Consider the following 139133-nt stretch of genomic DNA (forward strand, 5'->3'; position numbering starts at 1 on the left):
CTGAGGAGCTGCAAACTGGATGGTCCCACTCTGACCACTGGGCACAATGGCTCCTGGATCTCTAGGGAGGTACTAATCTAGCCTCTACCTAAGGCTATCCAGCAAAAGCCTCCATGCAGGGCTTGGGCAGGCCGGATCCCACAGGATCAACAGGGCAGGGCTAGCAGTTATGGCTGCCCTTAGAGGCCCGCTTTCTCAGTGTCCCAGCAATCGCTGCAAGCCCCTCAGAGAGAAAGCTGCCCTCGAGTTCCGACCAATGCCAGACAGTCTTGCTTCTCTCGTATGAGTCTGGGTCCCCAGAGACTCGCCCAGAACTGGAACTCAGAGCCTGAGATTCCCTCCCGATTGAAAACAACAACCACGCCCTCAGCCGCCAACCTGCTCCACGTGCACCTCTGTACCTTAGTATTTTACTTCCGCACCACACCTCCTCTGAGTCTCAGTATGCTTTTCTCTTTCCTTCTAGTTGTAGAATTTCCACTCAGCCAGCCTTCCTGTGGTTCTGGATGATGTCCATTCCGTCTTTTAGTTGTATTTTTTAAGTGGTTGTGCGAGGCAGCAAACTCCGGTGTTTGCCTATGCCGCCATCTTGGTTTCTCTCCCCTGTGGTTTCTTTGTCTCTTAACTTCTGGTCTTGGTGGGCTTTCATAGCCCTACCTAAGCCTATTAGAATGGGGAAGTAAGATTACATCTAAAGGCCTGGCCTGATGGTGCCAGTGACCTCCCCTCTGGCTAAGCTGTTAAATTCTTGGTTTATGGCCCTTGTAAACTGGGAGTATTTAGGAAAACATTCTGCAAGGCAGGACAGGCATCACAGATAAGAATGGAGTTAATTATCAGCTAGCAAGACTGTACGTTTATCGGCAAGCAAGGGTGTATGTCAGAAGGCAGGTTACTGGCACGGATTCAGATTGCTAGCCCCCCCAAAAATGTCTAATATTCCCCTTCATTCCTCCCTCTTGATCCTCGAGCTGATTTTCAGCCTTGGGTATTCAATAGAAACCTCAAAGCTAGGGAGTAGGGTGTTCAGCAGCTCGAGTCTTTTTCATCTTCATCTCCCAAGGGATTGTGATGGCAGTCCAGAGATCTGGTCTGGAGTAACATCCAGGGCTTCAGAGCTTACTGATTCTATCTCTATTAGCTGTTCTAAAACCTGTTGACTTTCTTAGAGGAAGGGAGAGGGAATCTGCAGAGGTTTCTTCATTTCCGGCTTCAGAGCAATGGAAGTGGTGAGAAGCATGTCTCAGAGACCCATCTATTTCTCCATTTGGCCCATCATCCTTACTCTGCTCATGTCTGTCTAACTGCCTAACCATCCCCTCAGATCCTGGCTCTGAATTCTTTCAGGGAAAGGGGGCATTGGTGGCTCCTCTGACTACTCCATGCTGAGGAGGGATGCAGGTTTCTCTCAGAGCCAAGAGATCCTTACTCTCTGTCAGAGGGACAATGAGGCCTGGGCATGGAAGGAGGTGGCAATGGTGTCTAGATGTGGTATTCCCTGAGTAGGGCTTGTAACTTGGTGGAGACAAACTGTATTATAAAATTTAGTATTATTGAGCAATTAGAACAGCAAGAATTACAAATGGTCTGGTGGAAGGGAAAAGAAAACATTTCAGTTCTAATAATTGCCTATTGAAATAGAATTTTTCTCCTTAAAATCATCCTTGTTGTTATTAAAGAACTAAATTAAGACCAATTTATCTATTGCATTCAATTTGGCTTGATTGTTTGCATAAACACAACAATAATGGTAACTGACCGTCTTCGCTGGAATTTCATGATTGAGTCTCAATGTGCCCCTCAGGGCAGAGAAGCTGAGCTATCCAGCTGCTGTCAGGCCTGCCTGCAGTATCTGCTGTGTAAGGTGAATTCCTCACCAAGACCTGTACCTTCAGTAGCTCCACCCAAGCCCACACCCTAAGCTTCAAGGCCCATCTCAGCAGCCCTCCTACTCCTCACAGCCTACAATGCGTGAGGGTTCAGCAGGGACACAGAGGTACCCTCGCTGCTCCCCTTCCACTCTGACCAACCACCAGCAACGGCAGGATATGGGCCTGATGCTCCAGTACCATCTATTTTTAAGTCTACCAAACAGGATACCAGGCTTTCTCCATGGCACTCTTATTAGCTTCAAGTCTTCAGAGTCCAGACAGGACTCTTTAAAACATGACACTCCAGTCAAAGTTTTTGGTCAATAAAACCACCATTGGAAACCGATCTTATTGAATTTATGCAAAGAAATGCATCACCATGATTCATTCATTAAGAATTGCCAAATTTTGGAGAGATCACATAGGGTGAAAAATACGCTAACTTACTTTAAGATCTTTTGATTTTCCTTGCCAGTCCTTTCCATGGACTCTTCAGAAGATGTAATATTTTCCCAAATGCAGTATAACAAAACAGTAACTGTCTCCAAATGACAATAAATTTAAAATGACATGATTATGGGTTTCATTATGATGCAGATGACATGGAATGTTATCCTTTCTGTAAAACCCAACATTCTATAATATTATAACCAATAACCATCATATATAATAAAAGGCTAATATGCAAATCAACCGAACGGCAGAACGACCGGTTGCTATGACACGCACTGACCACGAAGGGGCAGATACTCAACACAGGAGCTGCCCCCTGGTGGTCAGTGCACTCCCACATGGGGAGCACCACTCAGCCAGAAGCTGGGTTCACGGCTGGTGAGCACAGCGGTGGTGGTGGGAGCATTTCCTGCCTCTGTGGCAGCACTAAAGATATCCGCCTGGGAGCGGGCCTAAGCCAGCAGTCGGACATCCCACAAGGGCTCCCGGACTGAGAGAGGACGCAGGCTGGACTGAAGGATCCTCCCACCCCGAGTGCACAAATTTTGTGCACCGGGCCTCTAGTTAGTTATAACTGTATTTGACAAAGGTTCCTTCAGTATAAAATTTTCCTTCATGAGAGAGAAGACAAACATTCAAGGCATTTCAGAGCCTATTGGGATGATCTAAAGCCAATTCTAGATCAAGAGAAAGTTTCTTAAAATTCAACCCTTTGAAGCATTGTCAAACTTGATTTTACCAAAAAATTAAATATCAAAGTGCATTAGACACAAACATAGGCTAGCAAACTTCAGTTCCTATGATTAAAAGATGGTCTTTCTTCTTCTTTTTTTTTTTAAATATATTTTATTGATTTTTTTACAGAGAGGAAGGGAGAGAGATAGAAAGTTAGAAACATCGATGAGAGAGAAACATCGATCAGCTGCCTCCCGCACATCTCCCACTGGGGATGTGCCCGCAACCCAGGCACATGCCCTTGACCGGAATCGAACCCGGGACCCTTCAGTCCGCAGGCTGACACTCCATCCACTGAGCCAAACCGGTTTCGGCTTCTTTTTTTTATTAAATATATGATTAAAATAACATAATTATTTACTAGAAAAGAACTAACCAAAATAAGGCTTATTTTCTAACTTCATTTATCCTTGGATGTGGACAGCAAATAACACTAATTGGGTTTCTGCTATCAGTCTCCCTGAGTACATTGATATAAGCTATTTGCCCTCTGTTTAGGGAGGCAAAATACAAATCATTGACACTTAAGTGTCCTTGGTTTAGGGAAGATAGGATTTAGGATTTTCCAAATGGTTTCAAACTGCCTTTTTACTATCTCAGTTTCCCTGTTCTGCTGTCCTGGCTTACTGGCCTGTGTCATATAATCAATTTCCTTTTAACATTTCTTTCTACAAACTTTCTATAACTTTCACAGATATTCTTACAGCTTTCAGAAATAACCAGCTTTAGAAAGCACCTTCTTTCTCCTTCAAATGCATAACCATGCCTCAGACCTTCCATTAAGTATTTCTACTCTAATATCCTTTCTTTCTGTCATACCTTCAGCAACTTGTTCAGACCTTTTCTTTTTTCTTTAAAATGTATTAGAATTCTTCACTCTTAGAAACTTTAATTTTTCAATGATAACCAAAAAGTAAACAGCTATCATTTCTTAGATTGACATTTATCAATGTAATGGGTTCAATCAGCGAGATAGACTACCGACTCAGAATTTAAATTTAAGAGCCTTTATTAAACTGGCCAGTGACTACAGCACGTCCCTCCTTGCAGGGGGCCTCGTACTGCAGTACTGACCAAGGGTACAGCAAAGCTTTTATTTGCAAAAACTACAAAGCATTTTGTTAGCTGTTCCTAGTACTGGCAGGGTAAAAAGTTCACAAAAAGTTCACAAGTACAAATGGGAGGAAAACGGGGTCACACCTGGATGAGTTTAATCAAAATACATTGTTTTTCTAAGACAATCAGTAATTTTTCTATGCCATGGTCCCTGCCCCTTAGCACACTCAGTAATTCTTCTATGCCACGGTCCCCGCCCCTAGAACATTCCCTACTGGTCTTATGCCCTAATCAGTGCCCTCCTCTAAGATTTTGGAGTATTAGGTGTGTAAAACTTTACAGCCTGTATTCAATTTTGTATGAAATTGAGGAGGCATTTGGCAATGCAGGGGCCGAATACTAGCCCTAGGAGGAGCAGAACGACTGGTCCTGCCAAGAAGGAGAGCAGGGTAGTTAGCCAGGGGGACCAGGAAAATAAATTCTCGTACCAATTGCCCTCGGCCCTTCTAGCCTCTTCTCAGTCAGCCAGCCATTTTCGCAGCTGGCTAAGGCTTTCCCTGATTACCCCTGAGTGGTTGGTGTAGAAACAGCAGGTCTCCCCTAGGGCCAGGCAGAGGCCTCCCTGCTTTAGGAAAAGCAGATCTAGGCCTCGTCTGTTTTGTAATACTACATCTGTGAGTGAACTGAGGGAGTCCTCCAGCTGGCCAACGGATTTTTTGAGAGAGCTTAAGTCTTGATCTATCTTCCTACTTAACTCTTTATAATTTTGTTGGCCGGTTGCTAGGGTGGCTGTTCCGACGGCTGTGGATCCTGCTAGTCCTATTCCCATAAGGAGGGGGACTAGTATGGGGGCCGTTCTAACCCTTCTGGGTTCAAGGTTTAAATGTTCTCGGCCCCCTTCTCCCGAATAGTAGTACACCTGAGGGAGGATATGAGTTAGAATGCAGAGTCCAGGGTCCGGCGGATGCTGGAGGGCTGGAGAGAAGATGCAAGGGGTTACACCAGTTGTACATGCCCACCAAGTTCCGTCTGGCACTACTAAGTAGGTGGGGGTCTCTCCTGTATAATTCTTTGGAAGTATGATAGATGAATTACATAGATCTGCATAGGTGGAACTGCTAAGGGAGTAGTCCATAGGGTACACGCAAGTCCCTGGGTTCAGGAGGTCCCCAAGAGTGAGTCCTGGGTGTTTGTGTCCCCACATACACAGTCCGTCTGACAGTCTTTCTGCCGAAAGGTTCCTGATGGCAGAGGCGTCCTTCCCGAGCTGGGCCCCTGCCCCTACCCCAACATAATAAGGGGGTTCAGCAGATATCAAACTGTATTACAAAGCCACTGTTCTTAAAACAGCTTGGTACTGGCACAAGAACAGACATATAGATCAATGGAATAGAATAGAGACCCCAGAAATCGACCCAAACCACTATGCCCAATTAATATTCGACAAAGGAGGCAAGAGCATACAATGGAGTCAAGACAGTCTCTTCAATAAATGGTGTTGGGAAAATTGGACAGATACATGCAAAAAGATGAAACTAGACCACCAACTCACACCATACACAAAAATAAACTCAAAATGGATAAAAGACTTAAACATAAGACGGGAAACCATAAAAATACTAGAGGAATCCACAGGCAGCGAAATCGCAAACATATGCCGAAGGAATTTCTTCTCTGATAATGCTCCTAGGGCAATGGAAACTAAAGAGAAAATAAACAAATGGGACTACATCAAAATAAAAAGCTTTTGCACAGCAAAGGAAACCATCAACAAAACAACAAGAAGACCCACTACATGGGAGAACATATTTGCCAATGATACCACCGATAAGGGTTTAATTTCCAACATTTACAGGGATCTCATGAAACTTAACAAAAGGAAGATAAACAATCCAATAAAAAAATGGGCAATGGACCTAGATAGACACTTTTCGAAAGAGGACATACAGAAGGCCGAAAGACATATGAAAACATGCTCAAAGTCACTAATCATCCGAGAGATGCAAATCAAAACGACAATGCGTTATCATCTCACACCTGTCAGAATGGCTATCATCAACAAATCAACAAACAACAAGTGTTGGAGAGGATGTGGAGAAAAAGGAACACTCGTGCACTGCTGGTGGGAATGCAGACTGGTGCAGCCACTATGGAAGACAGTATGGAGTTTCCTCAAAAAACTAAAAATGGAACTCCCATTTGACCCAGTGATCCCACTACTAGGAATATATCCCAAGAAACCAGAAACAACAATCAGAAAGGATATATGCACTCCTATGTTCATAGCAGCACAATTCACCATAGCTAAGATTTGGAAACAGCCTAAGTGCCCATCAGCAGATGAATGGATTAGAAAACTGTGGTACATATACACAATGGAATACTATGCTGCGGTAAAAAAAAAAAAAAAAGGAACTCTTGCCTTTTGCAACGGCATGGATGGAACTGGAGAGCATTATGCTGAGTGAAATAAGCCAGTCAGAGAAAGATAAATACCACATGATCTCACTCATTTGTGGATTATAGAGAACAACATAGACTGATGAAAAGGGACAGACCCAAAGACTGAGAAACAGCGATCAGGCTATCAATCCCCAGAAGGAAAGTAGGGGAGGGCGGGGGTAAGGGGAAGAGATCAACCGAAGGACTTGTATACATGTATATAAGCCAAACCAATGGACATGGACAACAGGGGGATGGGAGCATGAGTGTGCGGGGCAGGGGGGGGGGGAGGTTGGGGGTTAATAGGGGGGATGAGGACACATTTGTAATACCTTAACTAATAATAAAAAAATAAATAAAATAAAAAATAAGGGGGTTCAGGGTTAAGGCACAGCCAGCAATCCGCGGTCAGGTTCGGGGAGGTGCAATTCAGGAAAGAAAACATTAAGTCTAGGGTTCCCAGCAGCTGCCAGTTTGGTTTTCCTGCGCCTGTACCCAAAAGCTGTTGTAGGTCCCCAAGGGCTGGGGAGGTCGTGGCTGCAGGTGGAGTAGGGCTGGGGCTCCCGGACTTTGGTGACTCAGGGGAACCAGGAGGTTTGGCTGGGGCTGGGTGTTGTGGCAGGCTCGGCCTCCCTGGCTTGTCTAGGGGACGCAAGGGGCCAATCGGGTTGAGCCACCGAGTAAGAGTCCGGCGTTGGATGGTGAAGAGCTGGCCAGGGTCTCGGCCGCTGACATAGAGTCTTAACCCCCTTCCCATTGGTGAGTCCACCAGGCGAGAGGCATGAGGAGGATGAAGTTACAATTTCCTACAGTGCAGTTCTTCTTTGGGGCCCCAGGTCGAACCTCTCTGGTCAGATGGAGGAGCTCGTCAGTGACGGGTTTTTTCCACGGGGCTAGGGTCTCACAACCCCAAAAGGCACAGTAAAAGTCGCCCTCTCCTCCACAGTTACTACCCCCTTCCCGGAGGCAAGCATAGTGTTGAGTGTGCCATAACTCTTGCTCTAGGGCCAGGTCTCCGCACCCATAACCCCTGCCTCTGGTGACCCGGGGATGGCCCCCTGAGCCATACCCGGCCAATGCGGTTTGGCTACGGGAATTTCCCCAGTTTAATCCAAACAGTTTACAGAGATCTGTCCGGATGACGGGCGCCCCTATTCCAACAACAGAGCCTATAACAGTCCCAACAATAGTGCGTGTGACCTCCCAAGAGTAATTTCTGGCCGAATGGGGATTTCCCAGTCCCGGCTGCAGGCAGATGAGGAGAGTCAGGAGGAACACCGAGTGAGTCTGACCTTTAACGGGTCTCCGGTCTTCTGGACCCACCATCCCTCAATGCTGTCGTTCGCCTTCTTAACCTGCGCACGGTGGATCCAGTGCCTCTTTCCTGCGACTTTGATGGCGGTTGGAGTGCTCAGCACCACCTGGTAGGGTCCATCCCATCTAGGTTCCAGGCTGCCAGGGTCCTGGCGCTTCACCCAGACGAGATCACCCGGAGAGAAGGCAGGCTGCGCTGGACTGGATCTCGGCGCGTCCTCCTCCCCTACAGCTCTCACCACCCGTCGTGCTGACGTGGCGCTGCTCTGCAAAGCCTGTAAGGACTTAAGCAAATTTCGGGTAGACAGCTGGGCAAGATCTTCCTCCCTTAAGTGGGGAAGAAGAGGTGGCGGTCTGCCAAACATAATTTCAAAATGGGTGAGTCCTTTTATATACGGGGTGCATCTAGCTCTGAGGAGAGCAAAAGGAAGGAGACTTACCCAGTTTTCGCCAGTCTCTAATTTTAACTAGTTAATGTTTCCTTTAAGGTCCGATTCATCCTCTCTACCTGTCCAGAGCTCTGTGGTCTATAAACACAATGCAATTTCCAGGTAACTCTCAGGGCCTTAACTATGGATTGTGTAACTTTGGCGACGAACGCCAGGCCATTGTCAGACCCCATGGATAGTGGCAGGCCAAACCGGGGGACAATTTCAGTGAGGAGTTTCCTAACTACTGCCTGTGCTGTCTCTGCCTTGGTTGGGTATGCCTCAGGCCAGCCAGAGAAGGTATCAACAAAAACCAGCAAGTATTTATACCCTCCTTGTCCTCCTGGTATCTCGGTGAAATCCACTTACCAGTGTTCTCCAGGGTTCTGACCTCGGAATCGCTGCCCTGGCGTGGCCACAACAGGGGGCCCTTGGTTTACCCGGGCACATACTTGGCACCTTCTAGCCAAGTCTTGGGATATGTTCTGGAGCTCTGGGATATAAAATTCTCTTCCCAGTAATTCTGATAGCTTCGTTCCCCCCAGGTGGGTACTCTGGTGGGTCTGGGAAGTGATGGTCCGCCCCAGGGCTTCTGGCACTACAGGCCTCCCGTCTGGTAGAATTAGCCATCCAGCTTCTCCTTCTCGGGCCCCTAGCTTCTCAGCTAGCCTCTGCTCCTCCGGCAGATAAGTAGGCTTCTCTGGGAGCCTTCGTGCTGGCAGGGCTACGAGAACTTGTAGGGGCCCTACTGGTCTTTCAGCCATTTCCTTGGCGGTTTGGTCTGCCAACCAATTTTCCTGTGCTTCGGGACTATTTCCCTTCTGGTGCCCTCGGCAATGAATTACTGCCACTTTTGGCCCCCATATGGCTGCCAGGAGGTTAAGTATCTCAGGAGCGTTTTTAATGTCCTTTCCTACTGAGGTCAAGAGACCCCTCTCCTGATAGAGGGCCCCATGCACATGTACAGTGGCGAAAGCATACCAACTGTCTGTGTAAATATTCACTCTTTTTCCCTTTCCCCACCAGAGGGCCTGAGTGAGTGCTATGAGTTCTGCCTTTTGGGCTGAGGTGCCTCATCCTAAGACTTATGCCCAGAGAACCTCCTCCTGTTTCACCACTGCCACCCCCGCATACCGGGTACCTTCCTCTACGAAGCTGCTCCCGTTCCTGTTGAGGGTCTCATCTGGGTTCTGCAGGGGCTGGTCCACAAGGTCCTCTCGGAGGGAAGTGAGGGTAGTCAGTGTCTCCTCGCAGTCATGCAAAGGGGCCTCTGCCTCCTCGTCAGGGAGGAGTGTGGCCAGGTTCAAGGCAGCTGTTTTCAGGAAGCTGACTCGCGGTGGGCCTAGCAGCAACACCTGGTACTGGGTAATGCGGGCGTTGGACATCCATCTCTCCGGGGGGCTCCTAATAAGGTCTCAACTGCATGAGGGGCAACTACTTGGAGATTTTGGCCAAAGGTTAGCTTTGAGGCTTCCTTTACCAGGAGGGCGGTGGCTGCAATGGCTCTCAAGCAATTGGGCCATCCCGAGGCCACCAGGTCAAGTCTCTTAGAGAGATAAGCAACAGGGCGTTTCCATGGTCCCAGGGGTTGTGTGAGGACCCCTTTTGCCACCCCTTTGTTCTCAGCTACATATAGCTGGAATGGTTTGGTTAAGTCTGGCAGGGCGAGTGCCAGGACGCTCACCAGGGCCTCTTTCAGTTTCTTATAAGCCTCTTCTTCCTTTTCCGTCCAGACCAGGGTGGCCTCCTTTCCCCCCGTTGCAGAGTATAGTGGTCTTGCAATTTCTGCAAAACCTAGTATCCATAGCCTGCAATAACGCACTGCCCCGAGGAACTCCCGGACTTGCCTTTTGGTGGTAGGCCTGGGGATTGACAAGATGGCCTTTATTCTGCTACTGGATAAAGTTCGCCTACCCCCTTCTATGTTGTAACCCAAATATGTCACTCAGGTAGTGCATAGCTGAGCTTTCTTGGCTGAGACCCGATACCCCAAATGATCTAGGGTGATCATCAACTCTCGAGTGGCCTGTCTACAGTCCTGTTCCTCCTCCGTGGCCAGTAGGAGGTCATCTACATATTGGAGCAGAGTCACCCGTGGATGGTCCTAAGGGAACTCCCGGAGGTCTTGGTTTAGGGCCTCATCGAACAGAGTGGGTGAGTTCTTAAACCCTTGTGGTAACCTAGTCCAAGTTAACTGTCCAGACTCTCCCTCTGTCGGGTCCACCCACTCGAAGGCAAAGATAGGTTGACTCTGCTTTGCCAGGGGAAGGGAGAAGAAGGCATCCTTTAGGTCTAAAACAGTATAGAACCGGTGTTCTGGCTTGAGGAGGCTGAGAAGAGTGTAAGGGTTCGGAAGCGTGGGATGGATAGTCTCAACCCTCTTGTTTACTTCCCTTAAGTCCTGCACCAGCCTGAAATCCTCAGTCCCTGGTTTCTGTACTGGCAAAAGGGGAGTGTTCCAAGCAGATTGGCAAGGAATCAAGATTCCAGCCTCTTTCAGCCTCTTAATGTGCTTGGCGATTCCCACTCTCACTTTCTGGCTCATTGGATATTGCCGGACTCTGACTGGGGTGGCACTGCTGGTCAGCTGGACCACAATTGGAGGCCGGTGTTTAGCTAACCCTGGTGGATTGTCCTCTGCCCAAATTCCCAGGATAGCCTGTTTTAGTTGTTGGAGATAGGCATCTGCTGAGACTTCCCCTGGCTCCTTCTCATGTAGTAAATATTCCTCCTGTAAGGGCAGTGTGAGGGGATATATCCCTGTAGTCCCTGGGTCTTGTAACTTGACCTTTGGCCCTGGCCCTTCAAAGGAGATTGTGGCCCGTAATTTACTCAGCAAGTCCTGGCCTAGCAGAGGGTAAGGGCACTCTGGCATTACTAGAAATGAGTGAGTAACTAAACCGTTTCCTAGGTCACTGATCCAACCTTCAGTCCATGGGTAGGATTTTACTTTTCCAGTCGCCCCTTTGATGGGGATTTTGGTCTTAGAGACCAGACTCACTGGCTGTTGCAGGACAGAGAAGGTGGCACCCGTGTTCACCAGGAAGTCCACCTTTTGGCCCCCCACTCTCAGAGTTATCCTGGGCTTGCGCTGTCAGCAGCAGCAGAGGTGTGATGGGGCATCGCCTTCCCCTGATCGCCGGGTCACCTCCCGCCCCTGAGGGCTCCATACTGTGAGAGGGGGCAGGCCAGGCTGAGGGACCCCTCCCCCAATCCAGTGCATGAATTTCCATGCACCAGGCCTCTAGTGTTGAATAAGAGTGGTGAAAGCGGACATCCCTGTACTGTTCCTGTTCTTAGGGGAAATCATTTAAGTTTTTGCCCATTGAATATGATGTTCACTGTAGGTTTGCCATATATGGCCTTTATCATGTTGAGATATGCTGCCTCTATTCCCACTTTGCTGAGAGTTTTATCAAAAATGGATGTTGGATTTTGTTGAATGCTTTTTCTATGTCTATTAATATGATCATGTGTTTGTCTTTTATCATTTGTGATGTATCACATTTATTGATTTGTAAATATTGTACCAGAATGCATCCCTAGAATAAGTCCCACTTGGTCATGGTGTATGATCTTTTTAATATATTGCTGGATGAGATTTGCTAATATTTTGTTGATGATTTTAGCATCTGTGTTCATCAGGGATATTGACCTGTAAATCTCTTTCTTTGTAGTGTCTTTACCTGGTTTTGGAGTTAGGATAATGCTGGACTCACAAAAGGAGGTTGGAAGTGTTCCTTCCTCTTGGATTTTTTGAAATAGTTTGAGGAGTAGAGGTGTTTGGTAAACTCCCCTGTGAAGCCAGTTTGGAACCAGGCTTTTGTTTGCTGAGAGTGTTTTGATTACTGCTTCTGTTTACTCAGTTGTTATTGGCCTATTCAGGCTTTCAGATTCTTCCTGATTCGGTTTTGGGAGATTGTATTTTTCTAGGTATGTGTCAGTTAAATCCACATTATCCAGCTGGTTGGCATAGATTTGTTCATGGTATTTCCTTACAATCCTCTGTATTTCTGTGGTGTCAGTGGCTATTTCTCCACTTTCGTTTTTGATTTTATTTATTTGAGCCCTTTCTCTTTGTTTCTTGATGAGTCTGGCTAATGGTTCATCAATGTTGTTTATTGTTTCAAAGAACTAGCTCTTGGTTTCATTGACTTTTTATATTGTTGTTTTAATCTCTATGCATTCATTTCTGCTCTAATCTTTATTATTTCTTTCCTTCTACTTACTCTGGGCTTTTCTTGTTATTCACTTTCTAGCTCTTTAAGTTGTAGGGTTAAATAATTTATTGCTGATTTTTCTTCTTGTTGTTGTTTTTTATAGCAAAGGTGGAAGTTTATTGAAGAACAAGTACAGACTCCCACATGGGGAAAGGGAAAGACTCTCACAATACAGACTCCCATGTGGGGAGGGGGAAAGAGAGTCCTCAATTTTTCTTGTTTTTTGAGGTGGGCCTGTAGTGCTATGAACTTCCTTCTCAGGACTGCTTTTGCTATATCCCAGAGATTTTGGATTGCTGTGTGTTCATTTTTAAAAATACATTTCTATTGATCTCAGAGAGGAAGGGAGAGGGAGAGAGAGATAGGAACATCCATGATGAGAGAAAATCATTGATCAGCTGCCCCCTGCATGTCCCACACAAGATCAAGCCAGCAAATTGGGCCTGGGCTCTGACCAGGAATCGAACCATGACCTCCTGCTTCATAGGTGGATGCCCAACCACTGAGCCATGCCAGCCAGGCTGTGTGCTCATTTTTATTTGTTTCTAGGAAGTTTTTTTTTATTTCTTTCTTGATCTCATTGGTAACCATTTATTGCTTAATAACGTACTAGTTAGCCTCCATGAGTTTGAATGTTTTGGGGTGTTTTTACTGTAATTGATATCTAATTTCATTTCACTGTGATCTGAGAAGATGCTTGATATGACTTCAATCTTCTTGAACTTGTAGAGACTTCTTTTGTGTCCTAACTTGTGGTCTACCTTTGTGAATGATCCATGTGCACTTGAGAAGAATGTATATTCTCTAGCTTTGGGGTGAAATGTTCTATAAATGCCAATTAAATCCATCTGATCCAATGTGTCCCTTAGAGTCACTGTTTGTTAAGTTTTTGTCTGAAAGATCTATCCAGTGAAGTCAGCAGGGTATTAAAATCCCCTGCTATGACGGTATTGATCTCTCCCTTAAAGTTCTCTAGAATTTTTTTATATATTTAGGTCCTCCTATATTGGGTACATATAAGTTTACCAGGGTTATATCCTCTTGTTGGATCGATCCCTTTAGTATATGGAGTGCCCTTTATTTTCTCTTGTGATGGCCTTCATTTTAAAGTCTGTTTTGTCAGATATGAGTATTGCTACCTCAACTTTTTTTTTTTCCATTTACATAGAAAAATTTTTCCCATCCCTTCACTCTCATCCTGTGTGTTTCTTTTGCTCTGAGGTGGGTCTCTTGTAGACAGCATATAGTTGGGTCATGCTTTTGTATCCATTCAGCTACCCTACACCTTTTTTAAAAATATATTTTATTGATTTTTTACAGAGAGGAAGGGAGAGGGATAGAGAGTTAGAAACATCAATGAGAGAGAAACATCAATCAGCTGCCTCCTGCACACCCCCTACTGGGTATATGCCCTCAACCAAGGTACATGCCCTTGACCAGAATCGAACCTGGGACCCTTGAGTCCACAGGCCGACACTCTATCTGCTGAGCCAAACCAGTTAGGGCTACCCTACATCTTTTTTTTTTTTTTAAATATATTTTATTGATTTTTTACAGAGAGGAAGGGAGAGAGATAGAGAGTTAGAAACATCGATGAGAGAGAAACATCGATCAGCTGCCTCCTGCACATCTCCCACCGGGGATGTGCCCGCAACCCAGGTACATGCCCTTGACCGGAATCGAACCCGAGACCTTTCAGTCCGCAGGCCGACACTCCATCCACTGAGCCAAACCAGTTTCGGCCTACCCTACATCTTTTGATTGGAGCATTTAATCCATTTACATTTAAGGTTATTATTGCTAGGTACTTATTTATTGCCATTTAATTCTGTATGCCTAAGTTTCCCTCTCTATTTTTTTTTTTCTCATTACAGCAGTCCCTTTAGCATTTCTTGTAATGCTGGCTTGGTGGTGATGTACTCTTAGTTTTGTTGTTGTTGTTGTTTTTGCCTGGGAAGCTATTTCATCATTTATTTTGAATGATTCTTGCTGGATATAGTCATCTTAGTCTCAGATCCTTGCTTTCCATTACCTTGAGTACCTCATGCCATTCCCTTCTGGCCTGAACAGTTTCTGATGAGAAATCAGGTGTCAGCCTTAGGGGAGCTCCTTTGTAGGTAACAGTTTTCTTTTCTCTTTGAGATTCTCTCTTTGTCCTTAATTTTTGGCACTTAATTATGGTGCCTGGGTGTGGGCCTGTTTGGGTTCTTCTTGCTTGGAGTTCTCTGTGCCTCCTGGACTTGTGTGACTTTTTCCTTTCCCAGGTTAGGGAAGTTATCTGCCGTTATTTCTTCAAACCCTTTGTATATTCATTTCTCCCTTTCTGCCTCTTCTGACACAGCTGCTATTTGAATACTGTTACGTTTCATGTTGTTCCACAGCTCCCTTAAGCTGTTCTCAGCACAGGAAACTGGGGTGTCTGCCTTCTGAGCTCTAACTCCAGAGCCCCAAATCCTGGCTTCTGCTCACACAGCTCCAGTCTACTCTGCCCTCCCTCTGCCGGAGAACATCATAGGTGGCTCCACAGAGAATTTTGTTCATTGGCCCTTTAAGAGGGTGCCTGAATTTCCAGTCTTCTCTCTCTGGCAGACAGCAACCCCACTGCTTTTCACAGCCAGAGGTTATGTGGGCACCCTTCTCAGTTCTGGTGCTCTCTGCTGGGGGCACAGCTTTGGGATTAATCCCAGAGTTCTCAGTGCAACCCCCCACAGCTGGGATATCTCTCCAGAATTTCAGCTGCTCTCTGTGGGAGCCCCACCAGCCCTTTCGCGCTCTGTCCCTCCTACCAGTCTCTATGTGGTCTGCACTTTCCATCCTTGGTTAAAGGGGTTCTCTCCATTGATTGTTTTATTGATTATTTAGGAAGTTTTTGTATTTTAGTTGTAATTCCAGTTTGGTCCTGGGAGCATGTCTGTGTAGCATCCACTTATTCTACCACCTTTTTTAATCTCTTAGTATAGATATTTTAATGATGTTCATTCTACCTATCCATGAGCACAGTATATTCTTCCACTTGATTATATCATCCTCTTTCTCTTTTTTCAAAGAATTGTAGTTTCAAGTACAAGTCTTTTACCTCCTTAGTTAAGTTTATTCCTAAGTATCTTAATTTTTATTTCAGTGGTAACTGGGATTGTTTGTTCAGTTTCTCTTTCTGATAATTCATTATCCTATCTAATAAAGACAGAATATGCAAATGACATCACTCTGTGACAAAGATGGTGGCGCCCACAGCCAATAAGGAGGGAATATGCAAATTGAAGTGACAAAGATGGCAGTGGTCGGGCTGGGACGCAGGTGTTCCACCCTGCCCCAGCCACTCCAGGCCTCTGGGCAGCTCGTGCGTGCAGGCACGGAACAGCCGGGGTGGGATGGGATGCCTGCTATGGGGGGGCAGGGGGTGGAGGGAGCTACAGGAGGGCAGCAGGGCCAGAGTGAAGGCAGCTCCGCAGGAGCAAAGGCAGAAAGTGGCTCCAGCCAGAGTGAAGGTGGAAGGTGGCAGCCAGAGCAAAGACCTGGGTCCCAGGTGATGGAGGGAAGCCATTGCCGGCAGCCAGGGGAAGGAAGGCCTATTCTTGCATGAATCTTTGTGCATCGGGCCTCTAGTTGGTGTATGAAAAAGCCATTGATTTGGGGGTGTTGATTTTGTATCCTGCTACATTGACAAATTCATTTATTAAAATCTAGTAGTTGATTGGTAGAGTCTTCAGGTTTTTCTATGTAAAATACCATGTTGCCTGCAAATAATGAGAGTTTTACTTCCTCCTTTCCAATTTGGATGTCTTTTATTTCTTCTTCTGGTCTGATCACTGTGGCTCGGACTTCCAGTGCTATGCTGAATAAGGAAAGAACAACCTACATTTATATAGAAGTTAGATGTTCAGCACCTGGACTCGCTGTGTGGTCTCTTGTGAACCGCCCAGTCTTTCTACCCATTCTTATCCAGTCTGTAAGTTGAGAGACTTGTTCTTTCTTTTTTTTTTTTTAATTTGAAAGTGAGAGGGAGAGAGAAACATCAATTTGCTGTTCCACTTATGTATATATTCATTGGTTAATTCTTGTATGTGTCCTGACTGGGGATCAAACCCTCAACCTTGGGTATTGGGATGAGGGTCTAACTAACTGAGCTACCTGGCCAGGGAAACACCCTTGCTTTTTTTGTTTTTGTTTTTGTTTTTTTGTGTGCTTTTTTGAGGGAGAGAGAGAGAGAGAAGAAGGGAGAGGGAGAAACATCAATGCAAGAGCTAAACACCAATTGGCTGCCTCCTACAGCATCCAACTGGGGATCAAGCCCTCAACCCCTTGGTGCAGATGCCTTGCTATTTTAATGGCTGTTAAAAATCATTTTCAAAACAAAATATAGTCCATCAACAAACTCCCAGACTAGGAACTATTATGTAGACTCATATGGTGTCATCCGTTGCACTGATTCCCAAAACAGACGCTGGGTCCCAACACAGGGGAGGCCAGCAGTGGCCCCTGGGATTATACAGAAAAGCTCTCCAGCTCCTGGTGTTGAGTCAGGCAGCATGTTGAGCTCTGGGTTGTATCTTTCCAACCTGCAGAAGAAACGAAGTTCAGACACTCCCACTAGGAGATCCCCATAACAACTCTGTGGGCTATGAATTGTTAACCCCATTTTACAGATTAAGAAAATGAAGCTCAGAATGACTGACTGAAGTACAGGAGGGGCTTGAATCCAATTCTTTTGGCGCCGGGTCTAGTGTTGTTAACCATGCTTCCTCCTGACTCCCCCTAGATTGCCTGGGGCCACACAGTGTCCTCTGCAACTCTGGACTGTCCAGGTGGCTTTAATGTGGAGCTGCTGTCAAAATGCCAGGAAGCACAGCAGGCACCCAGCCTCCCCTCCCTTGGGACCAATGGCAACATTATTACTGGGCCACAGGTGGAAGCTTGGGTGCAGGAGGAGGCTAAGGGGAAAGAGTGGGGTGCTCTCGTGCCTTACTTTCTATGGGTACAGATGGGAAGTAGGATTATACCTACTTCACACGTTCTGTGGGATGAAATGAGCTCATCCGTATGAAGCCACTGGCAGGCCACCTGCAGCATCCCACCCTTAGTCAATGTTGAGACCCTGATTTCCATTCCCTAAGTGGTCCATGCTCAGGGGCACCTCTGTTGAGTCTTCACCCCAGAAGCAGCGAAGATCACCTGTATTCTGGAATGACTCTCAATTACTTGCTAACTTTAGAAAATCATTCAGACTTGCTAAGCCTCCCTTCTCTGATCTCCCCACCCCCACAAACACACTTGGAAGGGAGAGGTGTCCATTGTAGGGTTCACAGCTGGGGAACTAGCCTGGAGATGGCCCTAATTTGAAACTCAATCTCCCCAGTAAGAGCCAAACCCCAACACATGATATGACTTTGTGTTAGACCCTCACTCAGTTTCTTCACCTCTAAGTGAGGATTTGGATTAGAATCTGCCTAAAATCCCTACAGATCTGAGACTCTGGATGACGTTGTCGCAAGTGCACAACTTCCCAGGTATGCTACAGGCGCTAAGCCCATTCAGAATCTTACCCCTTCATAGATGGAAGGGCTGTGGCTCCTCTTCTTAAATCCAGCCTGAAATTCAGAGGGTAAAAGATCTTAACTTCAGGATAAGAAATGCCCCGCTCCAAAGTGGTGTGAGAGGTCCCAAAAGGGACTCGGTGCCCAGAGAGCCCTTGAAGTGGCGCCAACCAGAAGTGAATGAATCTCCTACCCCAGGAGCCAACAATGGGGTTTTGGTTTCCAGAAGGTGTTAACACATACTTACCTATGATGTGACATTTCTGAGCCAAAATCAGTTTAACATCCACAGCCATGCACCCCTCACCCCTCAGACCACACACACACACACACACACACACACACACACACACACACACGGAGCCTTCAGACAAACCTAGTACAAACACGGCCTCCACCGTGTATCTGTTCAATGCATGGCACACACACTCACCCAGCGGAGCTCAGGGGCTCTCAGTAGTCGGCAGAGTCTTCAGATATAAAACCGAAGCCTGCGGCCAGGTGCTGTGGCCATGTCTGGCCATGTGTGTAGCATGGAATTTAAATATCAATCTCTCTCGCTAAAATCCTAGTTGATTGAATGACTTATTGGAAGGGGGTGGATTAAAAGTCTGAAAATGTGTCCTAACCTTCTCCCTCTTTTGATACAAGCACACAATCGCTGACCTGCTTGAACGCTGTCCCTCACATCCGCCAGGCTCCCCGCTTCTCATCACCAAGTTCAGCTGATGGTCTGCACTGAGTCCCCTCCCACCCGAGATGAAAAGATGGTACGGGCCCAGGACACCCAGCTCTGTGGTTCCAGGTACCCATACGGGCTGCGAGCCCCCCTTGGATCAGGATTAGAGGGGACTCCGATGGGCTGCCTCAGTCCCAGGCCTCTACCATGTGACTGGCCCGACTTTGTCTGGTTCCCTGAGGTCAGCACTGCCTCTCTAGGTCCCGTGCAATCCTGCCGCTCAGTCCACATCGGAAACCTCTCCTTCTCTCACCACAGCCTCGGCTGGCCTACCAGGATCCTGTGGTTCCTGCACCAAGCACTTCCTCTCTGATTGTCCTCTACCTTCCACAGAAACTTCTGGAAACACCTTTAATATATTCTTCTCCCAGACTCAGAGCTGCTGTTTTTCTCCAAACAGAACTAGAAAGGCACTTGCCCATTCACTTTTCAACAGTCATTTAACACAGGTCACTTGGATACATGCAGTGGAAGTCAAGTCGTTCAGAAGTGCCAGCCGGAGCTGCACTGCGCATGCAAAACATACCCCTGCACCCAAGCACCCCTGGAGGCGGAGACTCACCTTCCCTGAGGGCAGCACCACCGAATACAGGGTAGTTGCAGTTTCTTGTGATGTGGAAGCGGAAGACTGTTGAGAAGAGAAATGAAATCATTTCAGAGGCATAGATAGATGTAGCACAACCCATGGAGGGAGTTACCTCTTCTACCTCTTCCACGCCACCCTCAACCCTGCCCAGAGAGAAGCGTTAAGTGTTGGTTGAAAGCGCCTGGCCTACTGGGAGGCAGGTCGCACCGCTGAATGCTAGTCCCTCTCTTAAAGACAGTTGCTGCTTTTTTGGAAAATATGTTTGATTTTAGAGAAAGGGGAAGGGAGGGGGAGAGAGAGAGAAACATCATTGGCTGCCTTCTGCACGTCCCCTACTAGGGATTGAGCCCACAACCCGGGCATTTGCCCTGACTAGGAATCAAACCCAGACCTCTCAGTGTATGGGACAACACTCAACCAACTGAGCCAAACTGGCCCTGCACCTGTATTCTCCCCTAATCTTTAGGACACTCCTATCTGATAAGAATGACTATAATTTGCCTCATTCTACAGATGAGCCTCCAAAAGATAAATAGCCAAGTCACAGAAGCAGCAGAATTTAAACGCAGACTCCCCAGCGTTCTTTCCTCAACATCTCCATGTTTCCTTTGGCAACCATTTTCCTTCTCTGTATCTGAAAGAAGCATCTCCATGCTGCAGGGGAGGGATCTCAGTCTCCCCGGCATCTCCAAGTCCTCTTCTCAGAATGCAATGTGGCTAAACCCAAAGCTCGCGGAAACAATCGCTCTTCTATCTGTGGGCAAAGAAGGAGCCACATACTAAACTGACAGGCTCCAGGGAGGCCTGCAAGGCGGGCCTTATAAACCCAGAGCCCCGCAGCAACCACACAGGACGGCCTGCTATTACAGTTTCCCAACTGAGGTGGGGAGTCATGTCCTTGGCCCGCGTCTTCCTCCACAACGGCCAAGCCGCACCTGAGGCCGTCTATTGCCTTTTTGCATCCACCATGGGCAACACCTTTGGAGTGATCCCCTTCTCCAGACCCCTCAGGGCACAATCCCACCAGAGCAGACCACAGCGCCTCTCACTGTTACTGTTACCATGTTCATTGGTAACTGTTAACTATCCTATACCCACAAACATCTATTCTTTTTATGTTTATTTTTTATTTTCTGTGTCTATTCATTTTACTTTATTTGTTTTAAATATATATTTTTTTAATTGACTTCAGAGAGGGAAAGGGAGAGATAGAAACATCAATGATGAGAGAGAACCATTGACCAGCTGCCTCCTACACGCCCCCCAGTGGGGGTGGAGCCCGAAATCTAGGCCTGTGCCCTGACTGGGAATCGAACCGTGACCTCCTAGGTCATAGGTCGATGCTCAACCACTGAGCCACGCTGGCCGGGTTTCATTTTACCTTTCATCCAATCCCAGAGGTTCCCCCTTTGCTTTCTCCCGCCTCCCTAATCCATCGCCAATGGAGTCCATGTGACCCACTTAGGTCTTTCCTGATTGTAATGTACAAAACAAGGGGCAAAACTGCCATTCTCCAGAGCATTTCCTCAATCCATAGATTTTGATTCCAGATGATTGTCGTCAGTTTGTATCAAATAAACTCATAAAAATCCTTACAGGTTTGGACTCTTTAAGGCTCTGTGACTTGACCCAATGAGTCCCATTACCTTAAGGGGAGTGGGAGGAGGCAACACACTTCTTGGGAATTCCTCCTCCTCCCTCCTTCCCCCCTCCCCCTCCCCTCTTATCCCTCCTCCTCCTCCCTTTCTTCCCCCTCCTCCTCCTTCCCCCCTCCTCCTCCTCCCTCTCTTCCCCCTCCTCCTCCTTCCCCCCTCCGCCTCCCCCTCTTATCCCTCCTGCTCCTCCCTTTATTCCCCTCCTCCTCCTTCCCCTCCTCCCTTTCTTCCCCTCCTCCTCCTTCCCCTCCTCCCCCTCCTCCTCCCCCTCCTCCTCCTCCCCCTCCTCCTCCTCCCCCTCCTCCTCCCTCTCTTCCCCCTCCTCCTCCTTCCCCCCTCCCCCTCCCCCTCTTATCCCTCCTCCTCCTCCCTTTCTTCCCCCTCCTCCCCCTCCTCCTCCCCCCACTCCTCCTCCTCCCCCTCCTCCTCCTCCTCTTCCCCCTCCTCCCTCTACCCCTCCCCCTCTCCCCCTTGTCCCCCTCCTCCCCCTACCCCTCCCCCTCCCCCTCTTATCCCTCCTCCTCCTCCCTTTCTTCCCCTCCTCCCCCTCCTCCTCCCCCTCCTCCTCCCCCCACTCCTCCTCCTCCCCCTCCTCCTCCTCCTCTTCCCCCTCCTTCTCCTCTTCCTCTCCCCCTTGTCCCCCTCCTCCCCCTACCCCTCCTCCTCTCCCTCCTCCTCTTCTTCCCCCCTCCCCCTCTTCCTCCTCCCCCCTCCCCCACCTCCTCCGGTCCGTGGCCTTCCTCTAAAGCCGTCCCCATTCCACCAAGCTAAGGAGGTTGCTGCTTCAGGTCAAAGTTCTTTTTTCTTTTTAAAGTAATTTTTTTAAAATATATTTTATTGATTTTTTACAGAGAGGAAGGGAAAGGTATAGAGATTTAGAAACATCGATGAGAGAGAAACATTGATCAGCTGCCTCCTGCACACTCCCCACTGGGGATGTGCCCGCAACCAAGGTACATGCCCTTGACCTGAATGGAACCTGGGACCCTTCAGTCCACAGGCTGATGCTCTATCCACTGAGCCAAACCAGTCAGGGCTTTTTAAGTAATTTTTATCAGAACTTTTTAATCATTGGCCACCAGGCAGCAGTGTTGCCCTAGAAAGAGATGCTCAGCTGGGGTCATCTGCCAATATTCCAGACGCTTCCGCCACTGACGGTGCAGTTCAAACCCTGGATGTTAGACACGGTGCAGGGGAGACTCCGGGCCCGTGGCCCAACTCTGTGGCCTCCAGCACGTTCACTTACCTCAGTCTACAGACTTCATGAGGCTGTTACAGCAGATTCGTTTTAAAAACGGACATAATGAGTACTTTATAAATGTTGTCCTTAAGTAATAATAAGATGAAAGAGAACAGCACAGCCCTGACCAGTTTGGCTCAGTGGCTAAAGCGTCAGCCTGTGGACTGAGGAATCCCAGGTTCGATTCCGGTCAAGGGCATGTACCTTGGTTGCGGGCACATCCCTGGTAGGGAGTGTGCAGGGGGCGGCTGATCAATGTTTCTCTCTCATCAATGTTTCTAACTCTCTATCCCTCTCTATTCCTCTCTGTAAAAAATCAATAAAATATATTTTTAAAAAAATTTGTGCACTGGCAGAGGTGGGGGTCCCTCAGCCCGGCCTGTGCCCTCTCACAGTCTGGCACCCCTCGGGAGATAACAACCTGCTGGCTTAGGCCCGCTCCCCTGGTGGCAGATGGCACGCCCGATCCCATGGTGCCTGCCCCATCTCCCCAGGTCGCATATGGCAAGCCCGGATCCCATGCTAGGGCGGGCGGTGGCTGGGGATCGTGCTGCCACCCACTCCCCACCCCCTGCCCTGGGCCGCACACGGCAGGCCCGGATCCCGCACTGGGGTGGGCAGTGGGATCTGCCTGCAGTATGCAGACTTAACGGCCATCTTTGTTGGGTTAATTTGCATACTCTTCTGATTGGCTGATGGGCGTAGCAAAGGTATAGTCAATTAGCATCTTTGTCTTTTATTAGTGTAGATATTTAAAGTTCAAGGGCCCCACGTCCTGGAAGCAGCAGGGAGGAGGGAAGAAAGAACACAGAAAACCAGAAGCGGAACTCCCCGTCAGGGTCATCTGCTGCCTGACCTTGACCTTCAGCTGTTAGGCTGTGGAGGCCCCAGAGCACTGGGACCGTCAGCCAATCAGCAGCTGCCCGGCCGCCATCCCTCTGGAGCACCGAGGTCTCACTGGCCATTCAAGGGTCTGAGGTGAGTGGAAATTGGAGGGGGGGCGGGGGAAGAGGCATGAGGAAGCCCATAGACAGGTGTGGTCTAGAGGCGAGACCCAGAGTGGTACCTGGGGCAGGACCACGGAGTAGACAGTGTTCCCTTTTCCAGCGGAGTCCTGCCGTGGCCTCTGCCCCTGCAGGAGAAACGGGGAGGGCAGGTGGCAGCATCAGTAGGCACTCAGTCTTGCAGGGTTGGGTCACGTGGGGAGAATGGTGGGAAGGAGAGGAGCTCCCAGGAGCCTGGGAGGCAGCGCCGCAGTCCCGGGATGAGAGGCACGGGGAGCAGCCACCAGGGCGCACAGGGAGAACCTGCCACTGGGCGCCTGCCATGCGCAGAAACGTCCCTTCGCTGGCTGACTGCACAGACAGTGCGCTAAGTGAGGCCTGAGCCCCACTGTGGCCGCTGATCCAAGACTAGAGGGTTTCAAGCCCCAGCCCAGATCCAGCCTTGTTGTCTGCGGGCCCTTGGCTCCAGCCAGCCCCTGCGGCTGTGCTGCTGGGTGACCCCGACTCACCGCCAGAGGCGCGTCTCCCTCTCAGTCCCGCCCCCACATGGGGTCCGAGGTCATTCATGCCCTTCCCCTGAGGGTCTGCTGCCAGGAAGGGCTGGGGGGGGGGGGGGGGTTCTGCATTCAGGGGAGGAGCCGAGAGGAGCAGGAAACATCAGCTGTCCTTGTGTTGGGGACCAGCTATGATTGTAAGAAATATTCATCCTGCTCTGTTAACCGGGATTGTTTTGTTCTGATTAAAGGAGACAGCCCAGCGCTGTCTGGGCTGAGGCAGCCATCTTGCTCTTGCCGCGTGCTGGTGTTGGAGGACTCTCCCTGCTTCAGATTTACCAACAGCATGAATCAAGAAAAGTTAGCCAAACTTCAGGCTCAGGTCCGGATAGGGGGCAAGGGTACAGCTCGCAGAAAGAAGAAGGTGGTACATAGAACAGCTACAGCTGATGACAAAAAACTTCAGAGTTCTCTAAAAAAACCGGCTGTCAATAATATAGCTGGTATTGAAGAGGGAAATATGATTAAAGATGATGGAACAGTTATTCATTTCAACAATCCCGAAGTCCAGCCTCCCTTTCTGCTAACACCTTTGCAATTACCGGTCATGCAGAAGCCAAACCAATCACAGAAATGCTTCCTGGAATATTAACGCAGCTTGGTGCTGACAGCTTAACAAGCCTTAGGAAGTTAGCTGAACAGGTCCCTCAGCAAGTGTCGGATAACAAAGCACCAAAACCAGAAGACATTGATGAGGAAGATGATGATGTTCCAGATCTTGTAGAAAGTTTTGATGAGGCATCAAAGAATGAAGCTAACTAAAATCTTTTCTGGTTTTTGGAAGTTGGCATGGACTAGATTTAACAAATCAGCTATGTGGTTCCAAAGTTTTACAGACACAGAGAACATCAACTGTTACTAGTTCAGTAATATAATATTTTGTATATTAATAATGCTGCTGTTAGTTCAGCATTTTTGGTCATTTGATTTTGCATTTTGCACTTCCTCCCAGGATCTATTCTTTTGGTCAAAATCCAAAGTATTGGTGCAGTTTGAGGGTGTTTTGATTTTTAATTCTTGTTTTCTTTTTGGTTTTTTGTTTGGGGTATTTTTGGTGTGTGTGTATTTTTTTGTATGCGTGTGGGTATGTGTGTACACAGTGGAGTGCAAATTGGAAAACAGTTCTATTTATCCTCCTCTTTTCCCAGTAGAAATAAAACAAATCTTTACATTTAAAAAAAAAAAGAAGAAGAAGACACAGCCCAGCCGGCGTGGCTCAGGGGTTGAGCGTCGACCTATAAACCAGGAGGTCACAGTCCGATTCCCGGTCAGGGCACCTGCTCAATCCCCAGTGTGGGACGTGCGGGAGGCAGCTGATCCATGATTCTCTCTCATCATTGATGTTTCTCTCTCTCTCTCTCCCTCTCCCTTCCTCTCTGAAATCAATAAAAATATATTTTTTAAAAAAACAAGGCATATTCTACTCTGGCTGCAGTTGCACATGGAACTGGGAGCTCACCTGGAAATGCAGTCTATCCTCCTCACCCGCAAGCTGCCTATTGTCATGGAAAGATTGACCATCTTGTTGCAGAAATGAGAGGGTCCCCCCACACCCCCCTTGCAAAGCCCCAGCCTGCATTACCTGTAAACTGCCCATTCTTATCCCTTTGCCTCCTTCCCATGTAATCTTTGTCCTTCTACCCAATAGAAGCAGCCGGCTTATGGGGCAGGGGGAGCAGATTTGTGTGGCTGCCCTGCTGCTCTCCCTGCCGCTGGCAGGACTGGAATAAACGCTCATGTAGGATTCCACCCTGTCTCTGCTGAATTGGCTCAGCCCTTGGTGTCTGGTCACTGGGAGGCTGGGGAGTCACAGGCACCTGGCAGAACCCAGGCTGTTGCTGTTCTCTTCTCCCCAGGCCTGCGGGAAGCGTCCCCAGGAAGGCCCAGGGGACCCCATGGGGGTGGAGGTTGAGGCCTTTACCGAACTTTGGAGACAGCGGGGACGAGGCCACAAGGGACAAAGCCCTGGCTCAGAAGCACAGGAACGGGCCTGAATCCCCAATAGACTTTTTACTCCTAAATCCTCACCTTCCCCAATATTCTCCTCCATTTTCCTAATCTAAAGCGACCTTCGCTGAGTAGGCCTCCGTGGCTGTGGGCATTTGCATTTGCTGTGACTGCACTAGGGTTCGGCTCTGAAGGGAGAGGCACAGACACCCCATAAGGCCCCACAGCGCCTGAGGGGGGCTCTCTGTCCTGGTGGTTGCAGGAGGCCCCACACATGACTTCCTGCTTCGCTGCCCCAAGCCAAGCCCCAGGAACTGGGGTGGGAGGAGGGTCCTTCCTGTCCCTGCTTTCCCACCAGATAGTTCAGGGAGCACTGCGTCCCGGCCTGTCCCCACAGCCTGTCCTCAGCCCCTCCGAGGCCGCCCGGCTCACCGCCCGGGCTGCTCTCTCCCGGCACCTCGGCCAGGCGCAGCCTCTTCTTCCCAAGCGCCTGAGCACAGACGCAGAGCCAGGGCAAGGCTGACCCGCCAGCATCCTCCCCGCCGGGCAACGACCAAGGGCCCCCAAAGGAAACGTGGGCTTACAGGGGCAGGAGAATTTGTGTCCGGCGCAACAGAGAAGGCTGCTCCGCCCTGAGCCTCAGCCCGGCCTCAGGAAAGGGCACCAGGGGGCCACCAGGGAGCAGAGGCAGCTTCCGCCCGGGTCCCCATCCCGGCTCAGCAGGTTCAGTTCTGCACCCAAATGCCCTTCGGCCGCATTTCATCGTCTCACCCAGTTTTCTCTCCACCCAGGGCCAGAGCTAGGATGCTGAGGGGGACAGAGACGGGGCCTGAGGCCACTCTGGGGCGCAGAGGGCTCTCTGGCCCCTGCTCAGCAGGGCCATCCTCCCAGGGCACTTCCAGAGGGAAGGAGGGAACCCCAGCCCTCGGGGCCACACCTGGCCGCTCCTGCCTGGCGGGTGGTTGACATCTTCATAAACTGTCAGCGATGCCTCTGGGCTGGGCTCTGGGGGGAGGGAAGCAAAGAGCAGAGCTGCAGAGTCCTCCTGGCGGAACCGGGCCAGGCACCTGCTCCCGCATCCCACCCTCATTCCCTTGAGGAAGCTTCTAGAAGGGAGGATGGCTCGAGCTCGTCCCAGGAGACTCAGAACTCAGGGCAGCACCCGCCTGACAGTTTCCCCAAACCAGCCCCAGCCAGTGAAGCTGCTGTTAGGGATCAGACAGGGCACATGGGGCCCAGGAGCGAGACCTGGGAGCAGCCCGCTGCGGGGAGGCGGGCCAGGCAGCGTGTCCTAGGACCCTCCACTTACCTGCCAGCTTCCTCCCCCTTCTCCACACACAGACGCTAGTGAGGGTGCCCAGCAGCGTGAGTATGAGAACCAAGATGATCATCAAGAGGGGCAGGAGGCCGAGCTCTGAGGGAGACAAGACATGGGCGTGGACTCACCTTCTCCCTCCCTGCCCGCCTGCTGCAGTGGCTGCTCCACCCCCACTCGCTGGGGTGGCTGCTCTCACACCCTGTGCATTCAGGTCAGAGGTGTCTCCGGCTCAACTGGAAGGCCGCCCGTGACACTAAGAGCAGGGGACGTAGGACCAGATGCTAACGCTACGCTCTGTGCCCTTGGCAAGCTCCTTAGCCTCTCTGGGCCTGTTTTCTCGCTTACAGGAAGGAGTCAGTGTATCCACACAGCAAGTTAAGAGCATCTGACAGATGCCAAGCTCAGTAACTGTTACACAGGAACATTCCTGTGTTTTAACTCAACAAACATGTCTGCTCTGGGCCAGGCCACCTCCGTCCCGCCTTCTGCGACCTCTGCCCTTCCTGCGTGGACTTCTGCGTCAGGGCCTGTCACACACGCAGCCGCAGCCGAGGTAAGTGCCGCGGGCGAGCAGCGCAGGGAAAGGAGGGAAGTGCCCCAGGTGCTGCTGGCGAGGCTCCTCGCAGACATCACCCCACTTCCCTGAGCAGCAGCTCTGCCAGGTGTTTAGTAGGCGCTCCCCATTGTGCCCGGAGACTGTCTGGACTCAGAGAGGTGATGACCTGCTCGAGGTCACAGAGCTTGTGAGTGAAGGCCTGGCTGGCCACATGCTGCATGACAGCAGGGCTGAATCACTGGAGTGGCGAGGCATTTCCCCACCTGAAAAGGATGCATTAAATTGATTGTTTGCTGCCAGACAGCTCAGGGCATCTTAATCTACATGTTATTGCCTCCCACTGGCCAAACACCTGAACAGCCGTAGGCGATTCTTCCAATCTGACAATGGACTCTGTATAGAACCCTGACCCTTTGATGTGTCTATCTCTGCCTCCTCTCAGGACAATTTGTGTTAATAAAAAGCATGGGGCCCTGAGACGAGGAGATCTTAGTTTCTTTAGCTGGGCTCCTCTGACCCCCAAATGCCTTTCAAAATTATGCTTCGTCTCTGGACTCTTGATTAAGCTACACACAGCCCTTCTCCAGATTGCTGAACCTTCTAGACGCCGGAACGAGAGCCCGGCCCCGCGCTTCAGTTGCTTGTTTCCCTTTGCGGTGGGAGCTTATGTTGTTGTTCCTGTTTGGCTACAAGGCCTTTGAAGACAGGGCTGCAGGCGGGTGCTGCCCATGCGGACACACATTAGGTCTTTATCTGAGAAAAGTGGTGCAAAGTGGGCTCCGGGTAACCCTCGGAGAAACACAGCAATGAGCAGTGCCTCCGCCAGGTGCCCGTCTGATGCCGCCACGACCCAGGGCTGCGCTGGGACCACAGGGCTTGGGGAGGTGCCCCCTGAGAGGAGGAAGCAGGTCCCCGACAGCCTCAGAAGAAAACAACGCACAGCCAGGCTGGGCTGTCACTCACCAGACAACGAGGCATTTCCTATGGAAGGAAGATGCTGTCTTCCGGAGGTTCTGATGGGGACAAAATTCCTCCCAGCCTCAGACCGGCCTGGCTGCCCAGCACCTGTGTGCCTAGAGGCCAGGACCCTGGGGAAGGGCTCCAAGCCCCGGGGTGTCCTCCCGTCTTCCTGCTCCTGAGCGTCCTCCCGTCTTCCTGCTCCTGAGCCTGGCGATGGCCCAGCACCCTCCGCCTTGTCCCCGCCCCAAGCGCTGCACTCACTCTGGGGGGCGCTCCCACAGCCCTGGCCGAGCTGGAGGCTCTGGTGCGCCCAGCTGACGGGGTTGCTGACGTTGCAGGTGTATATGTGCCCGCCGTTGACATCGACCTGCTCCTCCAGTCGGAAGGGGCTCCTGGGCGTCGGGATCCTCTCGCCCCCTCGGTACCAGGTGTAGGTCACATCACCACCTCCGGAGGCCGAGCAGTTCAGGGTCACTCGGCACTGTCCACTGCCCAGGGCCGCCGTCTGCTCCAGCAGCTGCAGCTCGGGCTTCCCCACAGGGTCTGGAAGCAGAGGTTCTGATCAGGAAGGCGCTTCAAGCACCAGCCTGCGCGCCGGGAGGGGCACTCACCCAACACGGACACATGGAAGCGGTGGGTCCTGACGGTGCCGTTCTCAAAGGTGACCTCCAAGGAGTAGGTGCCGCTGTCGTCGGGCTGAGCGGCCTTGAGCAGGAGCCTTAACTCCTTGGTGCTAAAATTGAGCCTATTGTTGCAGTCACTGGCATTCTGATGCGCATGATGCCGCCTAGAATCATTCTTCCAAGTGAACAGCACACAAGGGCTTGGGTTTGAGCGCAGCTGTACCTTCCAGTCAAAAGACCTCACGGCTGTCGGGGTGTGGCCGGGCCCTAAGCAGAAAGACGTGCCCGAAGGTCTCACCACAGGTCCATCCGGAGACAGGGGTTCCGGGCAAGAGGAAGCGGCTGCGGACAGGAAGGGCGCCAGGCCTCAGCATGGGGGCAGCTGGACGTGACTTCCCTTGAGCTACGAGGGGCCCAGAGCCTGAACCTGAGAGCACACATCCTCATGGGCACCCCTCCTCCCCGAGCTCGGAAGGCGCCCACAGCCCCTCATGAGAGTGAATGTTTCAAGTTCTCACCATGGCGCAGGCAGGTAAACAAACTCTCTACATGTGTTAACCATTGCACTTCACAGTGGCCCTACAAGGTTCTCATCCCCATCTTACAAGCGAGGAAACAGATTTAGAAAGAACTTAAAAGTCACGACCCCTAATTATACAGTGAGAAAAATGAGCTTGCAACCCAATTTGGCTTTAGAAGGTGAATTTTAATATATTTTTATTGATTTCAGAGAGGAAGGGAAAGAGAAATAGAAACATCAGTGATGAGAGAGAATCATTGATTGTCTGCCTTCTGCCCGCCCCCTACTGGGGATGGAGCCTGCAACCCAGGCATGTGCCCTGGACCAGAATCGAACCTATCCACTGAGCCAAACCAACGAGGGCTGAATCCTTTCATTTATTTATTAGAGTCCCGATGCATGACATTCATGCAAGAGTAGGCCCTCCTTCCCCCGGCTGCCGACACTGGCTTCCCTCACAGCCCCAGCTTCATCCGGAAGGTCATCTGGTCTAATTAGCAGACACTGACCAAATAATTAAAGGGCTTGGCTGGACCACATGGCCGTCTCCGTGGTCCTCAGACTCTTCCACCTGAGAGCAGGCCCGCACGCCAAGGCCCAGGGAATGGAAAGTCATGGGTAAGCCTACAGAAAGGGCCTCGGGCGCTCCGTCCGTCCGCACTACCCCCTGGAGCCGGAGCCCGGAGGAGCCCGACCGCCTCCTGTGGAAGTAGGTTCCTGACCCCAGAATCCGGGATCTGGGACCAGATCCTACTTTTAATTCCACAGCATCCACTTAGTGCCTGAGGAAGTGACCACCTAAGGAATTTTAATTCTGATCATGGAAGACCAGGTAGACACATGCTAACCAATGCTCCCACTAAGAATAACTAAGAAAAAATGGGCGAAATATAAGAGCATGTTGTTAAAGGCATCAGAGAGCTAATAAAATGGTGAAAAAAAATTTTTATAAGAAAGCGTTTTGGGGCCAGACCTCTGAGCCCAGAGAGTCAGAGGGAGACTGCATGGCAGACAGCCGCGTCTCTTGGGACAGGCACAGCCCCTGACTGGGGAAAGGAGATCCACGGGATTGCTGGCGCCAGGGGATTTGAGATCTGGGTTCTGTGATTACAGAGGACTGAGCCTAAAGGGGGCAGCCTGAGGAGCTGACCAGACCATGCAGTGCTGGTAAGAGAAGAGCTTACAGAAACTCAGCCTTCCCCGTTTCCACTGCCGGCGTTTGTTTGTTTGTTTTCACTGAATCCTGTTCATAGGACATTTTGGATACAGACACTCACCTGTGCTGATGAGAGAGAGAAGGTGTGGATGAGTGGAATCTGGGGAGAGGCTGAGGAGCGAGGGGGGGCCAGGAGAGGTGGCAGTGAATTGAGAGCTGAGACACCCCTGGGCCCGGGACTGGGGCAGCCATTCTCTCCAGAGGGTGGGACTCCTTCACCTAGCCCCCAGGCAAGGAGCACAGCCACACCCAGATTCCACCCTGAACGAGATGAAGGATTAAAATAATCTGATTAGTCCCTGGGAGTTAACAGGGTCTGGCCTATAGAGGGATTTTCAATCCCAGCAACAACACAGAGCAGGGTAACGATTAAAGAACCAGCTCTGGACAGTTGACCTCCCCAAACCAGTTTTAAGTGCAATAGAGAAAATAAACCCTTGCTACTGGATAGAGAAGCTGTATAGCCTCAGAGGCCAACCCAAAAATACTGCCACCCAGAGGCTGAGCCACAAACTGACTCTTAGGTAAATACAAATTAAGGCAGTCTGGGACACAAATACGACCTGCTTTAAAATCAGGACTGTGGTTTACAACATGGAGGAACAGTGTATCGCAGGGAAATTCAACACTCTCCTGAATACCTGGCAGGACTAAGGCGAGCCAGACTGAAGAGTAGAAGAACCGAAGGACCTTCACTACTGCAATTTTTTTTTCTTTTTTCACCTTTTAATTAAGAAACCAATTTTTTTCTTTTTCCATCACCTGATCTTACCCTTTTAATTACTACATTTTTATTTTTAACCAGTATTATTACTGCTACCACTTTACCATTTTTTCAGTGCCATTTTATTTTCTCTTTATTTTATTTTGGGATTAGTATTCTCCATTCTATTTTCATTGTTCCCTTAGCATCAATTTTCCCTACCTCAATTTTACCTCTATGCTAAAACCCTCTTCCTCACTGCCGGGGTCCAACCCCAGCAGGTCCAGGGGTTCCCAAAGGCGTAGACGGAGTCGGCGAAGAAGGAAGGACACGGAGACAGTGTTCAGTTGATCAGCAGCCTAGCCAGGATCTACAGCCAGGATCTCCAGCCAAGTTCTGGTCTGGATCTCCAGAGAGGTTCTGCTCAGGTTCTGTGTCCATGCTCTCTTGCTAGGTTCTCCAGCCAGGTTCTGTAGCCATGTTCCCTTGCTGGGTTCTCCAGCCAGGTTCAGTCACCAGGTTCTAGTCAGGTTCTCTTGCCATGTTCTATAGTCAGGTTCAGTCCAGGATCTTTTGCCATGCTCTCTCCAGCGAAGTTCTTCTGTCTCTAGAGAATGTTCTGTGTAGGTTCTGTGCCTAGGTTCTGTCTCCTAAGTTCTGTCTTCTAAGTTCTGTGTCTTGCTGTCTTTTTACATCTGTATTTATACCAGTTGATTCAATCCTATCAATCTCTATTACAAAGGTTAGGACATTTCTTATCTCCATTCCAGGGAGTAAAGATTATGTAGCTTAAGCATGATTGTTCATAGTTAAAGTGATTAATTACCCGCCTGGCACTTAGTTGAGGGGTTTTATTCCCTCCCTAACTTCAGGGGAAAATCCCTACCTGGGGATTCAACCTTTCTCAGAGAGGTGACCTTGGTTAAAACACAGCGCCAAGAAGGTGAGCAAACATATTAAGAACCATATGCCATATATGCCAGGTCCCTTGAAACAGCAAGGATGGACCGGCTCCCGGCACCTCACTTTCCCCTTTTGTTGTCCTGTTTCTCTTACCCTATTCCTGCTTTAGATTTTCCCTATTCCTTCTTTTTACCACCTGTCAAAATTTCGCCCTACTTATATATCCTATTTCCAATCCACTGCTCTAAATCCTTATACACCTATCCCTTATCTTTCTTCACTATCCAAAATTTTTTTCTCTTCTTTTATCTTTCTATGTTTTGTTGCTGTTTGCTTGATTGTTGAGTATATTGTTTTTTGTTTGTTTGTTTGTTTTGTGGTTTTTTTAAGGAATGGTTGTGAGGTTGTTTTGCTTTTTCTTTTTTTCTGCTGGTCCCCCCCCCCCCCCCCGCCCCGGTTATTTTTGTGCTTCTGTTTTCCCTTGCCTCTCTTGATATTACTGGGTGTTTGTAGTTTGCATTCATCTCCAGGGATCTGTTGCTGGAATTTGTTGGGATTAGTGGCGGTTCTATCGGAGTTTTCTCCTCATATAAATAGTCTCTTCCCCTCTTCTACTTCATTCTCTCTTTTTGCTCTTTTTTTTCTTTCCCCCCCCCCTCCTTTTTCCCAATTTCATTTTTGCACTCCTTTTTTTTCTTATTTCTCTTTTCTTTTTTTAAATATATTTTATTGAACTTTTACAGAGAGGAAGGGAGAGAGATGAGAGTTAGAAACATCGATGAGAGAGAAACATCGATCAGCCGCCTCCTGCACATCTCCCACTGGGGATGTGCCCGCAACCCAGGTACATGCCCTTGACCAGAATCGAACCTAGGACCTTTCAGTCCGCAGGCCGACGCTCTATCCACTGAGCCAAGCCAGTTTTGGCTCACTTTTATCTTTTTATCTTCTTACTTCCTTATCCCCTAATTCTCTTAATTTGGGTGGTCACCTTTACTTGAGGTTATTAATATCGTGAATATATTTGTGTTCAGTGCCTGGTACGTTGTGCCTTGTTGTGTTGTATTTTGTGCCTTTAAGTCAACGCAGCAGATCCAAGCAACAACAGCCTCCTGATCACCACACCCTCTGTCTGAGGAACAGCAGCTGTACGTGAAGCCTCCCCCCACCAGCCAGAAGAGCCACCACAGCTGTCAACAGCACCCACCAGAGGAGCTGCTGCCAACTGAGGAGCAGCTGCTACCACAACCGCCTGAGGAGCAACCACAGCCCAAGGAGCCACTGCCACCCAGGGAGCAGCCACTGAACGACTCAACATCTAGGTATGTCAGTGAGATCAAACATGGGTAGACAAAGAAACCCCCAAAGGAAAGAAAAGAGGACTCGCCAGAAAAGCAGCTAAGTGATACAGAGGCATGCAACATGACAGAAAAAGAATTCAGAATAAGGGTACTAGAGTGCATAAACCGGATGGAGGAAAAAATCAACAACTTATGCAAGAAGCAAGAAGAAACAGATGAAAAAATCAACAACTTATGCAAGAAGCAAGAAGAAACAGATGAAAAAAATCAACAACTTATGTAAGACCCAAGAAGAAATGAAGAGCGATATAGCTGCAATAAAAAACACCATTGAAAGTATCAACAGTAGACTAAGAGAAGCGGAGGACCGAATTAGTGAATTAGAAGACAAGGAAGCAAAACACACCCAAACTGTACTACAATTGGAGAAAAAAATTAAAAGACAGGAGGAGAGCCTAAGGGAGCTTTGGGACAACATGAAACGAAACAACATACAAATAATAGGGGTGCCAGAACAACAGAAAGAGGAACAAGGATTAGAAAACCTACTCGAAGAAATAATATCAGAAAACTTCCCTGAGGTGGGGAAGAAACAACTCACACAAGCCCAGAGAGTCCCAAACAAGGTGAACCCGAAAAGACCCACACCAAGACACATCATAATTACCATGGCAAATGTTCAGGACAAAGAGAGAATCTTACAGGCTGCAAGAGAGAGACGGAAAGTTACCTACAAGGGATCTCCCATTAGATTATCAAATGATTTCTCAACAGAAACACATCAGGCCAGAAAAGAATGGACGGAAATTTACAAAGTGATGCAAAGCAAAGGACTGAATCCAAGAATACTCTATCCAGCAAGGCTATCATTCAAAATTGAAGGGGAAATAAGAAGCTTCACAGACAAAAATAGGCTAAGGGAGTTTATCACCACCAAGCCAGCAATGCACGAAATGCTAAAGGGACTGGTGTAAAAGGAAGAAATAAAAAGCTCAGAAAGAAAACAGCCACACAAAAAAAGAAATGGCTACAAACAAGTACCTTTCAATAATAACTTTAAATGTAAACGGACTAAATGCTCCAACCAAAAGACATCGAGTGGCTGAATGGATAAAAAAAAACATGACCCATACATTTGCTGTCTACAAGAGACCCACCTCATTAGAAGGGACTAACACAGACTGAAAGTAAAGAGATGGAAAAATATCTTTCAGGCAAATGGAAAGGAAAAGAAAGCTGGGGTAGCAATACTTATTTCTGACAAAATAGACCTCAAAGTGAAGGCCATAACAAGAGATAGGGAAGGCCACTTCATAATGCCAAAGGGATCAATACAACAAGAAGATATAACCCTGGTAAACATATATGCACCCAATGCAGGAGCACCAAATACATAAAAAAGACTCCTGGAAGATATCAAAGGAGAAATCGACAACAATACAATCATAGTAGGGGACTTTAATACACCACTGACATCACTGGATAAATCCTCTAGACAAACAATCAGCAAAGAAACAGCAATCCTAAATGACTCACTAGATCAGATGGACTTAATTGACATCTTCAGAACACTTCACCCCAAAGCCATGGAATATACATTCCACTCAAGTGCTCATGGGACAGATTCAAAAATAGACCACATATTGGGTCACAAACAAAGTCTCCCCAAATTCAAGAAGATTAAAATCATACCAAGCATCATCTCAGACCACGATGGCATAATATTAGAAATAAACTACAATAAAAACAACCCCAAATACACAAACACTTGGAAGCTGAATAGCATGTTATTAAATATTGATTGTGTTACCAATGAGATCAAAGAAGAAATCAAAAACATCCTGGAAACTAATGACAATGAAAACACAACAATCCAAAACCTATGGGACACAATGAAAGCAGTCCTGAGAGGGAAGTTTATAGCTCTACAGGCCTATCTCAAAACACAAGAAAAAAATGGTAGTAAATCATCTAACTCTACAACTCAAAGAATTAGAAAGAGAGCAACAAGAAAACCCCAGAGTGAGGAGAAGGAAGGAGATAATAAAGATTAGAGCAGAAATAAATGACATAGAGACCAAAAAAACAATACAGAAAATCAATGAAACCAAGAGCTGGTTCTTTGAAAGGATAAACAAAATTGACAAACCTCTAGCCAGGCTCACCAAGAAGCAAAGAGAGAGGACCGAAATAAACAAAATCAGAAATGGTAGAGGTGAAATAACAACAGACCCCACAGAAATACAAATGATTGTTAAAAAAATACTATGGACAGCTCTACTCCAACAAACTAGACAACCTGGAGGAAATGGACAAATTCCTAGAAAAATACAACATTCCAAAACTCAATCAGGAAGAATCTAAAAATCTCAATAGGCCAATAACTATGGAAGAAATTGAAGCAGTCATCAAAAAGCTTCCAGCAAACAAAAGCCCAGGACCAGATGGCTTCACAGGGGAGTTTTACCAAACATTCAAGGAAGAACTAAAACCTATTCTCCTCAGACTACTACAAAAACTCCAAGAGGAAGGAACACTTCCAAGCTCATTCTATGAAGCCAGCATCACCCTAATACCAAAACCAGGTAAAGACAACACAATGAAAGAGAATTACAGGCCAATATCCCTCATGAACATAGATGCCAGAATCCTCAACAAAATCTTAGCAAATTGGCCGAAACCGGTTTGGCTCAGTGGATAGAGCGTCAGCCTGTGGACTGAAAGGTCCCAGGTTCGATTCTGGTCAAGGGCATGTACCTGGGTTGCGGGCACATACCCAGTAGGATATGTGCAGGAGGCAGCTGATTGATGTTTCTCTCTCATCGATGTTTCTAACTCTCTATCTCTCTCCCTTCCTCTCTGTAAAAGTTCAATAAAATATATTTTAAAAAAAAAATCTTAGCAAATCGGATCCAGCAGTACATCAGAAAGATCATACACCATGACCAAGTAGGATTTATCCCAGGGATGCAAGGATGGTACAATATCCGCAAATCAATAAACGTGATACATCACATAAACAAATTGAAAGAAAAAACCCACATAATCATATCAATTGATGCAGAAAAAGCATTTGACAAAATCCAACACCCATTTTTGATAAAAACTCTCAGCAAGGTGGGAGTAGAAGGATCATACCTCAACATAATAAAAGCCATATATGACAGGCCCACAGCCAACATCATACTCAATGGACAAAAACTAACACCATTTCCCCTAAGAACAGGAACAAGACAGGGATGCCCCCTCTCACCACTCCTGTTCAACATAGTACTGGAAGTGTTAGCCATTGCAATTCGGCAAGAAGAAGAAATAAAAGGCATCCAAATTGGAAAAGAGGAAGTAAAGCTGTCCTTATGTGCAGACGACATGATATTATACATACAAAACCCTAAAGACTCCAGCAAAAAACTATTAGACTTAATAAATGAATTCGGCAAGGTAGCAGGATACAAAATTAACACCAAGAAATCTATGGCATTTCTATACACCAATAGTGAAGTTACAGAAAGAGAGACTAAAAAAACAATCCCATTTACCATCGCACCAAAAAAATTAAGCTACCTAGGAATAAACTTAACTAAAGAGGTAAAAGACCTCTACTCAGAAAACTACAGGATGTTGAAAAAAGAGACAGAGGAAGACATAAACAGATGGAAGAACATACCGTGTTCATGGATTGGTAGAATCAACATCATTAAAATGTCCATACTACCCAATGCAATCTATAAATTCAACGCACTTCCCATTAAAATACCAATGGCATACTTCACAGATCTAGAACGAACTCTCCAAAAATTCATCTGGAATAATAAAAGACCCCGAATAGCTGCAGCGATTCTGAGAAAGAAGAACAAAGTAGGTGGGATCTCAATACCAGATATCAAGATGTATTACAAAGCCACTGTTCTCAAAACTGCCTGGTACTGGCACAAGAACAGACATATAGATCAATGGAATAGAATAGAGAGCCCAGAAATTGGCCTGAACCAATACGCTCAATTAATATTTGACAAAGGAGGCAAGAACATACAATGGAGCCAAGATAGTCTCTTCAACAAATGGTGCTGGGAAAACTGGACAGATATATGCAAGAAAATGAAACTAGACCACCAACTTACACCATACACAAAAATAAACTCAAAATGGATAAAGGACTTAAATGTACGACAGGAAACCATAAAAATTCTAGAAGAATCCAAAGGCAACAAAATCTCAGACATATGCTGAAGCAATTTCTTCACTGATACAGCTCCTAGGGCATTGGAAACTAAAGAGAAAAAAAACAAATGGGACTATATCAAAATAAAAAGCTTCTGCACAGCAAAAGAAACCATCAACAAAACAACGAGAAAACCCACTGTGTGGGAAAACATATTTGCCAATGTCATATCTGATAAGGGCCTAATCTCCAAAATTTATAGGGAACTCATACAACTTAACAAAAGGAAGATAAACAATCCAATCAAAAAATGGGCAAAGGATCTAAATAGACACTTTTCAAAAGAGGACATTGAGAAAGCCAAGAGACATATGAAAACATGCTCAAAGTCACTAATCATCCAAGAGATGCAAATCAAAACAGCAGTGAGGTACCATCTCACACCTGTCAGAATGGCTGTCATCAACAAATCAACAAACGACAAGTGCTGAAAAGGATGCTGAGAAAAAGGAACACTCGTCCACTGCTGGTGGGAACGCAGACTGGTGCAGCCACCTTGGAAGACAGTATGGAGTTTCCTCAAAAATCTAAAAATGGAACTCCCATTTGGCCCTGTGATCCCACTTCTAGGAATATATTCCAAGAAACCAGAAACACCAATCAGAAAGGATATATGCACCCCTATGTTCATAGCAGCACAATTCACCATAGCTATGATCTGGAAGCAGCCCAAGTGCCCATCAGTAGATGAATGGATTAGAAAACTGTGGTACATCTACACGATGGAATACTATGCTGCTGTAAAAAAGAAGGAACTCTTACCATTTGCAACGGCATGGATGGAAGTGGAGAGCATTACGCTAAGTGAAATAAGCCAGTCAATGAAGGAAAAATACCACATGATCTCACTCATTCATGGATAATAGAGACCATTATAAACTTAAAAAGAAAGCATTTTGGGGTTTTAGATCATAAGACACACTCTGGCATAGCTTTCTTTGTTTAAAAAAATATATTTCTTTTATTGATTTCAGAGAGGAAGGGAGAGGGAGAGAGAGATAGAAACATCAATGATGAGAGAGAACATTGATTGGCTGCCTCCTGCATGCCCCCCTCCCCAGATCAAGCCCAAAACTGGGCATGTGCCCTTGGCTGGAATTGAACCCAGGATCCTTCAGTCCGCAGGCCAACGCTCTATTCACTGATCCACACCAGCCAGGGCAAAAAAAAAAACAGAACAAAAACGGTGAAATATTAAGGGCCAGAATGGGAAAGAAGGAAATTCAGAGGGTTAGCGGTTTTCCGTTGCTCCCTGGAGGCATCTTCTGATTCCATAAAAGCAGCGGAAAGGCTGAGCCGCTCAGCAGAGTTTACAATCAACTCAAGGAACAGAGAGCACAGAGCTCAGGAGCCGCGGTCAGGAAGGAGGTGCAGGTGCCTCACCCACAGGCTCGGGGTTGGTGCCAGGAATGCCTACACACTGAGAATTAAGAGTGGACAAGAGGGAATGAGGACACATTTGTAATTCCTTAACTAATAAAGAATTTAAAGATTTTAAAAAAACAAATAAATAAAAATAAAAAAATAAAGAGTGAACAAGAACCCCCCCCCCCGATAGCGGCACCCCCTCACCCCAAGGTTGTGGGTTCGATCCCCAGTCAAACAGTGAATGCATCACTAAGTGGAGCAGCAAATTGGTTCCCCTCTCTCTTTCCCTGCCTCTCTCTCTCCCTAAAAATGAGTAAGTAAAAACATTTTTAAAGAGGGAACAAGAAACCGGCCAGCTCTCACAGGCTCAAACCCGGGCTGGAATCGTGTGCACCCTGACTTGGATCACAGTGTTCCAGAATCTCTCGTATTTCCAACCCGGCTGGCTACTCGAGGCAGCTAGAAGTTATTCCTGGAGGAAAATGCCATAAACCAGAGCATTAAATTACCTCTAGATGTTTTCATATATGATGCCCAGAATGAAACAAAACAAACAAACAAACAAAAGAAAGAAAGCAACGGGCCCAACAAGAGGAAACACATCCCAACATCGAAAGAAACAGCCACAGAGACAGGCCAGGGGCCTCTGGGTAAGGGAGGAATCAGCGGTAACTAAAGTAATGATGTTTCTCAGGTTCAGGGAACGAAAGGTAAGTTTGAGAATTTCAGCATGAACTACCGCGGCAGATGCAGACGGCCATTCCCTTGGCAATCCTCCTTTGCAGATGCTTCCGAAACTGGACCTTTTTAAGCCGATTTTAGAGAGGGAGGGCGAGGGAGACAGAACCGTCCCTGCCCAGAAGCCCGAGGGGCCGCCTCGGGCACGCTCCCGGCTGGGGATGAGCCCGGCACGTGCCCTGACTGTGCCTCCCGGTCCTGGGCGGGTGCTCACCACTGAGCCCCACGGCCGGGGCCCGGCCTTCGGCAAACGCGCCGCAGAAACGACCCGCTGGTGCTCGGGACGCTCCCGCCCGTCCGCCCGGGAGCAGAGCGGCCCGGGAGCAGCGAGGCGGGCGGAGGCAGGGGCGCCCCGGCGACTTCCGATCGCGGGGGAAACGGAGGGAGTGGGTGGGAAGCGGGCGGAGGAACCGGCGGGGCAGGTGGCGGCGGCGCGGGGCGGGCAGGAGCGAGGGCGGGGGACGGGAGGGCGGCCGCGGCCCCGAGGCCTCGCTGGCCCCGACGTGGGGACCCGGCGGCGGTGGGCCGAGCCCGCCTGGAGGAGGGCGGAGGCTGGGGACGCGCCGGGGGCACCGGGCCTGCGGAGCCACCGCTTAGGAAAGTGGGTCCCGAGGCCTCAGAACTTGGAGCTGCTTTTTGTTGTTGCGTTTTGTTCTGCGGCCTCCGCCGCCGGCGCGGGAGGGAGGGAGGGGGGAGGACCCGGAGGCCTCGGACCCCGCAGCCGGGAGTCGCTCTGAGGGCGGGGGGCGCATGGGCCTCGGAGAGTGGAACTTCCACCAGCGACAGAGGACGCTGAGGTTCCCCAGCTCAGGGCTGGAGCGGGCGGCCCGGAGGCGGCCGCGGGTCTGCGGAGCCTGAGACTCAGATGCTGGCGCAGGGCCGTCCCGCAAAGCCCCACGGCGGGTCCCGCGCCCCATCCCCCAAGCGCCGCGCGCACCCGCCGCGCGCACCCGCCGCGCGCACCCGCCGCGCGCACCCGCCGCGCGCACCCGCCGCGCGCAGGCCTCTCTCCCGCGGCAGCCCAGACCTCCAGCCATCACCTGCATCCTGTCACTCACACCGTCTCTCCAAGAAAAGGAGGGCGGCGCCTTGCGGGTGCCAGTCACCGCGTGCGCCCCACTCTGTCCAGGCTGCTCCCCGCTTGCACTGTCCTGCTCCCTCCTCCCGAACTCCTCTTCATCCTGCAAGGCCCTTCCCCGGGGTCTGCACCAACAGGAAGCTCCATTTTCTCAGGCCTTTCTTCTCTAAGCACAGCTTGCCTCTGAGCAACCCTCAGCATTTTCTGTCTCCTTGTTTTCCATGACTCTTCCTCTAACAGTCGGGAAGATTCTTAAGGATAGAATCCACATCTGTTTCATCTTTTTCCCTCACAAAATCTTGCATGTCTTGGAACATAACAAGGGCTTAATGAAGCTGTTTAATTAATTACCTAATTGCTTAAATTCCCAAATCTACCTCAGTTAACTCCCAGAAATGACTCTCACGTAGCACGTACAAAAGGCTCACAGAAGCATTACACAGAAAACCCGGACGCGACCCTGCCTCCGCAATGGCAGAATGGATGAAAAAACTATCATATAGTCAGACAATGAAATCTCAATCGGCCATGAAATGATCAGCTACACACAGTACCATCTCATCAGATGTGGAGCAAAAGAGGCCAAACACAAGAGTACCTGCTGTCCCCATTCACGGGGAACTGGCCAAGGATGCCGGGGTGTGTGGGGGGGGGGCGCGAGGGGGGGGATTGGGTCTGGAAAGGGGGGAAGAAACGCGGGAGGAAATGCGTCCGCCCGGGGCTCTGTTCCACTAACGGTGTCCTCTGTGCCTGTCACACTGCGGTGGGCAAGGTGTGGTGCTGAAACTGCTCAGCCGGCCCTACAGTGCTTTCTGCAGGTCCGCTCCTTCCAGCGGGTCCAGCGCCCCTGCCCCAGGCGCTCTCCTGAGCCCCGCAGGCCCCCACTCACTGTGAGGCGGAGAAGAGCTTGCCGGGCGCCTTGCAGCCAGGGGATTCCTCCTGGGAAGTGGCTGTGGCCGCAGCCCTTCAGCTGACCCGCAGGGGCTGCCCGCCCCCCCCCCGCCCCGCCCCCCGTTTGTTCGCAGCCTCCAGTGTGTCCTGTGGGGTTTCCTCGGAATCACAGCCCAAACCGGAATTTAGGGTGCAAAGTGAACTTGAGGACAGGCCCCTCCTGTGGGCAGGGATCTGAAGGCCCCCCTCCCCCCACTCATCTGACCCACACTCATCCCGCTCTGCCTCTGAGCTGCTTGAAAAGAATTCACTCCTTCAGTCGCCGGCGTGCCTTAGCCCCTGCGTGTTGCGCACCAACCACCCTGTAACCATGTGAGAGGAAGGCCGTGGAGCCCAGGGTCTCAGACAGCTGTTCAAAACACGTCCAGGGAAGGAGTGGGAATGGAGAGGGAGATGTTGCCGTGAAAACAATTAAAATATTTCACAATATGCCGAAACCGGTTTGGCTCAGTGGATAGAGCGTCGGCCTGCGCGGACTGAAAGGTCCCGGGTTCGATTCCGGTCAAGGGCATGTACCTGGGTTCCGGGCACGTCCCCAGTAGGAGATGCGCAGGAGGCAGCTGATCGATGTTTCTCTCTCATCGATGTTTCTAACTCTCTCTCTCCCTTCCTCTCTGTGGAAAATCAATAAAATATATTTTAACAAAAATATTTCACAATATGATGCAACAATACAACTAAATGTCTCCTAAGGGAAACACGTGCTTCCTTAAGGGAAGCGTTGAGGTCTCCCTACATTCCTGGTTACGATCATGAGAGGCCTCAGCCAACGGCCACACGGTCGAGGTTTATCATCCTCGCAAGACTTTCTTACTTTCCGTTCAGTTAAGTGGTGGGGGAAGGGCTGGGCTCTGATGAGGGACCTCAGTGCGCCGCCCGCCCTCCACGTGCGCGCCGGGCGGGGCCTGGCTTCCCAGCACCTGGGTCTGGGCCCCTCCTCCGGGCCTCGCCGCCCCAGGAAGCGGGCACCACTGCTGTCCCCACTTGACACACGAGAGACGAGGAAACAGGAGGCGAGTCCCCCTCCTCACGGCCACAGAAGCGGGTGACTCGCACTTGGCTCGGTCACGCTGGTTCCGAGTCTGCGCAGGACGGACAGAGGCCTGGCCTCAGACCTGCGTCCCGGACGCACCGAGCAGCCCGGGAGACGAAATAAGTAGGTAACGGGTAGGTGTGCAATGGAGGCTGCGCTGCACAGAGCAGTGAGCCCGAGCGGGAGGGCCTCGCCGGCAGGGAGGGCGTTTCAGGGGAAGGAAGACCTCAGGGGAGGCGGGTTCGAGCGGAACCCTGAGGGGTGGGGGGAGGAGCCTGCAGGCCAGCCTGGCTGCAAGGCCCTGAGCAGCAGAGGAGGGCAGAGCCCGCAGACCACGGGGCGCAGCCTGCGGAAGACGGCAGCGCTGGAGAGTGAGTTTCCCGCACGTGTCATTAAACTCCCCAGGAACCCAAGTTGTTAAGAAAACGTTTCACTGTCATCGTGTCTCCTGAGGGGATGAAATGAAACAAACCAACCCACCCAGGCCCTGCCCGGTTGCTCAGTGGTTACAGCGTTGGCCCGAGCACCAAAGGTCGCCAGTTCGGTTCTGGGTCCAGGGCACGTTCCTGGGAGGCAGTTTCAGTCACCAGTCCCGGGGCGTGTGTGGGAGGCACCAATCAACGTGTCCCTCTCACATCAGTGTCTCTCTCTCAAATCGCCCCCCCCTTCCCCCTCTAAAGAAGTCAGTGGAAAACATCCTCGGGTGAGGATTAAACACAAAAACAGAAAGCCAGCATCGCGTTGACCCGAACCACACGAGGAAACAGCGGACCAAGCAGATGAGGAGCCTCAAGCATCTGACTGTCCCTTCGTGTCCTGCAGCAGGAGCAGGAGCAGGAGCGCGGGGCGTGCTGCAGAGGACGAGCCGGTGGATGGAGCGCCCAGTCCGCCCGGTGGCGGCAGGGAACTGCCATGGCCTCGGTGCTGCTGGCATAACGAGCAGCATTTGCGAGTGGACTGTGTATTCGATGGGATCAGTATCAGGTTTTCTAAATGTGATCCTTGTGATGAAGTCATATGATAGGAAATATTCCTGTTCTTAAAAGATGTGGACCAAAACAGTTAGGAGTGAAGGGGCATCACTCTCAAATGGTTCAACAAAAACCATTACCAGCAAACATTTCTATGCACCTGCGTCATGTGGAGACAAGAGGGACCGAAGCGAAGGAGAGTAAATGTAACTGGTGAGTCCAGGTGAAGAAATATATACAGGCATTTTCTTACAATTGCTCTGGAACTCCGAAATTTTTTCAAACTAAACATTTAAAATTTAAAAACAAGAGTGGTTTCCGTCAGCCTACCCAGGCCAGCCTTGCAGGACACTGCGAGCGGTTTCCTCAGACCGAGCCCATCGCCCCCACCCCGCACCCAGTGCTGCCTGAGCCCATCGCCCCCACCCCGCACCCAGCGCCACCCGCCAGGGCTGCAGAGCTGCCTGCAGGGCCGGCTGCTGAAGGAGAGCTCGCCCCGCCCCATCTCAGTCTTATCATCTCATCTTGGTCTCGACCTTCTATCCCCAAAGCCAGGCTCCTGACCCCTAAGCCCGACCTCAGCCTTCTCACAGGCCCCGACACACACTCCTGGGCCTCAGTTTCCTCCCCTCCCGCACCCGCCCACAATGCCCTGGAGGATTAGTCAACCTGGAATGCCTCCAAGTCTCCAAAGGGGGCTGCCTGCAGCTGAGACCACTGAATGCGGCAGCCTGGTCCCCTCAGGCTTCCAGCTGCTTCTCTGTGCAGCTCTCAGTGGCCGCACGTTCTCCCCCTTCGGGCGTCTGTGGCCTGAGTGCTGCCAGCGGGGCCAGGCCACCAGGCAGAGGACACCTGGGCACCAGCTTTCCTGCCTCAGGGACAATCTGTGGTCTCTGACCCCAGAACCACTCGCTTCCTGGTGGAAACCCAAGCCCAGGGCCCCTCTCCCTTCTGCTGCTAATAGCACCCAATTAGAGGCTATTTCCTTGGCCCTCCTCGCAGCCAGGAAGGACACCCTCCCACCACACAGAGGTCAACTAAGCCTGAGGCTGTGCTCAAGGCCCCGCCACCCTCTGCCAGCCTGTCCCCCGTCAGGTGCTCAGCCCAGTTCCAAATGATCCTGGCGAGCCACACCACCCAGAGGGGGCAGGATCTGACGCCATGGGTCTGGCCGCTAGTCCATGCAGCACCGGCCCCCCTTCCCCCCCCCACTCCCACCCCCGCATGCAGAAGGGGCCTCACCTGGGCTGTGCCGTCCCTGCAGGAACAGGACTAGGAAGGCGAGAGCTGGCCCCAGCATCTCCAGAGGCAGGTGGCCGGGCGGCTCCGTCTGCAGGTGCTCTGTGCACAGGCCCCACAGCCTCCAGTCAGGGGGCCGAGAGCACGGCCCGCTGCTGGTCTGGCCACAGTTTCCTCACCCAGAGGCTTCCTCGTTGACTGAGAGCTAACGAGGCTGCTGAAAAAGCCACAGTCCCTCGCCCGGTTGACAGTTCCCACCACTTAAACTGGCCAAGTTTGCCTCAAGTGGGTGGGGTTCACAGTGACTCACACCAGTGAACAATCTTGCCCTTCGCTCCCCCGCCCAGCAGCTTTGTGCACAGGCAGAGCCAAGAACTTGTCCAGCTCTCGTCTCACTGCCATGGAGACCTACATGGGGCCACACGCCTTCATCCTAGACGTCCCTTCCAACACTGTGGGGGTGCAGGGGAGAGTGTGGCTAACAGTGGAGCCCTTGGTAGGTGGGGGATGTGGAGGAGTTGGTGCTAGAAAACCCTATAGGCCTGGGCGTTCTCTGCACGTTCACGTCCGCCTTCAACGCTGCAAACTGAAGCGCTTTCTGAAGAAGCTGCTGGGGCTCCAGGTCCCTGCCTGTCTGCCCACATGCCCTCCCTCCCTTTCCCCCTTTCCCCTGGTCCTTCTCTTCCTTCCCTACCTTCGCACACACAGGGCCTGACCCCTCTCCCGTCACCAGGGAGGGTGAGGGCAGGGACTTTCCCTTTCTTCTGCTTTCCCGTCATAGCAAACACTTCCAGTTCCCCTCAGGCCAGCCCTCTCATTTTCCATCCTGTGACCCACTTCCAGCCCTGAGTCTGAAGCTGGGCTGAGGGCACGCGGAGACGGGGCCCTGAAGGTGGCGGTGCTCTGAACGGAGGACTGCATGTGGGGTCAAGGTGCAGACTTGGCTTAGGGAAGCTTCCCAAAGCTCGTGTCCCCACGGACGGTGTTTCCGTAGCCTTGGTGGAGGCGGTGTGGTGAGCGGCCTTCAGAACCCAGGCTCAAAGCCATCCCCCTGGGGTGGCTGCACTCCCAGCTGTGACCTACAGGGAGCGCCAGCCTCTGTGCCTCCTGTCCTCGCCTGGAAACGGGGACAGTAACACCTTCTCTTAGGTGTGAGGATTCAGTAAGTTCATGCATGTAGAGCACCTATTCTCGAACAACCCACAGCATTGACAAGAACTCCAGGCCAAAGATTACTATGTGCGACCATGTAACCTGGCCTCGAACCAGAACCACTTCCTTACATCAGCTCCTCTGCGGCTCCACCAGGAACAATACAGGCCGTTTTCCACCCACACCTGCTTACCCTAACTCTAAAGAGTACCTGCCTCCTGGCACCTTTTAAAAATATCTGATGGTTTCACCCAACAGTAATGCCACCCTTTCACGGTCTGAACATCTTTAAGGATTTCACCCTGTCCTTTATAGGACACTCCCATCCAAAAACAGACATTGGTGGCTGACAGAATATCCTACCCCAAAACATGCCACTTTGGAATTTCAATTCTTTCAGCTGAAGGCAATTTTTCTTCCCCTACAGCACATACATGGACTTTAGGTGTTGTGTGTGCAAACTGTCACAGAGGAAAATTTTCCCCCTACTCTTCTAGGCTCCTTGGCTGACCTAATTAAATTGGCATAAAACAGATAAATGTAATTGCTCAGAAACTCCATTTCTTTAATATGACCCTTTCTGCCCTAGCCAGTTTGGCTCAGTGGCTAGAGCATTGGCCTGCAGACTGAAGGGTCTGGATATTCTGGTCAAGGCCACACGCCCGTGTGGCAAACTCAGTCTCCAGTAGGGGGCATGCAGAGAGCAGCTGATTGATGATTCCCTCATCATTGATGTTTCTCTCTTTCCCTCTCCCTTCCTCTCTTAGCTGTGTATATATATTAATTTCAGAGAGGAAGGGATATATATCCCTTTTCTCCTTTCTGTTCATTCACTGCATTCCTTAATCATTAAGCCCTTAGGACACCAGATTCTGATCAGCATGAAACTGAGTTAAGAACAAATGGCTGCAATCGAACAGACTGTCCAACCTATGAGGGAAGGCAGGGGGTGAGGGGGTAAGAGATCAACCAAAGGACTTGGATGCATGCATATGAGCATAACCAACGCACACAGACAGTAGCAGGGAAAGGGCATGTGCTGGGGGGTGGGGGCGGCTGGGGAGAGGTCCATGGGGGGAAAAGGAGACTTATGTAATACTTTAAACAATAAAGAATTAAAAATAAAATAAAATAAGAACAAATGGCCTCAGATTATTAGCTGTGTGATCAAGAATAAACCCCGAGGAGGATTAAAAATGGCAGCAGAGTAAGTGGAAGCTACACAGACACGCTCTCAGAATCAAACTGGAATTACAGCTAAAATACAACAACAGCAACAAGCATCCTGAATAATCACCTGAAGACTAGCTGGAGGAGTGGTCGGCAAACTCATCGGTCAACAGAGTCAAAAATCAACAGGACAACGACTGAAATTTCTTTTGAGAGCCAAATTTTTAGTTTTAACTCAAACTATATAGGTAGGTACATTGTTATTAACTTAATTAGGGTCCTCCTAAGGCTTAGGAAGAGCCACACTCAAGGGGCCAAAGAGCTGCATATGGCTCGCGAGCCACAGTTTGCCGACCACGGAGCTGGAGAGAACCCTGATAACCAAGGACTGAAAGTGCAGACCACATAGAGACTGGTAGGAGGGGCAGAGGCGCAAGTGCTGGCGGGGCTCCCACAGAGAGCAGCTGAAGTCCCAGAGGGATATCCCAGCTGTGGGGGGTTGCCACTGAGAACTCTGGGGTGTAACCCCCAAGCTGGGCCACCCAGCAGAGAGCACCAGAACGGAGAAGGGTGCCCACATAACTTCTGGCTGTGAAAATCAGCAGGGTTGCTGTCTGCCAGGGAGAGATGGCTACAAATTCAGGCACCAGACCCCGAATAGCTGCAGCAATCCTGAGAAAAAAGACCAAAGTTGGAGGGATCACAAAACCAGTTATCAAGCTATACTACAAAGCCACTGTCCTCAAAACTGCCTGGTATTGGCACAAGAACATATAGACCAATGAAACAGAACAGAGAACCCAGAAATCGACCCAAGCCATTATACTCAAACTAGAGGCCCAGTGCACAAATTCATGCACCAGTGGGGTCCCTCAGCCTGGCCTGCAGGATCGGGCCGAAACCGGCTCTCCAACATCCCCCAAGGGGTTCTGGATTGTGAGAGGGTGCAGGCCAGGCCGAGGGACCCCACAGGTGCACAGTCGGGGTTGGTGAGGGATGCGGGAGGTTGGCCAGCCAGAGAGGCACCGTGGGAGGGCTCCAGGGCATGTCCAGCCCATCTCGCTCAGTCCCAATAGGGCGGACCCCAGCAGTAAGCTAACCTACCAGTCAGATCATCTGCCCCCTGGTTGTCAGTGCACATCAGAGTGAGCAGTTGAGCAGCCTTAGCATTACACTTTGATTGGTTGGACAGATGACCAGACACTTAGCATATTAGGCTTTTATTATATAGGATAATATTTGACAAAGGAGGCAAGAGCATACAATGGAGACAAGATAGTCTCTTCAATAAATGGTGTTGGGAAAATTGGGCAGGTGCATGCAAAAAAATGAAACTAGATCACCAACTTACACCATACACAAAAATAAACTCAAAATGAATAAAGGACTTAAACACAGACAGGAAACCATAAAAATCTTGGAAGAATCCATAGGAAGCAAAGTTGCAGACATATATTGTAGAAATATCTCCACCAGTACAGCACCTAGGGCAATGAAAACTAAAGAGAAAATAAACAAATGGGACTACATCAAAATAAAAAGCTTCTGCACAGCGAAAGAAACCACCAACAAAACAAGAAAGCCCACTGCATGGGAGAACATTTTTTTTGCCAATGTTATCACCGATAAGGGTTTAATCTCCAATGTTTACAGGGAACTTATACAACTTAACAAAAGGAAGATAAACAATCAAAAAATGGGCAAAGAACCTAAATAGACACATTTCAAAAAAGGAGATACAGAAGGCCAAGAGACATATGAAAACATGCTCAACATCACTAATCATCTGAGAGATACAAATCAGAATGACAATGAGGTACCATCTCACACCTGCCAGAACGGCTATCATCAACAAATCAACAAACACCAAGTGCTGGCGAGAATGCAGAGAAAAAGGAACCCTCCTGCACTGCTGATAGGAATGCAGACTGGGGCAACCACTGTGGAAAACATTATGGAGTCTCCTCCAAAAATTAAAAATGGAACTTCCATTTGGCCCTGTGATCCCACTTCTAGGAATATATCCCAAGAAATCAGAAACACCAATCAGAAAGGATATATGCACCCCTATGTTCATAGCAGCACCATTTACAATAGCTAAGATTTGAAAACAGCCTAAGTGCCCATCAGCAGATGAATGGATTAGAAAACTGTGGTACATCTACACAATGGAATACTATGTTGCTATAAAAAGGGAACTCTTACCATTTCCAACAGCATGGATGGAACTGGAGAGCATCATGCTAAGCAAAATAAGCCAGTCGAAGAAAGATATCACATGATCTCACTCATATGTGGAATATAATGAACATAAACTGATGAGCAAAAATACAGCTGGAGGAAAAAAATATTTTAGAATAGAAGTAATCCTGTTATTTGCAGGTTTTTAATAATTTCTACAACTTTTGTGATATCATACTATGTTAGTACAGTTTTGGTAATATTTTTAAATCCTTTTACCTCTTGAAATATTAATGTTTATCGCATGTAATATTATTATATTAAGATCTTTTTCTTGAATAATTGGTGTTTATTGTACATAAGATTATCATATTTAAAATAATTTTTCTTGAGATATTAAGGTTTATTGCATGTAACATTATATTTAAGATCGTTTTTCTTGAAATATTAAAAATAATAATAATAAAGACATCACCCAGAGGAAAAAAAATTCAGACATCCCCTTAAAGAGCTAACACACAAAATTTCATGTGTAGCCAATTACCCTGGGCTCCAGCAGAGGGAGGGCAGTGTGGACTTGAGCTGTGTGAGCACAAGCCAGAGATGGGGGCTCTAGGGTTAGAACATGGAGGGCAGACACCCCGGTTTCTAACCTGAGTCGTTCCCTCACCTGCAGACGACAACTCTCTCAGGCAGACCTTTGCCCCACCCTATTGGAAAACCTCACCTGTGGACAATTGCCTTCAGCTACTCAAGACTGAATACACTCAGTGTGCAGGCAGAGGCAATTTGGAGGCTTTGAGTCATTGCCTGATCTTTGCCTGAGTCATAAACAGTGTAGCAGACCTACCTAATACATGGTCACAAACCCAAACAGTCAGCCAAAATGGGGAGATAAAAAACCAACCCCCAAATGAAAGAACTAGAGAATTCTCCAGAAGAGCTAAATGAAATGGAGATCATAAATTTATCAGACAGATGAGCCGCTTCATCGGTGCTGTTGACCTGCCCCTGGTTCCCCCATGTCTCTCCGCTTGTCCTGCGATGCCAGTGAGCCTGCAGGAAATGGACAAGAGGCTGAAGTACCCGCTGCAGGTCAAATACTACGGGTGGAGGTCGATAAGCTGACACTCACCCAGGTTCAGAACTGGCCCACTGGTATTTCATGGGATGGCCTTGATCCAAGTAAACTCTACACCTTGGTCTTTTTTTAAAAAATATGCTTATTGATTTCAGAGAGAAAGGGAGAGGAAGAGAGAAACATAGATTAGAGAATCATTGATTGGCTGCCTCCTGCACGCCCCCTACTGGGGATTGAGCCCTCAACCCGGGCGTGTGGCCTTGACTGGAACTGAACCTGGGACCCTTCAGTCTGCAGGCTCTCTATCCACTGAGCCAAACCAGCTAGGGCAACACCTTGGTCTTGACAGACCCGGATGCTCCAGGCAGAAAGGACCCCACATTCAGGGAATGGCAGGCACCATGTCAACATGAAGGGCAACATCAGCGGTGGCACTGTCCTCTGATCATGTGGGCTCTGGGCCTCCTAAGGGCACAGGCCTTCACGGCTGTATCTGGCTGGTTGATGAGCAACCCAAGCCACTGAAGTGTGACAAGCCCATTCTCAGCAACCAATTTGGAGACCACCGTGGCAAATTCAAGGTGGCATCTTTTTGCAAAAAGTACAAGCTCGGGCCCCCAGTGGCCGGCACGTACCAGGCAGAATGGGATGACTATGTGCCCAAGCTCTATGAGCAGCTGGCTGGGAAGCAGGGGAAAGCCAGGAGACAGACATCGCCCCAGGGCCCCAAGCAGTGTTCTCAAATTCAGTGATGCATGTTGATTTCTCCTCTTGCCTGTTCCCACTCTCACGGGCGAGACCTGAGCAAGGCTGGAGGGTAACTTATCCTTCTACCTGTCCTTTATCATTGTACAGGGTCACACATCTGGATTTATGTTTTGATCAAATTTGAACTCCATTTTGGGGAGGCTATTTTGGTACTATGATGTGGTCATCAGATTGTTAATATAAGAATAAGAACCCAGAATTTAAAGACGTATCCTCTGAAGAGCAGTAAGGAAACCTGCAGAGTCCCTTTGCTGTTGAGCTACAAGGCTGAGCGAGAGGTTCTCTGAAATCCGTAGTCTGTGGTGTTAAGTTTATCACTCTCCATTGGTGAAACAAAAGCCAGTCTGGAGTTGCCAAATGTGTTAATTCTGCTGTTTGATTACAGTTGAATAAAAATAAAAACATTGTGTGAACAAAAAAAAGAAAGAAATTTATCAGACAGAGTTCGGGATAATGATGGCAAAGATGCTCAACAGCATGATAAAAAATATAGTAATTATGAAAACAGAAATAAAGAATGAAATAGCATAAATAAAGAACATATTGGAAGGAATATACAACAGATTAGGGGAAGCCAAGTTTCAGATCAGTGAATTAGAAGACAAGGTAGAAAAAAAAAAAATCACACAATCAGAGAACCAAAAAGAAAAAAACAATTAAAAAACAGGAGGGCAGCTTAAGGGAGCTGTGGGACAACATGAAACATAACAATATTTGAATAGCAGGAGTGCCAGAAGAGGCAGAAAGGGAGGAAGGGATGGAGAATGTGTTTGAAGAAATAATGGCAAAAAACTTCTCTAACCCGGTGAAGGAAAAAGTCACACAAGTTCAGGAGGCACAGAGAACCCCAAGCAAGAAGAACCCAAACAGGCCCATACCCAGACACATCATAATTAAAATTCCAAAAATTAAAGACAAAGAGAGAATCTTAAAAACAGCAAGAGAAAAGTAAACTTATACCTACAAAGGAGCTCCCATAAGAACTGATTTCTCATCAGAAACTCTACAGGCCAGAAGGGAATGGCATAAAGTACCCAAGGTAATGGAAAGCAAGGATCTGAAACCAAGATTACTACATCCAGCAAGAATCATTCAAAATAGATGATCAGCCCTAGATGGTTTGGCTCAGTGGATACAGCATTGGCCTGCAGACTGAAATATCCCAGGTTTGATTCCGGTCAAGGGCACATGCATGTGTTGTGGGCTCGATCTCCAGTAGGGGGTGCGCAGGAGGCAGCCGATCAATGATTCTCTCTCATCATTGATGTTTCTGTCTCTCTCCCTCTCCCTTCCTCTCTGAAATTCAATAAAAATATATTAAGAAAATAAATGAAATGCAATAAAAATATACTAAAAAAGTAAATAAATGGTCAAACCTTCCAGTTTCCTTTCCCCTGGGATCAGAACACTGATCTTGGTGGTCATTAAAAAAATAAAATAAAATAAATGGATGGTCAAATCAAGAGCTTGCCACACACACACACAAAAAAAAATGGCTAAAGGAATTTATCACAACCTAGTCAGCATTACAAGAAATGCTAATGGAACTACTGTAATGAGAAGAGAGAGAGAGAGAGAGAGAGAGAGAGAGAGAGAGAGAGAGAGAGAGAGAGAGAACCCTAGGCATACATAATTAAAATGGCAACAAATAAGTACCTATGAATAATATCCTTGCCCAGCTGGCATGGCTCACTGGTTGAGCATCAACCTATGAACTAGGAGATCACAGTTCAATTCCCAGTCAGGGCAGATGCCCAGGTTGTGGGCTCAATCGCCAGTATGGGGCATGCAGAAAGCAGACAATCAATGATTCTCTCTCATCATTGATGTTTCTATCTCTCTCTCCTTCTCGCTTATTTTCTGAAATCAATAATAAAAATATATTTTTTCAAATAATAATAACTTTGGAGAAACCAAGATGGCAGCATAGGTAAACACTGGAAATTGCTGCCTCGCACAACCACTTAAAAATTCAACTAAAAGACAAAACGGACATCATCTAGAACCACAGGAAGGCTGGCTGAGTGGGAATTCTACAACTAGAGGGAAAGAGAAAAGCACACTGAGACTCAGAGGAGGTGCGGAAGTAAAGTGCAGAGGTATGGAGGCTCACGCGGAAAGGGCTGGCAGCTGAGGACGCGGCACACATGGAAAGAGCTGGCAGCTGAGGACATGGCGCATGTGGAAAGGGCTGGAAACTGAAGAAACGGTTGTCTTTTGCAATCAGGAGGGAGTCTCAAGCTCCTGACTGCTCTGAACTCCAGTTCCGGGCGAGTCTCTGGGGACCCAGGCTCATACAGGAGAAACTGGACTGTCTGGCATCGGTCGGAACTCGAGGGCGGCTATCTCTCAGAGGTACATGCAGCGATTACCGGGACACTGAGAAGCCAGGCCTCTTAGGGTAGGACTGAGAAGCAGCTATAGCTGCTTGCTCCACCCTGTTGATCCCCTGAGACCCCGCCCCACCCAAGCTGTGTACAGAGGCTTTTGCATATGAAAGGCCTGGCCCTTTGTAATCTGAAAATTACCTAACAAATTGCAGCTGGGTCAGAGAAACCCGGAACTTCCAAAAGAAGACCCAAGGCCCCACAGCAGCTTGCATTACTTCACAGCTGGGCTCCTGCTGGGTAGCCTCAGGCAGAGGCTAAATTAGCACCTCCTTAGAGATCCAAGAGCCAGTGTACCCAGTGGTCAGAATGGGACCATCCAGATTACAACTCCTCAGACCCATAAGGGACACACTCAGGGGGCAGATTCAGTGAGCACCAAAGCCCCACTGAAGCAAGTCTTGCCCCAGAAGGGTGTCTCCAGCACAGAAGTTCTCCCACTGCAGACACAGCTGATTCTCACAGCCAATTGGCCTGGAGGTCAATTCCTCCCAATGATACCTACAACAATCAAGGCTTAACTACAACAAGACTGTGCACAAAGCCCACAAAGGGGGTGCACCAAGAGTGCCCACCTCAGGTAACTGGGGAGGCTGAGCCACTGGGCCCTATAGGACACCTAGCACAGAAAACCACTCTATCAACACAGGGAAGCATAAAAAATGTGGAGACAAAGAAACAGGTCACAAATGACAGAAATGGAGGAAAGCAAACTACTGGATATAGACTTCAAAACCACACTTTTAAGGTTTTTCAAGAATTCTCTAGAAACCACCCATAAACTTAGTGAGACCCTCAAGAAATCTAGTGAGACCCTCGAGGTTATGAAAAAGGACCAACTAGAAATTAAGCATACACTGACTGAAATAAAGAATATTATACAGAGTTCCAACAGCAGACTAGAAGATCGCAAGAATCAAGTCAAAGATTTGATATACGAAGAAGCAAAAAACACCCAACCGGAAAAGCAAAATGAAAAAAGAATCCAAAAATACGAAGATAGTGTAAGGAGCCTCTGGGACAGCTTCAAACGTACCAACATCCGAATTATGGGAGTGCCAGAAGAAGAGAGAGAGCAAGATAATGAAAACCTATTTGAAGAAATAATGACAGAAAACTTCCCCTACCTGGTGAAAGAAATAGACTTACAAGTCCAGGAAGCGCAGAGAACCCCAAACAAAAGGAATCCAAAGAGGACCACACCAAGAGACATCATAATTAAAACGCCAAGAGCATGCCGAAACCGGTTTGGCTCAGTGGATAGAGCGTCGGCCTGCGGACTGAAAGGTCCCAGGTTCGATTCCGGTCAAGGGCATGTATCTGGGTTGCGGGCACATCCCCGGTGGGGGATGTGCAGGAGGCGGCTGGTTGATGTTTCTCTCTCATCGATGTTTCTGACTCTCTATCTCTCTCCCTTCCTCTCTGTAAAAAATCAATTAAAAAAAAAAAAAAAAAAAAAAACGCCAAGAGCAAAAGACAAAGAGAGAATCTTAAAAGCAGCAAGTGAAAAAAAGTCAGTTACCTACAAGGGAGTACCCATACGACTGTCAGCTGATTTCTCAACAGAAACTTTGCAGGCCAGAGGGAGTGGCAAGAAATATTCAAAGTGATGAATACCAGGAACTTACAACCAAGATTACTTTATCCAGCAAAGCTATCATTCAGAATTGAAGGTCAGATAAAGAGCTTCACAGATAAGGAAAAGCTAAAGGAGTTCATCACCACCAAACCAGTATTATATGAAATGCTGAAAGGTATCCTTTAAGAAGAGGAAGAAGAAAAAGGTAAAGACACAAATTATGAACAACAAATACACATCTATCAACAAGTGAATCTAAAAATCAAGTGAATAAATAATCTGATGAACAGAATAAACTGGTGAATATAATAGAATCAGGGGCATAGAAAGGAAGTGGACTGACTCAGGGGGGAAAGGAGTGTGGGGGGTGCGGGAAGAGACTGGACAAAAATCGTACACCTATGGATGAGGACAGTTGGGCGGGGGGGTGGGGGGTGTTAGGGCAAAGGGTGCAGTGGGAACTGGGTGGAGGGGAGCTATGTGGGGGGGAGAGGAACAACTGTAATAATCTTAACAATAAAGATTTAATTAAAAAATAATAATAATAACCTTAAATTTAAATGGATTAAATGCTCCAATCAAAAGGCATAAGGTTGCTGAGTGGATACAAAAACAACCCCCACCCCCCGGAAAAAAAAAAAAAAAAAACATGACCCAACTATATGCTGTCTACAAGAGACTTACTCAGAACAAAAGACTCACACAGGATGAGTGTGAAGGGTGTGAAGGGATATAAAAAAAACTGTCCCTGCAAATGCAAAAGAAAAAAAAGCTGGGCTAGCAATACTCATATCCGTCAAAATAGACTTCAAAATGAAGGCCATCACAAGAGACAACACAGGTCACTACATAATACTAAAGGGATTGATCCAACAAGAGGATATAACCCTGGTAGACAGATATCCACCCAATATAGGAGCACCTAAATATATAAAAAAAAAATTCTAGAGGACATTAAGGGAGAGATCGACAACAATACAGTCATAGTAGGGACTTTAATACCCACTGACTTCACTGGATAGAACTTCCAGACTGAAAAGTAACAAGGAAACAGTGACCCTAAAGGACACACTGGATCAGATGGATTTAGTTGACATTTATAGAACATTTCACCCAAAAGCAGCAGAATATACATTCCTCTCAGGTGCACATGGACCATTGACAAAAATAGACCACATGTTAGGCACAAAACAAGTCTCTACAAGTTCAAGAAGACTGAAATCATATCAAGCATCTTCTCAGATGATAGTGGAATGAAATTAGAAATCATCTACAGTAAAAACACCTCAAAACATTCAAACACATGGAGGCTAAATAGCATGTTATTAAACAACGAATGGCTTACCAATGAAATCAAGAAAGAAATCAAAAACTTACACTTGCCGAACCGGTTTGGCTCAGTGGATAGAGCGTCGGCCTGCGGACTCAAGGGTCCCAGGTTCGATTCCGGTCAAGGGCATGTACCTTGGTTGCGGGCGCATCCCCAGTGCGGGGTGTGCAGGAGGCAGCTGATCGATCTCTCTCATCGATGTTTCTGACTCTCTGTCCCTCTCCCTTCTTCTCTGTAAAAAATCAATAAAATATATTAAAAAAAAAAAAAACTTACACTAAACAAATGAAAATGAACACACAACAACCCCAAATCTTTGGGACACAGCAAAAGCAGTCCTGTGCGTCCTGAGTTCATAGCACTACAGACAACCCTCAGAATAAACAAAAAAGAATAATAAACTATTTAACCCTACAACTTAAAGAACTAGAAAGAAAACAAGAAAAACCCAGCATAAGTAGAAGGAAGGAAATAATAAAGATTAGAGCAGAAATAAATGACATAGAGACTAAAGAAAAAAAAATCAATGAAACCAAGAGCTTGTTCTTTGAAAACATATACAAGGTTGATGAAGACTTATCAAGAAACAAAGAGAGAGACGACCCACATCACTAACATCAGAAATGAAAGCAGTGAAGAAAGGACTGTAAGAAAATACCAGGAACAACTACATGCCAACAAGCTGGACAATGTGGATGAAATGGACAAATTCCTAGAAAAATACGATCTCCCAAAACTGAATCAAAAAGAATCTGAAAGCCTGAATAGGCCAGTAACAACTGAGGAAATAGAAGCAGTAATCAAAAAACTCCCAGCAAACAGAGCCCTGGTCTGCATGGCTTCACAGGGGAGTTTTACCAAACATCCAACGAAGAACTGACACTTATATTCCTCAAACTGTTTCAGAAAATCCAAGAGGAAGGAACACTTCCAAACTCTTTTTATGAGGCCAGCTTTATCCTAATTCCAAAACTAGATAAAAACACTACAAAGAAAGAGAATTACAGCCCAATATCCCTGATGAACATAGATGCTAAAATTCTCAACAAAATATTAGCAAGTTGCATCCAGCAATATATTAAAAAGATCATACACCATGACCAAGTGGGATTTATTCCAAGGATGCAAGGCTGGTACAATATTCGCAAATCAATAAACATCATACATCACATAAACAAACTGAAAGACAAAAATCACAAGATCATATCAACAGACACAGAAAAAGCATTCGACAAAATCTAACACCCATTTTTCATAAAAACTCTCAGCAAAGTGGGAACAACCCTTAACATTCAACCATTTCTTCCCTGTTGTGGTGGATTCATGTCAAACACCATGTCCAGGAAATTGTGCTGGTATCCACCTCCCAGTCCGTCATTCCCATTTAAGCACAGGTCAAATCTATACTAATAATAGAGCAATATGCAAATTGTCCGGGACACCGTCACAGTAACAACTGAACAGCAGGCTGCGTGGGGTGACGAGGCCGGCAGGGGGGTTAGTGAGGGACGACCAAACAACGCAACAGCAGGCTGCATGAGGTGACCAGGCTGGTGAGGTGGAGGGGGGGGGGGGCGGGGGCGGGGAGCGGGGGGCAGTAAGGGGCAACCAGGCCGGCGTGGGGGGCAGGGAGGGGGGCAGTAAGGGGCAACCAGGCTGGCGGGGGGAGGGGCATTTGGGGGTGACCAGGCCAGCAGGGGCGGGGGTAGTTGTGGATGATCAGGCAGGAAGGCAGGTGAGGTTAGGAGGCCGCAATCCTGGATTGGAGGGTGCAGGCTGGGCTGAGGGGACCTCCTCCCCTGCACAAATTTCATGCACCAGGCCTCCAGTTAGTGCAGCAGTTCTCAACCTGTGGGTCACGACCCCCTTGGGGGTCGAATGACCCTTTCACAGGGGTCGCCTAAGACCATCGGAAAACACATATGTAATTACATATTGTTTTTGTGATTAATCACTATGCTTTAATTATGTTCAATTTGTCACAATGAAAATACATCCTGCATATCAGATATTTACATGACGATTCATAACAGTAGCAACATTACAGTTATGAAGTAGCAATGAAAGTAATTTTATGGTTGGGGGTCACCACAACATGAGGAACTGTATTAAAGGGTCGCGGCATTAGGAAGGTTGAGAACCACTGAGTTAAAGTATAATCATCAAGTCTTAGGGAAGGCTATCTCTAATTTCTTTTTATTTCACAGAGAAGGGAGAGGTAGAGGGACACAGAAACATCAATGATAATAATCATGGATCGGCTGCCTCTTGCATGCCCCCACTGGGGATCAAGCCCACAACCCAGGATTGAACCTGGAACCCTTCAGTTCGCAGGCTGATGCTCTACCCACTGAGCAAAACTGGCCAGGGCAAATTTCTTAATCAGTAAGACTATCAGAAGGACTTTGAAGGACAAAACTCTTTAAATGTATTACTTCAGAATTTAAATAAATTCAATGTGAACAACTTATTTAAAAAATTGGTTTTGACATTCCACAAAGCTGACATGTTTTCCAGTCAAAGGGGCTGTTGTAGCCAGAGGTGAATTCCAAGGCGGTAACAGCGGACACACGTGAATCACAGGCCGGCCTTTGCCTCACTCCCACCTCCTCCACCAGGACACAGATCCGAAACGTGCTTCCCATTCCTCCTGAACCGTGTCCTCATCTCTACTTTCGTTGGCTAACTGGATTTTATTTCCATCTGGAAAACTGTCTTATTGGTGCGTGACCTTTACCTGATGGTTGCTTGTTTCTGTTTTTCCTTTTAGAACCTGGATAGAAAGCTCGGTTCCGCCAGGGATTTCCAATGGGGTGAAGGGGCGCTTCCTCCCCAAAGAAACAGCCCCCGGCCGCTAGGAAAACCGCATCTGCTGGTTATGCCATAGGCCGGGGCGGGTGGAGGGGACACGGTCATTTCAGAGCAAAGAAGGATGTGGGGAGAGAAAGTTGAGGCTGGGCAGGCCTGCTCTCTCCATCTCACACACACACACACTCATACACACGCACTCACACGCACTCATACATACACACGCACTCACACACACATACACACACACGCACTCATACGCACTCACACACGCACTCACACACACACACTCACATGCACTCATACATACACACGCACTCACACACACACACGCACTCACACACACACACACACGCACTCATACGCACTCACACACACACACTCATACATACACACGCACTCACACACACATACTCACACACACACACGCACTCATACGCACTCACACACACACACTCTCATACATACACACGCACTCACACACACATACACACACGCACTCATACGCACTCACACACACTCACACACGCACTCATACATACACACGCACTCACACACACATACTCACACGCACACTCACACGCACTCATACATACACACGCACTCACACACACACACTCATACGCACTCACACACTCTCATACATACACACGCACTCACACACACATACACACGCACTCACACACACTCACACACTCTCATACATACACACGCACTCACACACACACACACATGCACTCATACGCACTCACACGCACTCATACATACACACGCACTCACACACAAATACTCACACACACACACACACGCACTCACACACACGCAGCCCCACGACCGGCCCTTCCTGACCGCCCACCCACAGATGACGCACCAGGCGCCCACCTCCCGCGGGCGGGCAGCTCTTCAAAGGCCTGAGAATCCCTGCCTGCGGCCCGCGGTCTGTGCAGGTGCTGGAGGCAGGGTGCGAGTGGGCGGGGAGACACTCGCTCCCGCGGGGTGATGGGGCCACAGGCTGCGCCAGCAGCCTCCCCGGGCAGCCCTCGCCAGCCAGCGGGGCGCCGCCACAGGGGGCTGGGAGGAGGGTCAAGGTCCCGGAGGCTCCACCTCAAGAGGAGGGGGCAGGGGGCAGGGCCACCAAATGCGGGAAGCGGGGCTTTAGGCATCTCCTTGTTGGTACAAAGGAGCCCAAGAACCACCTCCCACTCACAGCAGAAGCTTCCACCATCCGAGGTTTTATTTCCAGCAACATCCAAACACACCGACACACGCTCACAGGAGAGCTGGCAGCCCTGAGCACGCGCTCCTGCCCACCCGCGGGCCCACGGGGCGCGGCCACAGCTCCAGCTTCTCCTCCAGGGCCGGGCGCTGCGACTCTGCTTCGCACCCCGCAAGCTGGGACGCTCCCCACAACCAGGCGGGCTCCTCCGGGCGCAGGGAGGTCCGTCGGCTGGTGTGCGCTTCGGGGGCGCAGAGGCAAACCACCCCTGGAGCTGCGCGGCGCCCCTAGTCCGCGGGCGCTGTCCGCCGTCGGAGGAAGGGGCTGAGGGTCCCTGGGCTCCGCATCTCCGAGGACAGGGAGCTGCGGGCAGGGCCAGGCTCCGCGGGAACCATGGGGCCAGGAAGGCTGTCCCAGGCGCCGCGGTGCGGGGAGGGGAGGGTGCGGGGGCTGAGCTGACATTAAAAACACATCCCAGTGAAGACAGAGGGGCCGCGGGGCTGGAAGATGCCAGGCCTCCTGTGGACGGCACTTCAGGGCCAGAGTCCGGCAGCCCCTGCGCCCGGCGGCGGCGGCGGGACCAGGGAGGCTCACACCAGGAAGGATGAAGTCTGTCTGAATTCCCCCTGCGGAAACGGAACCGTCAATCTCTCCAGCCTTCTGCTTCTGCTTCTGCTTCTGCTTCTGCTTCTTCTTCTTTTGCGGGGGGGGGGGGGGGGGGGGGGATTATCACTGAGGATATTTTTCCAGTGATTTTCAGAGAGAGTGGAAGGGAGGGGGAGAGAGAAAGAAACAGCAATGGGAGAGAGAGAGAGATCCACTGGTTGCCTCCTGCACAGGCCCCACCCCGGCCAGGGATCCTGCAACCAAAGTACATGCCCTTGACCTGAATGGAACCTGGGACCCTGCAGTCCGTGGGCTGACGCTCTATCCACTGCGCCACACCGGCCAGGGCCTCTCATCTTCTTCAGCTCACATACTGAACACACAAACCCAGGCCCCAGAGCCCCCCTCCCGCTGCGACACTTGCCTCGCTCCGAGCGGTGGGCTGGCTGTAAATGACCTTCTTGCTTTCGGTCCTGCAGAAGACGGGACAGTCAAACCGAGCCCCTCTCCTTGCCAACCTTTGAGGTCAGAAGTGAGAACCGGACAGAATCACGAGGTCTCAGGTGGGGACGCGGGTGGAGGGGGAGGGACAGCACAGACCGCCGTGAGCCGGAGAAACTCATGTCTCCCTGCCAGGCGTGGCCTCCACCTCCACCCCCTTCCCCTGGGCCCCTCTCCGCATCAAACCACAGGCATCCATGTTCTCCACCTCGGAGAGCCCGGCACAGCGCCTCACTCACCCTTTCTTCTTTCCTGAAAGAGAAGAAATGGACGGTGCGCGTCAGCAGAACAGGCAGCTCAGCCAGGAAGATGGGAGCCAGCATGCAGCCCCCACCCAGCCCCGGAGCTGGGCCCAGCATGGCGGCCGGAGGAGGGAGAGCCTCTGAGGCCAAGGACTTACTGTCAAAGTAGCCACGGCTGTAGGCGAACCAGATGCCGAAAATCAGGAATCCAAGGAGAATGAGTGTCACGAGGACCGCTGCCACGATGCCCCCAACATTCAGCTCCACTACGAGACACAAATGAGAGGTCGGGCACATGAACGTTCACTTACTGTACCAACCACACGGTCCGATCAGCAGGAAAAGACCCCCAGCGCCCCTCCAGGTCTGAGCCCCGCCCCTGCCACCCTGCCCGCACGCACCAGCCTCCATGCGCACAGCATCGGACATCATGGGTGTCCCGTACCCGTTCTGTGCCTGGCAAGAGTACTCTCCGGTATCAGAGGCCGAGACGGGATCAAAGACCTGCAGGGCAGAAAACCACCTGTCCCGCTCGAGAGCCACGTGCCTGCCTTTGGTGTCTCTGGATCCTACAGCCCAGCGCCTTGCTGCTGTCCCTCCTCCCCACCTTCAGCACTTCTGCCCCTGTGTCCCGACCCTTTTCAGCCCGCCGGTCCATACCAGCTCCCCTGTCTTGGGGTTCAGGCTGTAGGAAGAGTTGCTGAAGGCACGGTTTCTCTTGGGCTCCAGAGGCATCAGGGCCCCATCCCTGTACCACAGGTACTCAGAGGGCGGGGAGCCGTCCGCCTCCGAACACGTCAGCACCGCCCGGCTCCCGATGGTGGCGGAGGAGGGGATGGTGACCGTGGGTTTGGATGGCGGCACTGGAAAGGAGAGAAGGTGCTGACCACAGGGCAGGGAGGGCTCCTGGAGGCAAAGTGGCTGACGAGGGCGCTACCCCGGCCTCCACGCTGGCCTCCCTGCCTCCCTGTGACTGAGTCCCCGCCCAGAGCACCTCACCATCAGCAAGCTCCCAGGCTCGGCAGAGCCCACCCAGCATTGGGGGAAGCAACCATGCCCGGTGGGCACAGAGACCTGGCACATACCAAGGACAATGAGCTGCACGCTGACCTCCCCGTAGGCGGTGCCGCCTTCATCCGAGACCATGCACGTGTACATCCCCGTGTCCTTCCGGGTCACGGAGTGGAAGGTGATGCCAGTGTTTGAGAAGGTGACTCTGTCCTCAAAGGGAGCTGCGGGGAGAGGAGCCAGCGTAGGGGGGGCTGGAGAGCTGGGAGAAGCTGGTGCCCGTGACAACGAGGCACCTGAGCGAGGAGGTGGGAAGGCCCTGGGGACCTGGCATCCAGATGCAGGACTCACCTGTGATCTTGTTGTTATAGCAGACGAGGCTGGTGATGTCACCCTGGGCAAACTTCCACTCCACTCGGGGAGAGGAGAAGCCCGAGTAGGAGCAGGACAACTTGGCGGCTACAGACAAGGTCAATGTGAGTGGGAGGAAGCAGCAACAAATAGAGAAGACAGGATCCTGGCCGGCCCCTCCCCCCGCCCCCTCCCACCCCCAGCTCCTCCCAACTCACGTTTATCCTCGGGAATTTTGACCTCGGGGTTGGAAGTGTACACGGCTCCCCTGCCCAGCGCCAGCGAGCCTAGGACGAGAGGCTCCCGTCAGGAGGGCAGCACCTGGGAGGCCCTGAGCCACCGAGGCGCAGGGACTCGGAGTCCAGCTCTTGCCAGTCTCACCCCAACATCTTAAGTAACCTTCTTCAAATGCCTTTGCTGCAATTGCAGGCCAATACTTCTGTTATTAGTGGAAATAAAATATTTCTTTCAGATGCAATTTATTTCATTTTTTATACCCCACCCCCACCCGGGACTCCCAGGAATCTAATTAGATTCCCACCAGTCAAGAGCAGCTCCCCAAAATGGCACTTCACGGTTCACAACTTCTCCACATCCCGGCAGGAAACCGGCCGGGCCGAGGAGCATCTGCCGGGTATCTGGTGCATTTCAGCATGTTTCTCATACATGGTATCACTTGACCCTTGAGACAAGCATGACAGACCGGCAGGACAAGTATTATCACCCAATTTTACACAACGAACGGAGGTGACAAGCCTAAGGTCACGTCGCTGGTTCTGAGACAGAGCCGGGACCAGAACTGGGCTCAGGTAACTTCACCAGCATCTCCTGCTGCCGGAGGCCGGGAAGGACGGTGTGTGGTGGGTGGAGAGACAGAGCTAATTCCACAGCAGGCGGGAGGCAGGCAGCAGGCTGCACGGAGGGCCCAGGCCGCCAGTACAGCCACAGAGGCCGGGGCTGCGGGAGGGTGAGGAGCTCACACGCTGTTTTCGTTCCTGTGTCAACACTCAAACTCATGGAGCTTTACTTGCAGCCTCGAGCCTGAACCCTGCCTTCTGAGGTAAATGCAAACACCGTGGTGCACACGAGGCATTTCCCTCACACATAACTGAGCAGGGCCTTGGCCCCAGCTCCCTCTGCTCATCTGAAGGGCGAGCTAGAGGCTGTCTACGTGCTCAAGCCCCTCCCTTCCCCTCCCCCTCTCAACCCCCTTGTCTTCTCTCGCTATCTATCTATCTATCTATCTATCTATATATCTATCATCTTCTCCCCCCTCTGTCATTAGTGTTCATGAGCATTTATTTTAGTTTCACAAACACTGTGAATTAATCGGATAAGTCTTCCCTCCCCATTTTACAGATGAGAAAATGAACTCACTCCAGGTTAGGTGGCTGGCCCCGCCCAGCTTCCCACTTGGAAATGGCAGAACTGAGTGAGGTTAGCGCCCAGGTCACTCCCACCCCCTTCCCCTTACTTTTCTCTACCACGCTGTTTCTCAGACAAGTCACTGGTCTGATGCAGATAAACTGTGTAATAAAATGTCATTCTCTTAAGTCAGGCCCATGTGACCTATGAATTCTAATAATATTACCCTGTAACTGTATATTTGACATTACACTTTAATGCCATCTTCATTAAATGTAGTAAGAGATACAGAAATTAAATCAAATACTTTACTAAACTGAACACTGAGGACATGGAAGTCTCTTGCTCAGGTTTTTTTTGTTTTGTTTTGTTTTGTTTTAAATATAGTTTTATTGATTTTAGAGAGGAAGGAAGAGAGATAGAAACATCAATGATGAGAGAGAATCATTGACAGGCTGCCTCCTGCATGTCCCCTACTGGGGATCAAGCCTGCAACCCCGGCATATGCCCTTCGCCAGGATCGAACCTGCGACCCTTTAGTCCGCAGGCCAACGCTCTATCCACTGAGCCAAACCGGCTCGGGCTTGCTCAGGTTTTAATCAGGAGTCTGGCCGGGGCTCAGTGGGTAGAGCATCTGCCCGAGGACAGATGAGTAGTGGGTTTGATCCCAGTCAAGGACAGGTACCCTCAGTTGCAAGCTCCAACCCTGGCCCAGCTGGGGTGTGTGCTGGAGGCAACCAATCAATGTATCTCTGTCACATTGATGTTTCTCTCTCTCCCCTCCTCTCTACTCTTTCACACACACACAAAAAAAAAAATCAATGGGAAAATATCCTCAGGTGAGGATAAAAGAAAAAAAAGAGTGAGGATAATGAAATGCTTTGATTTTTTGTCCAAGTAGTTTCCTCTGCTCTAACTTTATCTTTAACACGTTAAGCGCCCGGCCTGTTTTGTCTTCAGGACGGAAAGTATAGTCACTGGTGACTGACACGGGGCTTAACGTGGTAAGATCCTCAGATGTTACAATTTGCTCCCTGTGATGGGCACTGGTGCGCGGAGGAGACCTCTCTTCAGGAAGAAATGACTGCCCCAGCCCCTGGGGCTGCTGCCAGAAGGCCCTCGGCTGCCAGCCCTCTGACAGCAGCAGAACACGGCCCTGCCCTAGGACAGGCGTCCCACCAGCGACGCAGCGGGGCAGCCGGCACCCACGCCTGGTCCACGAGAGGACAGGTGCGTAACGCCCCCTCCACACCTGCAGGCGGTGGCGGAGGCCCCGGGACTCTGCGGTCCCGTCCTGCCCCTCCTTCCGCGGGGTGCATCTCAAGAGCACTCCCTAACACTGTGTTGGTGTAATAGCTGACATCTCAGAGTTAGCTCCCCTAGGACCCTACCTACGGCGCCACCCAAAAGAAGAACATAATTAAACTAAAAACCAACCTTCGAAACAGCCAGCAACACACACACAAAAACAAAGCAAAACAAACAAAAAACCCACAAAACTTTAGCTCAAGTTTCTTTCTGAGTCCTTTCAGATAATCAGATGCAAAACACATCCAGTCCTGCCAGGACTCCAGCCTCGCCTCCCCACCGCCCCTCCTGACTGCCCAGGACTTCACAGCCATCCTGGTCCAAGTCCCTTCCATGCCTGAGCCAGCGCTGGGACTGTGCTGGGCTGCCTATCTGGCGCTTCGGCCAGGCGGGGCCGCTGTGCTCTGTTCCTCGGGCGTAGATAGGAAGGTGGTCACTGTACTGACGCTGTACTGTGTCGGGAACAAGCTGTGTAAACAAGGCTTTGTAACGAACTTTGTGGTTTTTGCAAATAAAAACGCTGTAACTCCTGTAGTCGGCACTGCAGTTCAGCCTTTGCTTCGGGAGGGTGCTGTAACTGTAGTCGCTGGCCAGCTTAATAAAGGCTCCTAAATCTTTTTTTTTTTTTTTTAATATATTTTATTGATCTTTCTACAGAGAGGAAGGGAGAGAGATAGAGAGTCAGAAACATCGATGAGAGAGAAACATCGATCAGCTGCCTCCTGCACATCTCCCACTAGGGACGTGCCCGCAACCCAGGCACATGCCCCCGACCGGAATCGAACCTGGGACCCCCCAGTCCACAGGCCGACGCTCCATCCACTGAGCCAAACCGGTTTTGGCGAGGCTCCTAAATCTTGATCTGAGTCCCTGGTGGTCGTCTTGGCGGGTAGCCCCATTACAGGACCAGACTGCATTCAAGCCCCATCTCTGTCACTTGATCACATGCAACCTCACTTTGCCCATTTGTAAAATGGGGATAAACACAGTCTCTCTATCAAAGGCTGTGCTGAGAGTTAAACAAGTTAACACGAAGGACTTAGAAGAGCGGACGACCCAGAGGAAGGGCCAAATAACTATCACAGCTTTGTGGATGGAAAAGGGGCCACAGGCTACCAACAGCTCAGGGAAGGCCTGCATGACAGTTTTGCAAATTGAGAGACCTAAAGTCACCACTAAGGATGGTCTGAAATTAAACTTTAACTAAACGCAGTTTATGGTGGGTAGTCACAACCTAGGCTGGTATCTTCCCTGACAAAGCTGAGCCTGTTGTCTTCTGCATCTGCGATAATATATCCTTGGAATGTGAAAGTAATTTTCCTTTTCCCGGACCCCTCAAACCACAGGCACCCTCTGCAGAGGCCACAAATCCCCTCGTTGTTACTGAGTTAATTGTTGACTGTGCCCTATCCTGCAGGAACCTAAGTAAAGGAGTGTGTGCCTATCACTTTACTTTTTATCCAATCCCAGAGGTTCCCCGCCTTTGCTTTCTCCCGCCTCCCTAATCCATCACCAGTGGAGTTCATGTGACCCACTTATGTCTTCTCCTTGGATTGTGATGTACAAAACATGGCGGAAACCTGCCATTCTCTGGAATATTATCCCAATATGCTGAGATCCTGCTCCCCCCCTTGTTGACAGTTTGGCTCAAGTAAACTCACAAACGTTCTTCACAGTTTGAATGTTTTTACATGAACATTACTTGGCATAGGGCGGCAGGGTTCCAAAGAAGCTCGCCCCGGACCATCCTGCGGACCCAGACCCGGTGCTGGGATCCAGCAAGGGGCCATTGAGCCCGCTGATTCCCCGCCCAATGGCTGAACTCGGGTGAGTGGTCTCTTGGATCTGGGACCTTCCCTTGCTTTTGGGAGAGGGTCTGACTTTATTTGTTCTGTATTTTTAAACCCTCGAGGTGGAACTAAGGTTAAGGGTAAGAACCCAGGTTAAGGCAAGACTGGAGGGGAAAATGGGGGGCTGGTTTTGATTTTGGCTTTTCAATTGGAATTGCTTTCTGAGAGTCTGAGCAAACCCCTCACTATATAAATGAGAGCTGAACTCCTTCAGCTGCGAAGATAAAGGGGCCCATGCTCCCTGCAGCGCGGTTCTCGGGTGTCCTTAGTGACTGAGAATCTTTGCGGAGGTGTCAGAGGTCCTTCCCACGATGTGCAGGAGCCCCATAGGGGAGCCCCAACTCAACCGGTAATTAACTACCTGGCTGATCCCGGGGCCCCATAAGGCTTGGTCTGCAGGGCCCCAGCCCTTCTGGCTGTTTCAGACAGCGGGAGAGAAACTGAGACACCTAAGAGGGTTGAATGCGACACGAGGGGTGAGGGCCTCGCGGAGCTCAATCCATAGGCAGCACACTTGGACCCACTACAGCAAGCATGTCAAACTCGCAGCCCACAACGAATGTTTTTGCGGCCCAGCCAATATAACGGTATGTAAGAAATGTTTTAATAAAAGTCATAACTTAATTTTTACAATATCCTGTTATGCATAATTATTAATAACAAACTACAACGTTCGATAATGACTGATTACTATAATCGTGTTGTATTCATTTTCCTTACGTACCTTACACACAGGCACACCATTTCTCTCTACTAACACTAGCAGCGAATATTTTAGCAGCCAATGGCCCCGTCATTAGTCTTGGACTGACATGTTTGGTGTGCGCAACAGGAAATATTTCGCTTTCTGAGAACAAGAAAAATAGGTTTATTTGCGTTAGGCTTATTAATTTGCGCAGTTATTCAGTGTCTAGTAAGTTAATGTTCAAGAAGAAAATATTAATTTTTATTAAAATGTTCTATTATTTTATGTTAACGATGACTCACATTTATTTCAGCCCTTTGATTTCAGCCTGTCTCTATCGAAATAAACCTACGTTTCTATGAAAATTGAAGCTTTTGTTTTTTTGTGGCACACAAACACTTACACCTTGTTTATTTGGCCCATGCGAGCCTTTGAGTCTGACATGCTTGCTCTACATAACATCCCTAGGAAATTTGCTCAGACTGCAGATATCCAAAAATAATATATCAACACGGGAAATTGTGCCTCCAAAGCTAGAAACTCCCAGACCCCAGCCCTCATTTAATACTCCCGATAGGAAGCCTTTACTTGCAAGTGCTTTGCAGAAATGGGAAGATTTAACCAGAAAACATCAACTTAAAAATGGCCCAAATGCAGTTGTCCTTGGGCACCTACATTAATATTTTGCCTGCAGAAATTAGAAAAATGCCAGCTCTAACCTTAAACTGAATGACTATATGGGAAGCATATCTTGATTTGGAAATTAGAAGCTTCTAAGGAGAAGCATAGAAAAAAGATTCTTCCAAAAACAAAGAAATTAATAAGAAATTTTAGAGGCTGTCTCATAACTAATGTTCTGAAGCTAATAAATGCCTGCCCCCATCCCCACTTCCTTTCTGAGCTTCCTTGTCCACACTTGCCCTTTCCCCTCCTTCCTTCCCCTTCCGGCTCCTCTACCCCCACTGACTTGGAGGAAAATGAGAAGAGGGATTCCAACAGCTCCCTTTGGGAAAAGCTGGTCCCAGCCAGAGAGGAACCAGCAATTGTTCCCGACTTTACCCAGGACCCTGATGGATTCACAAAAACTTAACTGTCAGGACATGTGATCCTGGCTGTTCTGGCCTGTTCCAATTAAGACACCCACTGGTTTCTAAGGGCAAGCGACAGAGTTACTCAGTAAGGTCTGCTGTGAAACTGTAGAGGAGTCTTTTGCTGTAAAAAGCCGGGTCACCATAAGAAAGATGGTTTAAAAAGAAAACCTGAAGTGTGATTTACAAAGAGAAAACAGAAGCGAGCATAGGGCTGGCTCCAGGACTATGAGAGGGTATTTCCCTTCTTACTCTTTAGGAGAAATTGAAATTACCATAAAAGGGGAAGTTCCTAAGGGCCTTGTAGGTACTGGGGCCACTTTATCTGTTACTAACCCTGCCCATGTCAGCTTCCCTCTGCCTCGTAAGGCTTCTGTACAAATGGTGGGAGTACCTACGCAACCAATGGCTGCTTAAAAGTCAGGACCAGCCGAAACCGGTTTGGCTCAGTGGATAGAGTGTCCGCCTGCGGACTGAAGGGTCCCAGGTTCGATTCCGGTCAAGGGCATGTACCTTGGTTGCGGGCACATCCCCAGTAGGAGATGTGCAGGGGGCAGCTGATCGATGTTTCTGTCTCATCGATGTTTCTAACTCTCTATCTCTCTCCTTTCCTCTCTGTAAAAAGTCAATAAAATATATTTAAAAAACAAAAAAAAAAGTCAGGACCGGTCCCCTTTCAACTGGGGCACGTTAAGGGACAGCATAGATTTTACTGGTCAAATCGGCCCCAATTCCCCTGACAGGGAGAGGCTTTTAAAGTCACTGATGCCCACGTATGTTTTTGCAGAAGGGTAATGAGTATTCAGAACTAAATGAACCAGATACTGAACCAAAAGGGAAAATGATGATTTTAAAAGAACCTCCCAAGAGGAAACTAACCTTGAGACTGACCGAACTTTTGCTAACCACCTTTTCTTCATGTCATGTCACTAACTTCCATGACAGCCTGAGAGGAGGCTTAACAGGGGACCCGCCCCTCAGAATGGCCCAAACAGCCCAGAGATGTGCAGAGATGCCTAACCCTCTGCTTGCTACCCATGCCTCTGGAGATGGGAACCTGGCCACAGGGCCTTGAGGGTCCCTTTTCTTTTGGGGTACAAACTCTTCAACTGGGAGGGGAAAAAAGGCTAATCTTGCCCTAACCTTTTTGGCTCAGTGGATAGAGCATCGGGTCCCAAGGATATCTGGTCTAATTAGCATATTATGCTTTTCTTATTATAGACTAGAGGCCCAGCATTTGAAATCGCGCGGTAGTCCGCCCCCCCCCCCATCCAGGCTTTGTAGCAGGTTTCTTTCAGGCCACACCCTAAAGGCAGCTGCTTTTTTATGTCTGAGGCCCACACAAAGGTCTTCGAAGACCCCGACCTGCCTTCTGACCATTGTAGGTTAACACGTTTGTCTTAAAAGCTGTGAGGTGCCTAATTTTTAAAACAGCCGGCCACACCCCCACCCCCCATTGTCACATCATCCAGGTTACACTCATGAACAGCCTGGTGTGCCTCACAGGAGCACAAAGTACACACGCGGGTGAGCTCCTCTGCCTTGGCGTGTACAGTCAGTCAGCACTTAGTACATTATCTTATTTTTGTGAAATGAGAACTGATCGACCAAACCTTTCAGGCAGACCCACCAGACAATAAATATCACCATATGGTTGATTCACAGAGTATTTGGGCATAAACACTTCCATTACAGCTCTGTGTTTAGTATCAAAAGCCTTTCCTTGTGGGCGTGTTTTCGCTACAGATCCCTTGCTCTGGATTACATTTTGAAAACTGCCTATTATAGATAAAGTGCCTTTCCAGGTACGCTTCTGAGAAACAGATGTATTTATGCACACAAAGCTGTGTGCACGCCTTTTCACGCACGAATGTCCATATGATGCCTGCGCCGCGTTCCCAGCACATGCCCACCGCGTGTGTGCGGCCACGCACCCGGGTCCCAGCATAAACAGGCTGCCCCGGGACACGGCGGCCCCACCGGCCTCCCCAGCAATGTTAACTGGCGTCGCTACACCAGCTGCTGCGTGAACCTCTCCACCCCACGGGGCCTGGGACTGCGCAGCCCACACCCACCCGAGCCGCTCCACCTGCGGCTCCATGTGGGGTGGGGGCGGGGGCGGGGGCGGGGCAGCCAGTGCGGGTCTTTATTTTTAAAAGACTACGCAGCATACACCCGGCCCCCAGAGCTGCCCCGGCCTGGGTGAGGGGCCGCTGGAGGCTTGCAGGCCAGCCGCACCCCCCCTTCCCATGGAGGCAAGGGTCCCCTGTGGGGCGCTGGGCCTGCCTGGGCAAGGGGCCGCGGGGTAGGAGAGGCTGATCTGGGGTGGGGCTGGGAGAGGAGCTGGGTTCACTGGCCACAATGGGCCTCATAGCGACCGTTTAGGTGTTACAGCCACTCGGTTTTTATTATATAGACTAGAAGCCCGTTGCAGGAAGATTCCTGCAATAGGGCTTCCTGCGACCGGAGTGAAGCAGAGAAAAGAGCCCTCTCCTCTGCCTCACTCCCTCCCCCACTGCCTCGCTCCCTCCCCCGCTGCCTCCCTCCCTCCCCCACAGCCTCGCTCCCTCTCCCGCTGCCTCGCTCCCTCCCCCGCTGCCTCGGCTCCGCCCTTCTCCTCCTCCCTCGCGCTCGCGCCCTTCCGCAGCGCTTGGCTTCCTTCTATGCTGTCTTCAGTCTTCGCTCCGGCACCTGCATATGCAAATCAACTGTCGTCTTTGTTGGGTTAATTTGCATACTCGTTCTGATTGGCTGGTGGAGTAGCAGAGGGATGGTCAATTTGCATGTTTCTCTTTTTTAGTGTAGATTGTCCTCCTTATAGATTCCTAGCGAAACAATATCTATTTCCCTAGAACTCTTCCCCTATTAGACATGAAACATTTAACTCAGGTACTTGTTAATCTGTCCTACTTGCTAGACAATGATACTCTGGTTATCAGCTATGATAATGAAGTTAATGTTCTGCTGGCCACACATTGGTGGTCTTTACTATCAATATGAGCTTTGGTACATTTTTCAGGCTAATCTATTACAAAGGACCATCTTGGACAAACCCCTCCAAGAACACCTCCCTAATGATTCCCCTGGTGCCGTTATATGTGGATCTAATCTAGATGAGTATTTGAGATGAGTATTGTCTAACTATAGGAATGGATGAAACTAACTGCCCAGAAGGAAAATGAGAACTTCTGGGTAATAGCAGATACTTGTTCCCCTCCGATCCTTCCTTGTCTAATATTAGACATTTTCTGTTTCTAATCAGTGTTACTGGTTTAATATTATTGCTTTTGTTCCTGGTATGTAAATGTTATACCAGATGCAGAAAAACAAAACTTATGACAAGCAGCAAAAATACTTGGATCATGGTGGCTCACATATTAGAAATGATGCAACATACTTTTTAACAAGGACATATAGCATCTGACTGCCTCTCATTTACTTGCCTTTTATTTTGAATAACTAGTTGCCCAATGCACGAAATTCATGCACATTGAAAGGGAATTAATTAGAGGAACGTAATTTGGACTCACTATCTAATATCAATAATATTTGAGCGTGAGGCAGTCCACGTTTCTGAAATTCAATGACATGAATTTTAGCTATTACTTTGCCAAATAAATGGAGTTTACATTTATCATTTAAAAGAGCATTCAGCTTCATATTAAAAACTCTGCCTACAAAGTCAGGTCTGTTTTCAACTTTTTGCCAGTGTTGTAAATTGTTTCCAATATCTGCCTATTTGGGGTTGCATGCCATGGTTATGAATAAATCGGGCTTGTCATACCTCGTTACAATTGCCATAGCATCCTGATATCGCTGCTGCATATTTCTGGGACCACCCTCAAAAGATGATGGAAGTATTATCATTTTACCAATTGGCACATTGTCATTTTCAGATCTAGATTTGAGATAATCCATCAAACCACTATATTTTTCAAATCGCAACTTAGATTGGTTTGCTTTAATGAAATTTATCTGATTGGCCTCCATTTTTGAATATGAATCCACCATAAACTGTTGAGTTAATTTTCCTGCATTTAAAATAGGATTGAACGTGTCCTGGACGGAGAGATGAAATTCATAATACTGCATTTGTGTGACTCGTGTCCTTACATTTTGTCTAGTATGATTGTCGATTACACTGTTGTCTCTGCATCTTAATGCAATATCTGTTCCCCAGCCTTGTTCACCATGTGGAAAAAGATTAGGATATGTCATTGCATCTAATGTAGGAAACAGGATACTGATTTGTTTCATTTTAGTGGCATTTGGATTACTGGGATCTGGTTTACAATGAATGAGCAAGTCCTTTTCAAAAGGAGGTTCTCCATCTTTGTTTCTGAATATGACAGCAACCTCGGTTACACGGGGAGAATTATATCTACCTGGGTCACTGTTATGATTGTATTTAATCACCATCATTACCTCTGTGGGAGCAATACCTTTTGCTGCTGCTTCAGATTGGGCTTCCTTTTCTACCTCATGGAGCATCTTGTACGATTTTGTTAATTCATTTATTTCATGCATGAGGTTGTTGATGTTGATCATGAGTCTTTCTGAGCAGCCCTGGTTTTCTGGCATTGCTAATCTTTTATTTATCGCTTCAGCTGTATCCAAAATATAGAGTTGAGCAAACTTCCGAGAAACACCATCCGAAGAATGTAAAGTTCCAGTACGGTGATAAACTTGTCCATGTATTCTAAAACAGTATGGCCCATATCCTGATGGCGATGCAATATCTGCACCCATGGAAGCAAAAGCAAAGTAACTATTTATGGAATGAATATTTTCCATGAAATTTTTACTGTCAGAATCTTCGTTTGTCATTAACCTTTTTAAATACATTAATCTTTTAAAATATGTCGGGTAACCTGGAAAATGTATATCATTTGGACAGACTTTCCCTTTGCTACAACACCGAGTAAATTTCCCATTGGATGGTTTTTCATCAGAGAAATTTAGTGATAGGCAAAATTCATACCTAACTCATTCCACAACTATGTTAGAGAATTGCATCCTCATGTACTCCATTTTCGCTGAGCGGGCAGTTCCTACCAGTATTGGTAGTACTCGTTGATGACTGTTCTCTAGGCATATTCTGTCGTCGCCACTGCTTTCTTTCAACTTCAAAGGCACGACGTTGGTCTTAGACATTTTCTGTCGATGATGCCGGTGTTTTTTGGCACCAGAGTGACGTTTTTCCAGTAGCTGGTCTTCAGATACATTCTATCACAGGTGCCGCCTTCTTTCAAGATCAGACGCACGTTGCTCTTCAGACATTTTCTGTCGATAACGCCGGCATCTTTCGGCTGCAGAGCTACGTTGTATCAACAGTTGTTCTTTAGACATAGTCCCACCTCTCTGCTCTCACGGTCTGAGATGCAGGTGAATGAGAGTCCTGGCTGTCAGGACGCTGAGAGCTGTCTGACCAACAGCTGATTCTGAGGGGGTGGGACTTCCTCCTCCCTGCTGTCAGTGTCCACAGCTGTGATGAGGAAGCTGGGGTGACAGAGGGAGCCACGCCCTCCAAGCCGCCCTCTCTCTCACTCTGCTCTATGCCCAGCGGTCTCCTGCTCTGCCAAGTCCTCCAAACCTCCCGCTCTCCGCCAGCGAAGGTCCCAGGAGCCTGCGGCCGCAGCCGCCGTTACCTCCTGGGGCGCCTGACACCTACGTATGCAATTAACCGCCATCTTTGTCGGGTTAATTTGCATGTTCACTCTGGTTGGCTTGTGGGCGTGGCTTGAGCATAGCAGAGGGATGGTTAATTTGCATGTTTCTCTTTTATTATATAGGATAATCATTTGACCTTAAGTGCCATCTAAGGTTATGGTCTTGCCCCATCTCCAGTGGTCCACCCTGGTCAGCAAGACAAATGCTGCCACTGAGAATTCCCAGGAATGACCCTGCCTAGCACTGTGGGGCTCCATGATCCAACCAAAAGGCTGGTCATCAGTGCATCCTTTGGATTGATTTATGGCCAAAAGGGGGATGTGTGGACGAAAGGGGCCACATACTAACCTGACCAGCTCAGGGGAGGCCTGCATGGCGGTCTTGAAAACTCAGAGACCTGAAGTCACCACTAAGGATGGTCTGAAATTAAAACTTTAACTAAAAGCAGTGATGGTGGGCAGTCACGTCCTAGGCCAGTATCCTCCCTGACAAAGGTCAACCTTTACCTTAACTGAGCCTGTTGTCCTTTGCATCTGCGATAACATATCCTTGGAATGTCAAAGTAACTTTCCTTTTCCCAGACCCCTCAAAGCACAGGCACCCTCTGCAGAGACACAAATCCCCTCATTTTACTGAGTTAATTGTTGACTGTTCACTATCCTGTACCCACCTAAGTAAAGAAGTGTGTGTCTATCACTTTACTTTTTACCCAATCCCAGAGGTTCCCCCCCTCTGCTTTCTCCCGCCTCCCTAATCCATCACCAGTGGAGCTCATGTGACCCACTTACGTTTCCTCCTTTGATTGTGATATATAAAATAAGGTGAAAAACTGCCATTCTCTGGAGCATTATCCCAATACATTGAGATTTTGTGTCCCAGCAATTGTTGACAGTTTGGCTCAAATAAATTCGAAAAAATTCTTTACAGATACGGATGTTTTTTTAAGTAGCAGCTTCTTCTGCCCATAGCTCCTCTGCACACGCTTCTTCTTCTTACCCCAGTATTTTCTTCAATTAGACATAAATGAATGTAAATCTGCAGGAATGTAAGTACGCCAGCCCACCAAACCCTCTCCTTCACCCCTGTCACTGCAGGGGCAGCCAGCAGAGCGGAGCAGCCAGCAGCCACCTCATCGGTTCTGTTGCCCTCGCCTCATCGCGCCCCCTCTGCCCTTGTCCTTGAACCTGTACTGGGCATACTGTACACATACGTGCACCAATGGCTGCTAATGTCCATGATGCACCAAGACTGAAGGGAACGTCATCCTTTGCATTGTGATGTTTAATTCACTCTAATTTCACAAGAAGAAAAGCCACTGAGTCCAAGGCATCAATCAATAGACCTCTGGCCCTTGCAGGCGCAGAAAACCTCCACTTAACCTTGTTCCTCTCCAGTGGAATCCTCTGCTCTCCAAGCTTCTTAAAGAAGTTGTCTATGCAGTTTCCAGCCAACACACCTACCCACCTCCTGCAGGACAGCTTTGGCCCTGACCTTGGAATTAAAACTGCTTTTACTAAGGTCACCAGCCATCGTATTTCTCAATTCTAAGATGCCCTGATTATAAGGTATAACATCAATTTAGTAAGAGCTTCTTGAGGGGAAATCATATTAAAAATATATAGGCTATAAATCACACTCAATTTCCAAAACATTAAAATAATCATAGAATCAAGAACATGCAGCATTCTCGTCACCTTCTATGTCTTTTGCAAGATGTTTGCCCTGCCCACCACCCTCCTCAGAGGTCCCTCCAGCCCCTTGGTTTCTATGTGTGGCCTCAGAGTCCTGTCTTAGCTTCACTTCCTCTGTCCATCTCTTAATGTGTGATCCCCGGCATCATCCTGGCCTTTTCTCCTCTCCATATTCCCCAGGAAATCCCAAGTGCAGCCCCAAATTCATTTACACCACACAGGCCACCTCTAGCCACTCCCTCTCACCTGAGCTGCAGGCTCCTGTCCCGGCGCCTGCTGACACGCCCACTGCCTCTCTCCCCCCCTCCTCTCGGGGCTGGCGGGACCCCGTTTACTCGGTCACCTGCAGGCGACCACCACCTGCCCTTCACTCTAGTCAAACACCAAGCTGTGCAATGTCGTCTCCCAAATCTGCTCAAGCGGCCCCTCCTGGTCCCGCGGCCGGTCTCAGTGCCTGCATCGCCGGAACAACTGCAGTTCTTCTCTAATTGGCTTCTCTGCCTGTGGAATCGCGTCCCACGCAGGTTCCGCGCCCCCCCCCCCCGCCCCCCACTGCTGAGGAGGAGCCCACGTGTGGTGAGCACTCACTACATGCCAGGCACGGCGGTGAGCACACCTCACAACTATTGTTTCGTCCCAACAACAGCCTGAGTCTTTGGGTGATACTGCTATTATCCTCTTTATTTTACATGGGGAAACTGAGGCCCAGAGCTGTTGAGTGATGGAACAGATTCAAATCCATGCTTCCACAGCGCCTATAAGAGAGCATCCACATTCTTCAGCAAGACCAGGTTCAGGCACTACCTGACCTTGTGACAAGCTGTCATCACCCTCTGCTCCTGCAATTCACCCTCCAGCAACTGAACACTGAATCCAGTTCCCAGAGCAGCACAGCTGTTTTTTCACAACACACTGCTCCTGCCACCAAGCGCCCTCTCCCCTCTCTTCCTCCACGATTCCTTCCAGCCAATGGCCTCCCTCAGCAGAGCCAAGGCCCCCACTGCCCAGTGCAAAGCAGTCACAGCAGGTCTGTGAGTCAGAACATCATCTGTGCACCGGGTCCCCTGCCAGGCACAAACCCAGGGAGCAGGGACCGCACGCTATTTAATATGCTGAGTACTCAGCTCCAGGCAAAATCTGCTCAAGTTTGCAATGAACAACATAGTGCAGGGGTCCTCAAACTGCGGCCGCGGGCCACATGCACATACAAGTATTGTATTTGTTCCCGTTTTGGTTTTTTACTTCAAAATAAGATCTGTGCAGTGTGCATAGGAATTTGTTCATAGTTTTTTTTTAAACTATAGTCCGGCCCTCCAACGGTCTGAGGGACAGTGAACTGGCCCCTGTTTAAAAAGTTTGAGGACCCCTGACATAGAGCCTTAAGGTAGGTCCCAGCAGACATTCATTATAACATCCACTTGCTGAGGCTCATCAACAAAGCTAAGGCCATTTTCCAAACTGGCAGATAGGATGTGTCCAAATGAAGTGGCACAAAGGCCACATGCTGACCTCACCGGCTCAGGGAAGGCCTGTGTGGCGGCCTTGCAAACTCAGAGTTCAAAGTAATCTCTGATGGTCTGAAATTAAAACTTTTAAAATTAAAAAGCAGTTGCCGAAACCGGTTTGGCTCAGTGGATAGAGCGTCGGTCTGCGGACTGAAAGGTCCCGGGTTCGATTCCAGTCAAGGGCATGTACCTGGGTTGTGGGCACATCCCCAGTGGGGAGTGTGTAGGAGGCAGCTGGTCGATGTTTCTCTCTCATCGATGTTTCTAACTCTCTATCTCTCTCCCTTCCTCTCTGTAAAAAATCAATAAAATATATTTTTTAAAAAATATATTGTTTAAAAAATAAATAAATAAATAAATAAAAATAAAAGGGAATTAATTGCCCTAACTGATTTGGCTCAGTGGATAGAACATCGGCCTGCAGACTCAAGGGTCCCAGGTTCGATTCCGGTCAAGGGCATGTACCTTGGTTGTGGGCACATACCCAGTGGGGAGTGTGCAGGAGGCAGTTGATCGATGTTTCTCTCTCATCGATGTTTCTAACTCTCTATCCCTCTCCCTTCCTCTCTGTAAAAAAAATCAATGAAGTATATATTTTTTAAAAAGGGAATTAATTAGCAGAGATACTTTAATATTGCTATTTGCCCTTTCTCTATAAAAGAAGTGTGAGAGATGAAAGGAAATTAGTAAAATGTATATGAAATAGTACATAAATTTATTAATAAATAAACAGTAACAAAAGGATATAACAACAGAGGCATGATATAAAAACGACAAAAACATGATATGAAAACAACAAAAACATGATATGAAAACAACAGTGATGCAAACAATGATTGATAAAGTGATTAAACTTATTCTAAATCTCCCTGTACACCACATTAAGAGTGAAAACACTTTCAGAGTGCTTGACTAATTTCCCTTGTGATGAAGTATTTACAACTTTAACTGTAACGTCACACGCTCTTCAAACTCGAGAGAAAGCAACATATAACTGACCATGTGCAAAAACGGGTTCAGATAGGAATATTCCTACTCTGTCTAGAGTTTGTCCTTGTGATTAATAATAGTCATCACAAATGCTGGCATCATGGGAAACCGTCGTCAAATCAATTTAAATGGGAGGCCAGTGTCAAATGGGGACAAATCAATTCTTGGAATCAGAACAACCTCTCCCTCTGCAGATCCTGTTAATATTTCAGCTTCGATAATGTTAGGTCGTAATCTTTTGATAATAAATCTGGTACCATTACAAAGACCCCATTTACTATTGAGATTTCTCAATAGCATGATGATTGCACCCACCTGTAATTTTAATTTATGACACGGCATTCCTGAAGGAGTAATACTATTAAGAAATTTGATGGGAAAATTTTCCTTTTCAGCATCATCTGTGGAACCAATGGAATCATCACTCAAGTATGTGTGAAAATCTCCATCGAGTAGATCCAAATTTTCTTCATTTAATTTATGAACATGTTCATTTTTTGGACAAAGAATTGCACGTTTAGATATATTTTTAATATTATCTATAGCAGTGGTTCTCAACCTTGGCTGCACATTAGAATCACCTGGGGATCTTTTTAAAATCCTGGTTCCTGGGCCTCATCCTCCGGAAATTGTTTCTTTGTTATGGGGTGGGGCCACAACATTAGTAACAAAGAAACAGAACTTCTGGAGGATGAGGCCCAGGAATCAGGATTTTAAAGATTCCCAGGTGATTCTAATGTGCAGCTAAGGTTGAGAAACATGGATCTATATAGTATTTCCAAAGGTAGCTTCAATAGTAGATCCATTAAAAATCATTTCGCTTCCCGGCTCTGCTCCTACCTGAAAACTCACCCTCCAGGAAACAGCTGGGGGAGGGTGCAGCCATTTCCAAGACAACCCCTGCCTGCAGGACTTCCTTCCAGTTGGTCGTGGTTGGTCGTGGTTCTTACATAAGTAGATTTTTTTTTTAAGGAAGTGTATGGTGGGTAATCATGTCCTAAGCTTCCCAGAAAAAGATCAACTTTGATCTTAACTGAGCCTATTGTGTTTTTGCATCTATGATAACACTACTTTGGAATGTCAGGGTGACTCGTAACTTCTCTTTATCCAGACCCCTCAGGGCACAGCCAATGCACCTGGGAGACCACAGACTCCCTCACTGTTCTTGTTATCTGTTAATTGTTGACTGTTAACTATTCTGTATGCACCTATGCAGGATGAGTGTCTTAGCACTTCATTTCATCCAATCCCAGAGGCCCCTGCCCCTTTGCTTTCTCCCACCTCCCTCACCTACCACCAACGGAATTCCAGTAACCCACTAGCGCAGCGGTTCTCAACCTGTGGGTCGCGGCCCCTTTGGGGGTCAAACAACGCTTTCACAGGGGTTGCCTAAGACCATCGGAAAACACATACAGTGGGGCCTTGACTTACGAGTGTCCCGACTAACGAGTTTTTCGAGATATGAGCCGTTTCTCGGCTGATTTTTTGCTTTGAGTTGCGAGCTAAAATTCGGTTAAGAGCCAGCTTCGGATACCCCACCGCTAGTTGGCGCAGCGAATGTCACAGTGAACGCCACCACATCAGCCCAGCACCACGTGTCTCACTCGTTCACTTTAAGCGGTTAGCTCTTAGTTGAAGCATCAGTGTTGTGCTCGCATTTGTGCTTGCAGTTATTTTGCAAAACTTCGTTTTTTGGGTGTCCAGAACAGATTAATGGCATTTCAATTCATTTTAATGGTGAAAATTGATTTGACATACGAGTAATTTGAGTTACGAGCTCTGTCACGGAACAAATTAAATTCGTAAGTCAAGGCCCCACTGTATATAATTACATATTGTGGTTTTTTTCTACATATTGTTTTTGTGATTAATCACTATGCTTTAATTATGTTCAATTTATAACAATGAAATTGGGGGTGGTGGCATTGGGAAGGTTGAGACCACTGCACTAGCGGATCCTCCTTTGAGGATAATTTATAGAAGTGGGTGAGAATTGCCTTTCTTCGGAAAAGGAGCATCATTTCAACACATTCAGAATCTGCTTCTGGAAATTGTTGACAGTTTGGCTCAAATAAACTCACAAAAATTCTTTACCAGTTTGAATGTTTCTTATATTAACAGAAAAAACAAACTTAATTTAAAACCCAATCTTTAAAAAAATTTAATACCAGCAAAGGTGTGTGTTTTTCCAAATATTCAGTTGGGGGGGGGGGAGTGTCCTATTAATCTTTCTTAAAACTTAACTTCATTAACTTAAGGATGAAGTGTTTTCAAAGTTGCTTCACAGTCTGGAAACTACTTAACCCTCTGCCCCCTTACCGCCCCCCCCCAGGCCGTCCCCGCGGGGGAGGGGTGTGGGGAGATCAGAGCGGGCAGCTCCAGGAGGTTTTGTAATGCAGACTCCATCAGCGGCAGAGAGTGGGGACCCGGGCCTGCACGGCGGGAAGTGTTCCTTCAAAATCCAACGGGAAAGCTCTCCCGCAGGGCCTCGAAACTGGACCGCATTTGAAAACAGGGCCTTGGGCTCGGCCATTAAGGGCCCTCAAGACACCCTCTCCTCCCCTCCGACTGGGCGCTCGCGGACAGGGCGAGGGGGGCGGGGGACCAGCTCCAGCCCAGCTCCTGGGGTGGACGGCGGGGGCCGCCGTTCTGTGGGGCTTGCTATCCCGGCCGGAACAAAAATAAAATTTTGGGCACTAGCTATAGTTATAAGAAATATTGATCATTCTGTTAAACTTGATTACTTGTTCTGACTAAGTAAAGCGCACTGTAACCTGGCTGAGCGTGTGCCCCTGAGAGGGGCCTGGCGCCAGCCCTGGAAGGCGGTGGCCCAGGATCCTTCCAGAACTGCCTCTTGTCATGGAAAGCTTAACCTTAAGGCCCCAACAAGGGACCCCGCCCAGCCCGCATGGCCTGCAACTGCAACCATTTACTCCTTTTTATTCCTTTTGCCTACTTTCCTGCCTGGAACCCACTTCCCCCAGTAACCTTTGTCCTTCTGCCCAATATTAGCAGCCGGCTTATGGGGGGCAGAGCAGATGTTTGTGGATGACCTGCTATTCTCCACGCTGCCGGCAGGATTGGAATAAACGCTCACGTAGGATTCAACCCTGCCTCTGCTGAACTGGCTCAAGTAGTGACAGGCAGCGCGGACGCATTGGTTGCCCAGTTTCATAAGCTGGGCACCAGTAATGGGCGTTTCATTCGAATCCCCAGGGATTCTGAGGTCAGCATGATGGCATTTCTGCACAATGAAAGACTCCACATTCTGCCCAGAGAAGGACACCATCAACAGAATGAAAAGGCAACTTATTGAATGGGAGAGAATGTTTGCAAATCATATATCTGATAAGGAGTTAGTGTCCAAAATATGTAAAAAAAAAAATGCATACTACTTGATAGCAAACACACACACACGCGCACACACACACACACACACACACACAAAAGTGGGCCACAATTCTGAGTAGAGATTTTCCCAAAGACATACAAAGGGCCACCATGATATAACACCTCACACCTGCTAGAGTAGCTATTATCAAAAAGACAAGAAATAACAAGTGTTGCCCAGGATGTGGAGAAAAGGGAGCCCTGCACTGTTGGGGGGGTGTAGATTGGTGCAGCAACTATGGAAAACAGTATGGAGGTTCCTGGGGGGAAATTAAACAGATGACTACCATATGAGCCAGCAATTTCATCTGAGTATTTGCCCGAAAAAAATAAAAACACTAACTCAAAACGTTACAGCCCCATGCCCACTGCAGCATCTACAATAGCCAAGTTATGCAAACAACCTTAGTATCCACCAACAGACAGTGAATATTATTCAGCCATAAAAGAATAAAATCTTCAACTTCAGCAGTAGAGAAATGGAAAAATAGAATGAGCAGTATTCGTAGGATAAAATGCTATATCCAATAAAAGAATACATATCTATATATTTAAACATCTACAGATAGTTACTTGTAATTTATTTATGAATAGCTCATTATGAAATAAAATTTCGGGGGGGGGGGGGGATGAAATCTTGCCCTTTGTGACAACATGGATGGACCTTAAGAATATTACGCTAAGTTAAATAAATCAGAGAGAAAGACCAATACCCTATCATCTCAGTTACAGGTAAAACAAAAACAAAACACACACACAACTTCATAGATACAGAGAACAGATTGGTGGGGATGTAATATACAGCATGAGTACAGTTAATAGTACTGTATTGAATATTTAAAGTTGCCAAGAAAGTAAATCTTAAAAGTTCTGTGGACAGAAGGGGCCACATGCTGATCTGACAAGCTCAGGCCTGCGTGGCGGTCTTGCAAACTCAGAGACCTAAAGTCACTACAAAGGATGGTCTGAAATTTAACTTTAACTAAAAGCAGTTACGGTGGGTGGTTTCATCGTAGGCCAGTATCTTCACTGACAGGGTCAACCTTTACCTTCCCTGAGCCTATTGTCTTTTTGCATCTATGATAACATCCCTGTGAAGTGTCTGGGTAACTTGTAACTTCCCTTTTCCTGGACCCCTCAGGGCACAGCCTAATGTGCTGGGCGCCCAGGACAGAGACCACAGGTTCCTTCATTGTTGTTGTCATGTTAATTGTTCCCAAACCCACCTAAGTATGTGTCCATCATTTTACTTTTTATCTAATCCCAGGGGTACCCCCGCACCCCCCCCCCCCCCCGCTTCCTTTCTCCCACCTCTCTAGTCTATCATCAATAGATTTCAGGTAACCTACCCTTTCCTTTGATTGCAATGTATAAAAATAGAGGAAAATCCACCATTCTCCGGAGCATTATCTCAATCAATTGTTGACAGTTTGGCTCAAATAAACTTACAAAAATTCTTTACAGGTTTCAATGTTTTTACATTAACCGTAACTCTCTTCATCACAGAGCCTTAGCCAAGTAGCTCAGAGCATCATCCATCCCTATGTCAGGGCACATACAAGAAGCAACAACTGGAAGCATAAATAAGTGAAGCAACACATTGATGTTTCTTTTTCTCTTTCCCTCCCTCTCCCTCTCTCACTTAAAAAAAAACAAAACAAAACCCCACAATTTTAAAGAATCAATACATTTTTTAAAAATTGTTTAAGTTTTTATCCCAAGGGGGAAAAACCTGTAACTATGTATGGTGATGGTTGTTAACTAGACTGACTGTGGTGACCATTTCACAATGTAAACAAATAGTGAGTCATTGTGCTGTACACATTAATTCAATAAAAGAGAAAAATAATTAAATTATTTAAAGATCAGCATGCCAGGCCAGTGTGGGTCAGTGTTGAGCATAAACCTATGAACCAGGAGGTCATGGTTTAATTCCTGGTCAGAGCACATGCCCAGGTTTCAGCTAGTGTGCAGGGGGCAGCCAATCAATGATTCTCTCTCATCACTGATGTTTCTATTTCTCCCTCTCCCTTCCTCTCTGAAATCAATAAAAAATATATTTCAGAAAAAAGAATAACAGGAAATGTGAAAATTGTGTCACACCAGGAAACACTGAATGATTAAATAAAACTTTAATGGTGAAATGAGGTAACAGATGAGTAAGAAATAGATTGCTGCACCATCAAGATCTGAAATGTGCATGTGAGTCTTGATAAATGTCCAGGAAAGAAAAACGGCAGGAGACAAAGAGCACAGGTCACCTGGACGCTGGCTGGCGGAGGGGCAGGTGGCCGAGCACAGGGGTAGGAGGCGGGGAGGAGGGAGTTAGGTACAGAGAGGGAGGAGGTGATGCTGGCATTCACACTCAAATCAATCAAGCATGTTCTCAAACAGTCAGGTGTGCCAACTGGGGATATAGTACCTGAAATCACTTTGTATCCAAGTAATACAAAAACTAGCAAACTGTATTTCCCAAAATAGATCCCATGTAAACACTTATCTCATCTGTGTGCTTTTCTTACATGGTGACCAGGTAGAGCCTAAGGTCCGTCCTCTGGAATCTGGGCAAAGTCTCTGACTGTCTGGACCAGTGGAGTAACGGCAGAGAGGTCCCCGAACACCCACATTTAGATTTGTGCCTGATATGCACTGTCTCATTCGATTCTCACAGAAACCTTGAGACAAGTACTATTGTTACCGTCCATTTTACAGATGAGAACATGGAGGCTGAGCATAGTTGCCCCAGGTCACACAGCTACAAGCAGCAAGGCAGGAAACGTAACCCAAGTTAGACTTAAAAGAGACCCTTAAAGATGCATGTACAGGAACAGCTGTGTGTTATTAGTGCAGCAAAGAAAAGTAAATGCCAACAAGGATTTACAAGTAACTTGTTATAGCCACACAGTGGAATTTGCTTAAAGCATATTTTGATAATGTATACTAGTCCCAAATGAGGAAAGACTGGAATGAAATGCCAGCATTAAGTGTTTCTCTCCAGATAATAGGATTACATGTGATTTTCTCTGTATTCCTCCGTGTTTTCTCATTTTTCTACCTAGAGCAGTGGTGGGCAAACTCATTAGTGAACAGAGCCAAATATCAACAGTACGATTGAAATTTCTTTTGAGAGCCAAATTTTTTAAACTTAAACTATATCGGTAGGTACGTTATTAACTTAATGAGGGTACTCCTAAGCTGGCCTTTGCTAAAAACGTCCTCAATCGGATTGAGGTAGTTCGCTGAGGTCGACCCCTTCCAACTCTCCCATCCACACTCGTCTTGTATACTTGTTGTCTATCGCCTTTCCGAAAACCGACCTCTGCACATGGGCCATGAAGTTTCAATCGCACTGTACATGCACACCCGCACGTGGTATTTTGTGGAAGAGCCACACTCAAGGGGCCAAAGAGCCACATGTGGCTCGCGAGCCTCGGTTTGCCGACCACTGACCTAGAGCATGTATCATTTCTTCATAAAAATAAGACTTCAGCCCTAACTGGTTTGGCTCAGTGAATGGAGCGTCTGCCTGTGGACTGAAAGGTCCCAGGTTCAATTCCGGTCAAGGGCATGTACCTTGGTTGTGGGCACATCCCCAGTAGGAGATGTGTAGGAGGCAGCTGGTCGATGTTTCTCTCTCATCGATGTTTCTAACTCTCTATCCCTCTCCCGTCCTCTCTGTAAAAAATCAATAAAATATATTTAAAAAATAATAAAAAAAAATAAGACTTCAAAACAGTAACTCTCTTCCATCCTATGCTCCCAAAACGGGTTGTACTTTCACAGCCCCTGGCGCCTCGGCTCTGTGTTTTACAGGCTACTGTAGCCCCCGGCTCCTTGGGAGCAGAGCAACCCAGGGATGCTCACACCTCCAGCTCCTCCCTCTCCTTGGCCAGAGGGAAGGTGCTGTGATGAGAAGGATGTCCCAGAGGGTGGAGGCCTCCAGGCACCTAGCAGACCCAACACCCATTCATTGTGCAGGTCAAACCCACAATGGAAAAGATGCTTCTTTCTACTGCTTTATTAAGAAATCTGTGTTTTCTCTATACACCCTGTTAGTTATTATAAATTTCCTTACGTAGCTTTCTTGTTATGATTTTGCTTGAATTCATTTTTTTAGAAAGGAAGGGCAGGGATGAAACGAGCCAGCCAGCCTCTGGTTTTCTCTACAAGTTCATCCAAACTGCCCCTCTCGCCATGGACGGCCCAGGACCCGGGCCAGGAAGGCAGCACTTGGCTCGCTGCCTCCGGTGGGCTCATGGTTCCCAGTGGCTCTGCTCCCCGCAGAGCTTGACAGCAGGTGTTACTCACTGTTTTATCCCTGATCTCTGGCACCGTGCTCAGAACACTGTAAACACTCATGTTTATTGAATTAACAAATGAATTTGACGTTGCTGTACAACTAGAACTCAAAAACAGGCTCCCCGCCCAGGCTGGCCGGGTCACCACCACGCCTCATTCCTGAAGGTTGGGGTGGGACAGAGCAGGAAGGTGTGGGCAAGAGGAAAGCTTTGAGACCCAACAATAGGCCTGACAGTCTACACAGCACCTTCGGCTGCAGTTTCAGTGATGTCAGCGGCGCTCCCAGGGCGACAGAAAGTGGTGACGGCGTGCAGGCCAGGAGGGCTCCCTCCAGGCCCCTCCTGCCCATTCTCAGCAGAATTTCCAGTTCCACCAGCTCAGCGCCGCCCCTCCCCCGCCCCGTTCCCTGGGAAGGTTGGCCTGCCAGCCCAGAGCTCCAGGGGCAGGGATCAAACTTCCTGCCAGCCAGCTGCTTCCTCTGGCCCTCCCCCACCCGCCCGCACCCTCCCCCACCCAGGGAACAATCGACAGGAGCCGGACTTTGGACGAAACCCTGCTTATTATCAGGGAGTCGCAGGAAGAGGAGCTCTTGAGTTTTCAGTGCCTGGAAAGCCCCAGAATGTGTCACTCACATTGCTTCCCACAATCCCCTCAAGCCTGGGAATTCTCCCACAGCCGCACTGACAAGTGGGCCCAGGAAAGGAAGCAGGCTTGAGTGTAGATACCTCCCACGTCTCTCCTCAGTGCTAACAAGTGTGAAAAACAGGCTCCATCATTTCTCTTCTCCCACATAAACTGGTAGCTTTCAAGCCTGATCGGACGGAGCAGGGGTGTCAGCCATTTCTGTGTCCACAGAGCAGGCCCCCCGCCCCCGACTTGGGAGGGGTCCTATGGCCAAGGTAACACACCAGAAGTTCTCAGGGGGCATTCAGTGAAATGAACAGGATGAAGGACGGACGGGCTGTCTACAGTTTGCCTCTTTTTGTGTAAAAAAAGGGAGTAGAAGCACACATATTTACATATACTCGTATCTGTATGACAAACCTGGGGACCCAGGGGCCTGCGGGGAGGTATGCGGGGGCAGTTCCCGAGCCTGTCATGTCACTGTATTCTCCAAGCTCACCCAGGTATTGACCTATTCTAAGTACACTTCTTAAAAAGCGTTAAAAATCCCGGAAGCTCTAGCCCAAACCAAAACTTGGCTGGCGGCCCCTGGATCACAAAGACTGAGGAGAAACGTCACCCATGAAAGTGTCTGGGCCCGAGAGAGAGCGCGGGTGCGGACCGCTCACTCCCGGCTGTTCTCAGTCCCTCGTTTCTAGTTTCAAGGGAACGTTCTTTCCCGGGAGCCCACAGGGGCGGCTACCGTGTGAGGCTGGGCATCGCCCTGAACAGCAAAGCCAGAAGCAACGCCCACAAGAATCAGCAGGACCCGCACACCAGCCCCGCGGGGTCCGCACACCAGCCCCGCGGGGTCCGCACACCCACACACCCGCCCCGCGGGGTCCGCACACCCGCCCCCCGGGGTCCGCACACCCGCACACCCGCCCCCCGGGGTCCGCACACCCGCACACCCGCCCCGCGGGGTCCGCACACCCGCACACCCGCCCCGCGGGGTCCGCACACCCGCACACCCGCCCCGCGGGGTCCGCACACCCGCCCCACGGGGTCCGCACACCCGCACACCCGCCCCGCGGGGTCCGCACACCCGCACAGCGCTCTCGGGGGAGGGGCCCACAGGGCCGGGTGCTCGGCGGCGGGAGCTGCCGCCCGCAGGTGCCCCGCTCAGGTGTGGGCTCCCCGGTCCTCCCCTGGGGAGGCCACGCCCGGGACGGACTTGTGAGCCCCGGGCGACAGGACAGGCCCCTCCCCGGCCCTCGGCCCCATCCAGCGCTTTCACCCTCCAGCCCGAGGGCGCGCACCGCCCACCCGCCTCCGGGGGCCCGGCTGCCAGCCCGAGGGGCGGGACAGGTCCCTGCGCCGCTTCCCAGTCCTCGGCGGCGGGCAGCCCCCCTGCCTTTCGGGGTGGAGGGCGGGGTAAGAACCAGAGAGAGTCCGGGTGAGAGTGTTCCCGGGCGAACCCGGCCCGGCAGCGACCGAACCTGCAACCCGCCGCCCTGGTGCGCCCGCGGCCCCCCACTGGCTGCCGGCCAGGCCCGTGCGCGCACAGACGGGGAGACGGGGCCCCGGCCTCAGGTCACCAGGAGCGCGAAGCCAGGCCGGACCCGGGGACAGGGGCTCCTGCCGCAGCCGCGCCCCGACCGGGATATCCCCCTCCGGGTGGGGCCATGAGGCGAGCCAGCTCCTCCCGCCCCCCGGACATGGCCTCCAGGACCCCGTACGCCCGGCGCAGGGCACCTGCCCTGGGGCTCGCGGGACCCCGGCGACGCGGCCCCGCAGACCGCGCGGGCCGAGGTGCGATGGAGACCGAGGAGGGAGCGCGGGGCTCAGGGCACCGCCGCCCGCCCGGGAGGGCTCCTGACCCAGGTCCTCCCGGGAGCAACTTTGAAAGCTGTTTCCGGAGGAAATTCGGGTTTCAGTTTTATCTCCTCTTCGGGCTCCGCACGCAGACCCTCCAGCAGCCGCCCCGCCACCCGAGCCCGGGAGCCAGAGGCTCTCCGGCCGCCAACCCCCGCCCCCCCCCCGGGAGTCTTGGGGTCCCTTCGGGAGCGGGGCCCGCGGCTGCGGGTCGGGATTGCGGGGTCCCTTCCCAGGGGCACGTGGAACCAGGACCCTCACCTGGGTCAGGGCGGAGAGGGGAGCCGACCGCGCCGCACGGAGGGCGGGGGGCGGGCGGGGCGGGCGGGGGAGGCAGGGCGCGCCGGGCGTGGCAAAGGCCGCGGAGGGGAGGCCGGCAGGTTCCGGCCCGTCCCAGCGCGGGCAGGGCCGTGGGGGCGGCGCGCTCCACCTCGGACCCGACCCACCGACCCTTCCCGAAACCCAGGAACTTACACAGGATCACGGACGCGAAGAGAAGCAACTCCTGGCTTCCGACTTTCGCCTTCGAACCCATCACGATCAGAATCCCGACGCGAAAGCACCCCCGAGCCCGGGACAGACCCAACCGCGCGCCGAGCTTGGGCCGCGGTCGCGCCGCGGCCCGTCCCCCGAGCGGGATTGGCTGGGGCCACGCCCCTTCGCGTTGCGATTGGCAGAGGCAGCCGCCGCTCCGCTGAGTGACTCACCGCCGCCAGGTGCAGCCATGACCACACCCCAGGGGCGGGGCGCCTCCCAGCCGAGGTGCCCGATTGGCCGGGAGCCCGCCGAGCCGGAGACCAGTCCCCTCCTCCCTCAGGTGCGCACCCTGCCCGGGCGGCCTCGGGAAGTGGGGTCTCTGACTGGCTGGGGGCCGGCTGGAGGGCGGGTGGGGAATGCCTGGAAGGGCAGGTGGGAAGCTAGGAGCCGGGCCGGGCTTTGTTTCTTGGTGACGGTTTGTATGGAAATGACGGAACTATAGGAACCGTGCTCGCTTCCTAGCAAATGAAAACCGCCTACTCTAGGCGAGAGGTGGGGCCGAGGACGGGGAGAGCAGTGATACCACCCAAATCCTGCTCCTCCGTGCACCCCTGGCAGCACTCACTTGAGAGCCTGCGCAGGCAGAAGAGGGGAAGTGGGGAAAGCAGAATTACATTTTCTCGAGAACTTGAAGCATATATACACCAGATACTCCAAGTAATACCAACTGACCTACAGATCATTCTATCAATATCACGGGCTTGTCCTTGAACATGTGTGATCTGTCCGAAGAGCCCTGCTTCACTCACTGACCTCTGAGCCAGGAGGCCACCCTGCCATTCCCCACAAGCCGGGATTGCAGGCTTGGTCCCCAGTGGAGGGCGTGCAGGAGGCAATTAATGATTCTCTCTCATCATTGATGTCTCTATCTCTCTCCCTCTCCCTTCCTCTCTGAAATCAATAAAAATATATATTTTTTAAATGAGAGCCCTACATTTCAGAATTATTTTCTTATTGGAACCGATAGTTGAAATAGGTTGCGGTTGTGTGTGTTTTTAATATATTTTATTGATTTTTTTAAATTAAATCTTTATTGTGCAGATTATTACAGTTGTTCCTCTTCCCCCCCCCCATAGCTCCCTTCTACCCAGTTCCCACCCCACCCTCTGCCCTTACCCCCCCCATCCATAGGTGCACTATTTTTGTCCAGTCTCTTCCCGCACCCCCACACCCCTTCCCCACCCAAGAATAGTCAGTCCACTCCCTTTCTATGCCCCTGATTCTATTATAATCACCAGTTTATTCTGTTCATCAGATTATTTATTCACTTGATTTTTAGATTCACTTGTTGATAGATGTGTATTTGTTGTTCATAATTTGTGTCTTTACCTTTTTCTTCTTCTTCCTCTTCTTAAAGGATACCTTTCAGCATTTCATATAATACTGGTTTAGTGGTGATGAACCCCTTTAGCTTTTCCTTATCTGTGAAGCTCTTTATCTGACCTTCAATTCTGAATGATAGCTTTGCTGGATAAAGTAATCTTGGTTGTAGGTTCTTGGCATTCATCACTTTGAATATTTCTTGCCACTCCCTTCTGGCCTGCATAATTTCTGTTGAGAAATCAGCTGATAGTCATATGGGTACTCCCTTGTAGGTAACTGACTGTCTTTCTCTTGCTGCTTTTAAGATTCTCTCTTTGGCCAAAACCGGTTTGGCTCAGTGGATAGAGCGTCGGCCTGCGGACTGAGGGGTCCCGGGTTCGATTCCGGTCAAGGGCATGTACCTGGGTTGCGGGCACATCTCCAGTGGGAGATGTGCAGGAGGCGGCTGATCGATGTTTCTCTCTCATTGATGTTTCTAACTCTCTATCTCTCTCCCTTCCTCTCTGTAAAAAATCAATAAAATATATTTAAAAAAAAAAAAAAAAAGATTCTCTCTTTGTCTTTTGCTCTTGGCATTTTAATGATGATGTGTCTTGGTGTGGTCCTCTTTGGATCCCTTTTGTTTGGGGTTCTCTCCGCTTCCTGGACCTGTAAGTCTATTTCTTTCACCAGGTAGGGGAAGTTTTCTGTCATTATTTCTTCAAATAGGTTTTCAATATCTTGCTCTCTCTCTTCTTCTGGCACCCCTATAATTCGGATGTTGGTACGCTTGAAGCTGTCCCAGAGGCTCCTTACACTATCTTCATATTTTTGGATTCTTTTTTCATTTTGCTTTTCCGGTTGGGTGTTTTTTGCTTCTTCATATTTCAAATCGTTAACTTGATTTTTGCGATCCTCTGGTCTGCTGTTGGGAGTCTGTATAATATTCTTTTTTTTAAATATATTTTATTGATTTTTCACAGAGAGGAAGAGAGAGAGATAGAGAGCTAGAAACATCAATGAGAGAGAAACATCGATCAGCTGCCTCCTGCACATCTCCCACTGGGGATGTGCCCGCAACCCAGGTACATGCCCTTGACCGGAATCGAACCTGGGACCCTTCAGTCCGCAAGCCGACGCTCTATCCACTGAGCCAAACCGGTTTCGGCAATATTCTTTATTTCAGTCAGTGTATGCTTAATTTCTAGTTGGTCCTTTATCACAACCTCGAGGGTCTCACTAGATTTCTTGAGGGCCTCATTAAGTTTATCGGCGGTTTCTAGAAAATTCTTGAAAAACCGCCAAAACCAGTTTGGCTCAGTGGATAGAGCGTCGGCCTGCGGACTGAGGGGTCCCAGGTTCGATTCCAGTCAAGGGCATGTACCTGGGTTACAGGTACATCCCCAGTAGGAGATGTGCAGGAGGCGGCTGATCAATGTTTCTCTCTCATCGATGTTTCTAACTCTCTCTCTCTCTCCCTTCCTCTCTGTGAAAGATCAATAAAATATAAAAAAAGAAAAAAGAAAAACCTTAAAGTGTGGTTTTGAACTCTATATCCAGTAGTTTGCTTTCCTCCATTTCTGTCATTTGTGTCCTGTTTCTTTGTCCAGGCATTTTTTATGCTTCGCTGCGTCGATGGAGTGGCTTTCTGTGCTAAGTGTCCTATAGGGCCCAGTGGCTCAGCCTCCCCAATTACCTGAGGTAGACACTCTTGGTGCACCCCCTTGTGGGCTTTGTGCACAGTCTTGTTGTAGTTAAGCCTTGATTGTTGTAGGTATCACTGGGAGGGATTGACCTCCAGGCCAATTGGCTGTGAGAATCAGCTGTGTCTGCAGTGGGAGAACTTCTGTGCTGGAGACACCCTTAGGGGCAAGACTTGCTTCAGTGGGGCTTTGGTGCTCACTGAGCCTGCACCCTGAGTGTGTCCTTTATGGATCCGAAGAGCTGCAATCTGGATGGTCCCACTCTGACCACCAGGCACACTGGCTCCTGGATCTCTAAGGAGGTGCTAATTTAGCCTCTTCCTGAAGCTACCCAGCAGAAGCCAGCTGTGAAGCAATGCAATTTGCTGTGGGGCCTTGGGCCAGCTGCAGTTTGTTAAGTAATTTTCAGATTGCAAAGGGCCGGGCCTTTCATATGCAAAAGCCTCCATGCACGGCTTGGGAGGGGCGGGGTCCCTGGGGATCAACAGGGCGGAGCAAGCAGTTATGGCTGCTCTCAGTCCTGCCCTCAGAGGTCCTGCTTCTCAGTGTCATGGCAATCACTGCAAGCACCTCCGAGAGAAAGCTGCCCTCGATTTCCGAACAATGCCAGACAGTCCCGCTTCTCCCGTATGAGTCTGGGTCCCCAAAGACTAGCCCAGAACTGGAGCTCAGAGCCTGAGACTCCCTTCCAATTGAAAACGACAATTGTGCCCTCAGCTGCCAGCCCTCTCCGCATGCACCTCCGCACCTTAGTGTTTTACTTCCGCACTGTGCCTCCTCTGAGTCTCAGTGCTTTTCTCTTTTCTTCTAGTTGTAGAATTTCCACTCAGCCAGCCTTCCTGTGGTTCTGGATGATGTCCGTTCTGTCTTTTAGTTGTATTTTTGAAGTGGTTGTGCGAGGCAGCAATCTCCAGTGTTTACCTGTGCCGCCATCTTGGTTTCTCTCGGTTGTTTTTTTTTTAAGTAATTTGCAGTGACCACTCAGCAGTGCTATTGAAACAACCTCAGAACTCTGACTCAGAACCTTCACTGTTTATATAACTTGCTACCATTTGTGAGTAGTACTCTCAATTTCTTCCTTTGTAACTGCACCCCCGCCCCAGGAATTACTAAACACCTCAATACAAATTCAATATTTATTGAGTTCCTCCTATATATCAAGTTCTGGTTTAATCGTTGGTCAAATAAAAATGAAGGGGAAGAGCCTTGTAAGTTATAATCCAGTCCAAGTGCTGCCATGGAAGGTGTGCCTTACCCACCATTCTCTTGTTTCTTGCATCCTGATTATTTTTCTCCTCCTTCAGTTTAAAAGCCCTCTGGATGAGGGCAGCAAATACATTCCTCTAATTCTTGTGACAATCAGAGTGGTCCCTAAGAGACTGGAAGCTTCCCCACAGGGGAAATGGTGAGTGAAGCCAGGATCAGGAAGGAGGGAGGTCTACTCCAGCCACTGCAGGAGCAGCCTCAGAGCAGGCACTGAAAGGTAAGTTTGGAAAGGCAGGTGCTGCCAGAGCCAGACTGCAGATTGCTCAATGGACCAGGCTCAGCCATGTGCTGAGTCACTAGGCAACAGAGAGCTATTGTGAATTATTAACTCTGATAAGATAAAAATCCTATCTAATAAAAGAGAAACATGGTAATTAGCCGTACATCCGCTACCCTACCCAGTGGCTAATCAGGGCAATATGTAAATTAACTGCCAGCCAAGATGGCGGCCGGCAACCAGGCAGCTTGAAGCGAACATGAGGCTTGCTTGCTTCAGTGATGGAGGACTCCATCGTTCCCCGCCTGCCGCTGCCGGCCTCTGAGCTTGCAGTTTGAAACATTGTTACAAATATAGAAGCTAAACAAAACCCCAGAAACCTGCTTTCAGCCCGCCGGGATCTCAGAGCTGGAGTTGAAACAGTGTTCTGATTATAGAACCCAAACAAACCAGATACCTGCTTTCAGCAGCAGAGGCCTAAGGGCTGGAGCCAAGCCTCAGAGCTAAAGCTAGCCCAGAATAAAAAAAAAAAAAAAAGAAAAGAAAAAAAGGAGCGGTTGGGAGCTTCAGTCACCTGCCAGCCTGAAAACAGCCCTCAGCCCCTCACCCAGACTGGCCAGGCACCCCAGTGAGGACCCCCACCCTGAAGGATGTGTGACCAGCTGCAAACAGCCATCAGCCCCTCACCCAGGCTGGCCAGGCACCCCAGTGGGGACCCCCACCCTGATCCAGGACATCCTTCAGGGCAAACCAGCCGGCACCCACCCGTGCACCAGGCCTCTACCCTATATAGTAAAAGGGTAATATGCCTCCCAGCACCGGGATCAGCGGAGCTGCGAGGCCTCCCAGCACCGGGATCAGCGTGACAGGGGGCAGCGCCCAAACCCCCTGATCGCCCTGCAGCTCTGTGTGTGACAGGGGGCAGGGCCACAACCTCCTTATCTACCCTGCTCTGTGAGTGACAGGGGAAGGCGCCCCAATCCCCTGATCAGCCCTGCTCTGTGCCTGATAGGGGGGAGCTCCCCAACCCTCTGATCGCCCTGCGGCTCTGTGTGTGACAGGGTGCGGCGCCCCAACTCCCCCCCCCCCAGGGGCCCTGCTCTGTGACAGGGTGGAGCCATAACCTCCCCATCGGCCCTGCCCTGAGTGTGAGAGTGGCGGTGCCCCAACCCCCTGATGGGCCCTGCTCTGTGGGTGACAGGGGGCAGCGCCCCAATCCCCTGATGGGCCCTGCTCTGTGTGTGACAGGGTACAGAGCCCCAACCCCCCTGATGGGCCCTGCTCTGTGCGTGACAGGGGGCAGTGCCCCAAACCCCTGATTGGCCCTGCTCTGTGCGTGACAGGGGGTGGTGCCGCAACCTCCCCATCGATCCTGCCTTGAGTGTGACAGGGGACGGTGCCCCAATCCCCCAATCGGCCCTACCCTGAGCGTGACTGAGGGTGGCATCACAACCTCCCGATCCGCCCTGCTCTGTGCATGACAGGGGCAGCGCCCCAACTCCCCAATTGGCCCTGCTCTGAGCCCAACCAGGGGCTGCACCTAGGGATTGGGCCTGCCCTCTGCCACCCGGGAGCAGGCCTAAGCCAGCAGGTCATTATCTCCCGAGGGGTCCCAGACTGCGAGAGGGCACAGACCGGGCTGAGGGACCCCCCTACCCCCCGAGAGCACAAATTTTTGTGCACCGAGCCTCTAGTCTATATATAAAAGCCTAATATGCTAATTGTCCATCTGACCATTTGACCAGTCGCTATGACACACACTGACCACCAGGGGGCAGACGCTCCAACCAGTAGGTTAGTTTGCTGCCGGGATCTGGCTGATGGGGACAGGCGAGATGGGCCAGACACGGCCTAGGTGAATCCATGCACCAGGCCTGTTTTGCCCAATCTCTGCAGACCAGGCTGAGGCACCCCATGGGTGCACGGCCGGGCCTCTAGTGTTATTATTATAAGATTGCTCAGGCAGTGATGTTTTAGAAAGGCCGAATGAGAGATTCTGAAAGTCGGCAGGCTATTGAGAACTCGTGTTTGAGGCCCCACAGGTCAGGAGATGAAACCAATCCCCACTTTTGAGGAGTTCACAACATACTGGGAGAGAGAAAAACGTAAGGGAGTAGCTGTGATGACACAGGTATATTGTCAACACACCTGGGGTAAAGTTTGTTGGGAGGGAGGCGGCTAATGAGGTTTGAAAAGGAAGACAGAAGTCAAGGGAGGACACACAGCCAGTCAGCCTGGCTCCGCAGACCCACCTGATGAGGCAGCTCCAGGGGAAGGGAGAGAACTTCAAAGGGTAAGGTAATTGGTTGGAGAAGCCTATCAAGATTATGAACCAGACCTGGCCGGTTGCTCAGTGGTTAGAGTGCTGGCCCGCAGACTGAGGGGTTGGGGTTCAATTCTGGTCAAGGACACTAACCAGTCTGAAAAACAAAAGTACTTGGGTATTTGAGGAAAGAGAAACAGACACCTATTTGCCAGACCCGGGCTAGACGCTTTCACCTATTTCAACTGTGTCTCCAGACCTAACCATGTCCAACTATCTCAGGGGTACTCTGCTGATTACCCAGAGTGGGACAGCTCTGTGGCCGAGGCGGCGGGAGCTCGGATGAACGGCGGTTTTACAGTGTGTGCAGTGTAAGTGGTGAGGTTAAAGGAGAGGAGGCAGAAGGAAGAAGATAGAGAAGAATGCAGGAACTACCTGCCAGAATTTCTCCAGAGACTTGATAAATCCGAAAATCGGGTCCGTCTCTCACCCAGCTTTCTCTTCCACAAATAAAGGAATAACACTTTAAAAAGTTGCCGAAACCGGTGTGGCTCAGTGGATAGAGCGTCGGCCTGTGGACTGAAAGGTCCCAGGTTCGATTCCGGTCAAGGGCATGTACCTGGGTTGCGGGCACATCCCTGGTGGGGAGTGTGCAGGAGGCAGCTGATCGATGTTTCTCTCTCCTCGATGTTTATAACTCTATCTCTCTCCCTTCCTCTCTGTAAAAAATCAATAAAAAATATATTAAAAAAAAAAAAAAAAAAGTAAAGCGTAGGCCTTGGCTGATGTGGCTCAGGTGGCTGGGTGTCATTCCAATTCCCCGTCAGGGCACATGCCCAGGTTGTAGGCTTGATCCAATGTCTGGCTCTCACAATTGATGTTTTTCTCTCTCTACCTCTTCCTCTCTCTCTAAAAAAAAAAACCTTCCAAACTGAATTCAAAACTCTTCCCTTAATATATTTAAAAGGATACACAGCAGATGATCACCATGCAAGAGGGAAGCTATACACCTGCTCTATAGTGTTGAATTTTGCTTCAGTAAACATTTTCATTGTTTTAACAACTAATATTTTGTTAAATCCAGTGTGGGATCGGAGAGCAGCGTTGATAAAAAGTGGGACCTGACCCTGGCTGGGTGGCTCAACTGGTTGGAGTGTTGTCCCACATACCAAAAAGGTTTTGGGTTCGATTCCCAGTCAGGGAACATACCTGGGTTGTGGGTTGGATCCCTGGTCAGGGCACATATGGAAGGCAACCAACTGATGTTTTTCTCTCTCTCAAATCAATAAACATATCCACTGGTGAGGATTAAAACACACACACACACACACACACACACACAACACCTGGGACCTGTTTTCGGTGGCACCTGTATGCGCTGGAGACTTCTGTGGGATGGCATCCCTCCCTCCACCCAGCTGCTGGTACCGGGGACCTGAAGGTCTAGAGCAGGACACATCAGCCACGGAGACCCTACAGCACACCTAATATACCCTACTTCTTGCCGATCTGATAAAAAAAAGTATAATTTTGATTCATTCACACCAGGCAGCTATTGTTGTGTTGGCTGTTGTCATTTTTTTATTTGACATCTAAAAGAGGTCAGTGCCCTAACTAGTCAGGTACTGCATGTGTTAACATTCTCGCGGCACCCGGTTGAAAAGAGCTGGTCTAGAGCAAGGGCAGGCAAACTTCCTAGAAAGAACTAGATAGTAAAAATTTTAGGTTTCGAAAGACACATTGTTTGTTACAACCATTCTGCTGTTTTTGTACAAAAGCAGCCATAGACAATATCTGAGTGAATGGCCACGGCCTGCCGTGGGGCTGAGTTCTCTCCTGACCGCAGAGTGCAATCACTTGGGTGCTCACCTGGGGCCCAGGCCCCACCTCCGAGATTCCAAATCTAGGATCGGGGCCCAAGCTTTCCCCCGCTAGCTCTTAGGTGATTGTGATGTGCATTCTGGACTGAAAACAATTGTTCTAGAAAGAGAACTGTAGTCTTAGGAAATTGCTGGAGGTGGGGTGGGGGTGAGGGTGGAGGGGGTGAGGGTGGAGGGGGTGGGGGTGAGGGTGGACAGGGGTGGGGGTGAGGGTGGAGGGGGTGAGGGTGGAGGGGGTGGGGAGGCGCGAACACTGAAGGATGACCCAGGGCTGAACGGAGATCTAAAGATGAGAACTGTTTTCAATAGAGCTGAAAAGTAAATGCGCCCAATGCTTACATTAAATGCTCTTTATTTGGTGCTTTCGCGCGCGCAGCACTACGAGGCCTTGCCCTCCCCTCCCAGAGGAGCTCGGCGGACCGCCACCTGCCCCCGCCTGCCCGCCCCGGGTCTGGAGCCGCTCCGACAGGCCGGGCGGGGGTGAGCCCCGGCGGAGGGGGCGGGGGTGAGGCCGGCGGAGGGGGCGGGGGTGAGCCCCGGCGGGGGGGGGGGCGGGGGTGAGCCCCGGCGGGGGGGGCGGGGGTGAGCCCCGGCGGGGGGGGCGGGGGTGAGCCCCGGCGGGGGGGGCGGGGGTGAGCCCCGGCGGGGGGGGCGGGGGTGAGCCCCGGCGGGGGGGGCGGGGGTGAGCCCCGGCGGGGGGGGCGGGGGTGAGCCCCGGCGCGCCGGCCGCTAGGGCCCAGCAGCACCCACCCGCCCTCTGTGGCCTGCCAGCCCCGCTTGCCCAGGTGACAGAAGAAAGTGCGGCTCGCATCTCCCAGCCTCGGCTCCTCCGCGGAGGAGAGCCCAGAAGCCCAGGTCCGCCCGCAGCTCTTCCCACCTCAGACCCCGGCAGGGGGCCGCTCGAGGGGTCCGCGCTGGCCACGTCCGCCCTGAGGCGGGGCCTGGAGGACTGCGTCCCCAAGGAGCCCCAAAACAGCGCCTGTGGCACCGCCCCCGCCCGCCGGAACTCAGGACTGAGGGCGGGCAGGGCCGGGCCCCGCCCCGGGGACCCCACCAGGACCCCGCACTGGGCCTCCCGCGCCTTAGCCGAGACCCCCGGGTCCACAACCCGCAGGCGCCCTTGCAAGTCCCGTACCTGGGAGTGGAGCGCCCCGGGACGGTTCCCGCGGCCGCCTCCCCCGAGACCTCACGTCGACAAGCCGGGCCCGGCCCTTGGCCAGGAGCGAGCGGGGCTCCGAGAGCGAGACTGTGGGCACAGCGGTGGGTGGGGGGGGGCCGGGCCCCGCGCGCCCCAGGAGCCAGGAGGGCACGACGCGGCCCCCCGACCCGAGACCTGCGGCCACGGCGCGCGCCCGGCCAGCCCGCAGCGCCCTCCCGCTCTCCGGGAGCCGACCGGAACCGGAAGCGAGGCGCCGCCTCCCGCCCCGCCCCCGGGCACCTGCCCTAGAAACCCGCGGGTCTGGCCCAGGTCTGAGCTGGACTCCTAAGCCAGCAGCAGCACCCACCCCAGTCCCCGCCCAGGCCTCACTGGTCAAGGCGCAGCGTACCCCTCCCTTCCGCCCTGGGGCCCACAAAAGGACAAACAGGAGTCGACTGTGGCTCTGAACATTTTGTTTGAAAAAAAAGGGGGAACCGTCCCCACAAGGGGCAAGGCCCACGTGGGCCCGGCCTATGGTTCTCCCTGGACGTCTGCGTCAGTCTCAGCTGCTGCCCAACCTTCTGCGGCAGCGGCCACTGCTCCTCCCCCGCGTCTTGCTGAAGCCTGTCCCCTGGCGTCCTCTGGTGCACCCCGAGCTCCGGGGAAGGGGGGACCGAAAGCCCCGGGTCCCGGGCAGCCAGGCGTCACATCAGCAGGCACCGGGCAGGCCCACTGGGTGTGTCCAGCATCCGCACGGACACCGAGTGTGCACCAGGCTGTCAGCCAGTGCTCATCCGTGTTTCACACCCTGCAGGCTGCTGCCCGACACACCCTCTGAACCTCCCAGTCTCGTGCCAGAAATGGGCAGGGAAGGAACGGCACGGGGACCCTGCTGCTCCAGGCTTCCCGCCGCTCCACCACAGGGACCCAAGTCAGCTGCTGTCATTCTTGATGACCACCTCCACCCCATGGTGCCGCAGCTGGGCGCGGAGCAGCAGGTTCTTGTTCTTGAGGTCCTCCACCTGACGGGAGAAGGAGGCATAAAGGGAACAGGGAGTCCCTGAACTTATTCCGACATCGGCTGGTGAAGGGGAAAAGACGAAGCCTGTCTAAGGAAAATGAAGGGCTCAGTGGCTTTGGGGTCCGAGCGGGCGCACTGGGACAGGAAGCTGACCTGCTGGCGAAGCACTTCGTTGTCCAGCTGCAGCTGGTCCAGCCCTTGCAGCTCCTCAGACAACCGGTGGTTGCTCTGCCGCAGCTCCTGGATGTAATCGCAGGCTTTGGAGAGAATCCCCCCTTTACTCTGCAGGAAAGACCAACACACGAGGGCTGGACTACAAGATACCCACTCGCTTTCCGAAGCAGTTCACTATCTGGGCCTTACTTTCCCCCAAGAACCCTCAGAAGAAAGGGTGACTGCTGTGTGCAGCCCCGGGACACAGGCGCCTGCCGCCCAGGCCCCTGACCTGGCCTGACTTCGTGCTCTCCATGGAGCAGTCCGGAATGATCTTGGACAGCTGCACGATCCAGTTGTTGATCTTGTCCCGGCGGCGCCGCTCCACTGTGGGAACAGGGAGGCAAGGTCACTCAGCCTGCGCTCGCCACAGGCCCAGGAAGTTCGCTGACGTCCCCTCACACCACAGCTGCCTGCAACCCCACCAGACAGCTCCCAGCGTCGCCCCGAGCGCACCCACCTTCATTATGCTGAGCCCTGCGTTTTTCATCCCGCGTCGTCCGGGGAGCTTCTGACTTCCTGACCATGGAGCCGAGGGCAGCCAAGTGATGAAGGTCAACAAGTCAGATTGGCACTTGGGGTAGGAATCACACCAGATCTGGCGCTTGTGGTAACTGAGAAGGAACAGGGTTACTCACGGGGAGTAAGGGTGGGTCCTGGGGGCAATGGAGCGCTGGCTTCCTCCCGGCAGCACTTCCTGTGGTGACATCATCACGAAGAACTGACCTGGGAGGGTTCGCGTAGGTCGTTAGCACATGGGACTAGGAACCTCAGCGAGCTCCGAGGCCAAGGCCCTGGGACTCTCCTCTAAAAACGGCAAATTTCTGTCGGCCAGTGTGGCTCAGTGGTTGAGTGTTAATCTATAAACCATGAGATCAGTTTGATTCCAGGTCAGGGCACATAACTGGGTTTTGGGTTTAATCCCCAGGAGGTGGGGGTATGCAGGAGGCAGCCAATCAATGATTCTCTCTTATCATTGATATGTCTCTCTTCTGTCTCTCTCCCTCTCCCTTCCTCTCTGAAATCAATAAAAATATATTTTTAAATATTAAGTAAAAATAAAAAGGGCAGAAAAAGACAATAAACAAACAAATAATGAAAAGGGACAAACTTCCTCCTGCTGAGCGGGGTCCCACATTCCCTGCCTGCCTCGCCCTCAGGGACCACTGCCCAGCATGTCCCACCGCCCATCCTACCCTGCAACCAGCCCCTCCCACAGCATCTCACCGGTGCCAGGAGGGGTGGCCTGTCCCAGCAGTGCCTCCGAGCCCTGGGTGGTGACAACAGCCGCTGCACTCCCCGCCGTGGTCCCTGCCGCCCCGTCGCCCACAGCAGTGCCAGGGAAGTAAGCGTAGTGTGTCTCAGCGGCCGTCCCCTCTGTGTCAACTGCATCGTCACTGGTGAACGCACCCTGGATCACCGCCTAGAAGGACACCAAGAGGACAGAGTCCAGTGACCATCAGATCCTCCCCAGGGAACTCTCTGCTGCTGCTAACCCTGAGGGAAGGGGGGAGGGTCCAGAGTGTCTGGGGACGGAGCAAGATGCTTCGCCACCCCTGTCCTCCCCATCCCACTCCTTCCCTGCCTCATCTCCCTCTGCAGAGTTCTAGTCCCCCCTCCCTTCCCGTACCTGGGTCATGGACTGAGTAGCAGGGTAGCCACTGATGGCACCAGTCCCCTCGGTCTGGCCATCCAGCTGCCCTTCAGACACCTGGATCACCCTGTACATCACCTAGAAGCAGGGAGGAAAGGGGAAGGAGGAGAAGAGAGGACAAGAGAGTAAGTGCTAGGGCTCCAGGGCCCCTCGCAAAGTTTCTCCTAGACAGGGCCCCAAGAGTCCTTCAGAGCCGCAACCCAGCCGCTCCCCCGTCTATCCCCATATGGAGGTTTCAAAATGGCCCCACTCCATACCTACCTCTACTCCAAATCCAACCCCCTAACAGTCCCCATCTTCACCTCATCCTCCAAGCCAGGTCTCCACATGACAGGCTCAGTTACCTCCCTCTATCCCAACCCAGGTAACACCTGCAGCCACCTGGCCCCCTCCTTTACCTGGCCCCCATTCTCAGTTCGGAAGACGTACTTGACGTTGGGGTCGGGGAAGGTGGCCGATGACTGGACGCTGGCAATAGCCACACTGGTCGGGTCCTCCCCAGTTGCCACTGCGCCTGAATTCAGGGAGCAAGGAAGACTCAGTGCTGCTGCCTTCCTCCCCATTTCACTTGCCTTTCGTCAGAGGAAAAGGCGCACAGACGCCACGGGGGAGGCAAAGGCCATGATGGGCTCTTGGTCCCGCTCACTCCTTTCTGCCACTCACCTTCCTGGATCTGCACTGTCCCCTCTTCCGTCTCAGCTGTTTTCTGCTGCCTGTTTTGAAGGGACAAGGGGTTAGGATAAGGGAAGAAGAGCATGGAAAGCTCACTGGCTCAGGAACACATGGGCCGAAACTCACTGGCATTCCCAACAGACACTGGGCTAGATGGGAAGTTGCTGTTTCTTATGTATAGACACTGAGCAGGCAGCACCCACCTCGTGCTAAGAACAGCACTACGAGGCGGGCAGCAGTGCTGGCGTGTTACAGACAGGAAACCGAACCACACACAGCCAGCAAGGGAGTCAGGAGCTGGGGCCTGAACCGAGGTCTGCCCGACTCCAGAGGCAGCACCTTCTCCCAGGCCTCCCATCTCCCACCCCACACCCCACCGCGTCTTCACTCACCCCTTCATCTCTCTGTGAGGCGGCACATCCAAGGAACGGGCCCTTCTTTGGAAGTCTTCGTATCGCCTGCCTCACTGGCCTGAGTGTTAAGTCCTGGCAGAAATCAGGAGTTTGCAGTGACTCTAGGAAACTGAACAGCCCCCATATGAAAATTTAGGCTCCATGAAGACACAGCCAGAAACATAGCCCCATTTCTGCAGGGACAGTCGGCTTCCTCTATCCTGGTGCTGAGGAATGGGCGGCAAGTGACTGAAAAAGCAGCTCCCCTGGCAGCCTCCCTGCCTCCCGTCACTTCACTCCAGGGGCGGGACCACAGGCAGCGTGGCAGGTGAGGGTCACAGCGCTGCGATCTGCAACGACCTGGGGATCAGGAAGAGCCAAGAGCACACCATCTTCACACCCACGGGGCTGCCTGCCTGTGGGGCTGCTCCACGGCTGACCCTGGAACCAAAAGGTCGCCGGGTTGATTCCTGTTCAGGGCACAGGCCCAGGTGGCGGGCTGGGTCCCCAGGTGAGGGTGTGTAGGAGGCAGCCAATCGATGATGTTCCTCTCATCGATGTTTCTATTTCTCTATTCCTCTCTCTCTAAAAAAAATCAATAAAAACATATTTTAAAAAGACACACACAAAACCACAGGACCACTGACGCTGATGCCTCTTCCAGCTGCTCAGCCACCACCGAGCTGAGCGCCAACGACTTTTTGTTCTCAGATTCAGGAGGGGAACCAGAAGCCACTGCCCTGGGAGAACCCCCAAAACGAACCCTAAATGCCAGACCTGGCCTTTGAGACCCGTTACACGGACAGGCCCTTGTTTTGGTGTCCAGATTTGTGTTGTTTGTTGAAGACCCCAAAGCACAAGTGCACCCCTTTAAAGCCCCGATGTATCCTCCCCAACCCCATATATCTCATTCACGAAGCTAGAACGACACAGCTGCCAAAACGTTGCCACGACACCTCCAAATCCAAGGAGCCTGGGCAGGAAGGGAGAACACTCCAGGCCAGGATCTTAGGGAAGAGACACCCGAGGGCCTGCCGCAGGCCAGACACGCAGCCGGGGCCAGGAAACCGCGCGCTGAGCGGTGACATCATCCCGGCGCGAAAGGGGAAACTTTGGTAAATTCTCTACCCAATAGTCCCCCAAACCTTTCCCATCCAAGGAGAGTCTTCGGCGACGAGCCTTGGAAAGCCCGGATGCAAGGAAAGTGTTCTCCAAAAAACGGGAACTGAAAGCGAAACCGTCGGGGGGAAGCAGCGCTGCGCGAAGGTCGTGGTCCCCACGGGGAATCGCGCGGCGGCGGGACCACCCACCTGCCCGCCCCGAGCCCGCGCGGCCAGTGCCCCCGGCGCCAGGCGGGCGCGGGACGAGGGGGTGGAGGCAGCAGCTAGGACGGCGTCGGAGGCCCCGCCGCGGTCACCGCGCTCAGCGGGCGTCCGGAAGCATTTCCCGGGCGCGCGGAGGGCGCGACGCGGGGACCGGGCCGGCGGCGGCGCGCACGCTCGGCGGGGAGGCCCGCAGGGGGTGCTCGGAGGGTACAAAGGGAGGACGACAGAGCGGGGGGGGGGGGGGGGCCCGGCGCCCAGCCACGCCGGGGGGCGCCGCCCGCAGCCCCCAGCGCACCGCAGGCGCGGCGCTTGGCCCGGCGCGAAGGCGGGACGTGCGGGCCGGAGATAAAGAGCCAGGCGCGGCCCCGCCCCAAACAAAGGCTTCCTCCCGGGACTTCCCCGGCCCGAGCGACAGATGAGCAGTCTCGGCTGCCCTTCCTGCCGGCGCGGCCCGGCTCCGGCCCCGGCCCGTGCGGCACTCACCCGCCTCAGCCGCTGACTCTCCGGGACAGGGATCCTCCGTCTTGGGGGCTCCATGAACAGCCGCGCATGCGCGCCCGGCCGGCAGCCATGCTGGTGCGGGGCGGAAGTGGCCTCGCCCCTCCCCGCCCGCCCGCCCCGCCTCTGAGCGTCTCACTGCCGCCCGCTCCACCTTGATGAGGGTTGAAAGGTGCGACTCCCCGGGATCCCAGAAGCACGACGCTGAAAGCCTAGGCGCTTCAGCAGGACGGGAGGAATACGATTAACTCGTTCGGCCTCTTCCTGATGGATGGGGCCTTCCTATCTAGTTCCAGGGAGGGAAGGGGGAGGGGGGAAACGTCGATCGGCGGCGCCATCTTTGATAAGGGCGCCAGGACCCCTCCCTGGAGCGTTTCCGGGGGACGCCTCCGTCGGGCGCACTTCCGCCGGCTGCGCACCTTTGTATTAGCGTCCCAGGCGCTCGCTCGGGACCCGAGGCTTCCACCACGAGAGGGACCCCGATCCCCCTCGGCAGTCAGCACTGCCTGCGTGGACTCGGGGAGCAGTCCAGACTCGGGTCGCAGGCCTGCCTCTGAGACCCCGGCAGCCGGGGGCCCCGTTAGCCTGGGTTTCCTCGGCTGTGAATGCGGAGCCCAGCCGCGCTGAGCTAACTGGCAGGGGAAGGAGCAGCATAAAGGACGGAGGACACCCGCCCCTGCGGGCAGTGACGCCAATGTCAGTTTCTCTTCCCCTTTCCTGACGCCCGAGCCCAGCTCGTTTCCTGCCGCAGGTCTCCATGGCAACGACCGAGCCCGAGCCGCCCAAAGGCAAGGATTGGCCCGACCTGAAATTATGTGACCTGTCACCCCAGACTTCAGTAAGAATCATGAAACTGCACACTCCACATGTGAAAACACAGCTTTTATTCTAAAACACGGGCCCTTGTGAGAATGGAGACGCGGGCCAGGGTCTGAGTGACGCCGTTCCCTTCCCTGAACGAGGAGGAAGTTGTTTCAAAGGAAAAGGCCCAGCGGTCGGCAGGAGGCCGCTCTTCCTTCAGCGCGAGGCCGGCGGAGCCGGACCCGGACCCGGACCCGCCCACCGACCCTGAGGGCCCGGTGCTTCCGGGCTGGTTCTCCTGACCTGGGCCGGCGGGCCAGGCGGGCCACCGGGTGGAGAGCGGCCCGGGACCGGCCTGCCCTCCCGCCTTCACTCGGCCCTTGGGAAGCCGCTGGGGTGCCCGCCCGCACTCCGGCCATGGCCTCACTCCCCAGGAACAGGCTCTGGGTGACTTTCCTGGGAAGCTCCTAAGGGAGAGGTGCTTGGTGCCGGAGACAAGTGCAGGCAAACCCACCAGACTGCCCCCCACAGTCCCAGAGGAGTCGGGGGGCCAGAGCCTAAAGAGTGGGGGCCACCGCTGCTCAGGCTGAGGAGACAGCTAGTCAGGTGCCCAGAGACTGAAGACAGCTGACTGGCCCCTGGGCCCAGTGCTCGGGTGCTAATCATAGTCCCTCCCTCGGCCAGGGTCAGCCTGTGTTTCGAATGCGTAGGATCGGCGCTGTGGGGGCGAAAGGGGCGGAGGAGGCTGGGGCTCTGGGGGGGGCAGACTGAACCGACTCCGGGGTTCAGACCCTCCCGTGCCTTCGGGTGGGAGCTCCAGGCAGCTGAGGGGCCGCGGGGAATGGGCAGGGATCATGCTACAGGGAGCGGTTCTGGGGGTGAGGCCGCAGTCCTCGCTCCCGGGACAGGTCTGGGTCCGCCACAGCCCCAGCGCCTCGCTTCTCTGGCGGTCCCTGGCCAGGGCCACGGCAGCATCAAAGGAAAGACTGCCTCCGTTCCTCCAAGAGGCGCGGGACCCCCGGGCCCTTTCCCCAGGAGTCCCATCCAGCCGGCCCGGCCTTGGGCATGGGTTTGCAGGTGCCACGTGGATCTTGCTACACATTACACTGGGCATCTTGGCAAACTGTGGCTTAGGGGGCACCACCGGCACAGAGCGGACCTGTTGGACCTGAACCAGGGTGGAGGCCAGGCGCATGCCCACGCTGCCAGCTGAGCTAAGGGGACAGGGGCACAGATGGCAGCCCTCTAGACTGGGCTGCCCCTCAGGCTCCATCTCCTCTGGCCAGGGCGGCTGGGGGGCTGCCCGTTGGGTCTCAGAGGCCTGGGCACTGTCCTCTTTGGCGTGGTCAACCTCTAGGGACACTGCATGCAGCCCTGGGAGGAGGAAGCCCCCCTCTCGACGGCCTCCTCCAGCCCTCTGCTCTCCCGCCGCCTCTCCATCCCCGCTCTCCCGCTCCCTGCTGGCCTCCGCCGCTCCTCCTCCGGCTGCTTCTGCGCCGTCTTCACCGTCTCCGTGGTCTGCTCTGGCTTCTTGGTCTCTGTTCTCCCTCTGCCCTCTGACGTTACCCTCATTCTCTCTGCCTTCCTCGGCCACTGGGGTGTGGACAGCTCCCCAGCTCTCCCCAGCAGCTGGCACCTCCTGGGCCCCCTGCGCCAGGTCCCTTCCAGCTTCCGCCTGAGCTTCCTCTCCCTCCTCAGCCTCTTCCTGTCTTCCAGTCTTTGTTTTCTTCTTGTCTTTACCTGGCTCTCCTGTTCGCTCCACACCCTTAGCTGCCGCCATGCTCTCACCCTCCTGCCAACCTCCGGACTCTTCCTTGGCCTCTGTCTCCCCCCCACTTTCTTCCCTCAAATTGGCCACCCTCCCTGGGCCCCCCTCAGCCTCCCCGCCTTCTCCTGCCTCTCCAGCCTCCGCCTTGTTCTCTGGGCTCCCCTCAGCCTCCTCCCGGATGTCCCCTCTGCTGCCATGCTCCGTCTCCTTGTCCTCCTCCGCTTCCCAGCGTGCCTGCACCCGCTCAGCCTGTCCCAGAGCCTCCAGGCTGCGCGGCCCCTCCCCGGCCGGGGGCTGGGGCCCCAGAAGAGGACTGAGCTCGTCATAGGCACTCAGGAAGACCTCTTCCCCGGGGTCCTCCTCTGCCTCAGGCCCAGGCCCCAGGGAGTCCGGGGAACAGCAGCTGGGAGCCAGGACAAACTGCGCCTCATCCAGAGACAGGTCGTCCAGGGGCGGCTCCACGGAGAACTCCTCCACCTGTGGGCCAGCAGTGGCTCAGGGCCTGGGGTCCTGCCTGCCCTCTGGACCCCTCCCGACCCCAACCCAGCGGGCTCCTCCTTACCTGAGGCCCCGCTCTCAGCAGCTCCTCCAGGTAGCCCATCCCAGGGTCGTCCTCCCCAGGGGAGAAGGCTCCTGCTGCTCCTGCCTTGGCCGCCTCCCCTTCCTCCGCCCCCACCCACTCAGGCTCTGAGCTGCTGGAGTCCTCCAGGAAGGAGAAGGAGTCTTGCACCTCCTGGGACAGGCAGTCCTCCAGGGCAGGGGCCAAGGCTGCTGGGCCGGAGTCAGCCAGGGGACCTGGGGCTGGACTTGCCTCGGACTTCTCATCTGTTAGAAGAGAGGTAGCCCCAGAAACACAAAGGTCACGGCCAGCCCTGACCCGCTCCAAGGCGGCCTTTCCAGCATTGCTCCGGGGGCCCACACTCCCAGCCCAGACCCCCACGCGGCTATCCTTTCAGACCAATATTCCAAACTCTTGGCTTACAGCCGCCTGCGCTGAGCTCCCACCAGGTGCCGGGCACCATGCGATTCACCACCTTTGCCCACAGAGCACCTCGCCACAGGGCCTGGTCGCCCTGTTCCACGTGAGGAGCCTGAGACTCGGGGAGGAACAGCTGGCCCAGGCCACACGGGTGGCAGACACGTTTGGTCCCACGTGGACTCCACAGCCACGGCCGTAGCCCCTGCCTGATGCTGCGCCCTTCTTGTGGGTGACACCGCGGAACGAGTTCCAAGCAGAGCTCAGACCAGCTCTGCCGCCGGACCTGAAGCAGTGCCGGGCTCCGCTAAGCTGCCGCCACGGCGCCCCGCGAGGCCAGCGAGGCCTGGTCACAGCAAGTGAGCGGTGGACTACGCGGGCGCCACGCTGTCCTCCACACAGCACTGGGCACGCAGTGACCCCCAGGAGGCGTCAGCTGTCCGTCAGTGCTGATGCAGTGGCTCAGTGCTACCTGTCCCTCGTCCCCCTGCCTGAGTCTGACCCAGACCCCACCCTCGGGTGTAGGAGGGATCCTCATACCAGAGGTTTCAAGTGAATGAGAGGATCCCCCCACCTTGAACCGGGGGCAAGTGAAGGTGGCCACCCGAAAGCCCAAGGCCTGAGGCCTCTGCCCGCTCCCCCCCGCCCCCCGCCCCCCCCAGCATCAGAGCTTCAGCCGGAGGGTCTAGTCCCCACTCCCTGTCCCAGGTCCTCACCTGGGGGGCCGGGGCCCGGGCAGGGGCCAGAGGCGGGACTTGGCCGGGGCTGTAGGGCAGGGCACTCCAGGCCGCGGGTGAGCCTGGCCAAGGAGACGTTAGAGATGATGTTTGGAGGCACGCTGAGGATAGAGGTGATGTGTAGTGGGAGGTTGACGTTGTACGGGTCTGAGATGTGGACGCCGGCGCAGCGCTCGGCCCGGCTGCCGCCCCCAGCACGGGCCGCTGACCGCCCGGGGCGCGGCGTTCCTGGCTCGGAGTTGGTGCTGCCCAGGGCCCCTGCCTCGGGCTCCGGTTCACCCTCTGCTGCCTCTGCAGAATCATCCTCCAAGCTCTCGGGCACCAGGGGGCTGGGCCGGGGGCTGCTGGGCGGCAGGAGCGCCTCTGGCTCTGCAAGAGAGAGGGCAGCAGCCTCAGCGGCCGGACGGCACCAGGACGCCCCGGCCCAGGACAGCGCCTCCCTGCGTCCTGGAGCCTCGGGGGACCGTCCGCAGGCACCGTGCCCCACGTCCCCTGGCCACGACCGCCAACCTCCCACGGCCAGCAGGTCACAGGTCACCCCCACACGCCACGGCGTCTGCATGTGCTCATGTGAACACACCATGGGACAAGACAAACCCCTATAAACCAGGCGGCCAGCATTGTGGCCGGCATGTAATATTACACATTTTTGTGATGTAGAAATAGCACCTATTGAAATGAGTGAGAGCGCACACAGTGGTCTTAGTCATACACTGTTATCCCCTTACAGACACCCTCACCGGCCCATGGCGACACCTCAGCCCACACCCCCACGGGGCCCACGGCACTCACCGTCACTGGCCCCGGCCACCGCGCTCAGGGAGTCCATGCTCTTGGCTGGCCGCAGGGTCCCCTTGTCAGATTTGTCCTCTGCGAGACGGGGGTGTCAGGCCTGGGCCGGGCACTCCCACACCAGAGCGCCCCCCACCTCGCCCCAAACTCACCCCTGTCCTCAGCCCCCCGTGGGAATTTCCGCTTGGTCTCATGGCCAGAGCGACCCAGATTGAAGATAGATCTCCACTTCCTGACCTTCAAAGACCCTTTCCTCCTGGAGGGAACGGAGAGGTCACTGGGGTGGGCCTGCGGGTCAGCGCGGGAGGAGGGCGGGAGGGAGCCTTACTTGTGCTCTGTGATCTCAATGATGGTGTGATAGGGCCGCAGCTGGGGGGGGCCGTCGCCAGCCTGCAGGACGCTAGGCAGGTGGTAGGGCAGCGACCTGGGCATCAGGTCCTCGGGGCTGCTCGATGCCCGGAGCCCTGGAAGGGACCGCCATCCACTCTCCAGCTCCCCACCTGGGAAAGGAGGGGAGCCGTCACCAAGAACAGAAGTGAGGGCTCCGGGCACCCAGCGCCATCACATCTGCCCGTTCACCAGCTAGGGGTGGACCTGGAGGCCCCTGGTCTAGCTCCTCAGGGTGGGTGAGTCCCAGGGACAAAGGGGCCAGAGATCCCGGGACACTGGCCTGTCCGGGCAGGGGGTCAACGAGCAGCCATTAGTCTTGAAAGCCAGGCGGCAAGCAAGAGACAGCGCCGTCGGCATGGAGAGCAGGAGCGGCCTGCGCACGCCCGGCTGCGCCTGCCCTCTCCCGGCCTTCGCCATGAGGCCATCAGCAACATCTCCCTGAGACTCAGTTTTCTCATCTGCAAAATGGGAGACTGACCCGGACGACCTCCGAGGCCCCTGCAGCTCCGCCGGGACTCCCCAGGCAGTGGTGACAGGCTGGGCCGGAAGACACTCACCGGAGAGGGCGGTGCCCCCAAAGAGCCGGTCCACGTGCGTGAGGATGAACTCCACCACGATGGACTGCACGCGCACCTCCATGAAGGCCGCCGTCCCGTTGAAGCCCGAGGCCTCGATGTCCTTGGACCTGCGCGGAGGGGAGCGACTCTCACCCCACGGGGCGGGGATGCCTTCCCTGGATTCTCCCGGAAGGTCCCTCACACCTGTGCCCTGCGCCCTCAGCCCCTCTCCACCTCCTCACCACACACAGGGCTCCAGGCTCAAAGCCACTTCCTCCAGGAAGCCCGCGGCACCCTCCGAGCGCATCCCTGCTTCCCGCGCCCACCGGGGCCTGTGTGCCATCTGTGTGAGCTCTATCACGACTTGCCCCCAGGACGCGCGACCTCCTCCCCGCAGGCGCGCTGCCAGGCCCGCGCTCCAGGCCCAGGGGACGCAAGACATTGGCCCAAAACCCACTGGACCGGGCCCTGAGCGTGAGCTCGGAGAGGCGTCAAGGGCTGAGCCGCGTCCCACTCAGTGCAACGCTGAATCTTTCTGGGCTTCATGGTCTCGGGAGACCCCACCCCCCCCCCCCCCCGCTCCGGCCACCCGCACAGTCCCCGCCTGTGCTGCCCGCAGGGCTTGGCGCTGACCACACGAGCACGCACCTCAGCAGGTTGGGGGCCCACACGATGGCCAGGTTGCGGGCGTGCATGTTGGTCTGGGCACTGAGTGAGGCCATGTGCACCAAGTGGCGCATGAGGAACTCCAGGGTCCTGCAGAGGGCGCCGGGGGCCAGGGTTAGAGGGCAGGGGCAGGCGTAGGACTGGCCCAGGAGCTGGGAGAGGCAGGTCTAGGCCCCGTGGAGGACTGGGCCGGGCGTGGGGAGGAGCCCACGCACCTGTAGTTTGGGGCGGGGAGTTCTCGGAGCACCTCTAGGATCTTGACCAAACGCTCAGGTTCCAGCTGCACCGCCACAGCCTCCTGAATGGGGGAAGGTTCCAGAAGCGGGTCAGTGGCGCAGCCTGCCCTGCTTCCTGCCCAGAGCTCCGAGGCAAACTGAGCAACGGCTGCGCTGCCCACGCAGGCCCTGGCCCAGGTGCACAGGGCAGCAGGGAGAGCCCAGAGTCGGGGACCCAGAGACCTGCAGGGAATCTTGGCTGTGCCCCTCAATAGCCTGTGACCTTGAACAGCCCACTGCCATCTGCCTGGCGTCCTCTATGGGTCCTGGTCCGGGAAGACCTCCTCCCCCGCCCCCCATGGGTGCCCGGGGCCTGGAGCGGTTCCAGGTGTCTGGGAAGCCTCTCCTCCCGGTTTGGGGGGCGGGGGGGGGGGGCGGGAGGGCGGAGGCACACCTCTGCTGCTCAGGGTCTCCAGGTTCTGCTGCTCAATAAATAAAACCAGGACAGCCACCCTCAGCCCGCGCTGGCACCCCAGCCTCTACTCACAGCGAACTTGTCATAGAGGCGGTAGGTGAGGAGGGGGTCGGGCAGCTCTCTGAAGTAGGCCTTGCACAGGGAGGACACGCAGTGGATGTCTTGGAGGTAAACATCTCGCCGCAGGTCTGGCTTCCGCTCCGCCTCAAACTCCTGCCTGGGAGGTGCAGAGTGGTCAGGGGTGCGGCCGAGAAATGGGGGAGCTCCAGGGATGCTCCAGACAGGGGTGAGGGGCAACGTGTGTGGGACTTGGAAGGAGGACCTGGGGCGTGTAGGTGGCCGCACAGGGCAGATGTGAGCAGGATAGGTGGCTCAGTGCGCGGACAGGGCCCACAGCGGGGCAGCGGCTGCAGGTGTAGCAATGGGCGGGGGCGAGGGGCGGGGGTAGGGACCAATAGGAGTGGGAGGCGGGCCTGGCCGTATCTGGGTACAGAGGTGGAAAATGGGTGAGTATAACCTCACATGAAAAGGTAAGTGCACATCTTCATAATCTTGGATATGGCACCGAAAGCACAGGCAACCCAAGAAAAAATAAATTGAACATCAAAATTACAAACTTTTGAGCCCTGGTTGGTGTGGCCCAGTGGTTAGAGAATAGGCCTGGCACCAGATGGTCACAGGTTTTGTTGTTGTTGTTGTTGTTTTAGTGTATTTTTATTGATTTCAGAGAGGAAGGGAGAAGAGGAGAGAGAAACATCAATAATGAAAGAGAGTCATTGATCAGCTGCCTCCTGCACACCCCACACTGGGAATCAAACCATGACCTCCTGGTTCATAGCTCAACGCTCAACCATTGAACCATGACGACTGGGCTGAAGGGTCACAGGTTTGATTCCCAGTCAAGGGCATGTACCTGGGTTGCAGGTTCAATCCCTGCCCCTCCACTCCCACCCCCCGCACCCCCCCACCCCCGTCAGGCTGCGTGTGGGAGGCAACCAATCCGCGTCTCTCTCACGTTGATGTTTCTCTCTCTCCTCTCTGCCCCATCCCCTCCCTCCCACTCTCTAAAAATCAATGGGAAAAATATCCTCATTCCTTGGGTGAGGATTAAAAACAAGATCACAAACTAGTGTGTGCAGAGGGCACTGCCGAGAAGGAAACGCGGCCCACAGGATGGGGCTTGCAAGTCAGACTGAGTGAGGGTCTAACATCCAGAATATAAAGAACTCTTACGATTCAAAAGACACAAACAAAAGACTTGAATAGGCATTTCTCAGAGAAGATACGCAAGCAGCCAATAAGCAGACGATGCGCAAGGTCGCCAGCTGCCAGAGATGCAGGTGCGGGTGCAGCGCACTTCACAGCCGCTGGGACGCTGGGACAGAGGACGCCGGCGGCAGGGGGGAGCGATGGGGACCCTCCTGGGAATGTAAAATGATGCAACTGCTGCGGGAACAGTTTGGCGGCTCCTTTAAAAGTTCAACATAGAGTTACCACATGACCCGCAATCCCACACCTGTGTACATACTCTAGAGAACTGCAAGCATATGTCAACATCCATGTGTCCATGAATGTTTATGCATGTTATTCATAACAGCCAGCAGGTGGAAACAACCCAAACAACCGTTAACTGATGAGTGAATAAACCAAATGTGGTCAAGCCACACCATGGAATATCATTCAGCCATAAAAAAGGAATGCAGTACTAGTACATGCAACAACACGCATGGACTTTGAAAACAGGCCAAGTGAAAACACACACACAAACGTTTACAACGATATGATCCATTTATGTGAAATGGGCTGAATAGGAAAATCCATTCAGCAAAGTAGACTAGTGGCTGCCAGAGGCCGGGAGGGAAGGTGGGGTGATGCCTGTGGCGTGGCTGCTGGAAGCGAGAAGGTGCTCTGAAATGAGTGGTGACAGCTGCACAGCCTGTGAACATATAACAACCACTGAAATGTGCATCTTTATTTTATTTTTTTAAATATGTATTTTTATTGATTTCAAAGAGGAAGGGAGAGGCAGAGAGATAGAAACATTAGTGATGAGAGAGAATCATTGATTGGCTGCCTCCTTCACACCCTTCACTGGGGATGGATCCCGGAAGCCAGGCATGTGCTCTTGGCCAGAATCGAACCCAGGACCCTTTAGTCCATAGACCTATGCTCTATCCACTGAGCCAAACCGGCTAGGGCTGAAATGTGCATCTTTAAGTGGTGAATTTTATGGTAGGAGAATTATACCTATGTTTTAAAATATTTTTTTTTTATTGATTTCAGAGAGGAAGGGAGAGAGAGAGAGAAACATCAATGATGAGAGAGAATCATTGGTTGGCTGCCTCCTGCATGACCCCTACTGGGAATCAAGCCCACAACCCTGCAACCCAGGCATGTGCCCTGACCAGGAACCATACCGTGACCTCCTGCTTCATAGGTCGACGCTCAGCCCCTGAGCCACATCGGCCAGGCAACACTGATCTTTTTTAAAAAATGTAGATATAGCCAAGCCAACATATGAACCAGGAAGTCACAGTTCGATTCCCAGTCAGGACACATGCCCAGGGTGTGAGCTCGATCCCCAGTGCGGGGCATGCAGGAGTCAGTGGATCAATGATTCTCTCTTCATTGATGTTTCTATCTCTCTTTCCCTCTCCCTTCCTCTCTGAAATCAATAAAAATATATTTCAAAAAATAAAAAACTCGGTGTGTATGTGTGAGTGTGTGCATGTGTGTCCTGTGTGCGCATGTGTGTATGCATGTGCATGGTATGTGTATGTGTCTGTGCATGCACGTGTGTGAGTGTGCACAAGTGAGTGTGTTCGTGCATGTGCGTGTATGTGTCGTGTGCGTGTGCGCGCGCACACATGTGTGTGCGCGCGCGCACGCGTGTGTGTGTGAGAGTGTGAGTGTGTGTGAGTGTGTGAGTGTGTGTGAGTGTGTGTGAGTGTGAGTGTGTGTGTGTGAGTGTGTGTGAGTGTGTGTGTGTGTGAGTGTGTGTGAGTGTGTACACGCTAGCCTGGAGCCCCTCCCTCCACAGAGCCTGGCGTCTGTGTCCTCCCCACACGGCCTGACTCACCGGAGCTTCTGGATGTTGGAGGAGACCCCTGAGAGGCGGTAGATGCCGTCCACCACTCCGTACTCCTCCACGAACTCCGCGCAGCTCCTCAGCACCTGGGGCACTGGGGGCGCAGGGCAGACACAGAGATCAGGCCGTCGCAGGGACAGAGGGAAGCCTCGGGAGGGGTTGGGGAGACCGAGGGCAGTGCCCATGGAATAAAACTTGTCAAAAAGATTCTCAACGGACATCAGCTCCAGCCTACCAGCCCTCCACCACCTGCCTACCCACTGGGGCGAGAGCCTGGGCATGAGCCCAGGTGGGGAGCCGCTCCTGGGAAGCTCCGCCTCATGGGACTGCAGTTTCTCGCTCTGTACTCACTGCTGGCCACTCGGGAACTCTTAAAGGGCCAGCAATCTGTTTGAAAGTGTTACATAAATGCACTCCCAAGGCCAGTCTTTCCTCTGCGTCCCAACCACATGGGGACAGGGCTGACGGGGCCGCTGTGACCCACTCCCTCGGATATCACTCTGTCGCAGGAAGGTACACAAACAGCGACAGGCCTTCAGACACGTCAGTTCAGGAGGGAAGCTCCTATGTGCCACGCACTGTGGAGCTAGTCCCCATTTAACAGATAGGAAAACTGAGGCTCAAAGGACTAACGAGTGCCCAGGACCACCCAGCTAGAGCCAGGATTGAGTCCCATCCGCTCAAAGACTGCGCCATGTCTCCCAAGCCCTCCCTCCGTTACTGGGCGGTAAGCTTCTTCAGGACAAGATGTCATGTGACCCACCTTGATGCTCCTCATGTTATGTGACCTGGTGTCTCCTACATGGGAACCCTCGAAGCCCCGGCACCCCTGCTTCAAGTCCTCTGTCACATACGCACCCTCCTGCGCCCCAGTCCTCGTGCTCACTTACAGACACGGAATAAAATGCAAACCCTTCGGCGTGAGAGATAAGACCCTTCACAACGCGAGTCCAGGCTGCCATTTCCGCCTCAGCGCCAGCCAGTCCCCATCAGATCCAGGGTTGGCCCTTTGCTGCTCTCTGAACGAGGCTCGGGACCATGTCCTCCCTTGTTATTCCATGCCACTCCCTCGCCCCGGCTCTGCCTGTGAGCTCCTACGCGCTCTTCAAACACACCTCACCCCGCCGCCGCCGAGCGAGCCGGCCAGGCTGTGCCCACTCCCAGAGCCCGGGGGCCTGTGCGTGCTACTTACTGCACCCCGTAATGGGTACTTTCTCTTGGATTTATACCTTTGGACAAGTAGTCACATCCTCCCCAGCATCTAGCACAGTGTTGAGACATAGCATATGTTCAGTAAATGCTTATTGATGACTCAATTAATTACCAATTATGAGAATTAGTGACATCTCTTGGAGACCAAAGACACAACACTGAGTCCTACTACCTGGCCCCCCGCTCTGCGCTTCTCCCACACGCCTGCTTCTCTCTTCTCTGGGCTGTGGGAGACGGCCTGACGGGTCCCCCACGCTCACCCCGGGAAGCGCAGGGCCGCCCAGGGGCCACATAGGAGCTGAGAAGCAGTCTGGGCCTGTCTTACCTTTCCTCTTCTTGTCCCTTCAACACACTCCCTTCAGTCACCTACTCTTTCTCTAAAGGTTTGTGTTTTGGAAGTCATCCAATCCGTTCTTCGTGGAATTCAGCAAGATAGAAGCACAGAACGAAGGGACTCATGAACCCACCCATCACCATCCTAAAGCCTCCTGACACGCCTGCGTCCACACCCTGCCGCCTGCACCTCAGACCCCGGCCTGGAGGGTCAGAGGGCACAGGGGCGACCCGGACGGTTCTCCCACGGGAGGGCTCAGCGTCGGCTCCGTCAGCTCCCGCCGCTTGGCCTGAGAGCGGAGCTTCTTTAAATGCCTCACTCAGTCCCCACCCTTCCCTGGACTTCGTCCGGCCCGGCTCCCAACCACCCTCAGCTCCTGTGCCCGCCGGCAGGGCCCGACGCCGGCCTCACTGAATGCAGAGTGACGGGGTTCTCCGTGTCAGACCTGCTGCTCTCGGGCCTGATGCGGCACCAGCATTGTTGGCGGCCACGCTCAGACGGAGCCTGCTGCCCCGCACCCCAGGGCCTTGTCACAGGGACTACAGCCAAGCAGACCCCCCCCCCCCCCCCCCCCCGCTGATTGTGAGTCTCCAGAGCAGGCCCTTAAAGAAGGCATGTGGGAGCCAAGGGAGTCAGAGCCACCAGGAAATGGGTCGAGGAGGTGAGGGAGGAGAGGACAGGGTCCGAGAGATGGAGGGTTGAGGAGCCAGGGATCGAAGCGATGGGGTCAGAGGCACAAGTCACAGAGCAGGGAGGGCGGCAGAGTCCAGGGGCAGGACAGGTCATGGAGGAGGCCCTGGAGCGTCAGAAACCCGAGGGAGGCGTCAGAGAGGACGACCAGGCCTGGCTGGCGGGGCTCCGTGGTTGACTGTCCACCCATGAACCAGGAGGTCACAGCTCGATTCCCAGTCAGGGCACATGCCCGGGTTGCGGGCTCGATCCCCGATCCCGTCAGGGGTATGCAGGAGGCAGCAGACCGATGCTTCTCTCTATCCCTCTCCCTTCCTCTCTCTCTAAAATCAGTGAAAATGTAGAAGCAAGACCTCGGTGAGTGGAGGGCTTGGGGGAGGAAGAGACCCCCTGGGAGAAGAGCTGGGAGAAGCTGCCGGATGGGGGGGACGAGCGTCTCAGGGGAATTCGCCGCGCTGGCCCCACGGCGGGACTTTCCTTTCTGCGGGGTCTTGGGCTGGAGAAGCCACCACCAGTGTGTCTCCCCTTCACCCCACCATCTGCCCAGGCTGGGGGCCCGGCCTCACTGCCACTCTGGTGCCGAACCTCGCCTCCGGAGGGCTCAGGTGGGTCCTGCGGGGGGCGGGGCGCTCCTCTCACCCTCCGGAGGCAGAGATCCGAGCCAGCGCCCAGACGCTGTCATCCCGGGAACGCGCCCCCACCCCCGCTGAAAACGCTGGAGGCGGGTCAGTGTTCAACGTGGGGCGGCGGGCCCCAGGGGGGGAGGGCAGCGCCAGGATGAGGAGGAGGCACTGGGTTGGCAGAGAACTGGGGAGGAACCTCAGCCCCATTCATCGCGGGCCCTGGGCCCAGAGCCTCCTTCTCCAGACAAACCCTTCTGGGGATGAGGCCTCTGGGGCAGAAAAGGGGAAGAAGGTGTCTGGGGATGCGGGCGGCCCTGAGCAGGAAGCCAGCAGGAACCAGGGCCCTCCCTGCACTGCAGGGGCCACAGCTCTGAGCAGAGAAGGACAAAGAGGAAATGACAGATTGGGGGGAGGGGGGGAGCCGGCCCCTTCTCTGGGAGGGGCTGTCCCCACCGGGACCCTCACCTGTGGCCCAGCCAGGCTGCAAAGGGCACTCTCCTCACCAGGACCCACCCTAGTGCCTCCTCGGACTCTCCCAGGCCCTTGTCCATCCCTCCATTCGGACCCAAGGACCCGCCATTGCCCCACGGAGGGCCCTGCCTTCCTCACGCAGCTTCCTGCCTCGCGGCCCATGGCCTGGTGGGTGGCACCCAGCCCCCTCCCTGCGAGCGCCTCCGCTCCTGAAGCGCCTACCGTCCTGGCCCGAGTGCAGCAGGTGGTCCTGCAGGTCGCACCCGAACACCCGCTCCTTGGAGCTTCCCTTCTTCTTGCCTTTCTGCCGAGACTTCATGGTTGGAGCCCAGGCCTCTGGCCCAGCCACCTCCGTCCCCCAAAACCTTTGGCCTACGGGTCCCCCAGGAAAGTCCTAGCCAGCCTGCGGGCTTGGCCCAGCCCAGGGGGCAGGGCTCCGAACTGGGGGTGGAGGCGGCCTGGGCAACAGGCAGCAGCTCCTGCCTCTGGGGCTCCGGCCGCGGGGAAGTGGTGGTGGAAGAGGAAGCTGCCAGGACCCCGGCACAAAACTGTCTCGTGGCCGACCTGGCACTTGCCCCTCAGCCTGCTCAGCCCGGAGGGCAGGAAGCAGCGCGGCGCCCCAAACCCGCTTCCTGTTAGAGCATCTTTCAACCACAGGGCGGGGCGGGGGAGGTAGCTGACATTCACATCCTCACACGTTGCTGGGCTCTGCCCATTGGTCGAGGGGCGGTGATGTCAGAGTCCTGGGTGAGTGAGCGGCTGGGGTGTGAGCAGGTGACGGGCACTTAGAGCCAAGGATGCTGGGTCCCAGGTAGAGACCCGAGCTGGTCCCCAGCGAGGCAGCTCGGAGCTGTGCCCACACACGCAGGAGGGAGGGCCGGGCCCGCGACGGCCCTTCACACGGGGACCTGGACACCCTTCCCGCGCGAGCCTCCGGGGAACTCCTCTGCGGTTTGGCTTCTTTGCCCGCCTCCCCGGCCTGTGCTGCCCGCGGGCGCGGCCCTGCCTGCCCCACCGGGTCTCACAGGTCCTCCCGGGACCACAGGACGGCGCCGAGGCCGACAGCGGGGTCCAGGCTTACACAGCTCAGGGGGCAAGACAGGAACAAGGCCAAACAGGTATCATCTGTTTATTTAAAAACAGACTATCATTTTATGTACAAATATGGACATATTTACATAGAATGTACACACTAGGTCCCAGACCCAAAGCCCTGGGCCGGCTGGGGAGCAGGGCGGGTCCCTCCTGTGACCAGGAAGCCTACAGCAGGCCTGAGCGGTGGCCTGCAGGCGCCCCGCTGGGGGCTCTGGCTGCATGTGTCTGAGTGGACCAGGCAGAAAGGGGCCTTGTCGCACTGCAGAAACGGCCAGAAACGCCCTGAGGTGGTGGTCCCAAGGCCCCAGGGGAAGGAGCCAGTCCGGCCCCCAGCAGCCCCTTCGCATCCCCTGAACCCCCACCCTCTCTCCCCAACAACAACTGAACCAGGAACCCTTGTCACCAAGTCCCAACAACCCCCCGCAGGTCCACAGGCCACTGAATGCGACGAAGAAAGCAGCGGGGCTCAGGGGCCAGGGGCCGAGCCTGCCCTCCGGGGCCGCAGCCACTCCCACCCGCAGGCCCCTGGCTGCAGGCTCCCTCCCAGAGGCCACCTGGGTGTCCCGGGCGGGTCTGTGCTGACAGCCTCTCTTCAAGGGAGGAGACCCTTTCTTGTAAGTGAAGAGCTTGTTTACAGTCTTCCCCTTACTAAAGGGCTCACAGCGCCGTCCTTAAAGATGTGCAGGCAGCAGGCCCAGCCACTAGAGGGCGGAGGCCTTCTCCTGTGGCAGCTGGAGCCTCTGGACCCGGCTGGCTTCACACTGGCCCGCGGGCTCCAGCGCTGGGAGCCCCGCTCCGCTCCCCACCGGGAGCCAGATCCCAGCTCCAGCTGTGCCCGCACACCCGGAAGTGCCCACAGCAGCTCCACCTCTGGCCTCCAGCCTCCGCATCATTATAATACTGCTCTGGGGTCTGACGAAAACACCTGTTTGCAGGTGGAGGGCATGCAGCCACACAACTCTCACGCAGCTGCCCGGGGCCTGGGCACAGCAGTACCGGGCACGGGGCCCTGACAGATGGCATGACGCGCAGCACAGGCGCCCTCCTCACACACAGTCGGCACACACACACACACACACACACACACACACACTGACCTGCACACACAGCAGGGACTCAACCAATGGAGACACAAGGGCTGGAGGAAAAGGTCGCACAGTCAGCAGAGGGAGCGGGCTTTGGGAGGTGGGCCTGGGTCACACCAGGTGCCCCCGCCCGTTGATGTAGATGCCGTTGCCCGTGGGCTTGGCCCGCAGCGTCCCGTTCTCCTGCACGAAGTGGCTCATGGCCTGCTTGATGCCCTCGTCGCGGTCCTCCTCCCCCTCCGCCCGCTCGCAGCCGGGACTGGGCACCAGCAGCTCTGTCTGGGTCTCGATCTCCCGCACGGTGGTCAGTGTGGAGTAGCTGCGACCTTCCGGCTCTTCACTCTGGAGGCCAAGGGCAGAGGGCATGTCAGGAACCAAGACAGGGCAGCCATACCCTGGGGGGAGGGGGCACGGAGGGGCAAGGTGGGGTCGTAGGTCAAGCATAAACAGGGGTCAGGGGTCATGGCTGTCTCAGAGGCACTGGGCATGAGAGGAGGAGCTGGGAGCAAGTGCTGGGTGTGGGGACAGAAATGGAGATGAAGGTGGAGCAGGAGGGCAGGGTGGGGCCGTCTGAGCCAGGCTGAGGGGCAGGCCAAGGACAGGGAGGGGCCACTGACCCCCGCCCCCACTGGGAACAGGACAGGAGCTGAGGAGAGTGGTGGGGACGCGGTGGGGCCGGGGCCTCACCATCACAGAGCAGCTACTGTTGTCCTTGAGACTATCAGGGTGGCCCTCGGCTCTCAGCCCTACACTCTCCTCCGGCTGCAGGGCCGGACACGGGGGAGTCAGGACAGGGCTCGGCCCCACCTCTGTCTTCCACCAGCTCCTCCCTGACCACCACTCCCCCAACCCACAGCCCATTCTCTCCTGGACACAAACATCCCCGTGCCCCCCGCCCAGGACCAGTGCTGATGGGGCTGCCCCAGGACCCAGGGAGCCGAAGCAGTGGTGAGTCAGCGGCCAGCCCGGCAGAGGGCTGTGCTCCTGGGCAGAGGGGCACCCACCTGGCTCCTGGGGTCCGAGTGGTGGGAATGCAGCCTCCGGATGGAGTTCTCCCTGGTCAGGGTCAGCTCCTCCTCACTGGGAAAGACACCCCTTGGTCAGGAGGGGGACAGAGGTGGCCCTCCACAGGGAGCCCTGGCCGGGCCTCTGGGAGACCGGGCCCTGGGTGATGTGCTGTCCCTGCAAGTGTGCTCGACGGCTGTGGCGGCAGCGTGGCTGCGGAGCATGTGCGCGTGCAAGTGTGTGTGCACGGTGACGCCTGGGTGTGTGGATCTGACCCTCACAGGCAGCGAGGTCCTCCTCATCCAGCCGTGGCCCAGACCCCGAGCCCCAGAGGCCCACCCCCTTTCCTCTCCTCGGTCCCCCCCCCCCCCCGCCTGTCTCCTCCGTCCCCAGGAGCGGCCAGTACTCACTACTTCTGGGTCATCTGCCGGGCCTTGCGCCGATGGTATCGTGACATCAGCACCACCACCACCACCAGGAGGCAGAGCAGGAGCCCGGCGATCACGCCCACCACCACCACGGAGGCCGACACCAGGTCCACCTGCTTCCCCGTGGCCTCCGCAGGGTCTGCTGGAGACAGGCTGCCTGAGCGGGAGCCCAGTTCCCCCGCCGTCCACACGGAGCAAACCTCACCCCGCCCCGCAGCCCGGCCCTCTGCTCGCTGCCGTGCCCCCGAGCTTACCGAGCACCTCCACGGTGACCTGGGTCTCCCGCCAGGAGAGGTCATTGCTGACGTGGCAGACGTAGACGCCACTGTGCTCAGCAGTCAGCGGGGGGAAGCCCAGGGTGTCCCCTTCCACGCGCACCCCGCGCGGCAGAGGTCCGTCCAGCCTGGAGGACAGGGAGCTGATGGGGGCTGCCGGCTGCGCTGCACCACCGACGTGCCCAGGCCTGGCGCCCCTTCCCGCCCCCATGTCGTCACCCGGTGCCGCAGGCCGTTCCCACGGTGCCCCTCCCACCCAGGCAGGTCCAGGCAGAGGCCCTCCGCCCTGCCGCTCAGCCTGACCTGGGCGCCCTCCACACGCGCATGCCATCCCACACGCTCCCACGGCAGCACATCGCCCAGACTGGGCACCAGGCACCTCTGGCATGCAGTCCGCAACGGGACGCTTCGCTCCTGTCTGGGCTCAGACGTACTTGGAAAAAGTGACTGGCACCCCACCCCCACGGCACGTGCACGGGCAGGGCAGGGCCTCGGGCACAGGCCACGTGCGCCGAGGCACCCACAGACGTGCGCCTGACCCTCCCTGAGTCCCTGGGCCTCAGACCCTGGAGAAAGCCAAGCGCTCCCGAGGGAACCGGCGGAGTGGGGTGCTTCCAGGGCAGGCACCACCGTGGGTCACAGGAGCGTTGGTTTGACAGCAGTTACCATCGCTGCATCCTGTGGTCTCCCCCCTTTAGGAACCGATGTGCACGTATGAAATGTTAATACTTAAGTACTTCGTCGTGTAAAAGCTAGGAAAAAAGCCAATCGTTGCTGGCTGGCTCCCTGAAATGGTCGCACACCCAGACTCCCCACGCAAGCCGACGCCACTCGGTGACCACGGCTGCTCCTGCGTTGGATGAGCCTGTGCCCCAATTCACCTGGGGCTCACACTATCCGTCCAGCCCCTCCTGAGCACACGCTGGCCTGAGAGAGGGTCTGGGTCCGAGCGGCCCGCCCAGGCCAGGCCCTCACCGTGTCCAGTTGTAGGTGGGCGGGGGCTGCCCCTCACTCAGGCACTTGAGTGTGGTGCCTTCTCTGCCGGTCTGCCACAGCTTTTGGTCTTCCAGGCCCCGCACCGAGGCCTCTGCAAGGTCTGGGGGAGAAGGTGGGAGGAGAAAAGATGGGAATGGTGGCTCTCATCTCGCTGTTCCTTCAAGGGCCCCCACCCCAGGCTCCTCCGACCTGAAAGAGCCTCCCCTGCCTTCTCCTTCCCACTCACTGGTGCCAACCCAGCCCCCACCCCACCCCTGCACCCGGCCCGTGGTGCCTCGCCACACAGCGCCCTCTCCTCTCTGGGCTCAGAGGGTCCTGGGGTACGGGTGCAAGGAGCCCCTGCGTGCCACGGTCACTCGCCCCGAGCCCTCCCCACCGAGGTCCCGCGGAGCTGTACTGGTTCATGCTCCCTGATTCTTGGGAAGCTAAACATCTACTATTCCATTCATTTCCTTAACAAACATCTGCTGTGGACCCACGCTGGGCCACGTGCTGGGTTAGTCGGAGTCAGAAACAGTCCTCACCCCCAGAGGCCCCACACCTCCTGCCAGGCCCCCGCTGCTCTGCGCACCTCCCTGCACGGAGCCCCCGCTGCTCTGCGCTCCGGGCCCTGGTTCCCACGGGAGCCCTGACGTGGGTCTGAGTCCCCTCCTCTGCGGAGGCAGAAACGGAAGCCGAAGGGGAGAGCGGCAGCGGGCAGCAGCTCCCGTCCGGCCTGGACACCCCACCAGGTGCTTTCAATTCCTAGTTCACGTGTGATTCTCCCAACCAGCCTTTTAGGTCAGAGGCCAAAGGTCATCTGGGTGGGCTCCCCCCAGGCCTCACCTCTCGGACTGGTGCTCTCTCAGCCACATGTTGTGGCCACAGGACCCGGCTGGCCTGACGGTGGGATTAGGCTCTCAGGATCTCACCCTTGAAGCCCGCGGGGCCCCACCCAAGACCCAGTACTCACAGGCCACCTGCAGGATGTGGGTGATCCTCTGGTCCTGGAGCAGGCCCGGGTGGGAGACCACGCAGGTGAGGGGCCGCCCATTCATGCTGCGGCTGGGCACCAGGCGGAACTCTGAAGTGACAGCCGCCGAGCGGGAGTGCTCAAAGGTGCGGCTGGACATCGTGCCCTTGACCTCTGTGTCCCAGGTCACGTTGGGAGCCGGGCTGCCCTCAGCTGTGCAGGAGGCGGCCAGTGTCAGGCCCTGGCCCTCTTCGAGCGCTGGACCAGGATTCAGTGAGGGCAGGGGAGGCACTGCAGGTGGGGGAAGGGGGTCACGGTCTGCACCCTGTCAGGAGGCCCTGCCCCATCCCAGGTCCATTCCCACCGGCCGCTGTTCTCTTATTTCACCAGGAAAGATACCGGGTGAGTGGCAGAACCTCATCTGACTTTATACCTGTCCACTGTTTGTATTTTTTACAACGAGCATGGGTTACTTTTAATGAAAACAATGAACGAACTAAAGATAACGTATATAATAGTAATAGGCACCACTTATTACGCACTTGCTAAGTGCCAAGTATTACGCTAAACACTTTACAAACAGCATCTCATCAGTCCTGCCAACGAGCCATCGAGGTGCACAGATATGGTTGTTCCTGTCCCATCGAGGACCAGAGCCTCAGGGCAGGGAAAGGCTGCCCCAGACCCGGCTCCTAGCTGCTCAGGCCGGTTCACACTCCTATTTCCTATGAGGCTGGCGACGAGGCAGATGACAGCCCTGTTTTATCTTCAGAACATTCGTAGCCTAAGCCCAGGATGGAAAAGGCTTCACTTGGCCTTCGGTTTGGGGCTTCCACCGACCACAAGCGCCCACCGTGCAAAGCGGGGACTAAAGGGTCACTGTGGTCTCTGACCACACTCACTGCGGTCCAGGCCAAGAGAGACATTAGCCCCTGGTCCTGCATGGCACCTGCCACCCCTGGGCCCGCCGGCCCACTCCTAGGCCCCACGTGGAGCCCAGGTGCTGAGGGGCTTTGACCAGCGTCTGCTGGAAGCGGGTGAGACCCAGTGAGCGCGGCGGGGGCGGGGAGGTCCGAGCCCAGCCGGAGGGCTGGGGCTCCGGGAGCCGAGAGCCGAGGGTGCAGCGAGAGGGAGGTGTCAGGTCACTGGGAGGAAGAACTAGCGTTAAATGGCTCCTCCCAAGGCTGAGCCTGGGGTACCAAGGCGGGGGTCACTCTGAGTTGTGAGGGGGGTGGGCTGCAGGCCGCGCGCTGCCCCCGCCCCCGCAGGACCCGCTCCGCCCCCCCCCCCCCCCAGGCCGGGTCGGGCCGCTCACCCAGCACGCGGAGCCGCAGCCGCGCCTGGAAGCTGCCGGCGGGGAAGGTGCTCACGCGGCACTCGTACTCGCCCTCGTCCGCCTGCACCGCGTTGCGCAGCAGCACCGCGCCGTCCAGGGGGCCTCGCGGGGGCGGCCGCTCCACGCGCCCCTCGTAGGCGGGGCCCACGTGCAGCCCGTACTGCGCGTGCAGCAGCGCCAGCTCCCGGGCGCCCTCGGCCGCGTCGGCGCGCGCCCAGGCCACCTGCGCCACCTGCTCGTCGGGGCCCCCGCGGTAGAGGCAGGGCAGCCGGGCGTCCTGGCCCAGCACCACCGTCACCAGCTCCGGGGTCTCCAGCTCGCCCGCCGGGCAGCGGCCTGCGGGCAAAGAGGCAGCGGGTTAGGGGCTGCGGGGCGGGACTCACAGCGACCGGGGCGACGGCCGCTCCCCGGACGCCCACAGACCAGAGAGTGGGCGGTGCGTCCCTGCTCAACCGGTGGGGACACCACGCCCGCGGCGGAGGCGCGGCAGCCACCCCCTCCCGGCCGCGACCGCTGGGGGCGGGGGGCGGGGGCGGGGGCGGGAGGGACCCAGGCTCTGCCCGCGGGGGCGCGCGGTTCTGAAGTGCGCAAAACGGGGGCCCAGGGCAGGCCTGCGCCCCGCCCCGGAAAGATGGCTCTCAGGGGCCCAGGCAGGTGAGAGCCGCGTGTGGGAGGTCCGTCCGGGAGGCTCTTAGAACGTGGTTTTCCTGCTTGGAGGGGAGAGACCGGGTTCCTGGGAGGAAGGTGTGGGTGTGGGTGTGTGGGGGGGCTCCCCGCCGGCCCCAGCCAGTCCCTGAGACCGGAAGGCCGAGGCCGAGGCTCAGAGAGGAGGTCGGTCGGTTGGGCGTCTTGGGACCAGGACGCGGGCCAGGCGGAAGGGCGAGTGGCAGGGGCATCTGCCCCGAGCCTCATCTGCCCCGGGAGTCTCATCTGCCCGGACCCTCATCTGCCCCGGAGCCTCATCTGCCCCGGGAGCCTCATCTGCCCCGGGAGCCTCATCTGCCCCGGGAGCCTCATCTGCCCCGGAGCCTCATCTGCCCCGGGAGCCTCATCTGCCCTGGACCCTCATCTGCCCCGGGAGCCTCATCTGCCCTGGACCCTCATCTGCCCCGGGAGCCTCATCTGCCCTGGACCCTCATCTGCCCCGGGAGCCTCATCTGCCCTGGACCCTCATCTGCCCCGGGACCCTCATCTGCCCCGGACCCTCATCTGCCCCGGGAGCCTCATCTGCCCTGGACCCTCATCTGCCCCGGGAGCCTCATCTGCCCCGGACCCTCATCTGCCCCGGGAGCCTCATCTGCCCTGGACCCTCATCTGCCCCGGGAGCCTCATCTGCCCCGGACCCTCATCTGCCCCGGGAGCCTCATCTGCCCTGGACCCTCATCTGCCCCGGGAGCCTCATCTGCCCCGGACCCTCATCTGCCCCGGGAGCCTCATCTGCCCTGGACCCTCATCTGCCCCGGGAGCCTCATCTGCCCCGGGAGCCTCATCTGCCCCGGGAGCCTCATCTGCCCGGAGCCTCATCTGCCCCGGAGCCTCATCTGCCCCGGAGCCTCATCTGCCCCGGGACCCTCATCTGCCCCGGAGCCTCATCTGCCCCGGACCCTCATCTGCCTGGACCCTCATCTGCCCCGGAGCCTCATCTGCCCCGGACCCTCAACTGCCCGGAGCCTCATCTGCCCCAGGACCCTCATCTGCCCGGACCCTCATCTGCCTGGACCCTCATCTGCCCCGGGACCCTCATCTGCCCCGGACCCTCATCTGCCCCGGAGCCTCATCTGCCCCGGAACCTCATCTGCCCCGGAGCCTCATCTGCCCGGAGCCTCATCTGCCCCGGGAGTCTCATCTGCCCGGACCCTCATCTGCCCCGGAGCCTCATCTGCCCCGGGAGCCTCATCTGCCCCGGAGCCTCATCTGCCCCGGACCCTCATCTGCCCCGGAGCCTCATCTGCCCGGGAGCCTCATCTGCCCCGGGACCCTCATCTGCCCGGAGCCTCATCTGCCCCGGACCCTCAACTGCCCGGAGCCTCATCTGCCCCGGGACCCTCATCTGCCCGGACCCTCATCTGCCCGGACCCTCATCTGCCCCGGGACCCTCATCTGCCCCGGGAGCCTCATCTGCCCCGGAGCCTCATCTGCCCCGGACCCTCATCTGCCCCGGAGCCTCATCTGCCCGGGAGCCTCATCTGCCCCGGGACCCTCATCTGCCCGGAGCCTCATCTGCCCCGGACCCTCAACTGCCCGGAGCCTCATCTGCCCCGGGACCCTCATCTGCCCGGACCCTCATCTGCCCGGACCCTCATCTGCCCCGGGACCCTCATCTGCCCCGGACCCTCATCTGCCCCGGACCCTCATCTGCCCCGGAGCCTCATCTGCCCGGAGCCTCATCTGCCCCGGAGCCTCATCTGCCCCGGACCCTCATCTGCCCCGGACCCTCATCTGCCTGGACCCTCATCTGCCCCGGAGCCTCATCTGCCCGGGAGCCTCATCTGCCCCGGGACCCTCATCTGCCCGGAGCCTCATCTGCCCCGGAGCCTCATCTGCCCCGGACCCACATCTGCCTGGACCCTCATCTGCCCCGGAGCCTCATCTGCCCCGGACCCTCAACTGCCCGGAGCCTCATCTGCCCCAGGACCCTCATCTGCCCGGACCCTCATCAGCCTGGACCCTCATCTGCCCCGGGACCCTCATCTGCCCCGGACCCTCATCTGCCCCGGAGCCTCATCTGCCCCGGAACCTCATCTGCCCCGGAGCCTCATCTGCCCGGACCCTCATCTGCCCCGGGAGTCTCATCTGCCCGGACCCTCATCTGCCCCGGAGCCTCATCTGCCCCGGGAGCCTCATCTGCCCCGGAGCCTCATCTGCCCCGGACCCTCATCTGCCCCGGAGCCTCATCTGCCCGGGAGCCTCATCTGCCCCGGGACCCTCATCTGCCCGGAGCCTCATCTGCCCCGGACCCTCAACTGCCCGGAGCCTCATCTGCCCCGGGACCCTCATCTGCCCGGACCCTCATCTGCCCGGACCCTCATCTGCCCCGGGACCCTCATCTGCCCCGGACCCTCATCTGCCCCGGACCCTCATCTGCCCCGGAGCCTCATCTGCCCGGACCCTCATCTGCCCCGGAGCCTCATCTGCCCCGGAGCCTCATCTGCCCCGGACCCTCATCTGCCCCGGACCCTCATCTGCCCCGGACCCTCATCTGCCCCGGAGCCTCATCTGCCCGGACCCTCATCTGCCCCGGAGCCTCATCTGCCCCGGAGCCTCATCTGCCCGGACCCTCATCTGCCCCGGAGCCTCATCTGCCCGGAGCCTCATCTGCCCCGGGACCCTCATCTGCCCGGACCCTCATCTGCCTGGACCCTCATCTGCCCCGGGACCCTCATCTGCCCCGGAGCCTCATCTGCCCCGGACCCTCATCTGCCCCGGAGCCTCATCTGCCCGGACCCTCATCTGCCCCGGAGCCTCATCTGCCCGGAGCCTCATCTGCCCCGGGAGTCTCATCTGCCCGGACCCTCATCTGCCCCGGAGCCTCATCTGCCCCGGGACCCTCATCTGCCCCGGAGCCTCATCTGCCCCGGGAGCCTCATCTGCCCTGGACCCTCATCTGCCCCGGGAGCCTCATCTGCCCCGGAGCCTCATCTGCCTGGACCCTCATCTGCCCGGGAGCCTCATCTGCCCCGGGACCCTCATCTGCCCGGAGCCTCATCTGCCCCGGAGCCTCATCTGCCCCGGACCCTCATCTGCCTGGACCCTCATCTGCCCCGGAGCCTCATCTGCCCCGGACCCTCAACTGCCCGGAGCCTCATCTGCCCCGGGACCCTCATCTGCCCGGACCCTCATCTGCCTGGACCCTCATCTGCCCCGGGACCCTCAACTGCCTGGAGCCTCATCTGCCCCGAGCCTCATCTGCCCCGGGAGCCTCATCTGCCCCGGGAGCCTCATCTGCCCCGGGAGCCTCATCTGCCCCGGGAGCCTCATCTGCCCCGGAGCCTCATCTGCCCCGGGAGCCTCATCTGCCCCGGAGCCTCATCTGCCCGGAGCCTCATCTGCCCGGAGCCTCATCTGCCCCGGGACCCTCATCTGCGGAGCAGGCCCTGTCCAGGCCTCACAGCTCGCGGGGCAGACAGCCCTGGGGTGGGTTCTGACTCGGCCAGGCTGTGGGCGACCAGGTGGGCGGAGAGGACCGGGTTCGGGAGGCGGAGAGGAGGGCAAGTGAGGCAGGTAGGTCCGGAGTCCGTGGTTGGAGCCCAGCCGCCCAAGACCTTCCGCACCAGGCAGAGGGGTTCCGATTTGGTCAAGAGGGAACGCAAGTCACGAATCCGGGAGGCAGGGGTGCTGTGCCTCCGGCGGGAAAGCGAGAACCTGAACTAGGAGGGAGAGGAGGCGCCGTTCCTGGGAAAGGGCAGGATTTGGTCCCCGCACAGGGGGAGAGGGGAAGACGCAGACCCTCAAGGCCGCTGCCCACACCTGCTCCCGGCGCCCGGCTGCCCTCCTTCCTGTGTGCCGGCGCCTGCCCGCCGCCTGCTTTCACCCGCTCAGCGTTTACCCCGGGGCTGCAGCTGCCTCCCACCAGGCTGAGCTCCTCAGAGGAGAGGCTGGGCCTCACATCACCTGTGGAAACGTGGATTCTGACTCAGTGCTTCCCATGGGAGCGTGTGGTCTGCATTCCTGGCTCATAATTGATACTCAATCCCTGTTTACTGATGACTGGATGAGTGAATGAGCGACTGGAGGAGAGACAGGCAGAAGGGGGAGAGGGTGGGCCCAGGAGGAAGGAGCAGTCTTTGGCTGGGTTAGGCAGGGAGGGGTGTGCATGGCAACCTTGCCAACCTTGGGGTGCAGGCAGGACAGACTGGTTAGCTGGGTTCAGTGCAAAGGAAAAAAGAAAGGGGTGGAGGCCGGCCGGTGGGGCCCAGGGGCTGAGCGTCGACCTGTGAACCAGGAGGTCACGGTTAGATTCCCAGTCAGGGCACAGGCCCGGGCTGCGGGCTTGATTTCCAGTGCGGGGCGTGCAGGAGGCAGCCGATCCATGATCCTCTCTCATCATGGATGTTTCTCTCTCTCTCCCTCTCCCTTCCTCTCTGAAATCAATAAAAATATTTTTTTAAAGAAAAGAAAGGGGTGGACGGGCATGGGGAGGGGGTAGACAGAGAAGCCCAACTACAGGGACCCGAGGGTCCGGGAGGCAGAGCCCAGCAGGGGCAGAGGGAGGGGCCTGCAGCCCTGCTTGCAGGGGGGCGGGGGATGCTGTTGGGAGCTGGGAGAGCCTGAAAGGGACAGGACAGACCTGCAGGGCTGGATGCCAGGGCCCTGAGCTGACGTCGGTCCCACCCAGCCCAGCCTGGGAGTCCAGCTAACCGCCTGCGCCCCTCCCAGCACACCCTCTGGACACAGGAAGGCAGGGCTGCCAGGGCAGGCCTGAGGTGGGCTCCCCGCACGTCCCCTGCGCCCAGCACTGCTGTCTGCAGGCCGCAGGGGTCCAGTGCTTCAGCCAGGCACAGAGCCCTTCTAAAGACTGTTTCTGGGACAATGTCAGAAACTCCTTCCTGAGACTTGCCAACCATCTGCCACCCCTTCCCCACTCATCACCCACATTTCCCCCCAAAATGACTTCATAGAGCGCAACAGGCATCGAGTGCCCAGCACATGCCGGAGTCCGATCCTTGCATCCCCACTGTGAGCCCAAGACCCACACTCCCCAGAGACAAGCCCAAGGCCTGCACAGGACCCAGTGCGGCAGGAAAGCCCTCGGCTGCTCCCACAGCCCCACTGTCCTCAGTGCCGTCTTCAGGGGAGAGAGCTGGGCTCAGAGGGATCCAGAGCTCAGCCGCCAGCGCAGAGCAACCTCCTCTCTCCCAGCCAGCACCCACCTGGCATCGCGTGATGATGTCACCAGAGTCGCCTGCCAGGTGAGGTCACTGTGTGAGCACCCAGTGCCAGGCCAGGCGCACCACCCTCCTGCTGCACACTGCTGAGGCCCGTGGCCTCTGCTGGCCACACTCCTCCCTCTGACCCTCCCAGCCTCCTCCCAGAGCCCAGGACGCTGGTCAGGAGCCTTGGTGAGTCAGACGTGCTGTGGAGCCACCACCAGCCACCACCTTGCGCAAGGGGAAGAACAGGCCCAACTGGCCCAACGGGATCCCTGCCCTCGGCCTCCCCACCCGCCAGGCCCCACGCCACCGGCTCCCAGGCAGGCCCTCCAGCCCTGGCTGCTCCCACCCTGAGCTTTTGTCCCGACTTTGCTGGGTGTGAGGCCTGGCCTGTGACCTCGGGAGGGGACTGAGGCTGCCACCATAGTGTCTCTGGGGTTGGGAGGCTCTCCTGGGAGGGGCCGCTCCCTCCAGCATTCCCGGGGTACCGGGAGGGTCAGGGAGGACCAGGAGGGGAGTGTGAGCCGGTGGGTCTGGACTGCAGCTCTGGGTGAGGGCCTGGTTGCTCTGGTTGTGGTTCACATGCATGTGAGGCTGCCTCCTTGCACGAAGGGGTGTTACACACTCGTGTTCATGCCTTACCTTCATGAGTGTATGTGCTTGTGGTAAGGCACGGACACGAGTGTGTGACATACCCCTGTCCCACGGGCTCAGTGCGAATATTTGGACGTGGGTCCCCTGGTGTGTGCATGCCTCCTGTCCCGGCTGCCTGGTGGGTGGCGGGTGGCGGGTGGCTGTGTCCATCCGGACTGGCCCTCACGTGCCCTCCCACCTCACTGAGGGCAGAGTCACCTCAGGTGGAGGGCCCGGCCGTGTCTCTCCGGCGGTGCCCTGGGCAGCTGCCAGCACGGGCTCCCCAACACAGAACAGGAGCTCTCTCACCCTTGTCCTCAGGACTCCCCCTCCTCCCCCAGCCACTCCCCAGGGCCCCCAGCACCTGTGGCCTGAGGAGGCCTCTCCCTGGGAATGCCTGTCTGGCCCTGGGCTGGGTGAGGGTTGTCTGGTGTGGGTTGGTGGGAGGAGGATGCTGCCTGGGGCTAAGGGAGGGTCCAAGTCATCCAGGGTCTCAGCCGCATTAACGCTGCCCCCCCTCCCCCCGCCTTCATGGGAGAGAATGGAAGACACAGGTGAGATTGGGGGGAGAAAGGACCTGGAAGGGGAGCCCTGTTTCCTCCCCTCCCGGGCAACCCTGGCCTCAGAGTAAAACCAGGAGAATCTCCCTCTGCTCATCCACCTCCCTCCTTACCTCCCATGGTCCTAAGCCCCCAGCTTAGCAGCCTGGGCAAAGCGCCCACCCACCGATGAGCGTCTGGGGAGGGGGCCGCAGAAGGAGCGGGGATGAGAACAATGGGGCAGGGCAGGCCTGGAGGCAGCCCCACTCGGCCCAGACGCAGCTCCAGCTCAGATAAGTCCTCTAAACCCCCCGGAGCCAGTCTGAGCCCGGCTGAGTCACCAAACAGCCACACTGTGGGTGGGAGACCCAGAATTCAGCTTCTCCCAAACTCTGAGATCCTACCACCCGCGCCCCCCCCCCCCATCCTGCCAGCCACCCTCCAAGTGTGGCCAGCTCTGCCCCACCCAAATCCCAGCCTCACCTCAGCTCTCAGCACACACCAGTTTGAGGTGAGTGGGGGGAGGGGCAGAGAATGATGGGAAGGGCCAGGGCCAGCGGCTCCTGCCTGCGGCGTGGTCCCCCGTGCACCCTCCTCCCCGGGCTGTGGCCCCAGTTCCCAGCCTCACCTTCCATTTTTATTCTGCTCCCAGGTCCAGCCCCGGGCTCCCTCCCGACTCAGCTCCTGCCCACCCCCGCCCACCTTCCTCCCCAGACCTGGTTCAGAAGGGCACGTCTCAGAGGCCAGACAGCCCAGGCATTCTCCCTCACAAGGCTTAACCATCCACTTTGCTGGGGACCCCAGGACCCCAAGGCTGCAGTCTAGACTAGAGGCTGGGGCCGTGAGCTCTGCGACGAGCCCGTCGCCGCCATCTCTGTGCACCAGGACTGAGGTCCTGGGGTGTCCTCCCTGCCCCCTTTTCTGGCCTTGGGTGGGGAAGATCCCCCAGGAGTAGAAAAGCAGGGATGTGCCTCCCTTTCTAGGAAACCAGCCTCAGACTAAAAGCTGGTCCCCCTCAGGGTGAGGGCGGGACTGGCGAGCCCCCACCCCTGGCCCTGCAGGCCCACTGGGGCCAGACCCGGCTGGGAAGAGGAGCTACTGAGGGTGTCAGCAGACACGGGTCCCTCACGCCCAGGGCAGGAGGTGGGGGAGGGAGAAGGGAGGGGACCTCACCCGGAAACTCATCTCATTAAAGAGAAACAAAGAGCCTTGGTGCAGGCGCCTCCCCAGCCTCCTCCTCGGTCAGGGGTGGGGCCCGGCCCTGGGGCTCAGCGCTGGGGGGGGGCGGGCAGGGACAGTGTCCCACCCAGAGAGGCAGCCAGGACCCCCTTTATCACCACAGCCAGACCGCCCTCCGCAGGGCCTGACCGTTCACTCCGGGACCTCAGGGCTGGAGCCACGGAGGCACCGCCGCCTCTGGGTCTAAGACTCGTTTCTGTGTTGCCCAAGGTCCCCTAACAAATAAAGAGAAGAAACAGCCAGAACTCACGGTTTTTTCAGAGACAAGAAACCCTTCAGTCTCCGGGAGCCGCTGCGGAGGAGCCGAAACAGAGAGGCCTGAGCGATGGGGCAGCTGCTTGGCTGAGCTCGAGGCCAGCCTCAGCCCGTGGAGCAGCCCCAGCCCACGGAGCAGCCTCAGCCCGTGGAGCAGCCCCAGCCCACGGAGCAGCCTCAGCCCGTGGAGCAGCCCCAGCCCACGGAGCAGCCCCAGCCCACAGAGCAGCCCCAGCCCGTGGAGCAGCCCCAGCCCACGGAGCAGCCCCAGCCCACAGAGCAGCCCACAGAGCAGCCCCAGCCCACGGAGCAGCCCCAGCCCACGGAGCAGCCCCAGCCCACGGAGCAGCCCCAGCCCGCGGAGCAGCCCCGGGGCCTGGAGCCAGGCTGCTTCCCGCCATTGCCTCGTCCCCTGTCTGTCTGTCAGGCCTGGAGGGTCAGGGACCGGGTCTGGCTCAGGACGTCCTGCTTCTAACCCTGAGGGCCTCTCTGCCTCAGTTTCCCTCCGTACAGTGAGGGAGTTGGGGCTGCACCTCTCTGATCTGCCCTGTCCTGAGACACAGCCACCCCATCCTCAAGGTGTGGGTAGGTCCTGCAGGCAAGTGGCTGCCCAGCCGCCAGGCCCGGCAACCTGAGCAAGTGAGAAGGGCTCTGTGGAGAAGGGGAAGGAAGAGGGGGGGTGCGGGTGGGGGGTAGAAGCTCAGTGCCCTGTGATTGGAGGCTGGGCCACACAGCCAGGCTCGCTGCCCTGACAGCCTCAGCGGGGGTGAGGCAGGGCCATCGCCCGTCGGGCACAGAAGCAGGGCCCTGCTGGACGACCAGGCTCTGTGGCTGCTCCCGGGACTGGGGAGAGACAGTTCTATGCAGGCAGGTCCCCGTGTCCCAAAGGAAAGGGGTCTCAGTTAAGCATGGCCCTGGCATGGCCCACTGTGGTCCTGTCCCATCGGAAGCTTAGAAGTTCCTGTCATTTATCTCGGCTCCATAGACATTAGACGGCAGAAATACAAGGCGTCTACGTGAGGAAATGGGGACAGGAATGAGCAAAAGGGAACCACACGTAGCTAGACCCCAACCCATCTGAGTAGTCACCTCATTACCACCTGGGATCTAAGAGTGTGTCCAGGGGAAGAGAGGGGCCAGAGCCCCCACCAGGCACCTGGTCCTGGGACTCGGGGAGAGAGGAGAGAAACCCCGGTCCCTCTCTGGGCATCAGCTCCCCACACCCCATGACTGGAACCAGCTCACCCCTGAGTCAGCCTCAGTGCCACTCAGCAGTTCCGGGCTCAGCAGGGAGGTGAGGGCTCCGCCCGGGGACCCTGATGGAAGGGCCCCTCCAGCCCACCCTGCTCCCTGCCGGTCACCTCATCTCTCCTCCCAGGGGCCTCAGCAGGAGGGGACACCAAGGGGAAGAGCTACCTGACTCCCCGGGGGCAGGGCCAGGAGCTGGGTGAGAGAGAGGTTGGATCCTCAGTCCAGCCTCATGGGGGGGGGGGAGCACTGGTGGCTCAGAAGCGAGGGTCCTGTGGGCTCCGGGGGGCCTACCTGCAAGTGACGCCAGGAGCAGCAGCAGCAGCAGCAGCCAGGCCTCAGGCCCCTGCATGTCGGCTCCCAGGGCCAGGGGCATTGGTCCCACGCAGAGCTGCCCCGCGTTCCTGAAGTGCCACCGGGCTCTCCCTGGGCGCCAGCTCTAGGGCTGGAGAGGGCACCGACCCCGGAGGCAGGAGGGTCACAGGTCCTCGGGCCCTGGCGCACCTGCCCGTCCCCCTGGGGCTCCCGCTAGGGGACCTGGCCCCGTTCTGCACCCAGCGGCAGCTGCCCCCCCAGAAGCCGTGATGGGAGCTCCGAGCTCCCCCAGAGCTGCTTCCCACGCCGTGGCCAACAGCTACGGCAGAAACTGGGAACCTGCTCAGCAGGTCAGAACAGGTGCGTCTGGGGGCCGGGCCTGGCACAGAGGCTTGCAGCCGCGCCCCCTGGCCGGGACTAATGGGCGCTGGGGAGAGAGGGGAGGACCTGGGGGTGGGATTCCACCCTCAGCTCCAGGCTTCACCTGGCAGCATGGAAGGGGCTGTAAAGAGAGAGGCGAGCAGAGGCCCCGGTGGCTAAGGAGAGAGGCACCGGGCCCGGAGGAACAGGGCAAGGCCCTGTGGGTAGGAAGGAACCTGAGCATCCCACACCCTGCCAGCCGGTGGCCTCCCAGGCCCTGGCAGGTCCGGTCTCCTGGAGGGCTCAGCCCCGTCGGGGAAAGGCAGAACCAAGGACAGTGCTGCCCACCCCACCCCCATCCTCCGAGGAGGAGCCAGGAGGGGAGGGTGCGGGAGGCCTCTCTGGGTTTGCTGACACCTTTCCCCCTGAGGTAGGGAACTCGTTCAGACCCCGAAGAAGGAACTAAAGTGACCGCCTGGCCCACCCACATGTAGGAGATGCCGAGGGAGTGACCAAGACTCGCCCCGGCCTCTCCGCGCCACCCCTTCTGGACCGGCCTGGATCCCCAGCGTGCACGCGTCCCGTCCCATCATCGCTGGGTCATGTTGCCCACTTACCTCATAACGCTGGACAGGACCCGCGTCTGGGCTCCGTCAGAGCCATCTCGATCTGAGCGGCCTCCTGCTCTGGCTCGAGAGGCCGGCCCTTCACTCGTCGTCTGTGCACCTCACCTCCTGGCTAAATTGTCAGCTTCAAGTCAAGTGGCACTGAAGCCTGATGTGTGCCCGGGAGTCAGCGAATGTGCAGCGAGGGGCAGGGTGGGGCTGGGCTTGAGCGCCTTGGAGTCGGGCTGCGTTACAGCCTGGGCTGCAGTCCGTGCGGGCAGCCTCCCCCGTGCAGTGGGACTGAGTACGTGTTTGTTCGTGGCATGAAGCCAGAGTGAAGGGTGCCTGTGGCCCCGCCCTGGCTCTAGGTCCCACGCTCAGCCACGACCACGGCTGTGACCTCTTCTTCAAGGGCAGCAGGGGCCAGGCGGGATCCCAAACTCCCAGCCTCAGGGCTCAGGCCAGGGTGGGGTGAGGGCCGAGAGCAGCCCACCTGACGCTGCAGGCGGTCGGGGCAGGGTGGGGGCGGGGAGGGAGGGCTCCGGTGTCGTGATCGTCCTTGTCTCACGTGGGCCCCGCTGCCTGCCTCCTCCTTCCCACGGACTCACCCTCTGGGACCAGGGAGCCACAGGGAAACTGAGGCCTGGGTGGGAAAGCAGTCTGCTCACAGGCCGTACCCAGGCCCTGTGTCTTGTCAGCTTCCCCGTTCGCCATATGCCCCCACCGTGCTGCCTGTCGGAGTCCCCCAAGTCCGTATGGAGCAATGGACGGAGGAGGCCTTCCAGGTGCTGGGAGGCCAGCTGGATGCTGAGGTGCCAGCTTAGGGAGGGCCTCTCTCTCCCTC

At 53.5% G+C, this 139133-nt stretch overlaps 6 protein-coding genes and 1 pseudogene across 20 annotated transcripts; 1 reads left to right on the top strand and 6 right to left on the bottom strand.

The window, feature by feature from the left end:
- Positions 1–16721: 16721 nt before the first annotated feature.
- Positions 16722–45807, bottom strand: CD244 (CD244 molecule). Of its 3 annotated transcripts, XM_059675647.1 has the most exons (9): positions 45482–45807; positions 29224–29577; positions 28874–29155; positions 27088–27192; positions 26716–26783; positions 23340–23405; positions 19355–19420; positions 18063–18107; positions 16722–17078 (listed from the first exon to the last, which is right to left on the bottom strand). In XM_059675647.1, the coding sequence occupies exons 1-9, from the start codon at positions 45537–45539 to the stop codon at positions 17040–17042; spliced, it is 1083 nt and encodes a 360-aa protein (XP_059531630.1). In that variant the 5' UTR covers positions 45540–45807; the 3' UTR covers positions 16722–17039. The 3 variants fall into 3 exon arrangements, with proteins under 3 accessions (XP_059531630.1, XP_059531631.1, XP_059531632.1); XM_059675648.1 differs by lacking the exon at positions 23340–23405; XM_059675649.1 differs by lacking the exons at positions 16722–17078; positions 18063–18107; positions 19355–19420 and adding an exon at positions 19443–20132.
- Positions 24043–25005, top strand: LOC132221374 (transcription factor BTF3 homolog 4-like; annotated as a pseudogene).
- A 16409-nt stretch (positions 45808–62216) lies between the features above and the next one.
- F11R (F11 receptor) lies at positions 62217–90811 on the bottom strand. Its single transcript, XM_059674924.1, has 8 exons — positions 90652–90811; positions 64077–64145; positions 63859–63966; positions 63585–63731; positions 63160–63362; positions 62901–63003; positions 62658–62765; positions 62217–62509 (listed from the first exon to the last, which is right to left on the bottom strand). Exons 1-8 carry the CDS (start codon positions 90710–90712, stop codon positions 62493–62495), a joined length of 816 nt encoding a protein of 271 aa, XP_059530907.1. The 5' UTR covers positions 90713–90811; the 3' UTR covers positions 62217–62492.
- Positions 90812–91190: 379 nt separating this feature from the next.
- Positions 91191–101232, bottom strand: TSTD1 (thiosulfate sulfurtransferase like domain containing 1). The gene is given in 5 exon segments (XM_059674985.1): positions 91191–91287; positions 100096–100222; positions 100347–100523; positions 100526–100788; positions 101192–101232. Coding segments are annotated over 5 exon segments (705 nt in total).
- USF1 (upstream transcription factor 1) lies at positions 100927–106393 on the bottom strand. 10 transcript variants are annotated; one of them, XM_059674044.1, is made up of 11 exons: positions 106244–106393; positions 104436–104528; positions 104035–104084; positions 103770–103885; positions 103348–103449; positions 102945–103140; positions 102356–102443; positions 102178–102236; positions 101950–102044; positions 101658–101786; positions 100927–101505 (listed from the first exon to the last, which is right to left on the bottom strand). In XM_059674044.1, the coding sequence occupies exons 2-11, from the start codon at positions 104441–104443 to the stop codon at positions 101416–101418; spliced, it is 933 nt and encodes a 310-aa protein (XP_059530027.1). In that variant the 5' UTR covers positions 104444–104528; positions 106244–106393; the 3' UTR covers positions 100927–101415. The 10 variants fall into 10 exon arrangements, with proteins under 10 accessions (XP_059530027.1, XP_059530022.1, XP_059530029.1 ...); XM_059674039.1 differs by having other exon boundaries at positions 104436–104565; positions 106244–106390; XM_059674046.1 differs by lacking the exon at positions 106244–106393 and adding an exon at positions 105746–106223.
- A 732-nt stretch (positions 106394–107125) lies between these two features.
- Positions 107126–120683, bottom strand: ARHGAP30 (Rho GTPase activating protein 30). Of its 2 annotated transcripts, XM_059674033.1 has the most exons (12): positions 120276–120683; positions 116715–116817; positions 113708–113852; positions 113161–113243; positions 112928–113035; positions 112280–112407; positions 111661–111832; positions 111485–111588; positions 111333–111410; positions 110520–110909; positions 109390–109652; positions 107126–109304 (listed from the first exon to the last, which is right to left on the bottom strand). In XM_059674033.1, the coding sequence occupies exons 1-12, from the start codon at positions 120370–120372 to the stop codon at positions 107718–107720; spliced, it is 3258 nt and encodes a 1085-aa protein (XP_059530016.1). In that variant the 5' UTR covers positions 120373–120683; the 3' UTR covers positions 107126–107717. The 2 variants fall into 2 exon arrangements, with proteins under 2 accessions (XP_059530016.1, XP_059530017.1); XM_059674034.1 differs by lacking the exon at positions 120276–120683 and having other exon boundaries at positions 113708–113848.
- Positions 120684–122305: 1622 nt separating this feature from the next.
- Positions 122306–137668, bottom strand: NECTIN4 (nectin cell adhesion molecule 4). Of its 3 annotated transcripts, none has more exons than XM_059674035.1 (9): positions 137304–137668; positions 127205–127561; positions 125890–126180; positions 124917–125037; positions 123921–124069; positions 123649–123823; positions 123238–123313; positions 122921–122995; positions 122306–122575 (listed from the first exon to the last, which is right to left on the bottom strand). In XM_059674035.1, the coding sequence occupies exons 1-9, from the start codon at positions 137383–137385 to the stop codon at positions 122345–122347; spliced, it is 1557 nt and encodes a 518-aa protein (XP_059530018.1). In that variant the 5' UTR covers positions 137386–137668; the 3' UTR covers positions 122306–122344. The 3 variants fall into 3 exon arrangements, with proteins under 3 accessions (XP_059530018.1, XP_059530020.1, XP_059530019.1); XM_059674037.1 differs by having other exon boundaries at positions 123649–123805; positions 137304–137666; XM_059674036.1 differs by having other exon boundaries at positions 123649–123808; positions 137304–137666.
- Positions 137669–139133: the final 1465 nt, after the last annotated feature.

This window comes from Myotis daubentonii, chromosome 18 (genome assembly GCF_963259705.1).
Source record: "Myotis daubentonii chromosome 18, mMyoDau2.1, whole genome shotgun sequence".
NCBI lineage: Eukaryota > Metazoa > Chordata > Mammalia > Chiroptera > Vespertilionidae > Myotis > Myotis daubentonii.

Coding starts and splice junctions, on each gene's coding strand:
- ARHGAP30 (XM_059674033.1), bottom strand. CDS start 120,372: ATGAAGTCTCGGCAGAAAGGCAAGAAGAAGGGAAGCTCCAAGGAGCGG. Junction 111,589..111,660: donor ATTGAGATCACAGAGCACAA/GTAAGGCTCCCT, acceptor CGTTCCCTCCAG/GAGGAAAGGGTCTTTGAAGG. Junction 110,910..111,332: donor GGTGGCCGGGGCCAGTGACG/GTGAGTGCCGTG, acceptor TCTCTCTTGCAG/AGCCAGAGGCGCTCCTGCCG.
- F11R (XM_059674924.1), bottom strand. CDS start 90,712: ATGGGTTCGAAGGCGAAAGTCGGAAGCCAGGAGTTGCTTCTCTTCGCG. Junction 63,967..64,076: donor CAAAATTCCCGAGGATAAAC/GTGAGTTGGGAG, acceptor CCTTGTCTGTAG/CCGCCAAGTTGTCCTGCTCC. Junction 63,732..63,858: donor CTATAACAACAAGATCACAG/GTGAGTCCTGCA, acceptor CTCTCCCCGCAG/CTCCCTTTGAGGACAGAGTC.
- CD244 (XM_059675647.1), bottom strand. CDS start 45,539: ATGCTGGGGCCAGCTCTCGCCTTCCTAGTCCTGTTCCTGCAGGGACGG. Junction 29,578..45,481: donor GCAGGGACGGCACAGCCCAG/GTGAGGCCCCTT, acceptor TCCTGTCCGCAG/CCGCTTCCTCTTGCCCGGAA. Junction 18,108..19,354: donor TGGTGCTGCCCTCAGGGAAG/GTGAGTCTCCGC, acceptor TCTGAATTTCAG/GCTGGATTTAAGAAGAGGAG.
- NECTIN4 (XM_059674035.1), bottom strand. CDS start 137,385: ATGCCCCTGGCCCTGGGAGCCGACATGCAGGGGCCTGAGGCCTGGCTG. Junction 125,038..125,889: donor CCACATCCTGCAGGTGGCCT/GTGAGTACTGGG, acceptor CTTCTCCCCCAG/ACCTTGCAGAGGCCTCGGTG. Junction 123,314..123,648: donor CGGCAGATGACCCAGAAGTA/GTGAGTACTGGC, acceptor TGTCTTTCCCAG/TGAGGAGGAGCTGACCCTGA.
- USF1 (XM_059674044.1), bottom strand. Junction 103,141..103,347: donor CTACTCAGTCCATGACCCAG/GTACGGGAAGGG, acceptor GTGTCCTTCTAG/GCGGTGATCCAGGGTGCGTT. Junction 101,506..101,657: donor ACGAAGTGCTTCGCCAGCAG/GTCAGCTTCCTG, acceptor TTCTCCCGTCAG/GTGGAGGACCTCAAGAACAA.